Source organism: Acomys minous (genome assembly GCF_964271855.1).
Source record: "Acomys minous genome assembly, chromosome: 13".
In the NCBI taxonomy this organism is placed as follows: Eukaryota; Metazoa; Chordata; class Mammalia; order Rodentia; family Muridae; genus Acomys; species Acomys minous.
This window is the reverse complement of record NC_140495.1, coordinates 42,053,785-42,194,582: the sequence shown is the minus strand read 5'-3', so window position 1 is coordinate 42,194,582 and position 140,798 is coordinate 42,053,785. Positions and strand designations below refer to the sequence as shown.

At 44.7% G+C, this 140,798-nt stretch overlaps 6 protein-coding genes across 8 annotated transcripts; 3 read left to right on the top strand and 3 right to left on the bottom strand.

The window, feature by feature from the left end:
- Positions 1-13,162: 13,162 nt before the first annotated feature.
- OOEP (oocyte expressed protein) lies at positions 13,163-14,273 on the bottom strand. The gene is made up of 3 exons (XM_084754563.1): positions 14,039-14,273; positions 13,704-13,886; positions 13,163-13,416 (listed from the first exon to the last, which is right to left on the bottom strand). The coding sequence occupies exons 1-3, from the start codon at positions 14,229-14,231 to the stop codon at positions 13,313-13,315; spliced, it is 480 nt and encodes a 159-aa protein (XP_084610689.1). The 5' UTR covers positions 14,232-14,273; the 3' UTR covers positions 13,163-13,312.
- Positions 14,274-21,726: 7,453 nt separating this feature from the next.
- LOC311581977 (uncharacterized protein) lies at positions 21,727-41,738 on the top strand. Its single transcript, XM_084754562.1, has 13 exons — positions 21,727-21,842; positions 25,821-25,885; positions 27,142-27,166; positions 30,996-31,085; positions 32,994-33,061; positions 33,526-33,550; positions 36,336-36,373; positions 36,982-37,006; positions 37,242-37,301; positions 38,003-38,059; positions 40,031-40,103; positions 40,658-40,747; positions 41,612-41,738. Exons 1-12 carry the CDS (start codon positions 21,818-21,820, stop codon positions 40,695-40,697), a joined length of 591 nt encoding a protein of 196 aa, XP_084610688.1. The 5' UTR covers positions 21,727-21,817; the 3' UTR covers positions 40,698-40,747; positions 41,612-41,738.
- Positions 41,739-41,807: 69 nt separating this feature from the next.
- Positions 41,808-70,381, top strand: DDX43 (DEAD-box helicase 43; the record flags this gene model as incomplete). The annotated part of the gene is made up of 17 exons (XM_084754561.1): positions 41,808-42,210; positions 44,783-44,838; positions 47,881-48,007; positions 49,128-49,259; positions 52,764-52,845; positions 58,069-58,225; positions 58,453-58,571; positions 59,223-59,333; positions 60,447-60,588; positions 61,035-61,135; positions 63,728-63,815; positions 64,827-64,954; positions 65,120-65,229; positions 66,162-66,300; positions 67,603-67,690; positions 68,806-68,947; positions 70,246-70,381. 16 exons carry the CDS (start codon positions 41,808-41,810, stop codon positions 68,917-68,919), a joined length of 2,097 nt encoding a protein of 698 aa, XP_084610687.1. The 3' UTR covers positions 68,920-68,947; positions 70,246-70,381.
- An 8,810-nt stretch (positions 70,382-79,191) lies between these two features.
- CGAS (cyclic GMP-AMP synthase) lies at positions 79,192-91,589 on the bottom strand. 2 transcript variants are annotated; one of them, XM_084752266.1, is made up of 5 exons: positions 89,464-91,583; positions 85,615-85,834; positions 83,370-83,612; positions 82,670-82,772; positions 79,192-81,610 (listed from the first exon to the last, which is right to left on the bottom strand). In XM_084752266.1, exons 1-5 carry the CDS (start codon positions 90,046-90,048, stop codon positions 81,268-81,270), a joined length of 1,494 nt encoding a protein of 497 aa, XP_084608392.1. In that variant the 5' UTR covers positions 90,049-91,583; the 3' UTR covers positions 79,192-81,267. The 2 variants fall into 2 exon arrangements, with proteins under 2 accessions (XP_084608392.1, XP_084608393.1); XM_084752267.1 differs by lacking the exon at positions 83,370-83,612 and having other exon boundaries at positions 89,464-91,589.
- An 833-nt stretch (positions 91,590-92,422) lies between these two features.
- Positions 92,423-118,681, top strand: MTO1 (mitochondrial tRNA translation optimization 1). 2 transcript variants are annotated; one of them, XM_084752093.1, is made up of 12 exons: positions 92,423-92,739; positions 93,816-94,015; positions 94,100-94,217; positions 98,728-99,014; positions 102,573-102,685; positions 102,772-102,962; positions 103,271-103,401; positions 106,205-106,409; positions 106,993-107,164; positions 110,699-110,817; positions 115,299-115,459; positions 118,232-118,681. In XM_084752093.1, the coding sequence occupies exons 1-12, from the start codon at positions 92,496-92,498 to the stop codon at positions 118,355-118,357; spliced, it is 2,067 nt and encodes a 688-aa protein (XP_084608219.1). In that variant the 5' UTR covers positions 92,423-92,495; the 3' UTR covers positions 118,358-118,681. The 2 variants fall into 2 exon arrangements, with proteins under 2 accessions (XP_084608219.1, XP_084608218.1); XM_084752092.1 differs by having other exon boundaries at positions 98,725-99,014.
- Positions 118,682-124,712: 6,031 nt separating this feature from the next.
- EEF1A1 (eukaryotic translation elongation factor 1 alpha 1) lies at positions 124,713-128,134 on the bottom strand. Its single transcript, XM_084752100.1, has 8 exons — positions 127,983-128,134; positions 126,803-126,980; positions 126,521-126,700; positions 126,116-126,412; positions 125,885-126,035; positions 125,546-125,802; positions 125,227-125,461; positions 124,713-125,123 (listed from the first exon to the last, which is right to left on the bottom strand). Exons 2-8 carry the CDS (start codon positions 126,944-126,946, stop codon positions 124,999-125,001), a joined length of 1,389 nt encoding a protein of 462 aa, XP_084608226.1. The 5' UTR covers positions 126,947-126,980; positions 127,983-128,134; the 3' UTR covers positions 124,713-124,998.
- Between the last annotated feature and the right edge of the window lie 12,664 nt (positions 128,135-140,798).

The window sequence follows — 140,798 nt, the reverse complement described above, 5'->3', positions numbered from 1 at the left end:
AGACCAGGCCAACACCCTTCCCTGCCCAGCCCAGCCCAGCCCAGCCCAGCCCAGCTGTCCCAGGTTAACTGTGGTTGTCACCTATACTGCCTTGTTCTTTTGAATCCAGGGGTCTTGGGGACAGAAGCCAGCGCTGATGGCCTTTCTCTAAAATAACTGAGTGGGCCTGAACCCGGATAAGCTGGGGTCCATGCTGGGAGGTTTGGAAACGTCTAAAACACTATGGTTTTCCTCATCCGGAAGGAATGGATCCTGGGTGTCAATTTGTGTGGCGCCTTAGCAACTCCAAAGAATTCAAAAATTAGATTTCATTTAATAAAAATGAAGAAAAATATCAAAGATTCATTCTTTTCGCTAAAAGCTCCAAGTGCCTTAAAGTGTGCCCACCATCGTCCTTGAAGGACCTGGTTTGGAAGTTTTGAACTGACCCTGGATTTCAAAGCTCATGTGTTCCCTGCTTGGCCACGACCCCCAATATGGCGTAGGCTTCAGGCTAGCCTTTGAATAAACATGGTTATTCATTATTAAAATCAGTGTTTCCAACAACTTTGAAGCCACGGAGTGGGCTCCCTGGTGAGGAGGTGATTTCACTGTTTTGAGCTTTAAGATGAACAACCTGCCTTTTCCCAGGCCCAGCACAGCCTGCTATCATGTCAAGTCCTTTCAGCTGAAGATTACTAACAGCTTAAAGCAACGATTTGGTTTGGGCTTTTTGTTTGTTTGCTTGGTTAGGCTTTGGTTTTTGTTTTTTGTTAGTTTGAGACAGTGTTCTCTGTGCGTCCCTGGCTGTCCTGGAACTCTCTGTAGAGCAGGCCAGCTTGGAGAACTCAGAGATCCCCCTGCCTCAGCCTCCTGAGAACTGGGGCCAAGCTTGGTTTGGGCTTTATTGCAGCCAGGAGCCCTAACAATTTAGAAAATGATCAGCAATAGCTACATCTGTTGGATGAAGGTTAGTGAAGCCTGGATATTGGAAAGGTTTGGTGGAGGTCTTAGGACATTGCTTTACATTGCTTTACAATAGAGCAAGGGGACAAAGGGAAAGCTGGTTCCAATTGTCATGTAAACAGAGAGTCAGAGGGCCACTGTGTTCATAGATTGAAGGGACAGCTAAGTCCTGGGCAAGTGTTCTCCACTCAAAGACTATGTCAATGCAAGGAAGAAACAAATATGAATAGCATCCAGAGTTGTCTAGAAATGTCTACATAGTGGCTAGAATAAGGATTTGGGAGGTTGAGGTAGGAAAAACCTGAATTTATTTTAATTAATTACTTTATTTATTTATTTTTGGTTTTTCAAGACAGGGGCTCTCTGTGTAGCTTTGTAAACCAGTCTGGCCTGGAGCTCATAGCCACCTGCTTGCCTCTGTCTCCTAAGTGCTGGGATTAAAGGAGTGTGCCACCAGGACTGGCTTATTTATTTATATATTTTTAAAGATTTATTTATCATATATACACAGTGTTTTGCCTGCATGTACGCCAGAAGAAGGCACCAGATCTCATAGATAGTTATGAGCCACCATGTAGTTGCTGGGAATTGAACTCAGGACCTTTGGAAGAGCAGCCAGTGCTCTTAACCTCTGAGCCATCTCTCCAGCCCCACCCCCCACCCCGCTTTTTTTTTTTTTTAGTTGGTTTTTTTTTTTTTTGAGACAGGGTTTCTCTGTGTAACAGTCCTGGCTGTCCTCAACTCCCTTTTGTAGACCAGGCTGGCCTTGAATTCACAGGGATCTGCCTCCATCTGTCTTTTGAGTGCTGGGATTAAAAATGAGCACCATCAAGCCTGGCTGAGGAGCCTGAATTTAAAGCTGAAGCTGGACTGAGCTATTGCTGGGAGACCTATCTCCACAACAAAGAAGAGGGGACTTGAGCCATGGCTCAGTGGTTAAGGACACTGGGTTGCCAGGTGGTGGTGCGTATCTTCCATCCCAGCACTTGGGAGGCAGAGGCTGGTGAATCTCTGTGAGTTCGAGGCAAGGCTGGACTACAGAGTAAGTTCCAGGACAGCCAGGGCTACACAGAGAAACCCCGTCTCGGAGAAAGAAGAGAGGAACACTGTGTGAGTGTGTGCACTTGAGTTTAGGGCATTGTGGAGGTCAGAGGTCAGATTCCCTGGAGACAGAGTTATAGGATTACGTAAAAGGATCAAAATTTGGATCTCTTGCTTACATCTCCAGCTTCAAATCAAAACCAAGTGTCTATACTCTCAACTCTTCTGTTTTTTTTGTTTTTGGGGTTGGTTTTATTTTTTATTTTATTTTATTTTTGTTTTTGTGGTGTGTGTGTGTGTGTATGTGTGTGTAGGAGGTTATGAATGAGAAAAAGAAATAAAAGCTGGCTGCGGTGGTGCACGCCTGTAAACGCAGCACTCGGGAGGCAGAGGCAGGCATCTCTGTGAGTTTGAGGTTAGCCTGGTCTACAAAGCGAGGCCAGGACAGCCAGGGCTACACAGAGAAACCCTGCAGAAGAGGAGGAGGAAGAGAACAGGACTGCTCCTTAGGTCTGGTGGAGGAGACTGCTTATTGTAGGTATGTGGGAGAGCACAGGCCAGAGACAGGAACACCTGGGAGAGTCCAGAGGGGACAGGTACCCCGAGCCATGCGAGAAGATTTGGGGGGGGGAGGTGGAGGAGCACCTGTTAACCAACAGGAGCAGCAGCCTGAGCCAAGACGGTAAACAAAAATGGCCAGGTAACCAAAATTGTTGGAGTATATGGGGAAGCGTGGCTGGAGGAAGGGCACCCCTGAGCTAGAGAAGTTTAGGGTAGGGTAGGGGTACGCCACACAGGAGAGACTGAAGACTGCAAGGAGAACAGGTCCTATTTTATATGTTAAATAGGCACCTCAGCCATTTGTCCTGGGTTTGAAACTGACCGGTTACTGGTGTGTGCATATCCCCAGTATGGAGGTGGTCAGGGGACAACCCTGAAGTTGGTTCTCCGTCTACAGTGTTGGTTCCGGGACCTGAACCCAGGTGGTCAGACTGGGGACAAGTGCTTATACCCACTGAACTATCTCGACCTCCCTTGAAATTTTTGTTGTTATTGTTTTTCGTTTTTTTTGTTTTGTTTTGTTTTGTTTGGGTTTTTCGAGACAGGGTCTCTCTGTGTTAGCCATGGCTGTCCTGGACTTGCTTTGTAGACCAGGCTGGCCTCGAATTCACAGCGATCCACCTGCCTCTGCCTCCCGAGTGCTGGAATTAAAGGTGTTCACCACCACGCCCGGCTGTTACTGTTTTTCAAGACAGGGTTTCTCTGTGTAAGCCCTGGCTGTCCTGGAGCTCACTCTGTAGACCAGGCTGGCCTTCAACTAAGAGATCTACCTGCCTCTGCCTCCTGAGTACTGTGATTAACTCCTTGAAAATTTTTGTTTTGTTTTTTGTTTTTTCAAGACAGGGCTTCTCTGTGTAGCCTTGGTTGCCCTGGACTCACTTTGTAGACCAGGCTGGCCTGGAATTCACAGTGATCCACCTGCCTCTGCCTCCTGGGTGCTGGGATTAAAGGTGTGTGTCACCTCGCCTGGCTTCCCTTGAAATTTTTTAATGAGAGAAAAAAATGTAAATACTATACAACATCAGGTTGCTAATAAGGAGAAACTTTGAGTGGGAGTGTCCAACCCTTCCACCCATAAGACCTTAACTCTTTCTAAATCTTCATTCCCTCCCAGCACCCGGGAGGCAGAGGCAGAGGCAGGTGGACCACTGTGAGTTCGAGGCCAGCCTGGTGTACAAAGCGAGTCCAGGATAGCTAAGGCTACACAGAGAAACCCTGTCTCAAAACAAAAACAACAAAACAAAACAAAACAAAAACAAAAACAAAAAACCCACTAAATCTTCACCCCCAATTCCTTTGATTGGAAAGGCTGTAATGCCCAAGTCACGGAACCTCCACAGACCACCAGAGACCAGCCAGATGCAATGTACACAGGATTCTATTTTATTGATCTTGCTCTGGAGCAAGGACCGTCTGTTCCCCAGAGGCTGAGGAAGGTGGGCAGCCTTGACTCCTTAGAATACAAGGTTTTTAAAGGCAGAAACCGCCCAGCCTTGGTGCCACATAATTGGGTAAGGGGCATAGGGGAAGTTGGCCTTAATTGATAAGGTACAGGGCAGAGGAGCTTTGAGTCACGCTGCAGGGGGACTCTTATCTAAATTCATCTGCTGTAGCTGTTACACTGTGGGCCTCCCACACAACTGGGGAAGGGGAAGCTGGCCCTAATCTGAAAAGGTGAGCTTTTGTTTGCATCTCAGGGAAGTGAGCCCCTCCTCTAGCTCCCAGAGAGGCTGACTTCAAGCAGATTGAGCATAGGGCAGGGAGGGGGCTTCTGCTCAGGGAAGCTAGCCCTTGTCCAGTTCCCACAAGGCAACATAATACCTTAAAAGCACTGGGAAACTGGGTTTTTCTGTGTAGCTCTGGCTGTCCTGGAACTCTGTAGACCAGGCTGGCCTCAAACTCACAGAGATCCGCCTGCCTCTGCCTCCCGAGTGCTGGGAATAAAGCCGTGCGCCATCACTCCCAGGCTGAAAACTAAGACTTTTATGTCTTCAACTTAAAAAAAGGCAATCATAAACTGGGCGTGGTGGTGCATGCCTTTAATCCCAGCACTCGGGAGGCAGAGGCGGGCGGATCACTGTGAGTTCGAGGCCAGCCTGGTCTACAAAGTGAGTCCAGGACAGCCAAGGCTAACACAGAGAGACCCTGTCTCGAAAAAGAAAAGAAAAGAAAACAAAACAAAACAAAAGGCAAGCATGCACAAACTTTGCATGTGTGTAGGTTTTCTGGGTTTTGTTTTGTTGTTATTGTTTTTGAGACAGGGTTTCTTTGTGTGGCCTTGGCTGTCCTGGCAAACACTGGGGGCTTGAGAGATGGCTCAGTGGTTAGGAGCACTGTCCATTCTTCCAGAGGTCCTGAGTTCAATTGCAGCAACCAAACATGGTGGCTCATAACCATTTATACTACAGTTCAATGCCCTCTTCTGGCCTGCAGGTGCACATGTAGATAGAGTACTCATATACAAAATAAATAAATATTTTATTTATGTATGTATACATTATTCTGCCTGCATGTAATTCCTACAGTCCAGAACAGGGCACTAGATCTCATGGATGGTCGTGAGTGCACCCATGTGGTTGCGGGGAATTGAATTCAGGACCTTTGGAAGAGCAGCCAGTGCTCTTAACCTCTGAGCCATCCCTCCAGCCCAGTAAATAAAATCTTAAAAAAAAAAAAAAAGAATGGCAAACACTCGGGTCTGTTATGTGCAAGAAAGAAAGAAAAGGAACATCATTTTCCCCCAGCAGCCAAGTGCTCTTGAACTGTTGCTGTCTTCCCTGAGTCAGGTGGATCTCTGGCTGCCATCATCAATGCCCACCAGGGATGGGGCAGATCAAGAGTTTTCCTTATTTTGCTAGAACCCAGTGCACCTGGCATTTGGTTGGAGCAGCCACTGAGTCACTCCGTGAAAAACCTTCCCAAGCCCTGGCTGTTCTACTTGGGTGCCTTGAGCTGTCTTGGGTTCAAAACCTGGTTGCAGGGCCTGGAGAGATGGCTCAGTAGTTAAGAGCCTGCTCTTCCAAAGGACCCAGGTTCAATTCCCAGCACCCTCATGGCAGCTCAGATCTGTCTGTAATTCCAAGATCCAACACCCTTACACCAATGCACATAAATTTAAAAAAAAAAAAAACCTGGTTGCATCAGCATAGTGGCTGAGACACAACTGCATTTAAAAGGGTTTTTGCAGCTCTGTGAGTTACCTGAAGAGTGCCTGTGGCCGGGTGTGGTGGCCCACGCCTTTAATCCCAGCACTCGGGAGGCCGAGGCAGGTGGATCACTGTGAGTTTGACGCCAGCCTGGTATACAAAGTGAATCCAGGACAGCTAAGTCTACACAGAGAAACCCTGCCTGGAAAAACCAAAAATAAATAAATAAATAAATGTGAGTTTAGCCGGGCGGTGGTGGTGCACCATGCCTTTAATCCTAGCACTGGGGAGGCAGAGGCAGGTGGATCGCTGTGAGTTCGAGGCTGGCCTGGTCTACAAAGTGAGTCTAGGACTGCCTACTCAGAGAAACCCTGTCTCAAAACAAAACAAAACAGTGTGAGTTTGAATGTGGGTGTGTTAGTTTGTCAGTTTGTCAGAGCCATTTCAGCATGTGTGATGGCCCATGGCCTTTGCTCTTTGCATCTTCCTTCTTACTAATTCCTCTATAAGTTATTTCAGTGAAATAAAACCTTCGCACATGCTCAAAACCAAAAAGAACCGTCTGGCAAGATGGCTCAGCAGCCGAAGAGCTTGCCACCCAAGCCCGATGACCTGAATCTGAGCCCGAGCACATATAAGAGTAGAAGGTGTGAGGAAAAACCAACTCCAGAGTTGTCTTCAGACTTCTACGTGGGTGCTGTGGCATGTGCGAACCTCTTGTTAGGGTTCGGGCGATCTGCTGAAGAGAGACCCCAAGGCAGTATGCAAAATCCATCTTTTTTGTTCTAGCATGCCAGGATCGCCTCTCTCCTCTAGAGGGCGACCCCGAAATGAGCAGGCAGACTCAATTTATAGACAGCTGGAGAGGTCTGTGACCACAGAATTGAGTCAGAGTGTTCGAGGGGATTCAGAGTGTTTGGTTATTGGGGACTTTTGAGTCACTGAAGTTTTGGCTGTTACCCAGGAGATGGCCTTTAATTTGATTGGATGGGGCCAGCTGTGTGTGTTTTTTTTTTTTACCAAGGCCATGAAGTAATAAAAACATGACATCTGGTCATTTTGTTCTATAAGCTGATTAGCTGTCCATAACTTGTGGATTTTCCAGGAACTGTTAGACATTTGGCCTAGTTAGGCAGAGTGAAAACCTGAAGCCTGTCATGGAGTTGGTCTAGTCAAGCAACTGGTGTCCTTGGGGTCCCTGGGATCCCTTTGCTCTCACCCCACACCCGGCAATCATAAAGCAGAGGGAGCAGACAGGAAGCACTAGGCCTGCATCGTGGAGTTGTTGCGACTGTTGTATTATCTTACCATTCTCATGTATGTTGCTGGCCCAGCTCTATGAGCTGCACCAACTGCCCAAGTCCAAAGCACCCAAGTTTAGGTGCTTGGCATAAAGTTAATAGATAACTTACATTTGGTCCTTAAATCTGAAGAGAATGACAGAGCACGCTATTTAAGTAGCCTCAGAGTAGACCAGGCATGGTGGTGCACACTTTTCATCCCAGTACTGGGCAGGTGGAGGTCCGAGGTCCGAGGATTGGGAATTGAAGGTCATTCTTTGCCATATAGCAAGTATATCAAGTTCTAGGCTGGGTTTCAATCCCCCGCCTCTATCCACACCCCCTGTGGGGGAGGAGCTAACAAAATGAGGCTGGGGAGACAGCTGAAAGGCAGAGCACTTGCTAAAACGTGAGGAGCCAAGTTGGTTTCCCAGCACTCCCTTGAAAAGTAAGGCACCCATGCCAAGCCTATAATCCTGGTGTTGAGAATGCTGAGCCTGGAGGGGTCCTTGGTGAGTTCTAGGGTAAGCAAGAGACCCTGTCTCGAAATACCGTGGAGCATCGTGTAGTGGCCCCTTCTTTAGTCTCAGCATTTAGGAGGCAGAGGCAGGAGGATCTTCAAGTTTAAGGCCAGTCTGGTTTACATATGAGGCCACATAGTGAGACCTTGGGTTTTTGTTTTGTTTTGAAAAAGAGGCAGGGCATGGCACATACCTTTAATTCCAGCACTTGGAAACAGAAGCAGGCCAGATATCTATGAGTTGGAGGCAGCCTGGTCTACAATGAGAGTTCTAGGACAGCCAAGGTCACAGAGAGAGCGAGAGTCTGTTTTAAAAACAAACAAACAAACAAACAAACTAACTAAAAGAACAATAACAGCCGGGCCTGGTGGCACACGCCTGTAATCCCAGCACTCAGGGAGATAGAGGCAGGTGGATCATTGTGAGTTCGAGGCCAGCCTGTTTTACCAAGGGAGTCTAGGACAGCCAGGGCTACATAGAGAAACCCTGTCTAGGGAAACAAATTAAAAAACAACAAAAAACTCACTACTACCACCAACAAAACAAAAAGTAGAGAGATCTTGTAAGGTATCAATGACTGGGCACTCCCTCTATGAATATGTATACAGGGGCACACGCACAAGGATAGATACATATGACCTCACACACGAAGTACAGCAAGTTATAAAGCTCACAAATGGGACTGGAGAGATGGCTCAGTGGTTAAGAGAGCCGCCTGCTCTTCCAAAGGTCCTGAATTCAATTCCCAGCAACCACATGGTGGCTCGCAGCCATCTATAATGGGATCTGATGCCCTCTTCTGGCCTGCAGGTGTACATGCAGACAGAACAGTGTACATAATAAACAAATCTTAAATAAAATAAAGCTCACAAAACCTAACATTGGCAAATAAAGGAACACAGATGTATTTTACACATTAAATGTGTTCATTTCTTGGGGCTACTGAAACAAAATAACACAAAGTAGACAACTTAAACAGAAATTCATCTCTAATTCTGGACTTAGAAGTCCAAAATGGAATTGTTGGTCACTAGGTTTGTTATCTGGGTCCACTCAGGACATCACATGGTCTTTCCTCTGTTCACAATTTCTTTCTTATGAGGATGTGGTCATAGGTATGACTTATTTTTATATTCATTGCCTCCCCGTGCCAAGAATTGTGCTTGTAACTGTTGAGCCACCCCCCCAGCCATTGCTGTGAGTTCGAGGCCAGCCTGGACTACAAAGTGAATCCAGGACAACCAAGACTACACAGAGAAACCCTGTCTTGAAAAACAAAACAAAACAAAAAAACGCACATAGGCTAAGCCTCCAGCCATTTTGTTTTGTTGTTTTAAAGATTTATTATGTATATAGTGCTCTGCCTGCGTGTACATCTGTACACCTCAGAAGAGGTCAGCAGATCATATTATAGATGGTTGTGAGCCACCATGTGGTTGCTGGGAATTGAACTCAGAACCTGTGGAAAAGCAGTCAGTGCTCTTAACTTCTGAACCATCTCTCCTGCCTCCTTCATCACATTTTGAAAGGCTCAATCTGGGGGCTGGAAAGATAATTTGGTGGTTAAGGGCACAGGTTGCTCTTCCAAAGAACCCAGGTTTCATTCCCAACACCCACATGGAAGCTGACAACTGCCTATATATTTTTATTTTTATTTTTTTAATTTTTTGTTTTTCGAGACAGGGTTTCTCTGTGTGTAGCCTTGGCTGTTCTGGACCTGCTTTGTAGACCAGGCTGGCCTCGAACTCACAGCGATCCACTTGCCTCTGCCTCCCGAGTGCTGGGATTATAGACGTGCACCACCACGCCCGGCTGACAACTGCCTATATATAACTCAAGTTCCAGAGGGATCTGACCCTCTCTTCTGGCCTCTGCAGGCACCAGTCACATGCGCAGAGACATACATAGATGCAGGCAAAACACCTGTATACAGAAACTTTTTTAAAAAGAAGAAAAAAGCTTTATCTGAAAATACACAGTCTATGATCTTGGGTTTGGGGCCTTAAGTATAGGCTAATATGTACAAATTCTGGTAGAAATACAGAATTGTCCAGAAGCTACAAAAAAGTTTTAATAGTCTGTTAATTAATAATGCTTAATAATTCTGCTAAGTAGTACTGTTTTTATAAAACTTGCACCAGGAAAAGTGGGATAAATTTCTGTGAGAAAACAGGAGCTCCTATGCTTAACACATGGGGATTGGAGGAAAAGGGAGGCATAGTTGTGGCATACCAACGTCAAATAAAAATGCACATAGAGGACGGGCGTGGTGGCACACGCCTTCAATCCCAGCACTCGGGAGGCAGAGGCAGGCAGATTGCTGTGAGTTCGAGGCCAGCCTGGACTACAAAGTGAATCCAGGACAACCAAGACTACACAGAGAAACCCTGTCTCGAAAAACAAAACAAAACAAAACAAAAAAATGCACATAGGCTAAGATTTTGAGAGGTAAGAGCACGAAGACACTGCTAATGATGGATTACTGTTTGTTACATAAACCTGCACAGATTAATGAGACCCTATCTTTATGTTTAGCAAGCTCAATCCTAAGTAACATGTATGTGCGTATATGTACACATGAGCACAAACACGGTCTTTTTAGAGTTTAAAGCCAGGAATAAAGTTGAAAACAAAACAAGCCCATGTTGGGGGTTGGTCTGATATACTTTGGTGAAGATTGTACCTTGTCTAAGAGCTTATTTCTGTTTGACCAATAAAAAAAAAAATCATCATACCTGGGCAAATTGAGATGGGTGTGGCTAAGGTTCCCCAGCTTGGGGAGACAGAGAAAATCCTGGGAGAGGAGGAGAGGAAGGAAGTAGGCTGCCCCATCGCCATCGTTAGAGAGGAAGCGCATGGCTGGTGTGGATGAAGGGTTTGGCCCAGACAAAGAGCATTAGCAAGCATTTGGGATCATGGATGGGAGGTAGCTTGATAGTAATTATTAGAAGCAGATGGCATGGGATAGGGCAGGGCATGAGACACCTGCCCCCATATGGGATGTAGTTTAGGGCGTTACTCTCTGTCCTGGCCCAGGTTAATGAAGGCTATTTTAAAATACAACAGGTGTCTGTGTCTTCACTGATTGTAAGCGGGTTAGGAAATACCACCGTAGTAATAATTACACGGCTAATAATAAACATTAGGCCATACTGATAAATTAATCACAAGCCGATGTTCAATTTAAAAGATGAGAGTAAATTTTCTGTAAAGAGTTAGGGCACCTTATTGTCTGCCAAAGGATAAAACAAACATACAAACAAAAAGCCCACAGCCAACTAACCACAACTTTGTCTAATTCCACAGAGTTCATGCATTTTATTTATTTATTTTTTTTTTTTTTTGAGACCAAGCTCTGGCTAGCCTGGAACTTGCTATGGAGAGCAGGCTGGGCTTGAACTCAGAGATCTGCTTGTCTTTGTCTCCCTAGTGCTGGAAGGGTTTCAGACACAGCCACACCTCATGCACTTTTAAAAACATTCATTTATGTATGTATCCATAAGCACTCTATTGCACGTATGCCTGCATGACAGAAGAGGGCATCGGATTCCATTAAAGATGGTTGTGAGCCACCATGTGGTTGCTGGGAGTTGAACTCAGGGCCTTTGAATGAGCAGCCAGTGTTCTTAATCTTGGGGCCGTCTCTTTGCTGCTCATGCACTTTCTGAACCAAGAATTTCCCTTCTGAACGTGGTGGCATGAAGGATAGGCATGGTGCTACCCACTGACCATCACGGAGTCACGGGGAAAGGGAAACAGCGTGTGTCCCAGAACGGGAACCCACAGCAGACCAAATCCTAACGGGTGAACCAACAGTTTGATTGGTTTACTTACAGGAGCAGTGACGACTCAAAAGCAGCTGTAACACTGAATTAACGGGAAAGCTGCCACCTGGAGCTCATACTGCAACCCCCCAGGCATGGCCTGACCTGTCCAAGGATCTGCTCTTGGCAGCTCAGTGGGGCCCCCTCCTTCAGCAGCTGCTTACTGCTTCTGTTAACAAGCCCCCTCCGCCCCCCCCCCCCCCAGAGGGAACAGGGGTGGGTGAGTGTTCCAAGTTTCAGCTTCCCCAGACGAGAGAAGTTTGCTTCCTTCCTGAGTCTCTCCACCTTCAAGAGAATGCTTCAGTTCAGGAGAAACTGCTAGAAAACACAGGGATAGATGATTCTTGAGGACTATGACCTTAGCCTGCTAAAGGTACATAGTCTGCATTTTTTGTGATGTGACATCAAAGGTGGCACGCCTCATTATTGGAAAATGCCCTTGAGCCACACACACTTGAGGGCCTACCAAATCCTTTGATTTGTTGTTTCTTTTGTTAGTTTCTTTGTTTTTTTCGAGACAGGGTCTCTCTGTGTTAGCCTTGGCTATCCTGGACTCACTTTGTAGACCACGCTGGCCTCGAACTCACAGCGATCCGCCCGCCTCTGCCTCTGCCTCCCCAATGCTGGGATTAAAGGCGTGCACCACCACGCCCGGCTTGTTTTTCGATACAGGGTTTCTCTGTGTGGCCTTGACTGTCCTCGACTCGCTTTGTAGACCAGGCTGGCCTCGAACTCACAGCGATCTGCCTGCCTCTGCCTCCCGAGTGCTAGGATTATAGGTTTGCGCCACCATGCCCAGTTCTACCAAATTCTTTTAATCAGCTGCAAATCCTTGCTCTTGGCATCCTGCATCCTGAGCTTGTTAGAGATGCAAATCAATGCATCCTCTACAGGGATCACTAGAGGAGCCTAGGGCATTGTTTCGAGGCATTCTCAAACTGATTTTTTTTTCCTTGTGTTTCAGAGACAGCGTTTCTCTGCCTTGTTCTGACTGGCCTTGAACTTGAGCCACCTGCCTCTGAGTGCTAGGATTAAAGGTGTGCACCATCACCCTGCTCCAAAGTGAATTCTTGCACACCTTAACTCAGTGGCTCTCAACCTTTCTCATGCTTTGGCCCTTTAGTTCAATTCCTCATGTTGTATTGACTTCCAATCATAAATTTCCACTGCCACTTTATAACTATAATTTTGCTACTGTCTGTTTTTAAGGTTTTTGAAACAGGGTTTCTCTGTGTAGCCTTGGCTGTCTTGGAACGCACTCTGTAGACCAGGCTGGTCTCGAACTCACAGAGATCGGCTTGCCTCTGCCTCCCTTATCGAAGGGCTTGGGAGACAGAAGTAGGCAGATCTGAATTCAAGGCCAGCATTGTCTAAATAGCAAGTTCCAGGACAGCCGGGGCTACATAGAGATATCTTATCTCAATAACAAAGTACGAAGGGATGAAGAGTTGACTTTGTAAAGATGCATTCCTGCCCCACCCCACCCCACCCATGTCCCCAAACCAAGGCAAAATAATAGCTTCCCAACCTGGGAAATATATTTACCCCCATCTCAAGCACTTTAAAAAGACTTACCTTTTTTTTTTTGTTTTTGTTTTGGTTTTTCGAGACATGGTTTCTCTGTGTAGCCTTGCTATCCTGAACTCGCTTTTTAGACCAGGCTGGCCTCGAACTCAGAGATCTGCCTGCCTCTGCCTCCCGAGTGCTGGGATTAAAGGCGAGCGCCGCCACGCCCGGCAAAAAGAGCTACCTTTTTAAGCCAAGCTCTTGAAGGCCTGACTGAAGTGTTAAGAGACTTCAGGAACCCAACCCACACACCGCTCCCATCAACTGAGTGGTCAATATTTTACAAATTTTACTTTATTGTATGTGACGGGGGGAAAAAAGAAGTCATTTTTATATTGGAATGGCTCAACAAAATTGCTATTTGCAAAGGTAACCAAACAAGCAGAAGGTGCTCGGGACGGCAGGAAAGGAAACAAACGTAGAGAGATTTAAGAACCCATGTTTCTCTCTACCCCCAGATGCGAAGCACGCAGGTTCCTTGAGATTGAGGATCGAACTTTCAAGAATTCTTCAAGTTGTTTCAGCTTCATAGCTGGAAGAGGATCAACATCAGGAGTCAAGAGAGGAGCATGGTTTAAAGAGAAAGGATCCTTGACCTGGAATCAGCCTAAAGCTGATGGGGGGCGGGGGGGGGGCGGCGATGGGCCTTGGGCGTCTCTGACCCCCGACTGACTTTCTCAAGGCCCTTGGAAAGGGTGTGCCCCAGGGATAATACAGTTTCCGGATGTTTGGAAACTCCAAGAAATTGTGAGAACGTTTCTAGAAGCTGGGAATCTCCCCGTGGCTTCCTCCCCCAGGTAGATCTTCCAAGTCCCTCACCTCTTTGGATGTGGTTTTCTTTGTGCGTCGCCGCCATGCTCATGAGAATACTTTTCATTCGAGCCTGCGCACTGGGTCGTCCAAAGATAGTGATTTCAGTTAGGTTCTCAGAGTCGGCTGTGTCCACTCTCAGTAAGGCCTGGCTCATCCACTCTATTTCTGAGGTTTTGGCTTCGTTAGGACCTAAACAGAGGAAGGGAGAGACACTACGCTAAGCAGAATGGCTTCAGGTGGGAAGGGGCGGGCTTTGGAGGGCTTGACAAGGAATTGGTTATGGACTTGCTGCCCCCATCAGTACATGGAGCTAACCCAGACCCCTGGAGTGAGAGGCTCACCAAAAATCAGTTTTGCCACCCAGGATTCCAAGTAGAGAACCAAAGGATTGCAGAGTTCCTGCACTGGGAACCACCAGGGTCGTATGCGAAGTCGCGGGGACACAGGAGGGGCGCTGAGGAGCCTCTGCGAGGAAGAAGGGCACCTCATCGGCCTTTCTAGCCTGGCGAGAGCATCAGGCCCATGAGGCCCCATACTGGAACTGTCCGACTGTAAGCACAAGAGCTGCAGTGCTCTTTAATGCGCTTTTTGATGCGCAGCCCGGCCCCGCCCCGCCCTCCCCGCCCTCCCCTCCTGCCCCTCCAGTGCCGTGCTCCCAGCTGGAGCGAGTAACTCAGGTAGGTGGGCTCGGGGCACCAGCCCGCCCTGCTCTACCCGACCCTCTAGAGTGTCATAGCATACAGCTGACACTGAGGATTTGATTTAGTGACTTAACCTGAATCACCTCTAGTACCCTAGTTAACTCCTTGTTACTTTCAAAGACATGCCCCAGGGCGGGCTAGTAGTGTCCAAACATCTCTCTTCTGCAGTCTGTTGTGTTGTCTTTAGAGATCCCTTACGCCAATGATCCTGGTTTTAAACTAAATGACGCAAGTGGTTATTGAAACACACATAACAAGTTTGGCAAATTTAATTTTTTTCAAAGTTCTTAATTCACACGTGCACATATTTCTCCTTTAAGCCGAATTAATTCCTGATTAAGGTTTTTTAAAAAATTCATTTTTAACCTAATACAATATCTGTCAAGGTTTGCAAGCCTTCCTGATTCCTAGAGGAATTACCTTTGTCCTGAGCTACACTGTTTCTGTCAACTGTGCTGTCCAGTCTAACCTGCCCAAGGGTCCATACTTTTGCTTGAGCTAGTCTCTTGAAACGCCCCCAGCTGAAGCCACTTCGCAAACACACACCAAGCCCAAAGCACCCATACGCTGTCTCTGTATTTTCATATTCCCACAGGGAGCTGGAGCTAGCTACAGTGTTGTCTGTGGGCATCAGCTTTGTGAGGACACGTGCAGAAGACAAACTCGCTGGTTATTCTTAACTGGACTACAGTTAACTTGTGATTTTCTTTTATTTCGGAGGCAGAGATTTTTGGACTCCTAGCTTCCCAAGTATATATAAATATATCACAGTACCTTACTTGCTGAGCCCATGTCAGCCTCCAAAGAATTAAAACTATTTTCCTGTTTGACAGGCTCTGCTGGGACAGGTGTGCCACTGGTTTACCTCCAGGTGTCTTGGCTTGAGTTTGATTAAGAGGAAGGTGGAGGTTCTGTGCCTCGTTTTTCTCTGTAGCCTAATGTATGTTCTCTAAACACTTTGTACCCGACCCAAACCGAGCAACTCCAACCAAAACTTCTGGCACTTTTGTTTTCCCTGTTATCTCTGGAGGGATCAGTTTGAATGAGTTTCAGTTCAGCCAGCAGAAAAATGAGAGATTTATCCTTCCACTTCCTCTAAGTTTTATTCTTCATTGCCTCACCTCTAGGGCTAATCTTTCTTGTTGTTGTTTATTTGTTTTGTTTTGGTTTTTCAAGACAAGGTTTCTTTGTGTAGCCTTGGTTGTTCTAGACTCACTTTGTGGACCAGGCTGGTCTCGAACTCACAGCGATCCGGCTGTCTCTGCCTCCGGAGTGCTGGGATTAAAGGTATGCACCACCATACCTGGCTCCTAGGTCTAATCTAACTCTTTGTCTTGAGTCAGGAGGCATCAGAGAGAACAGTGTGTGCAATGGCCATGGGGGTGGGGGTGGGGGGGTGTTGAGGCCACAGCTCACATCAGCATCTTTCTCAGACCTTTTTTTTTTTTTTTTTTACTTTTCTCTGTTTCAGACATGGCTCTCACTGAACCAGGCACATACTCCAGGCTAGATGGTCAGGCCAGGAAGGCCAGGGATGCTCCGGTATTGTTCCAAACCAGATTCTTTTTAGCCTGACCCCAGACCTCATACCACCCCTAAACCCAAGTTTGGGGTTCTATCTCCCTGTAAGAGCTCATGTTAGGCTGAGGGAGTTTGTTGGAAAAGTCTCCTGCTGAGCTTCCCACTGCCCAGTTGCTGAGGCCTGGAAAACCGTGACATCCCCACCCCCACCCACTGGGGAATATTCAGCTAGGCAAGCACTCTAACGCATCCGTGTCCCGCTGTGATGCCGGAAACAACAGCTATGGCATAGCAATGCCCTCAGGGTCTGTAGGAGAGTGAGGCTGGCAATTCTCACAAGCCTCAGAAAGTGACAAGACTCACAAGGCGTCTTCCATGTCATATATGCCATAACCAACTGGCAGATGACCAGGAGACTGCTGAAACTGACTGGAAGTGTGCAGAGCTACTTAGGTGTAGACTTTGTCTCTTCTACCCCCAAGTGTTGACAAGTGAGGACTACAGCTCCTTCAGGGAAGAGGGCACCTCTACTAAGGGTTTCTTTAAAAATATATATTTATTTATTTATTATTTATACATATACTGCTTGTGTGTGTGCCTGCCCTCCAGAAGAGGGAACCAGATCTCATTGTAGATGGTTGTGAGCCACCATGTGGTTGCTGGGAATTGAACTCAGGGCCTTTGGAAGAACAGACAGTGCTCTTAACCTCTGAGCCATCTCTCCAGCACAGAGGGTTTCTTTTCTGGCTTCTCGTTTCATACCATAGTGTACCTCCCCCGCCCCTCCCCTCAAGACAAGATTTCTCTGTGTAGCCCTGGCCTTCCTAGAACTCACTCTGTAGACCAGGTTGGTCTTGAACTCACAAAGATCCACTTGTCTCTGTCTCCCAAGTGCTGGGATTAAAGGTGTGTGACACTACTACCTGGCTGAAACACCTCATTTTGTAGTAATTTGAAAAATATGAGCCAGGCGGTGGTGGCACACACCTTTAATCCCAGAACTCTGGAGGCAGAGGCAGGTGAATCTCTGTGAATTCCAGGCCAGCCTGGTCTACAAAGCAAGTCCAGGACAGCAGGAATACAAAGAGAAACCTGTCTTGAAAAACAAAACAACAACAAATATATATTTATATATAGATAACATTAATATATAATACATATATACTAATAGCCAGGGGTGGTGGTGCATACCTTTAATCCTAGCACTCCAAACACAGAGGCAGGCAGATCTTTGTGGGTTTAAAGCCAGCCTGGTCTACAGAGTGAATTCTGGGACAGCCAATGCTACACAAAGAAACCCTGTCTTGAAAAACCAAAATAAATGAATAAATAATAAAATTAACAAAATGAGGTGATTTATTTTGACCTTTTAATATCTGTACAACATATACTTTGCGAATTCATGTGGTTTATAATGGTAGGTAGATGTCTCGGTAGGGACACTGCCATGGAAAAATCAGTTTTGTTCTCTTTTTAGATGTTTGGCTGGGCTCTGTGTGGATCTGGAGCAGAGTTAGGTAGCAGAGGTGGCACGCAGCCACCTGGGGCCTTGAAAGCATAGCCAAGCACTTAGGGGATGCACGGATGGTCACATGATTTAGAACCTGATCATACCCCGTAAAAACCTATGATAGTAAAAAACTACCTTTGTTTTATGAAACTGAAGGGACTGTGTCCTTTCAGGGCCACACTGTGGCTACTTGCAGCCATGGAACTTTCTCCAAGAAAGGATGCCCACTTCAGAGCCTCATCATGGTTGCTTATGGCCATGAGCCTCCTAATATCATTCCTCAGGAAGGTAGTTTGTCTTGGCTTTATGTTTCTACGAATTCTGGAATTTTCTAACATTCTGTTCCTGCTTGTGGCCAGGCCTTGGTTAGGTAATAGCTGATAATGTCAGAGGGACACTTCAGAGGTCACCTCCCACGGACACGTCCTCCACTCATACCCCTTTTAGTCTTCCCTGGGACCCCCCCAGTGCTAGGAACACAGCGTGATGGCCTTGCACTATGTACTGAGGACTGAGAGGACCCAGACAGAAAAAGAGTTCATGTGACGGTGGAGAAATGCATGAAAGATGAGGAAAGAGATGGATAGATAGCGCCTCCAGTGGCAAGGGAGGGAGACAACAGAGCACAGGAGTGGTGGGCAGACAGTGGGCCTGGAAGAGGAAACAGCCCTGTAGAGCCTGCCCAGCTGGCCTTGTCCAGGTGGAGAAGTTTCAGGGCTCCCTCTGGAGGCAGAGGCTGGAGTCTCACTGCAGGTTACAGGCCAGGTGAGGCCTCCCAGGCTGACCGCACGGGCTGGAGAAAACAAAAACCAAGAAATTTTTTAAAAAATCCCAGTACTCAGGAAGCAGAGGCAGGCAGATCTCTAAGTTAGAGTTAGCCTGGTCTTCAGAGTGAGTGACAGGACAACCAGGGCTACACAGAAAAACTTTCTCTCAAAAAGGAGGAGGAGGAGGAGGAAGAAGAAGAAAAGAAAGAAAGAAGATAAGAAAAAAGAAACTCTAGTGGTCATCAGCAGTCCTCTGGTGGAGTACAGCAGCCATGTCCTCCCCACTGCCCATCCCCGAATGTTCCCCCAGCTGTGGCATCCATGAGCAACACCCAAAACAGCAGGAACGCGTACGGCGGGCAAAGTCTCAGGAAGATGGTCCAGGTTTCTGATGTTGCTCCCCAGCACTGTATTAGCTCCTGTGCAGTCAGACTAAGGCAGAGGGCCCAAGGAAGGAGCTGCAGCATCTTCAAGCCTACTGTACCTTTCTTGGTTCCTGTCCCTCAGCAGTGTCCATTGAGGGCCAGCTCCCCTAGAAGAGGAGTAGAGAACAGGGAAAGAGGAGGCAGGGGGGTGGGGGCGGGGGGGGGGTGGGGGGGAGAAGTCCAGAAGAGGCAGAGGCCGTTACTTTAAAAAAGGTGTAGGTGGTGCATGCCTCTAATCCCAGCACTCGGGAGGCAGAGGCAAGTGGATCGCTGTGAGTTCGAGGCCAGCCTGGTCTACAAAGTGAGTCTAGGACAGCCAAGGCTACACAGAGAAACCCTGTCTCCGGAAAAAAAAAAAGTGTGAGGCCTTTCTCCAATGGGATTCAGAGCCTCTCAGAAGACTAGGCAAGGTTCAAGGACTAAGAAGCTCTGGGGGGAGGCCCCTTCCTACTTCACCCAGAATGGAGCAGAAGCCAGTGATAGGACCTGGACAGTGTCCACAGGCTGAGCACCCAGAATGAGCTTCACTAACACCAGGGTTCAGCTCTGTGTGTTCTTGGAGGTACCAGTGATGCGTGATGCTTATGCACAGAGATGCATGTCCCCTTTGTCCCCTAGAAGTGACCATTCAGAAGTCCTTCTGGCCGGGCGTGGTGGCGCACGCCTTTAATCCCAGCACTCGGGAGGCAGAGGCGGGCGGATCACTGTGAGTTCGAGGCCAGCCTGGTCTACAAAGTGAGTCCAGGACAGCCAAGGTTATACAGAGAGACTCTGTCTCGAAAAACCAAAAAAAAAAAAAAAAAAAAAAAAAGAAGTCCTTCTGAGTGGGGTCACGGCAGGATTAGTTGGAGAGGCATTTCAATCCAGCAACATGGCTACTCTGGCTGGAATACAGGCACACCCTTACCGCACACCTTTAATTCCAAATGATGAAAGTAAAGTTAGTTGGACGGAAGCACATTGAAAAGTGATCTCTAACTGAGGGGCAGACAAAGTAACAAGTCAGAGAAGGATTTTGTATAATGAGTTATACAAATTATACAAAATAATATATTGTACAGAGAGATAGAATGTGCCCAACTCTCACCAGAAGAGATAGGATAGAGACTCAGAATCAACTCAGGAGAGAGCAGAACAGTGGGGGAGGGGAGAGAGGGAGGGGGGGCAATTTTACTGGGACAGTTTGACAGAGACAGGTTTTTGAAGAGAGAGCACACAGGTGAAGACAGAATGAGCCAGAGAATGAAATGAGAAGGAGCCAGAAGATTAGAACAGACTGCTAGAGTTAGTTCGAGGCCAAGCAGGGTGATTCCATGAGAAACTGAGAAGCCAGTTTGAATCAGTCAGCTTGGAGAGGAGTTTTGAGCCAAAACAGCTGAGATAAACCAGCCTCCTGGAGCTCAGAAAGAGCAAGAAAGGGTGAAGTTTATTCAGCAGTAAGTCTCAGAGGCTGAAAACAGTCTAGACTAGATTAGATTAGATTAGACTAGACTAGACTAGATTGTATGGAGCCTAGAGGCTTCCAGAACTAGGCCTCGGTTAGCAGACAGAGGCAATAAGCCTCCAAGACATTTAGAACAGGTGAGTAAAAGCTACTTTTACAGCCAGGCGTTGTGGTACACGGCTTTAATCCCAGCACTCAGGGAGGCAGAGGCAGAGGCAGATGGATCTCTGAGTTCAAGGCCAGCCTGGTCTACAAAGTGAGTCTAGGACAGCCAAGGCTGCATGGAGAAAACCTGTCTCAATCAAACAAACAAAAAGTTACTTTTACACTTGGCCCTCACAGGAGTTTTGTACTCATTTCACTTTTATTTCAATTATTTTTTTTTTATCTAGTGGTGCTGTGGGGAGGTCAAGCCAAGTGCTTTTGGGTGCTAGACAAAGCGCTACTGCTAAGCCACACCACCATGGGCTCCGCCCTCTGGAAGGTGAGCGCTCATGAAAGGATTCCTTTTTTTAGAAACAAGTCCCCCAGCACCTTGGACAGCACCCTCACTGCCGCACTTTGAAGCCAGAGGGCAGCTTCCTAAAGCAAAAAAAAAAATCTCCCTCAGGGCTTTTATACCCTTCGGACTGCACTGCTTGATTCTTGCTCTGGCTTCTAAAACAGTACACGTCCTTTTCTGCTTTTCAACCTGAAATTCCATAAGGAACACTTGTGACAAGCATTTCAGACCTGGGAAATAGTGGTCGCCATTACTTACTCTGTCTGCTCACTCGGAGTTCTTGCCACATGGCCACTCTGAACACGTTAATTTCCTATAGAAACTCCCAATGGGTGTTAATCCACATATACTCCAAAAGCAAAACCAAACCAATCACAAACAACAACAACAACAAACAAAGTCACCTCTCTGTGGATTAGTGTTATGGCAAACTGAGCAAACCATGGCCTAGGCTAATTAGCATTTAGAATGTGAGTGTGTTATATAACACTCAGACAAGGGAGTCAGGTCCCCTTGAACTGGCGTTACAGATGTTTCTCGAATGTGTGGGTGCTCATATCTGAACCCAGGTTCCCTGCAAGTCTCCTTAACCACTGAGTCATCACTCCAGCTCCTTTTAGGTTTTTTGTTTTTTGTTTTGTTTTGTTGTTTTGTTTTTGAGACAGGATTTCTGTATGTAGCCCTGGCTGTCCTGCAATTCACTCTGTAGATCAGGCTGGCCTCAAACACGAGAGATCTGAGCATCTTATTTTTATATTGCGCAGTACAGAATTTCAAGTAGAAGAATGTTCTTAGAAGAAAAATATTATCTTGTCCCACTTAAAGACACAGTGAGTGAAAAGTTCCTCACTGGGGACAAGACATTTAGATATGAATGCATGGGACAAAGCGTGGAGATCCCCCACAGACACTGATTGTACCCATGTACTGCAAAGACAGCATACAAAATAAAAATAAAGCAATCTTCAGAAACAGTCACACATCTTGCCAGTTTAATATTCTCAGGGAGAGAATATCATATACATTATCAGCAGAAGCTGCCTGGTTTTGCCTGTGGGGTTGAACTTGAATAAGCACAGCACAGCTGCCCACATTGCAGCATCAGACATCACAATAGGGACTGTGAGGCTGCAGCCACCGTTACATAACTGTGTGTGTTCATGGCTCACGGCTCAGTGCACTTCAGAGACTGCTCAGAGAGAGCACTGACCTTCGCTCTCGGATTATTCGTGTTGGGATAGGCCTATAAGATGGGGAGTTGTTGCTCAAATCAAGGTATGACTGTACTAGCCACTGAATCTGGTCCCTTCTACTGTTCTCATGAATAGTTTTCAAGATATCTTGTTGAAATATTTCCTTTTAATATTACATACAGTATAATATTAGTTTGTATTATAACTTATGTGTCTGCTACTTTTATAAAGCATCTTACTTTTAAAACTTAACATATTTATCAATCTTTTTTTTAGCAGGTTTTGGTTTTGTTGTTTGATTTTTGAGAAAGTGTCTTACTAGGTAGAATAGGAAAGACTGATGAAAAGGATCATATATATTATATATGTATATATGATATATTTGTGGGATTCTTGTTTTTTTTTTTTTTTTTTTTTTTTTTAGACAAGGTTTCTCTGTGTAGCCCTGGCTGCCCTGGAACTTGCTCTGTAGATCAGGCTAGCCTTGAACTCACAGAGATTCCCCCTGCCTCTGCTTCCCAAGTGTTGGGATTAAAGGTATGAGCCACAACACCCAACTTTTGATATTTACCTTCAACAATAACTATACAAAGAATGTATAAGATGGCCAATGGAAACTGTACAGAGATACACTAGTGTTTATCTGAACAGGTCTGTTAGCTCCTAATTATCTTGTCTTGTGTGGCTTTGTTCTCCTGACCATGCTTTTTGTTTTGTTTTGGTTTGGTTTGGTTTTTTTGTTTTGTTTTGTTTCTTCAAGACAAGGCTTCTCTGTGTAGCCTTGCCTGTCTTGGACTTGGTTTGTAGACCTGGCCTGAAACTCAGAGATCCGCCTGCCTCTGCCTCCCGAGTGCTGGGATTAAAGGTGTGTGCCACCACTGCCCAGCCTGACCACGCCTTAAAGCTTTGTCACAAAGTTGAGTTATGACTTTTTCAAAGGTAACATATAAAGGCCCTCATATTACTGACGTATTCATCATGTAATATGGTGGGTCCCGGGCTACTAAACGTTTTAATACGCAATGCTGATCAGCCAAAGATCCATTTATCTCATCCAAGCTTAGTGTCTACTGAGCATGGTAGTATACTTCTGCGGAACAATACTGGCCTTAATTTGGGAGTAAATTCTGAGTGTGCACTCAAGACCTCAGGACAACACAGGCATCTTGTTTAAGCTTTCATGACTCTGTCCAAAGAAGGGTCTGAGTGAAGTTAGAATGGCTGCTCACAGGCCAAGAAGACATATGTCACAGAAGAACAATGGCCTGAGAATTTGGAATCTGTGGCTTCAGTGAGTCTGTGGCTCCTGATAAGCTGTGAGGTGGATGGTAAGACATCCTGACAATAGCCTTCCTGAGCATTTGCCCTGCATCCTTCACATTCGTTACATCACTAACCAGTGGCGCAGACACATGTTGTCTTCTGAGGACTCTGTGCATCCCTGGATAGAGTGCATGAATGTACCCCAGCCCATGTGGGAACACATACATGGATCTCTCAGGGATGAGCTCTAAACTGTTAACCTGTGCTCACCACTGATCTGTGGGGTCACTGGTCACACAAGAGTTCACACATGTCCATGCCTAGATGTGTACAAGTCTGAGGTAGTGCTATGCTTACCTGCTTCGTACAGCTTCTAGCTAAAGTCCAGAGCAGTTACTGCTACATGAATTTCAGATTTCATCATAGCCATTATGGGGAAAGCAGACAGTTCACAGATGCTGGTGGGCGGGGCAGACCTCTTGGTCCAGCCACACTCCATGAGTGTTGGATCTCTCCTCACACCATGAACTAACATTGATTAGAGATGGGAATGTATGCTTGCTTTTAATTGGGAGGCAGAGACAATAGAACTCTGTGGGTTCGAGGCCAGCCTGATCTATATAGTTCCAGGACAGCCCAAGGTACATAGTGAAACCCTGTCTAAAATGTGTAATTGGGCCTGGAGAGTTGGTTGAACATCTGAGAGCAAACAGCTCTTGACTAAGACTGGAGTTTATTTCTCCACACCCATGCTGAGCAGCTCACAACTGCCTGTGACTACAAATCTGTGGGATCCAATACCTTCTTTTGGCATCTGAGCATTCCTACACATGTGCTGACACACACACATACACATACATACATACACACACACACACACACACACACACACACACACACACACACACACACAACTTGAAGAAACCTAACTGGGGTAATTTTTAGTGATGTCTGATGGCATTGTAAGTTTGAGTCGTGGAAGTGTGAAGGAACTGCTACATTCCTTGGGAAGGTCACATATGAGAATTCAGAGGACCACTCCCCATCACTCCCTAGCAGCACTCATGTGATGCTGGGATAGAGGACATCAGTGGCCAACGGGTACCAGATCCCCATCCTACCCTATCTCACTGTGAGGTGGCTGGTCAGAACCTGGACACGCATCACACACACACACACACACACACACACACACACACACACACACAACCAGAAATACATAGCACAGTAAAGAAAGAGCAGGAAAAACAAACAACAGAGAGTGACTGCTTATATTTCCCACTCTTTAGTAACCTATTATTGTGTACAGCACAGGACAAGCTGCATCAGTAAGGACTTTCTATGCTACCCCAGGTCCCAAATAACGACCCAGAGAATCATAATAGTAATAGCTTATGGCAATAAGATGGGCAGATTCTGAGTTCTTTTAACCCAGCAATACTGGCCAGCCCTGTAGCCTGTTACCTGTCCTTCCCAGTCTCATCCTGATATCTGCTCCATCATCCTGGCAACGTCTGCCCCCCACCCCCGCCACCCCACCTGGGATTGCTTTTTCTCTGGCCAGAAATCCTGCCTTAGCTCATTGGCCATCAGATTTTTATTAAAACCAATCCAGTAATGGAGAACAATGTTTATAAAACATGGAGACAAGACAAAGGCAGTGGTGGTGCACACCTTTAATCCTAGCACCAGGGAGGCAGAGGCAGGTGGATCGCTGTGAGTTAAAGGCCAGCCTGGTCTACAAATTGAGTCCAGGACAGCCAAGGCTACACAGAGAAACCTTGTCTCAAAAAACCAAACCAAACCAAACCAAAAAAAAAAAAAAAAACACCAAAAAAAATTGGGATAGAAGATGCTTCATACAAGTGACAATGTGTAGAAATCAGCATTTGAATAATACAAGAATAATCTTTACACAGTGCACAAAAACATCATTCCAACAATGAGTGGATCAATATAGGTACACCTCTTGCCTGATACGAAAGCCATTTCCTTAGTGCAACATAAAAATTGCCAAGGGTGAAATCCTTTGTCATTAACGATAAATACAGGGTCTGCATATGAGGACCAGTGGAGATGACAGAGTGGAAGCAAGAGTGGTGGAAGTGAGCATCTATTTTCCAGGACTTCAAAATAATCACAGAAGGTGGTAAAATCCTGCCATTCAACTGTAATATTTATTTTGGATTCATTTATTTATGCACTCATTTTGAGATAGGGTCTTTGTGTGTAACCTTGGCTGTCCTGGAGCTCACTATGTAGAACAGGCTGGGCTTGGACTAACATAGATCCACTAGCCTCTGCCTCTGAGGTGCTGAGATTAAAGGTGTGCCTCACCACACCCAACTTCATTTTAGATTAAAAAAAAAATTACACGTGTGTGTGCATGCACACAAGTGCAGATGTTCACAGAGGGCAGGAAAGGCCACAAAATCCCCTGAAACTGCAGTTAGAGGCAGTTGTAAGCCCCTGCCTGATATGATCTGAGATTGCTGGCAGCGTCCTTAGCCACTGAGCCATCTCTGCAGCTTTGCTTTAATGTGTGCTCAGTCACACATGGTTTCTTTAACACTGCTGTAGGCTCCTGTTACATAGTAAGCCAAAAACTATGTTCATTTCCCTTCAGGTCCTCACTTCCTCTTCTCTCCCTTTAGTGAGCAGCAACGCAATTCATGTTTGTGCCTCAACTACATACATTAACTCTAACGTTACAGACTAAGTCTACAACTTTGTCTATAGCACAGCAAAAGCCCAAGGTAACTTGTCCTTTGAGCTGATAACGATTTTGTATTCCTAGTGTCACCAGAGAAGGAGGAGGTGGAACCCTCAAAGAATCAGCACTCTGAGGCAATGATGACGAAGGTAAGATGCCCTTTTCCTTTTCTGAGATAGAACATTTCGTGACCCCAGTGTTCTGCTGGATAACACATTTGAATAGCAAAAGTTTTTCTGTGCCTCATACCGTGTTGACTCGCAAAGGAAAGGGCATAGAATGTTGCCAACTCATTCCTGGTTCAAGAAAGTATAGAAAAACGCCCAGTCTCATGGTGCTCAGTGGGCCGGGGGGTGGGGGTGGGGGTGGGGGTGCCCTTTTCTTCTTTATTGTATTGGGCAGTTTTTCACTCAAACGTTAGCATTAACTACAGAAATTTTGTCTTTTTTTTTTTTTTTTTTTTTTTTTTTTTGGTTTTTCGAGACAGGGTCTCTCTGTGTAGCCTTGGCTGTCCTGGACTCACTTTGTAGACCAGGCTGGCCTCGAACTCACAGCGATCCGCCCGCCTCTGCCTCCCGAGTGCTGGGATTAAAGGCGTGCGCCACCAAGCCCGGCTTGAAATTTTGTCTTTTTAATGTGTCACCTCAGCTCTTTTCTTCTGGAGACTTCTGTCCTCTTAGCATGTTCCCCCAAAGTCGATATAACATAAAGATATAATCAATATAATAGTATTGAGGGGCTGAGATACTTGAAAGATGAACCTCAGTGAGGATACTTGGGGATTACTCTCCTAGGAGCAGGTTGTTATGGCGGAGTTTAAGGAACCCTCATTGTAAAGCCTGATAGACAGGGTTGCCTGACCCGACCATTGAATCAGAGAACATGTAGAAAATAAACAATTTCCTCAGTAAGGATCCAGCTCCAGGTCCTTGGGATGGCAAGATATAATACACTAAAAAGGAGTCTTTGGCTTGACAACCTGTTTTCTTGTTTTGTTCCAAGACAGGGTTTCTCTGTGTAGCCTCGGCTGTCCTGAACTCACTTTGTAGACCAGGCTGGCCTCGAACTCACAGAGTTCTGCCTGCCTCTGCCTCCCCAAGTGCTAGGATTAAAGGCGTGCGCCACTGCGCCCGGCGTTTGTTTTGTCTGAGACAGGTCTCACTGTGTAGCCTTGGCTGACATGAAACTTAACATGTAGGCCAGGCTGGAATCTAACTTATGGAGCTCCCCTGGTTCTGTCCCGCAAGTGCTGGGATTTAGAGATGTGTCCCTGTCACACCCAACATCCTAGCCACTCTCGTCCATCATAGTCAAAATAAACTCAAGTGAGTGCTTTGCAAAGACCTCTGCAAGCAAACTCAGTATGACCTGGACCTCAGATTGCTTCTTTCTCTTCAAATTGCAGGTCCAGTCTAAAAAACGGAGATGCAGTGAGTACCTGGAATCGCTTTCTAAGGACACTCATTAGACAGTTGTGTGATGCTGGTTGTCTTGTTTCTTTTTGCTATGACCTGAGCCTCCTGCTGGAAATTAAGACTAGGATTTTTAAAAATATATTTTATTAATTTATTCATATAACATCTCAATTGTTATCCCATCCCTTGTATCCTCCCATTCCTCCCTCCCCTTTCCCCCCACTCCCCTCCCCTATGTGACTGAGGGGGACTTCCTCCCCCTGTATATGCTCATAGGGTATCAAGTCTCTTCTTGGTAGCCTGCTATCCTTCCTCTGAGTGCACCAGAGTTCATGTGAAAGTCAGACCCCACTCTCCACTCAACTGTGGAGAATGTCCTGTCCATTGGCTAGATCTGGGTAGGGGTTTGAAGTTTCCTACGCATGTTGTCCTTGGCTGGTGCCATAGTTTGAGCAGGACCCCTGGTAGGATATTTTTTTTAAAGTTGATTTTCCAACTAGTAAATCTCCAGAGATGGGTCAGGGTGTGTGCACTGGGATGTGTTGTGTCTGTGTTTCTTCCAGACAGACATCCCAGGGACATAACCCAATGGCCAACAACAGATTCCTAACCTAAGAAAAATTAGATGCCAGGCTCAGTCTCCATAAATGCCTTCGAAGATTATTACAAGCAGTTATAGTGTTTTTGTCTCTTTGCAAAGCTCTGCAAGGACAAACAAACTAAGGCACAGTGGTAAGTGATCAAGCTCTCTAGCTATGGAGGCCAAGATTGTGATGTGTACCCGGACATTTCTAAAAGCGATGCTCTAACATCACACCACGAAGGGACCCCTAGTCACTATGGGTGATTTCCAGAGTATCCCTGGAAGAATTCAAAGCTACAGAGATTGCAGACACTGGTGTGACCACCACGGCGGCCTAAAAGCCAAGACCCTGTGTCCAACTGCCTGTGGACACTCACAAGCTGATGGGAGAAAACCCATGCGATTCTGTTTAGAGCACAGATTCAGAAGCAAAATGACTGCACCTCTTCTAGATACAACTCATTCCAGTGAGAACAGGTGAAGTGCTCATCGGAGCACAGCACCACGAGAGCACACACTCACACACTGCAGAGTTTCCTAAGGCCTAAGGGTATTGATCTGAGTTCATTCATATATTTGGTCACTGTCTTTTTTTTTTTTTTTTTTTTTGGTTTTTCAAGACAGGGTTCCCCTGTGTAGCCTTGGTTGTCCTAGACTCACTTTGTAGATCAGGCTGGCCTCGAAGTCCCAGCAATCTACCTGCCTCTGCCTCCCAAGCGCTGGGATTAAAGGCGGCATGCGTCACCACGCCCGGCTCATTCATATATTTGGGAATATACTACAAAGGCAAGATAGTGGGTGACAAAATGTTCTCTTCCTCTCATTGAGGTGAGTCTCAGGGTTGGCTGGTGTTTGTGGAGGCAGCCAAAGCAGTGTATGGATTTAGGTAGTAAGCAAGAAGTATCGCTGGGCAGCATCATTTCAGAAGAGCCTTCTGCATCAGGTGGTGTCTACATGTTCAGGCCTTAGCTATGGAGCTTTAGTTAAGAGGACAGAGAGCAGCCAGGCAGCGGTTAAAAACTCAGCTATTAAAAACAAGGAATTCCCGAAATTTGTGGACAAATGGATTGAACTAGAAATGATCATAATGTGAGTGAGTTAACCCAGAAGCAGAAAGACTCAAATGGTATATACTCACTTATATCTGCATACTAGCCCAAGGGGCATGTTCCATGAAAGTCTTCACTTACCAGGAAACTGGGACAAAGGGGAGGACATCCTACTGGGACTCTAGATGAGACAAGCATGGGAGAATGGTAAAGTAGAAGGATCCAGAGGGTGCTAGAAACCTACAAGAAGAACATTATGATAGGCAGATTTGGGCCCAGGGATCCTGCTCAAACTATGGCACCAGCCAAGGACAATATATGCAGTAAACTTCAAACCCCTACCCAGATCTAGCCAATAGACAGGACATTCTCCACAGTTGAGTGGAGAATGGGGTCTGACTTTCACACAAACTCTGGTGCCCCATATTTGACCATGTCCCCTGGATGGGGAGGCCTGGTGGCACTCCCCAGGCTACCAAGAAGAGACTTGATACCCTATGAGCATATACAGGGGGAGGAGGTTCCCCTCAGTCACAGTCATAGGGGAGGGGAGTAAGGGGAAAATGGGAGGGAGGGAAGAATGGGAGGATTCAAGGGATGGGATAACCATTGAGATGTAATATGAATAAATTAATTTTTAAAAACCTGCCTCTGGAGGCACTTGAGTTGTAAAGTCAGCCCTTGGCAGGTTGAGGTGTGAAGATCATACGTTTAAGGTCATCCTTGTCTATATATTGTTTATGGGTAGTCTAACTTAATGATCTCTTATTAACCCTCTCCAAAAAGGGGAGGGGTTAGAATCCTGGCTACTGTTCTGATACAGGTGCTCAGTGGAAGAGGAGCTCATAGAGATGTTCTGGAGATGGACAGAGGAGTGGGATGATAGCATCACAGAGCTAGTGCAGCCACTCCCTTACCTTAGCCAGGCTAAGTGCTGACTGCCCAGCCCACTGACAGCCAGAAGCAGCATGTACAGGCATGCTTCATTAATTAATTCATTCATCAATCAACCAGAGAACCAGACCTCTGTTTCTGCCACTTCCTGCTGAAGGCTTGTCCAGGGTTGGTCATCTGATGGCAAGTTTCATCATGTGATAGCTAGTTAAAATGACTTGGGATACTATCCCATGATATGGGACATGCAGGCACCCGTCTCCTCCCAGTATGGTGATCAGAAACACTCGAGAGACAGTTGACCATGGAAAGATAATGTAGAAGAAGTCTACCCTTTTATTTGTTTGTTTTGTTTTTGTTTTTGTTTGTTTGTTTGTTTTTTAGTTACAGGGTTTCTCTGTGTAGCCTTGACTGCCCTGGACTTGCTTTGTAGACTAGGCTGGCCTTGAACTCACAGCGATCCGCCTGCCTCTGCCTCCCGGAGTGCTGGGATTAAAGGCGTGCACCACCATGCCTGGCTCTACCCTTTTGTTATAACCAGCATTCCTCAAATGTCTTAGTTCAGAGACAACCCCTACTTTTAGACAGGGATGGAAATATAGAGCACCTGTTACTCAAGTTATTTCTGCCAGGGAATTTGCTCACAGCAACAGGAAAGTAAGTTATATATGGTACCCTCAGATGAAAAGGAAGAGAGGCAGACAGCCTCTTGTCTGTCCACCAAAATGAAGGGACTGCCACATGTTCTGCATGTGGTGTATAGTACTATGCTCAGGCAAAGCATGGCAAGTAAGCAACCGTGAGCCTAGAACCGTCCAACCACCCACTCCGGACTCACTCCCTGCTATGCCTCACAGCTGAGCATTTACTACAGATCATAGAGCACTTCCGAAAGTGGCCAGCCTTCTTCTAAAGGCATTCTGGTTTTTTGATAGCCAGAATGTTTTTATAGGCAAGCCTTGTGACATTTTTGGTGTCCTAATGCAAAGAGGTCACAGCAGAGGGAGTGCAGAAACTGGATTATGCTCCTGTGGCTCTAAGGAGACCTGAGTGCTGACCATCAGGCCCCGTGTTCACCCCCCCTCCATTGCATTGCTCTTCCGCTACATCCACACATTTGAGCCTTACCCCCACCGTCCATGTAATGTGTGTCAAGTGGAAACTTAACCTTTGATCTTCACGGTGCCCCATTCTGAGTTATAAAACTGTACTCGAAGGGAGGAATGAGAGCAGGTGTTTGTGTTCAGGACAATCATGTTCTCTCTGTTGTCCTACCATGAAGCTGCCGTGACTGTGTCTATTGTGACTGTGTTTCCAGTGTCTGCAATCTTGAGACACCTTTGCAGGAGGCGTGCCAAGTCCCACGAGGACAGTATGGAGGCTTTATCAATGAACAAAACGTCTGGAGGTACTGTGCAAATCCAATGATCAGGATGAAATATGAACATTACTTAATAGGATATACCCCATGCTATATGCAACACTATGAAGAGGGTTGGAAGATGTTTCAAATATCTTTAGCTCTCGATTCATAGTTTGCCAGTAGAAATTCAATGCCAGAGTTTTCATATGAATTTAAAAGTAAAATTGGTTGCCATGGAATACTATGAATCAGAGGAAAGGTAAGGCTGGTCTTGTGTGGGGCAACATGGCCTTATCTGTAGATGACCTTCTCCCAGATATAAGTGGTTCAGTTATTTGGCTCTAAGGAGCTTTAAAGGGGACTTTAGAGAGTGTCAGCTCAAGAGTGAGGCTGAAATTGGAGTTAGATAGCAGTACCCTGGTCAAATGCAATTGGAAATGGTGCCCCGGAAATGGTGCACCTGAGCCTTTGAGCAAAAGGATAAGTGTCACTGGGAGAACAAGGGAATGTGGAGGTTCCTAGGATGCATTTTATGATATGTTGGGGCTGGAGAGATGGCTCAGCGGTTAGGAGCACTGCCTGCTTTTCCAGAGGTCCTGAGTTCAATTCCCAGCACCCACACGGTGGCTCACAAACATTTATAATGTGATCTGATGCCCTCTTCTGGCTTGCAGGTATACAGGCAGATAGAACACTCATACATGAAACAAATGCAATCTTTTAAAATATTAAAATTTATGTGTCTCTGAATGCACCTGAGTGTGTTTCTGTTCACCCTGTACATGGAAAAGCCTGTCGATGTCACAAACTGAGTAGGAGCCCTTCAAAGGGCAGTTCCAGGGAGTTGAGACCCAAAATTTGGTTCTCTGCAGGAGCAGTAAGTGCTCTTAAGTGATGACCTAAATTTAAACTCGATATTTCTTCTTCTCTTTTAAAACATTTATTTTGATTTTCAGTGCATGAATATTTTGCCCATGTGGCCGGTTTGAATGCACGAGTAATAAATTCTGAGTTACCAATAATCCGTCACTGTTACATTAAGGAAAGGAGCTAAAGCATTTCCCGCTGGTGTCATTTAACCGAGGGCATGCTCAGGTTTGTCCTCTCGGCTTCACACTCTCTCGGTCTTCTGTCCTCTGTTACACAAGTCTAAATCTGCGCCCACCCAAAGGAAGGCTGTCCCTGTGCCTGTCCCTGTCCATCAGACGCAATAGTGAAAACACTCTTGGATAGAGGCTTTGAAAGAACTGCATCTCCGTCTAGCTCCCATGCAGCTGCTGTAAAGTTTTCCTTTCTGGGATCTGCCTGATCCTTTGTAATTCAACCGTGAACCTCAGCAGTGGTAGATAGTGCCAGGTCAGCCTAAAACAACGTTAAGTCCCATTGCCGAACCTCAGCAGTAGTAGATAGTGCCAGGTCAGCCTAAAACAACGTTAAGTCCCATTGCTTTAGAATAAACGCCTTTTGTGTTAGACCTGCTTTGGTTGATTCCCAGAATCCTGAAGTGCCTCAGCTGTGCTGCACAGGGCAGAACTGGTGGCAATCTATTTTCTCAGGTTCAACTATATCCCTCCGTAAACCATGGTCGTTTGAGTACTGCTGGACCATGTTCTATGAGCGAGCATCCTTGAGAATTTGTATTAGCATGGCATGAATTGTAACTCAAATTGGCTCTTCTTTAGCTCATCACATACATGGGCTTAAAGTGATTGTTACGAGCGATGGGGCACTGCTGGCAGCTGGGTGGCTATGGTCCATCACTCAGTTTCCCTTCTTTGGTGCTCCCCACTGGATCTCTGCTTTTGCTGAGAAAATGTCATTAATTACACCATCTAGGCTTTTGAGCTCGAGCGCGAGCGCTCACACACACCAGCCTGTGGTATGAGCTAAGAGCTGCTGAGGAGAACATGAATCCCAGCATCCATGATTCTCTCTTGCTCTGTGTCTCCTTAGATGCTCAGGAAAACCCAGTAGTAAAGGAAATTTTTGTTCGAGAGGAAGAATTTTTGGCTCGTGAAGAGGTATGATCACCTTTTACCATGTGGGGTGGAAATCCTGCTCTCTCTTTTGCTATTTCTGGTGGAGTTTGACTGTGCAAATGTGGCAACATTCATTATAAATAAACTTGAGTTTGTTTTCTTGAGGGGTGGAAGAACGGACCCTTAGCAAGGGGTAACTCAAGAAAAGGAGCGTGTTTGCAAAGGCAGCACGAGGCTACGCAGTGTCTAGAAGGCTTCATCTCTGTAAACAGTGTCTCCTCCCAGGAGCCAACATTATGTAATTGATGACCTGAAAAGTGCTAGAGATACATCCTCCAGGAAAAGATAGATCATGGATGTTATAGTGAAGTAATTTATCTTTGTTTTATGAGTCTTTTCCATTGCCAGGGCTTCTCCTATCCATTTAATGTTGGGGAAGAAAAACCATATGTCCCTAAGTTTGGTGACATGGTTAGTCCTTCTAATATCTGTTTCTGTGATTGCAGGACCCCTGGGAAGAATACCAAAGCTGTGAGTATGCCAGAATTCCTTGGTGGGGAAAAATATAGACGCAAAGCTAGGTGTGGCACCCTCACTGGACCTTTGGACGTTTGTCCCTGGAGGAGAAAGGATAGTCAGTATGTGGCAAAACAAATTCACTCTCCAGGTAAAGCTGTAAAGTTTTCCAGTTCTTGGCAGGAATTGCATTTACCTTGGGTTTATGTGAGACTGTATATTTGAACAACAGCGGAGCCATGTGCCTCTCTACAATTCATGATTCTGGATGGATGTGTGATTGTGTGCTTTCTTAGGAGGTGTTCATACTTGTACACAGTCTCTCTGTGTAGCCTTGGCTGTCCTGGACTCACTTTGTAGACCAAGTTGGCCTCAAACTCACAGCGATTTGTCTGCCTCTGCCTTCTGAGTGCTGGGATTAAAGGCATGTGCCACCAAGCCCAGCTCTGCTTTTTCAAATACCCCATCAAACATACTTTTCCTGAATTGTATATATTTTAACTCATCCAGTGTGTACTTCATGTGTTCCAAGGAACTGTTACTTATTGCCCATGCTGCTGGGCCAACACATGAAGACTTTTGGTTCATAAATTTGTATGACAAAAGTGAAAAGCATGATTGCAAGCGAGAGGGCCAATGCTATGACTCAGATTCTGAAGTGAATTTACAACCCAATTATGGAACATTCACCTTTGGGCAGAGAGCATAGAATTACCGGGAAGCAGCCCAGTCTGCAGACAATTGGTGATACTCTTCCATTGAAAGTAACCTCCAAGCAGGGCATGGTGGTGCACACTTTTAAGCCCAGCACTCGGGAGGCAGAGGCAGGTGGATCTCTGTGAGTTCAAGGCTAGCCTGGTCTACAAAGCAAGTCCAAGACAGCCAAGGCTACACAGAGAAACCCTGTCTCGGAAAAAAAAAAAAAAGAATGTAACCTCCATTTCCACTGCTGGGCATGGTGTTGCAAGTCTTTAATCCCAGCAGAGGCAGAGGCAGAGGCAGACAGAGCTCTGTGAGTTCAAGGCCAGCCTGGTCAACATAGTGAGTTCCAGGACAGCCAAGGCTATGCAGAAAGACCGTGCCTCAAAAACAAAGTTTGCTTTGTATTTGAGTGATTGTGTCTCTGTGGAAATCTCATACCTGGGATTCATGGAACAATAGAGACTTGTTTGTTTATGTGTGTGTTCTGAGACACGGTCTTTGTACATAGCCTTGACTGTCCAGAATTCACTGTGTAGACCAGGCTGGCCTTAGATTTATGGAGCTCTGCCTGCCTCTGCCTTTGCTGGTACTAAAGGTGTGATGAAACCAAATCATGCTGCTCACTTGTCTCCTCATCTGCCCGTGACTTCATTAGTCAATATTCCAGTTATTCCTTTTGTTCCAATGATGGAAGGGAAACCACTTATATAATATAGACAATCTATTTTGACCTCTGAGAAGTCAGAGTGAACGTACAGCACAAGCAAATATCTGTGAAAACTAAACAATTATTTTATATAGAATTTTAAAAGAAAAACATTTCTTGTCAAGCCAAAAGAAATTTGACTTTTACCAGCAAACAATTTTTCTTCTACCCATTATCTCACTTGAATGTGTCCTCATAGCAAAGTAATGTGAGTAGCACCATTGACTATTTTCCCTGCAGACAGTGCTGGGTTGGGGCTTCTAGCTCACTAATGCATGTGCAGAAGGTTCTGTCAGCTTGACCTCTGTGAAGGAAGCCCGATCTCAAGGTCAACATCTTCAGTAAGAGTATTACAGAAACTCCTGATGCGCCTGACGGCACGGCAATGACAAGGTGTGCCGAACCATGGTACAAAAAGAGCAAGAGGCAGGAGAAACAGCTGAGCACCCCCACACTGTTGTCTTCTACTGATGACAAATCCACACCTGGTTACCCCAAGAACAAACGCTAAATGCACTAAATGTGCTGCTAAATGCATTGATCATGCATTCGCTTGGACAGTCTACTTCATTCACAGAAGCTATCAAGTCGGAAACCCTTTAAATTGTAGCATTACATTGTGAGCAGTGTATATATAGTGAGATGGTTTGGAAATATGAAAGTGCTGGCAGTTTAGATTTGTTTCAACATGTAGGGAGAATGGCAGGATGATTTCCTGCAGCAGGGTGCCGTCTGTGACATTTTGCCTTGAGTATTTGTTTCTTTTCTTCTTCTTCTTCTTCTTCTTCTTCTTCTTCTTCTTCTTCTTCTTCTTCTTCTTCTTCTTCTTTTGAGTATTTGTTTCTTTTTCTTTTCTTTTCTTTCTTTCTTTCTTTTTTTTTTTTTTTTTTAGTATTTGTTTCTTTTGAGTAGCAAGTAGGCAGGCTGACCTCAGCCAAGGCCTGAGAATGGCTATGAACCTGACTCAACTGCCTCCACCACCCAAGTGCTGGAATCCTAGGCACCAATTCAGCTCGATTGTTTTGTATTGTTTTAAAGGCCGTTAGCTACAAACCCATGGCTTTTATCTCTCACCATCTTCCTCTTGCTCTCCTTTGCCCATCGTTCTTCTTTCCAGAGGGGTGGCACAGAGCCTGGTCCACACTTCCATCCACTCACGCCCACATCAAGAAGGCTCCCTGGTAGCCCGACGTAGTGGTGCTCGTCTTTAATCCCAGCACTTGGGAGGTAGGGGTGGGCAGATCTCTGAGTTGGAGGTGAGCCTAGTCTATAGAGCAAGTTCAAGGGTAGTCAGGACTGTCTCAGAAAACAAGCAAGCGAACAAGAGGGCTTCCTTTTGGGGTCATGAGCATCAGTTTCCAACATATTGACAGTTCCTCTGCTTCCTTCTAGATTTCCCAAAAGGCATTCCCGTGAAAGACTCTTGTAGTGTAAGCATGTCTTTTTGTGTCTTCTCTAAAAATATAGCTTTATTTTCAGCGCATGTCTATTTTCTTCAGTTGAAAGTCACTTTCCTTGGTGGGTGGAACACAGTAGACAACTCCTATCAACACAGCATGGCTGTCTACTAAAATTCACACCACCACTCCCACTATAAGCAAATCAGAGAAGCATTTCCCCCAAAGTTATTTCTCTTCTGATTCTGACGATTGTGTTCTTTTTTTTTTTCCCCCTACTGAGACAGGGTTTCTCTGTGTAGCATTGGCTGTCCTGGACTCACTTTGTAGACCAGGCTGGCCTCGAACTCACAGCGATCCGCTTGCCTCTACTTCCCAAGTGCTGGGATTAAAGGAGTGCACCACAATTGCCTGGCTGATGATTGTATTCTTGTAAGGGAATACATTCTTCAAGAGAAGTGCCTCTCTTGTCCCCTGGCCTTCTCTGTGACCGTTTGTTTGAGTGTAGGTGACCAATGAATGAAGCCGCTGTTCTGTTTGGTTTTCCTAAATTATCAAGAGAAAGCCAGACACTGGTGTAGTGAACAATATGTCCTGGTCCTCACAGTGTGTTCTTTTTTTTTTTTTTTTTACCTTTGCAGAAGAATGTCAACAAATGGGGAAGCTGTAAGTATCTGAAATCCCCCCACCTGTGGAGGACATAGTTTCTCTTTCAGCTCTGAGACCCCGAGACAGGAGCATCCTCCCACAGGATATTCTGTGAGAGGAAATGACTCTTCTTTAGAAGCTTGGCAGGAACTCTAAGACTCAAGAAAAGCTGAGGTTGACCTCAAGTGAGCCTTGAGGCTTTGGCTAGCGTAGGCAGGAACAGGTAAGCCACTTTCTTTTGACTTTCTTCCAGGCATCGCCCAACTTGGTGACTGGGAAGTAGTCAGCATAAAAAGCAACGAGAGAGTCCCAGGTATGTAGAGCATCCCCGTTGTAGACACTGGCAGAGGATCCCGGGTACACTCGGGCCACACCTTCTCCTGGAGCAGAGGAAAGGATGGGAAAGCTCTGTGAGGGCAGGGAGTTGGATGTGCAGGTGTGGGTGCACTTGTCTCAACAGCAAGACGAGGGTGGGTCAGCAGTGCTGCCTGCGGTTTGAGTGGCTTCGCTTCTGTCACCTCAAGATGATCTTTGCCAGAACACCCACTTCCTTCGGCCTTTGCCATTGCCAAACCTGTGAGCCTTTGGTTCTTTGGTTATTATTAGTCATAACTCTCCTGAGAATTGTGCCCAGGGAGTGCCGGTGATCATTTGAGGGTGGTTGACATAGAGGATATCACCTATAAGGGCACAGTTCTCTCATGGCACTGACACAAACCTGGGGACAAAGTTCTTACAGCAGGTCCTCCCTTCTTCCCCCTGCCCCCTCCCCCCTCTCGCCTTCATAGTCCTCAGGTCCCAGATTCTTCCCACTTGGGAGGGTAATCCCAGGGTGGAGAACAGACTGTATTTAGTTGGGCTCCTTCAGGAGATTGAGTGTCCTCTGAAGTCTATGAACCAGAGGAAACGGGAGTTGATCTGGAGTGACTCAGTGTGACATCACACACTGTAGGGAAGTGGAGTGTGTGTGTGTGTGGGGGGGGTACTGTACTGTCTCTACTGACTTTCTTGCAGATGTGAAGCTACTGGAGGAATGGGAACTAAAAAGCTTGTCAAGCACTGAAGATCTCGGTAGGTATTTGCATTCCAAGGCTGCTCTGTCAAGGGTGTACTTCTTACTTGGGATATGCTTGGCGGGTAGGTAAGGGCAAGGGCGCGGGAGAGGTATTTGACTGTGAGCTCATTTGCCTCCTGTGTTCCTCACCCTGGACTGGCTTGCGGGGTTCATGAGGGAAGGTCCATCTGGTAGCCTGCAGGATCTAGTTTATGAGGAGATGTCTATATTCACAGATCCTGCTTTGGTCCTGTCTCAGGCACTCTTGGTTTAAAACAAGGTGCCAAAGGGTTTGGGAGTGTCTTTAAAAACCACTTTCCATGTTCTTAAGCCTAAGAGCATGGTCACATAGGCATTGCTTCTCCTCTTCTATCTCACGTGGGTCTAACGCCTGTGTCTGAACCCTACTTTCTTGACCTGCCTTGGACTCCTGTGTTACAGGATAGTTTAGACACGTCTCACCTTTTGTGGTGGGGCATGAGTTTATAATCTGAGTCTGTTTCTCCCAAATGTCTCTTCCCTGGAGCTTTTCGGAAGGACAGGGGCCTGTGCTCACCAAAGTGTGTCTCCTCTCTTGTGTTCACTTACGATGCAGCTGAGTTGAGGCCTTCTGTTTACAAACATTTGAGTCTTCCCTCTGTATACTCGGAGGCTTTTGCTTTACAGAGACCCAAGGGCCATCTCTACCCGATAGTCTCCAATAGTACTTCTGACTACCCATGCCAGAAGCTTCTCCATCCTGTTCCTTCTGCTCCTTGCCTCTCTGTTGGCTCTGTGTAGTCTATGGAGGCTTAGAGATCCCATCCCCCTGCTGCCCTGTCCCTGAGCCTGAATCCTGGGTCAGACTAATCCACAGGAGTTTACCTAATGTGAGTCCCCAGCCTCAGTCCTGAGTGTTCTAGGGCTCTGGCTATGGGCAATTTTATGTACCTCTCTGTGAGTTATCAGCTTCCCCCATGAAAATGTCCCCACTCTCTCTATCACACAGCTTACTGCACACACAACATTAAGGGTAATGAAGATAAGTATAATTCTTAGAGATAAGACCCAGAAAAATGGTCAGTTGAGTCCTCATTTGGTCATGTGATTCAGTCATTTTTACTTGGGAAACAGGAGAAATAGCAGCTGAGAGGCAAGGAGAGCTGAAGCCAGAAGAGCTTAGTGACCAGCGTCAGTTAGATGTCCTCTCTCTGGGGTGAGACACAGCATAGACAAAGAATAGGCAAAATGTGACACCCGCGCCACCGCAGTACCGAGTCGAGGGCGAGGGGCTGCGGATTTAACTCATGCACACACACTCACACACACACACACACACACACACACACACACACACAATAACACAGCGGGTCCTTCGTGCTAAGAGAGCAGTAGCTGCAGCAGCAGCCGCGGCAGCAGTTTATTATTCGTCCCTTCCAGAGTTCCAAAGAGCCTTTTTATAGGCAGCCAAATAGGAATCCTCCTCCCAGGTGAAATCCCTCAAGAGGTAATCGCACACAGGAGGAAAAGTCTCCAGGAAGGGAGGGGCGTGTTCTCAGAGCAGTAAACACGACTAGCTAACCAAGATAAACACAGATGTGGAAGATGCTAGAAACAGGGCATGAAACAGCAAGACAGGCAGGCAGCCCAGTTGAGCCTGGTTCCTACAGCAAAACAGTCCAATACCACTGGAGAAGTTTCCAAAACCTTGGTGACTGCAAAGAGGAAGTGGGAAGGAGTCATTTACCTGAATGGTCAACTTGGCCTTTTCAAGAAGTAGGCAACACAGCCAGGCACAGTGGCGCATGCCCGTAATCCCAGCCCTCAGGAGGCAGAGGCAGGTGGATCACTGTGAGTTCGGAGGCCAGCCTGGTCTACAAAGTGAGTCCAGGACGGCCAAGGCTACACAGGGAAACCCTTGTCTCGAAAAACAAGAAGCAGCCACAACATGACGTACTTGAATAAGACAGCCTGACCTCTCTAACTTGACCCTTCCTGCTTTGTCCTAGTTCTGACTTCCATCTATGCAGCCCCTGACATCAAGCCGTACAGTATATGCGAAGAGATCTGCCAGAAGAAAAGGTGAGCTGGGACAGCACTTTCTCACACAAGTTCATCTCACTGCCTCAGTTTCTTTTCCACTGCTGTGAGGAAACCCCATGACCAAGGAAAGTTAGAGAAGGGTTAGTTTATTGGGGGGGCTTTACCCAGGTAGAGGGTTGAGTTCATGGCCGTCATGGCAGAAAACGTGGCAGGAGGCAGGCAGACACTGCACTGGAACAGCAGATGAGAGAACTCATATCGTGACCTGAAAATAGGAAGCAGAGAGCGCTAGCTAGGAAGGACCTAATCCTTCGGAACCCCAAAGCCTGACCCCAGTGACACACACCTCCTCCAATAAGGCCACGCCTCCTAATCCTTTTCAAATAGTTCCACCAACTGGAGACCAAGTATTCAAATATATGAGCCTATGGGGCCCCTTCTTATTCAAACCACCATATTTACCAGTTTTGGCTTTGTCAAAAAGTCACTTTATCACTCATCTTTCCTGACTATTGAGGACCCCCCAAATCATTCTCCTTTCCCATTTGTACTTCTGAGGACTAATATAGAGGGATCCGTATTCATCCCTCTAGGGCCACTGACTACCCAGGAAGTAGTAGCTCTACCATGTAAAGCAAGAAGAGCTAAGAGTCTGTGATGGCTGCAGACCCACCCTGAGTGTGGTGAGTACTGTTTCCAGTCCCATCGTCACCTCTGTGGTAATTGGGAACCCGTGTCATCATCCGTGACCTTCCTAATGACCAGAGCTTGCTTGGGAGGCTCCAGCCCCACCATTGCCCCAGCATAGACTAGGTATGTACCAACATTCCTGCTTGGCTAATAACCCCAGTGGTTAATAACCTCTACACGCTGAGGTTGGGTCGTATCCTCACAGTCTGTTCCCCCAATAAGATCAGCATGCCCATGAAGCTTTCTTCCTGCTCAGTCAACTCATGTGACTGACTTATTTTAGTCTGACTTTGTTCGATGTCTTTGTGTAATTCCAAGGCGCTTTGGGTAGTGTTTTTATTCACATTTCCTCCAGAGATTATTGCATCAAGATACTGTTGCTACATCTGGGTATGATGAAATTTATCTGAAATCCTAGCACTCAAGCCCCCGTGGCAGGAAGATTAAGGCTAGCTTCAGGGAACCTAATGCTATATAACAGTTAATTAGATGTAATTTATTTAAGCCAGGATGGACCGGATCCTAGTTTTTTCCTCAGTTCCTACCACAAGCACAATGCCAAGATTCTAAGTGTCTTCCGTTTGATGGATGATTGACCCGCGATCTGCTCAGACCATTCCAGGATCCCTAATCCCAGCAGGAATGCTGTGCTTAGTTCAGGCCTTAAGGAGTGTGTCCCGCTCCAGAATCCTTGCAAAGCTGGATGTGCTTCGGGCCTTGCTTCTATTCCTTTACTTTGGGTATTGAGGATGGTACATAGGGTCTCCTATACTAAGCAAGAGGACCCTGATCTGTATCCCTAGCGCTTTCATCGATTTTTCATTTTAAGATAATGTCTTAAATTCATTGTCACCCAGGCCCTCCTGCCCCATCAGCCTGTACCATCCGGCGGGCATGAACGTGAATTTCCTGACACGGTTGGGATCGTTCCCGGGGCAGCGAGACTCAGTGTCCACAGGCTAAGATGTTCATGGGCGGGATGTTCACAGACTCGACCGACACCAGCAGGGCAAGTACGGGTGTAGTCGACCGCGAGGATTGGCCAGGCCGGGTATGCCCCGCCCTCCCGAGCGCAGCGGCCAATCAGGGCGCCGAGGACTGGCGGGCAAGCTCGTGGGCGGCAGCGGAGCTTTTCCGACGCCGCCGCGGCCTGTGCAGCAGAGTCCGGAACGACGACGTGCGACGCGCGGGTCTCTCCTCCTCAGAGCCATGTCTAGGCGGGAACCCGCAGCCAACGCTTCCTCCTCGGGCGTTGCTCCCCGGCGAAGCTCGACGGGGTCCCGAGGCGCCGAGCGGACGGCGACGGAGGAACCGAACCGGAGAGGCCGGGCCCGTAGCAGGGGTGCGGGCGGCGCCTGGAGAGAGCCCTCGAGTACCGCGGAGGCCACGGCCGCCGGCCGCCGCGAACCGCCGCTCTGCTTCGGGGTGAAGAACGACGTGGTGGGCGCGGTGATAGGTGAGCTCGGGCGGGCGGGGCGGTGGCGTCAGGGCTACGGCAGCGCGGGGCGCAGTTCTGGAGCGGGCAGAGGTGTGTGCGGGAGAGAACCTGCTGGAAGACTCGCGCAGCGTCCGTCCGCGGTGAAGCGGGTCTTTCCGGTTTGCGGCAGAGGGGCAGCTTCTCTGAAGTCGCCCTGGAGGTCGTTACCACAAAGTGTGAGGTCGCGTCAGGTCAGAGCCTCGGCTTTGTCTCTGTCTTAGTTTAACTTGGAGGTAAGTTTAACTGTGGAAAGCGAGGGGGAAACGGAAAGGCTGTCAAGTGTAATCTTCAACTTCTCTGACATGCATTTACGACAATGGGGATGTTTTCCTTCAGTTAGTTACTGGCGTTAATTCCTGGTTCCAATTCTAGTTTGATTTTTGGTTCCCTGGGACCTTGATGTTAATATATTTAGTTGTAAATTTCTGTTTCGTGGCGTATTTAATCATATGCTTTGAGGCTAGTTACTAGAGTAGACAGATTACGATTCCAAGATTCATGCTTCTCCCCCTCCCTCTCACAAATGTGGAGAACCCCAGTATTTGAATGGGAACCAGACCAGAGAGCCAATAAGTTTGTGGTAGAAATTAGACCCTTTGCAAGAAACAGTGAAGTGTATGTAGGCTTTGGAATACACACACTTGGGTTTGCATGCTGTTATTTTTGTTTTTCTTATCCTGGGTATTGATCCCAGGACATCAGGACACCCCAAATAACTAGGTGCAGACTCTGCTACTGAGCTACATCCCTCACCTTGTAAACTATATGGCTTATTTGTGTGTGTGTGTGTGTGTGTGTGTGTGTGTGTGTGTGTGTTTAAGTATGGCAATCCTATTTTCCCCTCAACTTTTCTTCTCCCTTCCCTCTTTTCTTTCTTCCCTCTCTCCTGTCCTTCCTGTTGGTGCTCAGGGTTGAACCCAGAGCTTCAGAAAGGTTAAGCAAATGCTTTACTCCTAATCTGCTGCCTAGACCCACCTTATTTTTATACTCAAAAATAAATATGTGGTACAGTATTAATGATAAACAGAAGATTGTGTCCCAGCTCTTCTATGATTAGAACTATACGGTTTCTCAACTCATTTCTTCCTGTTCTTGTGCCTCCAAGTCACCATTTAATGTTCTGTGATTGGCTTACTTGTGGTTAACATAATGCCCTTAGTCGTCAGGTTTCGTTGTATCTGAATCTTTCCTTAAGACTGAAGGTTAGTTCCTTAGTGCATCTCTCTCCCACTGTTGCATTTACCCATTATCCGTTGATGATGTCTGTGCTGCTTCCAACTTTTGGCTTTGGTGAACAGTGCTTCTGTGGGCACAGCAGTGCAGGTGTTCGCCATCTGTAGGCACAGCAGTGCAGGTGTTCTCCATCTGTGGGCACATCAGTGCAGGTGTTCTCCATCTGTGGGCACAGCAGTGCAGGTGTTCTCCATCTGTGGCCACAGCAGTGCAGGTATTCTCCATCTGTGGCCACAGCAGTGCAGGTGTTCTCCATCTGTGGCCACAGCAGTGCAGGTGTTCTCCATCTGTGGCCACAGCAGTGCAGGTGTTCTCCATCTGTGGCCACAGCAGTGCAGGTGTTTGCCACCATGCTTTAGTCCTTTCTCTATGTGGACCCAAACGTGGCAGTGCTCAGTTAGTTGGCAGGGCCATTTGTTTTCCAGTCACAACAGTAGTTCACAGGGTTCCAGTTTGACTAAATCTTTAGTAAAGCATATGTGTTTGTTTTAAATAACAGGTGTTCTAGGGGCAGGAGTGTGGTTCCGTGGTAGAGCATTTGCCTAGCGTGCACAATTCCCTTGATTCAATACCATGTACTGCAAAGTATCTTTTTTTTTTAAAGAGAAGGACAAATTAGATGTGATAATGTACCCTTCTGGAGGTAGAAGCAGGCCAAGTTTATACAGAACGTCCAGGGCAGGTTGGAACTATATAGTGAGGCTTTGTTTTAAAAAGAAAAATAAGAGGCAATCCTTTTGTAGTTTGTGTTACCCTGTTCAGAGATGTTGAGCACCTTATACTTAAATGTTTCTGAAGAAATTCTGAAGAAAATTTGAATGTGTTTTGATCAGTCAGGGATTATACACAGGGCCCTAGGCATGCTACTCAGGCAAGAGCTGTTCTGCTCAGCAGTGCTTCATCCTTCTTTGTCCACTTTCTTAAAAAATGAATTATTTAGCTAGATGTGGCTCGGTGCCTGAATATGTCACCCCTTAGGAAGCAGAGGCAGGAAATTTGCCTTAAGTTAAGGATACATTGTGAGTTCAAGTATGAGTCACTGTCTTACACACATATACACGCGCGTGCGCGCGCGCATGTCTTGGATTTTGTATGTGCTGGAACAGAATCTTTTTGTCTCCATCTTGGTGAAAGAAGACTACCCACACAAAGTGAAATACCATCCTCTTCCCCAATCCAAAAGAGAAAGTGTTACCTGCACGCTGAAGAGCCTTCCCTTGATTGGTTTCGGGAGGAACCCACACAAAATCCTTTGAGGAAAGTACATATACCCCTTTTTCTGATTTCAGTTTATAATCATGTTTATTTTTAAAAACAGGTCGTGGTGGATCAAAAATTAGAGAAATCCAAAATACAACAAACACTAGAATACAGGTAAGTCGCCTGTGTTCCTGAGGGCGGAGGCTGTAGCTCTTCATAAGGAGCGCGTGACTCCATCTGCTTGGTGCTCAGCATGGTTGTGTAGTGAGCGGCCAAAGCTCGTCACAGGATATGCTCCAGCACCTGCCTGACTGTTCTAGTGTAGTGTTTGTGACTCTTGGAAGGGAAAACTAAGATACAATCTCATTAAAGAATGATAACTCAACCCCTAGATGAAGAGCTGCAGGCAATTACTGGCCCCCAAGAGAGGGAAAATTAGTGTTCCCCAGTATTGGTTATCCAACACCAAGTGATCAGACCTGAAAATATACATACAAGCAACACTAAAGGATCTTAGGAGAGAGAGAGAGACAGAGAGACAATAATAATTAAAAAGAGGCCATGAATTTGAGAGGGAATAAAAGGAGTCTAAAGAACAGGTTGGAGAGAGAAGAGGGAAAAGAGATATTATATAATTATATTTTAATTTAAAAAGTGTGGGACTGGAGAGATGGCTCAGAGGTTAAGAGCACTAGTTGCTCTTCCCAAGGTCCTGAGTTCAATTCCCATCAACCACATGGTGGCTCACAACCATCTATAATGAGATCTGGTGCCCTCTTCTGGTGTGCAGGTGTACATGCAGGCAGAACACTGTATATATAATAAATATAAAATATAAATATATATAATATGTATTTTATATATATAGAGAGAGGGGGGGCCCTCTGGCCAGTAATCTCAGCTCTCAGGATGTAGAGCATCAGGATGTTGAGTCCAAGGCTAGACTAGCCAATAGATGAATTCTCCTTACCTTAAAAATAAGTAGTTAATCTTTGTGGTATATTCATCACGCCACAGCCTCCCTGCCTAAGTTCAGTACCTCAGACCTTAATCTGCTCCTGTGTTCTTAATTTTTCTGACATTGAATGGTATTGCTAAACCCTTAGGCCAAGAAAACGATCCTTATCATCCACTGAGTCTTGTCTTTATCCTGTACTTTTCTAGGAACGCCATGGTTTTCATTTTCCCTTAGTTGCTCACCTTTCTTCTTGCTTCCTCTAACCATTCTTTACCACAGTCAGAGATGTCTTCCTAAAATGCAATTGAACAGTTCCTTTTCTGTTGAAGAACCTTTAGTGGTTTCCTAGACTTTGATTTATTTAATTATTTAGTTAGGGTACTGGAGATTGAATCCACAGTCTTGTATTATTCTAGGCAAGTTTTCTACCAAAGAACTGCATACCAGCCCTTTTATGTTTTTATTGTATTTATGTGTGTACGTGTGCATACGCACACGTGTGTGTTAGTACACCCAACACCTGCTACAAGTGGAGGTCAGAGGACAACATTCCATAGTCAGTTCTCTTCTTTCAGCATGTAGTTCCTAGAGATCTAACTCAGGTTGCCAGGCTTGGCAGCAAGCACCTTGTCCCACTGAGCCATCTCACCAGCCCACCCCTTTTATTCTTGAAGCAAGGTTTCCGTGGTTAGCACAGGCTACCCTTGACATAGTGTTTAGGACAGGCTGTCTCATAACTCCAGATTCTCCTGTGCTGGAATTACATGTGTACACTACCCCAAGCAGCTAAAGTCTGAGCTTGTTAATCTAGACTTCTCAACATAGTGTACTTGACCTGGCCTGTTCTAACCCCTGCTACTGGTTGAAGACTGCCATCTGCTTTCCAGCATTGTCCCACTTTAGCTGTCTCTCCTTAGGCAACTTGTACTGAAGTTTTGGGTGAGCCAAGTTATGACATCCTTGGGGAGCTGTGAGGCCTCCTACTCTCTTTTCTGTGTAGGGATCTCCATCCTCTCAGCATCTGACAGTGGTTTCATTCTAGCACTTAACACAGAGTTGTGTATTTCTGTAAACCCTGGAGGTAACAGACAGTGAATTACCAGCCAAGACAACACTTGGCATATAGTAGTTTCAAGATAAGTATTTAATAAATGTATATTTAAAGGTGTCATTTGCCAGCCCTGGTGCTCTGGGCCTGTAATACCATCTGCCCAGGAAGACCACAGGTTCAAAGCCTGCCTGGCTACAATATGAGTTGATAGCCAACCTGAGTAAATTGGCATGACTGTCTCCAAGTACAAAGTGAAAAGAGGGCTGGTGATGTAGTTTAGTAATAGAGCACTTTCCCGGTGTGTGGGACGCTCTAGACTCACTCCTCAGTTCTCATTTTACTAGCCCTCTGGAAAACCTAAATCTGCAGGATGGTGGTGGTGGCGCAGGTCTTTAATCTCTGAGTTCAAAGTTAACTTAGTCTACAGAGTGAGTTCCAAGACAGCCAGGAACACGCAGAGAGACCCTGTCTCAAAAGACCAACCCCCCCCCCCAAAAATCTACTCCAGCTGTATCTATACGACCCTCCAAAAGTACTATTTTACAGGCTAGGGAACGACAACTCATAGTAATGTCACCCATCAGATTAATATTTTACACTTTTTATGTGTGTGTGGAGTTAGGACAACCGAGAGAGTTGGTTCTCTCCTGTCTTAAGTGACATCCAGAGATTGAACTCAAGCTGCCAGGCTTTGGGGACAAGCACTGCTAACTACTGAGCCATCTGAGTAGCCACTGTATTAATGTTTTATTTTCCCTCTACCAGAGTGTTCTGAGTTTAATGTACAGATTGTTGTTGTTACCCAGCAGGAGACAAATCCAGGTGCCAAACATATATGTTAAATATAATATATGTATTATACATACAAAAAATACATTCCCACTCAAACTGGACATGGAATAGTATAGTATAGCAAGGCCATGTTTGCATTCCTTCTTTTCTTTCTTTCTTTTCTTTTCTTTTTTTTTTTTCTTTTGATTTTCAAGACAGGGTTTCTCTGTGTATCCTTGGCTGTCCTGGACTCATTTTGTAGACCAGGCTGTCCTCGAACTCACAGTGATCTGCCTGCCTCTGCCTCCTGAGTGCTGGGATTAAAGGCGTGCGCCACCACACCTGGCTGCATTCTACCTTACAATTTGAAGTTGAGTAATTATTGGGGCATGGTAACGAGACTTGAATCTCACTTGTGTTTCCCCCTTTAATTTAGGTAATAAAAGGTAATCCTGAGGCAGAAATCAAAATTTTTGGTAATAAAGCCATGCAAACAAAAGCAAAAACAGTGATAGATAATGTTGTTAAAAAACAGCAAAATTACATTCCAGGACACAGAGTTGGTAAGTAATTTTTGCACATATACATGCTTTAGTTTATTATTGCTGTTCTTAGTTTATTGTTGTTGTTGTTGTTGAGGTTATTGATATTTATTAGTTTGTTGTTACTGAGATAGAATCTTACTGTTTAGCCTTGGCTGGTCTGGAACTCACTATGTAGACCATGCTGGCTTGAATTCATAAAGATCTGCCTTCTTACTCCCAAGTGCTGGGACTAAAGGCATGTGCTATCATGCCTAGCCTGCTTGAGAATTTTTAAAGATACTTTTTGTCAATGTTTTTATTTGTTTTGCTTTGTTACAGAGTCTTCAATGTAGGACAAGGTGGCCTCAAACTCATAATTGTCTTGCCTCAGCCTCCTGAGAGCTGGGAATATAAGTATGCTTCACCACACCTGATTTTTTTTCAGTGTTATCAATATATTTGATTTCTTACCCTAAACAAAGGTTTTGACTTTTCAGATCTACACACATTTTTTTTTTCAATAAAAGGCCATATTACTTTTTTTTTTAAATGACATAATGTCAGTAAAGATGCTTGCCACCAAGCATAACAAACTGACCTCAGTTCTGTTTCCAGAACACACATAGTGGGAAGAGAAAACTACATCCTACGTGTCCTCTGACGTATGTGCCTATCACATATTCAGGGACGTGTGAATGCACACATGGCACACCAGCTGTGTGCCATGGATGAAAAAAAAATACATACCCCCTGTGGCTTCTTAACTATTATGGTTAAATCTGGTTTCACTTTTAGCCACAGGTTAGTTAAAATGAAAAGACTCTTTAACACACAGGTTAGTATTGGGGGTAAAGATTGGCCCTGTGTGTGTTTATGCCTGTGACTGTGTGCTCTAGCTTGTATTCAGAAGCCAGCAGTAGATCTGAGTGCTCTCCACCCTGCCACTTGGAGTTGACATGGGTCCTGGGGATCCAGATCTGGTCCTCATGCCTGCTTTGTGTTTTATAATAGAACCATCTCCCTAGACCCTGAAAATTACAAACTTGTATGCTTCAAGTATTAATGTCTTATTATGAATAAATACAATAAAAGATTACATGGGGGATTTTGTGCTGTCAAGATTTGCTTCAAAGCTAATTTTGTAAAAATCTTTTAACAGATATTATTGCATTCCAATCTTCTGTTGGAATAGATACCAGTACAAATGATAGTGTAACAGAAGACCAGCCATTGATCGACTGGGATCAAATTCGAGAAGATGCTTTGAAATGGGAAAAGAAAAAGTGGGCAGGTCAGTCCTGTACCCTAACATGTGTATGTGGTGATGCTGTTTCTTTACTGTAGTTCATATCCTCTGTAACCCAGCCTTTAAATCCTGCTGTGGGCTGTGACCCACAGGGTTATGTAACTGAATTCAAGGGTCATGAAAACTGTGGCGATAGTACAGGTTTCTGAATACTCAGGGAGCAAACATTAATTCAGAATCAAAAGCATAATAGATGTGGGGTGTTTCGGGCGGAACTCACTTGTGTTCCAACACAGGTCTTCACCATAGCCTTGGTTTGACACGCTGTGCACTCTGCACTGCACATTCTATCATAACATAACATCCCCAGATGCCGCCTGACATACCTCTGTTCAAGTTTGAAACTATTCTATGCTGTGAATTGCAGTATCTTTTACTATACATGCAAAGTTTTCTGACCTTACAGAAACATCATGCTTTAACTACAGAAAAAAAGCTGGTATTTTAAAAAAATTTCTCAAAATGTTAACTATAAAATTAATATATCTTTGAATTTATTGTATTAGAATGTTTGATTCTAAAATCACTGGCCAGGCATGATAGCACACACCTTTAATCTCAGAACTCTGGAGGCAGAGGCAAGGAGATATTTGTAAATTTGAGGCCAGCCTCGTCTACACAACAAATTCCAGGTCAGCCAGGATGACATAGTGAGACCTTGTCTTTAAAAAAAAAAAAAAAGAAAGAAATTGCTATTTGAATTACAGAAGAATTTCAAAAAAAGAAAACCATTCAATGAATTTGCCTTGGGATTAGGACAGAATTTCAAACAACTATGAAATATGACCATTTTGTATTAGGTATTTATGTGAAGTGGCATTCTTAAGTAAAGATGATTAGCATATAAAAGTACAATTTTCAAATTATTGACAGTGCTCTATACTCTGTAGTGTTATTCAACTATTTAATTCTCTATATAAAAATCAGTAACCCGGGTAGTGGTGGCACACTCAGGAGGCAGTTGGATCTCTGAGTTTGAGGCTAGCCTGGTCTACAGAGCAAGTTCTAGGGCAGCAAGGGCTACACAAGAAACCCCATCTCAAAAATAAATAAATAAGCCGGGTGTGGTGGCGCCCGCCTTTAATCCCAGCATTTGAGAGGCAGAGGCAGGTGGATCGATGTGAGTTCAAGGACAGCCTGGTCTACAAAGTGACTCCAGGCCAGCCAAGACTTCACAGAGAAACCCTGTCTTGAAAAACCAAAAACAAACAAGAATATTTAGCTAATTAAAATACAGTTTACTTTAATCTTTAATAAATGTTAATATTATATATGCCAAAAATTTTAAAGTAAATATCTGACCCATTGTCAGTGAATATTTGATATGTATACCTGTTTTACATACTACTTTAGGGTCATGTCAAAATTTCAATTGTGAGAAGTGGTTTTGAGAGAAATAGTTTAAGAAGCCTTGCTCCATAAAATCTCTACTTTTAGACTAAAATTGAGAAAACTTGGCTATTAAAATAGGCAGCAGTACAGCATCATTATTTAATATTTGGTTATATAGGCTGGAGAGATGGCTCACTGCTTGAGTACTTACTGTGCAGACATGAGGACCCTGGTTTATCCCACCCACATAAAAAGCTGGATGTGGTCCTGTGCATTTCTATAACTCCACCATGGGCTCGGGAGACGGATCCAGGAGGACTGGCTGCCAGCCTAACCACAAACCTCAAACTCTAGGCCAGCAAGACGTGCTGCTTCAAACGAGTAAAGTAGAAGGGGTTACCTGATGCCCTCTGGCTTCCATAGGCTGGAGCATACCCTGACACACAGGTGTGTGTATACATCCTCACACACTTCACATATACACAAGAGATAGTATACTAATAATAAAGGAATCAAAATACTGGTAACTGTATCATTATGTGGCCAGAACCTCTCAGGTTTTTAGACAGTTGATGTGTTTGGGAACTGTGTGAGGATTTAAGCTTAGAAGTGGTATCATGAAATCTTATGCCTCAGGGGCTGCAAAGAGAGTCAGAACACTGCTTGCCTCTCAGCATGAGGACCAAGGACACATATAGAGCAAGGTGGGTGCTGGTCATCTGTAATCCCACGGCTTAGGGAATGGAGACAAGTAGGTCCTAGGAGCTCACTGGCTTGCCAGTCTAACCAGTTGGTGAGCCTCAAATTCAGTGAGAGTCCCTGTCTCCATTAATAAAATAGAGTGCAACTATGGAGGAGACTTAGTTCTCTTCATTCTCTGTCTTGTACATGCACACATATATGCATACACACATACACCACACTCACATACACAGAGCAAGATAGAGACAACCTCAGAAAGTTGAGTGAGGATCTATACTTAATGCCTAAAAGTGGAAGTATGAGGGCTAGGAATTTGTGACTCACTGGTAGAGTATTTTCCCTGAACATGAAAGTCTGGGTTTGATTACCTGTATTACAAAAATAGACACTAATGGTACAGGACTGAAGAGATGGCTTCATGGCTAAAAGACAGGAGTTTGGTTTCTAAGACCCCATCGGTGTCTCAGAACCACCTGTAACTCCAGCTCCAGGGTTCTTCAGTGCCTCTGGTCTCTGCAGGTACCTGTGCTCACATACCCACACAGAGACATACACTCCTACACGTAATAAAAATAACCTGGTGGGATAGCAGATGCCTTTAATCCCAGCACACAGGAGGCAGAGGCAGACAGGTCTTTGTAAATTAAAACAAGCCAGAGTGACAAAACGAGATTTGATCTCAAAAACTAACTAAATAAAAATCTAAAGGATTTTAAACTAATGGTATGGACCTTTGAAGAAAAACTAAAATCAATTGAGAATGTTTGAGAGCAAATTCATTTGTTATAGTAATATGGGCTCCTTTAACAGTCATTGCTTTCCTGGCAGGCATAGTGGCACACAGCTTTAACCCTAGCACTCAGGACGCAGAAGCAGAAGCAGGTGGATCTCTGTGTGTTTAAAGCAAGCCTGGTCTACAATAGTGAGTTCAAGGTCAGCCAGAGATACATAGTGAGTCCCTGCATAGAAAAAAAAAACATGCTTTCCTTTCCCTTGATGTTAAAAAGTTGTCCTTGGGGCTGCAGATATGCCAGGATGCCTCAGGAGACCTGCTGTTCTGTCAGAGAACCCAAGTTCAGTTCCTAACACCCTTGTTGAGCGGCTCACAGCTGCCCGAGGCTCCAGCTGCAGGGGATCTGACTTTCTTTTCTGGCCACAACAGACACCTGCACACACGTGTCATACACTCACACAGATGTGCACACACATAAATAGTAAGTAACAAGATACATATATTTTTAAGAAAGATTTCTTCCTGAGTAAAAAATGTAGTTGAAAGAGAAACCAAAAAGATCTTTTGACTGGCATAAGCCTAGGCGGCAACATGAAGAACTCTCTAAAACTGTGCGCATAGAGAACTTAATACTCGAGCTTGATACTTATAGTTCTGAATAAGTGTTAGTAAATGTACATTCTCATTATTTATCAAAGTTTGGATTGTCATCTTTGTCCCAGATTTACCTCCAATTAAGAAAAACTTTTACATAGAGTCAGCAAGGACAAGCTCAATGTCACAAGTGCAGATAGACAACTGGAGGTGGGTAGTCGTTTCCTTACTCAGTGTGTGTTGACTCGATAGGCGAGGGTTTGCATGATTGTATCGGAGCACTACACCCAACTGCCAGATTGAAAATTGGGCTGCATCTTCCATGATGAGTTTTAGAGCACTGTTGATACTACAGTGAAGAGTGGTGGCACATGTCTGTAATCCAGCACTCAGGAGGCAGAGCCAGGAGGATCATGAGCTCAAGGTCAGCAAGACTCACAAACAACAAATGTCCAATAATGGAAGCTGCTCTGCTTGTGTCTCAGTGACAGACATAGCAACTGAACACTTACTGTGGCTCTTATAACCAAGGAACAGTAAATGCTGGGGATGTAACAGTTAACCTCAACCTGCATGATAGTGACCCCATAAAGTTGTATAATGGACCTAAAGAATTACTATTTTGAAGCGATTATGGCTGCTATAACACAATGCAATGCATTAGTCTCATGTGTGTGGTGACAGTGGTACAACTAAGGCTGTGACAGTGTGTCTGTGTATAGCTTATAAAACTTTATAATGAGAACAAATGACTGCTACTAGCTTATATATTTGCTATACTTTTATCATTGTTTTAAAGTATAATCATTCTGACAGAAGGATACTAGGGCTGGGGGTGTATCTCAGTAGTAGAGTGCTTGTCTGGCATGTATAACACTGTGCTTTTGGTTCCCCCCCCAAAAAAATCAAAAAATTACTATAGGATTGAGGATATAGTTGAGTTGGTAAAGTGCTTGCCTAGTGTGCACAGAACCCTGAGTTTGGTATCTAGCACCATATATCCAGGCATGATAGGGCGTGATGGCGCACACCTTTAATCCCAGCACTCAGGGAGGGAGAGACAGGTGGATCTCTGAGTTTGAGGCCAGCCTGGTCTACAAAGTGAGTCCAGGACAGTCAAGGCTACACAGAGAAACCCTGCCTCAAAAAAACCCAAACCAACCAAACAAACAAATAAAAGTCTGGAGTACAAGTCCTTGTGTCAAAAAAGAAAGAATTACTGTGTGTCACATTATAACATTATACTACCAGCAAACTTGATATCTTTCTCTATAGAAAAAAAGTTATGTGTCTGTATGAGTACTTACATGAATGTATGTGCACCACATTAGTGCCTGTGGGGCTATATCCTGCCTTTTGTGGGTGCTTGGACCCACACCCAGGTCTTCTGCAAATGTAATAAGTGCTCTGAATCCCTGAGCTGTCTGTCCATTCCCAGACTCATATATCTTACCTTTATCACAGACATTGACAGCATTAGGAAGCAGGTTATTGGAGGAGGATTTTGTGGGAAAAGATGAGTAAGAACAAAGTAAAATTATATGCATGAGAATGTCATAGTGACACTCACTGTTTTGTAGGCTAACTTAAATTTTTATTTATTTTTCACTACATTTGTGTCTGTGGGTGGAAGGGGCTGGTGCTCCTGCTAGGATCATGCCAGGAGATCAGAAAACTTGCCACCTCAATTATCTCTTCCACTGTGTAGATCCAGGAATCAAATTTGGGTCATCAGGCTTACCAACAAATGTCCTTACCCAGTGAGCCATCTCTCCAAACCAAGATTAATGTTTGTTTTGTTTTGGCTTGGTTTTGAGTCAGGATTTCTCTGTGTAGCCTTGGCTGTCTTGGACTTAGTTTGTCGACCAGGCTGGTCTTGAATTCATAGCAATCGCCTGCTTCTGCCTCCCTCAGTGCTGAGATCAAATGTGTGTGCCACCATGCCCAGCTCTAAAATTAATTTTAAAAGTGGGCTTGAGACACAGTTTAGTTAATAAAGTGCTTGTCACAAGAACAGAAGAGTCTGAAGTTAATCGCAAGAACAACAGCTGGCTTAGTGAACATTAGGGGAAGTGAAGACAAGCACTTTAACTAGGGCTTGGTTATAGTGAGAATTTTGCCATTTTGGTTCCTTTAAAAAATACAAAAATGTTATGAGAATATGTTTTTGTTTTAATCCCGGGTGTGGGGACAAGAGGCTGCTTCACAGCAGATGACTATAATTTGCCTTGTGTTCTAGCTTGGGTGTGGTTGGGGAGCTGCAGATAGTTTCTGCATGTGTGTGACATTTGGAACTCTGGGAAGTTTTCAGAGAATGTAAGTGCTAGGGCCCCAAGAGGTGCGGTGGCTGTTTTTGTCTGGTTGTTGGTTAGATGCTGTCAGTTTGTTGTTACTGTTGTTGTGATTTGTCAAGTAAGTGATTGAGCTCAAAGAGATAAGACAAAGATAGTAAGTGTTCTGACAGTAAAGATGAAACTTGCCCCTAGGAACTCTGCACTCCTAATTAACAGGAAGTAGCCCAACAATAATGGTACCCCCTTCCCCTCTACCTTTTATTCTCTCCTACCTAGTATTAGGGGTTGGAATGGTGGAAGAGGATAAGGAACCCACAGAATAGCAAATGATAGCTATATTCGACAGACAGCTAGCCTGCCTACCCCCCTCATTTAGCCCCAGTACAATGAGAGACCCTGCCTCAAAAAATAAGGTGGAACTATATCTGCGGTTGACCTCCGTTCTCCATATTCACACACATGCATTGCGTGCCAGGTTAAAGGCTGGGAAGATAACTCAGTTACGAGCACTGGCTGCTCTTGCAGAGGACTCGGGCTCAGTTCCCAGCACCACATAGCAGCTTACGGCTGTCTATGTAACTCCAGTTCTAGAGGATCAGACACTCTTTTTTCCTGGCCTCCTTGGAGATGTCACACATGAGGTGCACTTACATACATGCAAGGGAAACGCTCATGAACATAAAATAAAAATAAACCTTTTTTAAAAGGCAAGATTGGGCTGGAGAGTTTAATTTTTAAGAGTTTTAAAGGACCCAAGTTGACTCCCAACACCCAAATGTCAGCTCACAGCCATCTGTAACTCACCCTCTTCTGACCTCTGTATGCATCAGAAATGCACGTGGTGCACTTAAACACATGCAGACAAAACATTTATACACATAAAATAATGAGAAAAAATTTAAAGTACAAAAAATGATAAAGGCCTGGTCGTATTTCACAGTCACATACAGGTTTGTGTAAGCATACTGTCATGTTTATGAAACAGAAATATCTAGTCAGTGATATCTCAGAACGCAACCCCCATCCTTAATTGGCATGACTGTATTTTAATTTCAAATTTAAATCGTCACATGTGAGGGTGCCTGTTGTATTCGATAATATGTAGAGAGTGATGTCTCCAACACTGGGAAATCGAGGGTCTTTTAGGGCTGGCAAGATGGCTCAGCAGTTAAAAGCACTTGCCATCAAACCTGAAAACCTGAGTTTGACACCCTGGGATCCACAAGGTGCAAGTTGTCTTCTGATCTCTGCTTGGGCACTGTGGCAAGTGTTTTCCCCACCATCAACATACGCATACATACACATATTTAATAAATATAATTTATAAATTGTTTTTTCCTGAGACTGCCCTTCCAGACTGGCCTAAAATTTACTGTGTAGCCAAAAATGACCTTGAGTTTCCTATCCTCCTGCCTCTGCCTGCCTTCTGCTGAGATTCTAGGTGTGCATCATCATGCCCCGCGTATGTCGTGCCTAGAAGTGAACTCAGGGCCTCATGCGTGCTAGACAGGTACTCTACAACTTAGCTAACCAGCCACCAGGGAAAAGTTGAAAAGGTAAAACATGTGTTTTTTAACTACAATAATTTCTTTTTTTCAATGAAACCCATTGCTTTTTATGTACACTTATTTATGTACATGCACACATACATGCATGGCATGGCACACAATGTGGAGGCTAAAGGATTACCTGCAGGAACTGCTTCTCTTCTACTCTGTGGGTGTCAGGGGTCGCACATTAGACTTAATGCCATACACCTTTACTACTTCCTCTCAAATTCATGGTCTTTTTTTCTTTATTATGGTTACATGTCACTGTGACACCTGTTTGAGTCTATTCGTTGTTCCATATGTGTATTTTTTTTAGGGCTGACTACTTGGTTTAAATAACCAATTAGGGGCTTTGTCTTTGACGAAGACTGGTTCTTCCTCATAGGTCATTAATTGCCTGTAGGTCTGCATTTGTGGTGGAACCTTGTGATATTTGCCCCTGTTGGCCTCGGCCCGTCATTTGGTATAATCAGGTCTTGCTTAGGCAGCCATATATTTGAGATTTCATGGGTGCAGCTTCCCTCTCATATCTAAAGGACACAATTCACCAAAGATCCCTGGTCCTCTGGCTCTTATAATCTTTCCGCTCTGTCTTTGGTGATGTTCCTTAGCCTGAGATGTAGGGTCACCTTGTAGGTGTACCAGTTGGAGCTGGACGTTCCAGGTAGCTGTCCTCAGCATTTAGCTGGTATGCCTTTCTGTAACTACTGCCTGCTACAAAACAAAGAATAAAAATTTAAACTCTTCAGTTCTTACCTGAAGTCTTCAGTTTTTTTATGGGTTTGTGAGTGTTTGGCTGCATGCATATGTGTTCACCACATGTATTTGGTGCCCCTAGAAGAGGGCATTGGAACTGGAATCCTCTGGCACAGGAATTACAAGCTGTTATGAGCCACCATGTGGGTACTGGAAACTGAACCCTGGTCATCTGCAGAAGCAACCAGTATGCCTAACCGCTGAACCATCTCTCCAGTCCCTCAATAACAGCCTTTAAAACTGATGAATCTTAAAAATAGTCTGTTGTAAAAAATAATGCCTAGGCATAGTAATGTATGCCTATAATCTTTACACTCTGAAGGTTGGGGTAGGATGAGCAGGAGAGTCAAGCTCAGAGTTGGAGGCTAGCCATGGCCACACGAGACTGCAAAAAGATCGATGTAGCAGGATGGCTGAGATAATGCTAAACCTTGGTCAAATAACTAGGACCATTTGTTTAGTTTTGTGTTATAATGCCCATATTTTGGTTCCACTTTCCATAATCATTGGTTCATTTACCCACATAATTAAAGTAGATTTGCCTTTCCCCCTATACCCTCATAAAGAGGGAAATAGGCTCCTTTCTCTTTTTGTTTGTTGATTTTCTTGTTTTAAAACAGAGTCTGTATACTCCAGACTGGCCTCAAATCCTCCTGTCTTCACCTCCCAAGTGCTGCATCACAAGTGTGTGCCACCATGTCCAGCCCTCCCATATCTTAGTCTATTTCACCTTAAAATTCTAAAAGTCTGATTTTAATCAGTTGCAAATGAATATCTAGCTGCTATCTGAACTGAACTGAACAAATCCACTAATCTTTGTATTCTCTATAAAGGAAAGAAAATTTTAATATAACATGTGATGACTTGAAAGATGGTGACAAACGTCCTATTCCCAACCCTATATGTAAATTTGAAGATGCCTTTCAAGGTTACCCAGAAGTTATGGAAAACATTAAAAGAGCAGGCTTTCAGAAACCTACACCAATTCAGGTATGCCTTTGTTAGCTCCAGTTTTTCATTGAACATTTCCCCCAACAGATAGTGTCTGTTAGAAGCTAAATCACCAGGGAATAGCTGTGTCTTAAAGGCATGTGCCCAGTACCCCTGCCAGCACTGCCACTGTCTAACAGGAATGCTTTTGAGAATGTAGAGCTGAGGGCAAGAACAGATAGCAGAAGAGTTGTGCTCTTGTTTCACTATCTGTCACTCTCTTTCAGTCCCAGGCGTGGCCAATAGTTCTGCAAGGAATAGATCTGATTGGAGTAGCACAGACTGGAACAGGGAAGACACTGTCCTATCTAATGCCTGGATTTATTCATCTAGACTCTCAACCACTGTAAGAATTCTTGTGGCTCCATTCTCTTACTAGGGACTGAATAGTTATAGAACCAAAACTATAATTAAGTTCCTGTCATTTCTTGCACCGGTCAAAGAGATGCCTCTTCTTGGCCAGGATGCACATGCCTATGCTGATGAAGAATACATTTAAAAAAACCATTTTAGGAAGCAATAGACCATAGTAGCCACCAAAGTCATAGTAGGAAAACACTGGAATCAAATTGTTTAAACTGTCCTAAGTCATGATGTCTAATTAAAATTGTATTAATAAATTGCTCAGTATAGGTCAATTCAATGAGAAAATGCCATTTCAAATGTTAATTAAAAAGTCCTCTTAAATGAACAAGTAAGTATTTGGGACAGTGGATTTGTGGTGTATGTGGCTTATTTTCCTGCTTTTGTCATTTTAGGTAACCATGACTTTGTAGTAAAAAAAAATTATAGAAACTTATACCAGCAGCTTATTTTTTAGGTATGTTAATTGTTATTAATAAAGCAAAGTCTACAGGAGGAACTTTTAATCATACAGTTCACCAAAAAGTACAAATATACCTTTTCTGTGTTACGCTCAACATTACAAATCTTGCACTTAATGAACTTTCCATGCATCTAAAACAAATAACTTAGTATTATTGTTTCCCTTTTAAAGAGCTAGAGAACAAAGAAATGGACCAGGCATGTTAGTCCTTACGCCCACCCGGGAATTAGCCCTTCAAGTAGAAGCTGAGTGTTCTAAATATTCATATAGTGATCTTAAAAGGTAAGTCATTTCTATATAAGTGTTATATTCACTCTCACATCTGTAGTAACTTTATTTAAATTTTGTGTGTGTTTTCTTGAGTGCAAATTCACAGCCTTGTCATATTGGCCAAGTGCTCAACCACTGAGCTCTCACTCCAACTCTACAAATTAATTTTCAATTGGTATACAACAAAATTATACATATTAATAAGGTTCCATGTGCTGCTTCAGTATGTGTATACATTATGTAAGTTTTTATTTTTTTATTTTTTGTTTTTTTTGTTTTTTGAGATAGGGTTTTTCTATGTAGCTTTGGCTGTCCTGGACTCACTTTGTAGACCAGGCTGGCCTCGAACTCACAGTGATCTACCTGCCTCTGCCTCCTGAGTGCTGGGATTAAAGGCGTGCGCCACCACACCCTGCGTTGTGTAATGTTTTAAGTTGGATTAAACCTTTCCTCAAACTTTTTTTTTTTTTTTGAAGACAGGATCTTTCTGTAGTTCAAGGCCACTGTGAGTTCCAGGACAGCCAGGAAAAGGCAGAGAAACCCTGTCTTGAAAAACAAAAAAACAAAACAAAATATATTGTATTATTAAAATCAGTGCTATAGCACAATAGTTTCTTTCTCTCAGTTTACCTTTTGTCATTGTAGCTTCTCACATTTTCATTAGTTTCATACCTTCAGAATCTGATCTGATTAAAGCAAGAACTCCACATTTGCCAGGAGTGTCTTAGGACCAAGGTTTGTACAGCTGCAAGCTCCCATGTAGTACCAAGTGCAGACTTTCCAGGGAGACATTTCTGCAAGGTTCAAACAGTCTTAAAACAATGTCTCAACCTCTACTGACTAACAGTAGCAAAGGCTTTGCTGAAATGTTTCACTCAAAGCTAGACACAAGGGCTTCACTTTACCTATCACTACAAATAATCAAGTCTAGAGGCAAACGGTACAGAAGCATGGTTCTTTAGGAAACACTGTGGGCTGCCAGTGTGGATAGTTTCCATAAAGCACAGGCACTCCTAAAAGCATCAGATTCTTTATTTCATTCTGTGTTGTAACCAAAGTGTTGTGATTTTGAGTTATGATGGGATGTTCTTTGCTTAAATGTGAACTTCTGGATTTCTTTTTTAGCGTTTGTGTGTATGGAGGTGGTGATAGAGATGGGCAAATACAAGATGTTTCAAAAGGTGTAGACATCATTATTGCAACTCCTGGAAGATTGAATGACCTACAAATGAATAACTTTGTCAACCTGAAAAGTATAACCTATTTGGTAATCATGGAATAAGGGTTTGGAATACTGGGAGGAATGTAGAAAAATTTGTGGAGTGGGATGACTTTTATTTTGTTTGTTTTTGTTTTTGTTTTTCGAGACAGGGCTTCTCTGTGTAGCCTTGGCTGTCCTGGACTCGCTCTGTAGACCAGGCTGGCCTCGAACTCACAGCGATCCGCCTGCCTCTGCCTCCCAAGTGCAGGGTGGGGTGTCTTTTATAGTGCCTTGTATTCTGGGAATATTTCCAATTCCATTTAGCATGGTAAAAAGTAGGAAAGTTAGCATTCACTTATTTTCATTCAGTAGCCATAGATGCTATTGGGAATCAAGTGAAACAAATCAGTCAGAAAATTTACTCTGGTCTCTGAGAAGTTGAAGTGGTAATGGGGTTATGGGAGAAGTAAGTGTTTAGATAAGAGATTAGCCACATTCTTCTTTGAATGCAGGTTTTAGATGAAGCAGACAAGATGCTGGACATGGGATTTGAACCCCAGATAATGAAGATTTTGTTAGATGTACGCCCAGACCGGCAGACTATTATGACGAGGTGGGTATGCCTAATTGTGTATTCAGAATAGAAGTCAGTAGATTTATTTTTAAGATTTTATTTATTATGTATACAATGTTGTGTCTGCATTTACATCTGAACACCAGAAGAGGGCACCAGATCTCATTACAGATGGTTGTGAGCCACCATGTGGTTGCTAGGAATTAAACTCAGGAACTCAGGAAGCCAGTGCTCTTAACCTCTGAGCCATTTCTCTAGCCCTAAAAAGCCCATTCTATTAAATTAATTTCTCAACAATAGTTTAAAGCATTACTTGGAAGTATTTTGAAATTCTTAAATGCAACATTAACAATGGCTGTGTTACCATTGACTGTTAGCACTGTTTTTCTACATTATAGATAGGTTTGTTATTTTACTTTTTTGTTTGTTTGTTTTTTGAGGCAGGGTTTCTCTGTGTAGACCTAGCTGTACTGGACTCACTTTGTAGACCAGGCTGGCCTCGAACTCAAAGCAATCCTCCTGCTTCTGCCTCCTGAATGCTGGGATTAAAGACATGCACCACCGTGCCTGGCTGGGATTGATTATTTTGTGGGGTTTTTTTTTTTTTTTTGAGACATTATGTAGCTCTGCCTAACCTAGAACTTGCCATATAGACCAGGCTGGCCTTAAGCTCACAGAGATATGCCTCCCAGATGCTGGAATTAAAGGCACACACTATCATGCCCAGCTATATTTATTTTTGTTTGTCTGTACATGCACTGTAGCATATGTGAGAGGTCAAAGGACAACTTGTAAGAGTGTGTTCCCTCCACCATGTGAGTTCTGGGAATGGAATCAGGTTGTCAGCCATAGTAGTAAATGCTCTGACCTGCTTGAGCCACTTGTGATGGGTTTTACATGAAATTTACATTTCATGTAAAAATCTTAGTCAATAAATAATCACTTATCTTTAAAGATAAACATTTGACTTCTGATTACCTTTTCTGATATAAAACTGAGAAAGGAATGATTGATCTATAGAGAATAATTCTTCCTAGGTCTATATTCTTTGTCTTTATTAGTGTTAAGAATAGGGTATGAAAAATAAAAGAACAGGGTATGGAGCTGGGCTAGCACTCAGGAAGGCAGAGGCAGGCAGATCTTTGTGCGTTTGAGGCCAGCCTGGTCTACAAATCGAGTCCAGGACAGCCAGGGCTATACAGTGAAAAACAAATAACAAAAACAAAAACAAAACAAACAAAGCCAAAGAATAGGACATAGAAAGTTGGCTCAGAGCTGGGCATGGTGGCACACAGCACTCCCCAGGAGGATCACTGAGTTCGAGGCCAGCCTGATCTATAAAGCAAGTCCAAGACATCCAGGGCTACACAGTGAAACTTTATCTTGAAAAAAAGATGGCTCAGTGATTAAGACTGTTTGTTACTCATGCAGAGGACCCAGATTCAGTTCCCAGCATCCACATCATGTGACTCACACCTGTCACTCATTTCCAAGGAATCTAATGCCTCTGGCCTGTAGGGGCATATACAGTATTATGTATATACCTGTACACACATATATATGTAATTAAAGTAATAAAACTATATATATTTTTTGAAGAATAGTGTGTGATTCCTCTCTACCCCTCACAGAAGAGGGGGCATAAAGAATATAAGAACCAGAGTTCAGAGAGGACGATAAAACAGTATCTTCTGGACATGACAGATAGTTGCTACACAAGACCTAAATGCGATCAGTCTAGTCATAATTCTAACTTAGACTGAATAGGCTCGGGGTGGAGGACTCAAGGCAGTTGCCAGATGCCAGTGGAAAGTAGGTTTTCTTCTGGGATGGGGCCATGGTACGTTGTTCCTGCTACAGTGGGTAGCTCCACACCCACTTACATGTCGCAACACATTTGAACTAAGTAGGTGTTATGAGAGAGAGAGAGGAGAGAGGGGAGACAGACAAACACAGACAGAGAGACGGAGTAGTTAAGAAGTTTGGAGTGGGAGAGCAAAAAAAGGTGGGTTTGATAAAATGCATTTATGTGTGAATGGAAATTTTGTAATTTACAAAAAGGATCGTTGAATGACAGGAAAAATGCTGTCGCTTTATTTTCTGTTATCTGTGATTTCAAAAAACTTATATTTCATTGTATATGAAGTTAGAAAAGGTGACAACTTTCATTTATATATTCTTTAGCCAGTATACTTAAAATGACCTGTATTGGCCCTAAGTACTTGGTTTTCCTTGGTATCCTTGCTGATACTATGTGATAAATATAGATTATTTGCTTTTGATGGTTTTTGTTTTTGTCTTTTATACATGATGAGATAAAACAAACCTTTTATTACATCTTTACATATGAAAGTTTATTTGGAGTTACATAGGTGTCCTTAACCTTTAGATAATAAGTAAAAAAATAGCAAATGAAAAATCTTTCATTAAACCTGGTTAAACGTTGCATGCAGTAGCTTGACTGTAGCTGGACAACTCTTGGTAGAATTTAATTGTCAATTAATTTTACTTATTTAAAAGGTTTGGAATATAGAGATGCCATTCATGAGTAACATGGCCCACAGCATGCTTAAAGAAATTTGGTAACATGTGATAATAAAGTTTTGATGTTGGTGTATCTTTTGTTTCCAGTGCTACTTGGCCATATGCTGTCCGCCGTCTTGCACAATCTTATTTGAAAGAGCCAATGATTGTCTATGTTGGTACTTTGGATCTAGTTGTAAGCTTGTTTTTATTGCTATTTTAACTCTTTAAAAATATACTTAAAGAACATAGTTTAAAATGATGCTTAAAGAACATAGTAAAAGGGAGTGGGTGCACTTGGGTGATAGAGTATATATTTAGCACTCATGAGGCTTTGGGTTCAGTCCCCACTACCAGGGGGGAAATAACTGATTGTGTATGTCTATTCTGTTGACTCATTAGTTTACTAAGAGTGTATGATAGAAAATAGGGGGCTAGAGAGAGGACTCAGTCGATAAAGTACTTGCCACTCAAACAGGTGGAATTCAGATAATCAGAAACCACGTGAAAAATCAGGGAGATGTGGCAATCACAAAGACAGGATTCCCAGGACAAGCTAGTTACCCAGTCATAAGCTCCAGTTTCAGTGACAGACTCTGGCTTATTAACAAAATGGGAGCAACTGAGGAAGACCCTGTCAGCTTTGGGCATCTACTCTTGTGTTGCTACAAACATATGCATAAAAAAAGAATAGTAATTAGGAAATAATACTTTGTTAAAATGATAGATAAATATTCAGGACAAACAATGTGAGAATTTCATTCTTTAAGTGCTACTACAATCTATCTAAAGAGTTTTTTTCATAATGGTTAAAAAACGGCATCAGTATTAAATTATTCAGTATTAATTTCCAGTATTAAAGTACTTGCTAACTTGAGACTCATGTTCATCACATCACCCATCACTGAAAGTCTGACACCCAAAGTTCAGGAAGACAGCTCTTACAAACATGGTATTGCTTGATGTCTGTTTTTACAGCAGTAGCTGATAGAATGCCTGTCAATCATTCACGTGTTCCCAGACTCAGTGTGGGTAAATCAATAGTAAAAATAAAAGACTGAGCTGTAAAAGCTGAAAAGACATAGATAATTTTGTTATGGCCACTACCTTTCTGTTTTCAAAGTATTAACTGATTATAAGTGCATCATTGAGTCGGTGCTGTGGCTTCTCCCTGGTGCTAATGTTCTGTGATCTCTGAATTATTTAGGCTGTAAGTACAGTGAAACAAAATATAATTATCACCACAGAAGAAGAAAAACGAACTCATATCCAGACCTTCCTAGAGAATATGTCACCTAAAGACAAAGTCATTGTCTTTGTCAGCAGAAAAGCTGTGTAGGTATTTCCCTGGGCTGCCATTTTCAGCAATCCAGTTGATTTTCTTATGACTGTTTCTGTTTGTAGCTAATTTCAAATGGGAAGAATCTGATAAACTGTTTGCTAGTTGACAATGGTCCCAGAATAAACACTTAAGATCATTAACTTTATTTTCTGCCCCAGTGCTGATCACTTATCAAGTGACCTGATTCTCCGCCACATATCAGTGGAGTCTCTGCATGGCAACCGAGAACAGAGTGACAGAGAAAAAGCGTTAGAGAACTTTAAGACGGGTGAGTTATAGTTGCTATCTGTTGCAGTTTCAGGACAGTCCAGTAGCTGGGCTTAACTTATGATGGTATCTTTTCATATTTCCCATTTCTCAGTCTGTCCTTGCCTCATAAACCTCAAAATAGACTAGTTAGAAATCTGAATATTGCCGGCGGTGGTGGCGCGTGCCTTTAATCCCCGCACTCGGAGGGCAGAGGCAGGTGGATCACTGTGAGTTCCAGGCCAGCCTGGTCTACAAAGTGAGTCCAGGACAGCCAAGGCTACACAGAGAAACCTGTCTTGAAAATAAATAGATAAATCTGAATATTAATCTGCTTCTAAGAATTAACCACCTCCACAAGGGCTAACACATGAACAAGTGTCTGAATATTAACTTGTAATGGAGGCTGTAGCGTGGTTTACCTGGAAGAGCGTATGTCTTAGATACTTCTCTATTGCTGCAATGAAACACCATGACCAAGGCAACTTAGAGAAGGAAGGCCTTGTGTTGGGCCCATTACCATCATCATGAGGAGCTTGCAGCAGTCAGGCATGGTGCTGGAGCAGCAGCTGAGAGGCCATGAAGCAGAGAGCTGCTCTGGGCATGGTGGAAGGCTTTTGAAACCTCAAGTCCTTCCCCAGTGTCACACCTTCTCCCACAAGGCCACAGCACCTAATCCTCCTCTAACAGTTCCACCAGTGGGCGGCCAAGCATTTAAACACAGGGTCTGAAAGAGCCGTTTTCATTCAGACTACCAAAACATCCTCTTTCCCACATGGTTCAGGTAGTTCAGGAGAGAACCATTTGCTGAATTGTGTTATGTTGTGTTGTGATTTGCCAGAGGTGTAAAAAAATAATCTTTTCCATTTTCACTATAAGTAATAAGAGTAATTTTCACATGTCCTAGACTGCTTGTTACCAGACAGGTTTAGTGTTCATTTGCTTTTGCTCTAGGTAAAGTGAGAATACTTATTGCTACTGACTTGGCATCTCGAGGTCTTGATGTCCATGATATCACTCATGTCTACAATTATGATTTTCCACGGAACATTGAAGAATATGTACACAGAGTAGGACGCACTGGGAGAGCAGGGTAAGCCAGCTAGGTCTGCCCTGGAGAGAAGCCGATTCTGGTTTTGGATTCCCATCATACCCTTCAGAGACTATTCTTGCCCAAAACCGTTTTTATTCTCTTGTAAATGTTTTTTCTCTTGACCCTTACTTACTGATTCTTTTATCCCTTTTCATCTGGATGAACTAGATCCTGCTGTGATTGGCTTCTTGTAGTTCGAGTTTTGTTTTGTTTTGTTTTGTTTTTTTACAGTCTATAGTCTATAAGGTTTTGTGTGTGTGTGTGTGTGTGTGTGTGTGTGTGTGTGTATGTGTTTCTTTTTAACACTTTGTTCTTTTTGTTTTAAGGTTTATTTGATTATGTATTTTATGTATAATGAGCACTTTGTCTGCATGTACGTCTGCTCACCAGAAGAGGGCATAGGATCCCATTATAAAAGATTATGGTGCTGGGAATTGAACTCAGGACCTTGGGAAGAGCAGCCAGTGCTCTTAACTGCTGAGCCATCTCTCCAACCCCTGTGCACTTGTTTTTGTTCTTGCAGTACTGGGCATTAAATTTAAGACCTCACACATACTAGGAAGTGCTCTACCACTAAGCCACATCCCTGAGCCTCCTTCTATTCCCCCACCCCTTACTCCACAGGCAAGTCTTGAACTTTGTGATCTTTCTGCCTTAGTTTCCCACGTATGTAATTGTTTATGCTAATATTTTAAGCCTTCAGTGTTCCAAAAGTGAACTGTGCTCATTGGTTACTTTTATTGTGATTGACAGGGTATTCAAATTTGCATTAGCATGGGAAGAGAACCTTTACTCCTACTGTTGAACTATTGGGCTATTTTTAAAAGAACTGAAAATTACACCATCCTTCTGAACCCAGAATTCTTGTGTCTTCCTTCTTGACCAACCATAAATCAAAAATGTTGTTAAAAACTACCTGTGCTAAACACACAGAGATATTTTTTCTTGCCTTTGTTCCCAAAATTGATGATTATGACATCTATTTTTGTAGAGTATGTATTTGTGTGTGCATGAGTGCACAAATGTGTTAAGTAATTTAAACATGATTTGCATTACATCGGATAATACATAAATGTGATGCTATTCTATATAAGAGGCTTAAGCATCCTCTGATTAGATGTCCTTATGTAGTCCTGGAGCCAACTCTGATGAATGCTAAGGGATTTTAAATTGCTGTTTATGTGATACTAACTCTGTAACACATGAATGTAGAGGTTGAGGTTTTCTGTTCTGTTTTCTGTATTAACTGAATTATAAGAACATGGTATAAAATAAATGACATGAACTTTTTCCCTCTTAAAGGCGGAGTGGCATGTCAATTACTCTTATCACAAGAAATGATTGGAGGGTTGCCACTGAATTGATTAATATTCTGGAAAGAGCAAATCAGGTGAGAATTTGCAATTTAATAGAAATTTACTTGCTAATGTTTCAGTCATATATTATGCCAGGCAATTAAGATATAGCTGAACACTAGGCAAAGATTGGGCACTGTTGGAGTACATGATTGGGAACACTGTAGGTCCAGGGAATGAGACAGAACACATGAGAAGTGTACCATTAAAAAAAGGAGTGTTGGCAGACAGGAGAGGAGGAGGGTTGACAAAATGAAGGGTGTATGAAAAAACCATACAGTGGAAACCTACTGTTTTATGATTCAGTCAAAATCAGAGGTTAAGAGCACTGGCTGCTCTTCCAGAGGTACTGAGTTCAATTCCCAGCAACCACGTGGTGCCTCACAACCATCATGAAACCTGGTGTCCTCTTCTGGCCTGCAGACTCACATGCAGGCAGAACACTGTATATGTAATGAATAAATAAACCTTTTTTAAAAATGTAAAAAATATATATAATTTTTAAAAGATATATTGGGGCTGAGGAGATGGAAATTAAAGTACACACAGTTCCAGAGGAGTCAGGATCAATTTCTAGCACCTACATAGTGGCTGTAGCTCTGGTTCTAGGGAATCAGACACCCTCTCCTGACCTCAGCAGATACCAAGTGCTCAAGTGGTATATAGACATGCATACAAGCAAAACAGTCATATACATAAAATAAAACAAACAAAAATTTGAAAATAAAATCATGTGTTATGCGAGGTGTGGTGTTGCATGCCTGTAATCCCAGCATTCAGGAGGCAGAGGCACACAGATCACTGAATTTGAGGCCAGCCTGTTCTGCAAATCGTCTAGGACAGCCAAGGCTATGCAGAGAAATCCTGTCTCCAAAAAAATAAAGCATGTGTTATTGGAACTGTTTGCCAGCTAGGAAACAACAGAGACAGAGAAGCAGAATGAGGGGGACATTCAAGGTGTTCTTGGTCTGTAGCTTAGAAATGTATTTAGGACTTAAGGGGCAAACACCTTTTTTTTCTCCTTTGTTTTGTTTTGTTTCTTTTAAGATGTCTTGTAATTTTGAGATTTTCTGAAGTAATTTCAAAGTCATTCAGCATGTCATAGGAGGGAAGGAGTGCAGAATCCTAATAACACATTTAATAATTTCAGAGTATCCCAGAGGAACTTGTCTTAATGGCGGAGAGATACAAAGCAAATAAACTAAAAAGAGAGATGGAAAAAAAATTGGGAAGACCTCAAGGAAAGCCCCAGAAGTTTTACTAATGTCTTGTGTAGCACTAGTGTGCCACAGGTAAATTTTTATGGTGTAGACATTCAAATCTCTGTCTTTCTTTTTTGTTTGTTTTGTTGTTTGTGTTTTGGGACAGTCTCTTATTACTGGATGTCCTAGAACTCACTATGTAAACTAGGTTGCTCCTGAATTCAAAGCGATCTGCCTGCTTCTGCCTCCCAGTTCCTGGGATTAAAGACATGCTCCATCACACCAAGCAAATCTCTGACTTTCAAAACAAGGCTCAAGTGGTTATGTATTCCAATCAGTGTAATCTCTAAGAACCAGTGACACGATCACTGATGACATCTTACTCTTTCACCTAGTACCAAAAGTCTGGTTAATGTATCTTTTTTAGACACATGCCACCGGGGCTAGCCTTAAACCTGTCACCATTCTGCCTTAGCCTCCTGAATGCAAGGTACACAACAGAATGTACAGTGCAGAGGTAGCTTGATTATTTGATCAAATGACTATCAAAAATGTCAGGTGTTGACAAGCATGTGGAAAAATTGGACCCCTTGTTCACTGTTGGTGGAGTTGTAGAAACTTACTTATCTCCTGTGGAAAACACCATAGTGTCACACGTCTTTTACGTATATGTTCAAAAGAATAGGAAACAGGACTCAAAAATGTATACCCTCACATTCACAGCATCATACTTAAAAAACAGCACTACTCTCTTAGGAGCAACCCAAAAGTGCAAGAATAAGTTAATACAGTGCATCACATATGTAACAATGGGACATTTAACCTTAAAAAGGTATGTCACTTGTTGCAACCAGAGTGAATCTTGAGGACATGGTGCTTTAACGAAAAAGTTACAGAAGAGTAAGTACCATATATGAGTCCAGTATGAGGCATCTAAAATATAAAGGTAGCAAGAGGTAGCAAGATCAGGAGTTCAAGGCTAGCTTGGGCTTACATGAGCCCCTACCTCAAAGAACAGTCACAGAAACAGGATAGTGCTTTCAAGGGTGGGTGGGGGTAACCAAAGAGGGCATGACTGTCTAGTAGACAGAAAGTTTGAGTTGTACAATTGAAAGCCATAGAAATTGCACACAGTGAATGTTATCAGCACCGAACTGCACACTTGAAAATGGTTGAGATAGTGTGTTTTATATTATGTAATTGCATGACCCTTTAAAAACAAGAATTTTGAGCTGAGCAATTCCTTTAAGCACTTGGGAGGCAGAGGTAGACAGATCTCCCAGTTCAAGGCTAGCCTGGCCTACAGTGTGAGTTCCAGCATACCCAAGGCCACCCCAAACCAAGAATTTTGTAAATAGTAACTTTCCCCCCACTTGTTTCTTTTTTAGGATTCAAGACTTTATTCAAAGTGGAATTGTTGAAACGTACATCAATATGAAGAGACTTGACTGATTCTTAAAATAATAGTGTTTTAAAATGTAGAATTTCATGTTTTATACTTTAATAAAAATCAATAGTTTTTAATGTTGTTGAAATTTTTTTCATGAATATTTGTTAAAGTTGTAGTGCTAGCATGTCTTATCTAGGAGCCTGCTCTTCCAGAGGTCCTAAGTTTGATTCCAAGCAACCACATGACATGGTGGCTCATAACCATCTACAGTGAGATCTGATGCCCTCTTCTGGCGTGCAGGCATACATGCAGGCAGAACACTATATATAGTAAAACTTGAAAGGTTTATCTACAATATTTTTAAAAGAGAACTTGGGGCTAAGGATGTAGCTGAGTGGTAGGGTGTTTGCCTAGCATGTGCAAGACCAAAGGTTCAATCCCTAGCACTGCAAAAGAAAAGAGACAGTTACCACCTGTAATGTTGCTGTGCCAACATCTGTGAAGAGTTTGATGTTTGATCAGATGTTGTCACAGCAATGGAAAGGTACTGTGAACAAATGGTGATTTTTGCAGTAAAAAGAAAAGTTGGCCTTTTTTTTTTTTTTTTTTTTTTTGTCTTTCTGGGCAGCATTTTAGTTTTGTATTATACAAATAGTACTTTATATGGATATATGGATACACATTGTTCAAATAAGTACAAATCACCTTTTTGAAAGTGTGAAACAAGTAAACTGTGAGAGAAAATGTGGGCCATTCGCTTATCTTTACATTTCAGCCCATAACTCTGTGCTACTGTTCTGGGAAAATCAAACAACGTTTATACCACATTTATATTGTAAGTGTTGTGTTACCTGTTCTCTGCAGGTTACAGTTTCTTGTATACTTAGGAACTCCAGGGTTTGGGTAGCTTTAATCTCTCTATGTAATTATGTTTGTGTGTTTGGTACTGTGATGGTGTTAGACCATTCACATCTACATTATTCATCCAGAGAGTGTTTTCTGAGATTACTGGCAAGATCAATAAGAAAACCTAATAGAAGAAAGAATACAGTCAGAAACCAACAGCTGAATCAGAAAAAAAAATACACAAGTATCAAGTAAACATAAGGTTTTCAAGACAGGTTATCATATATCCTGCCTTTACCTCCTGAGGGTTGAGATTACAAGCATGTACTCATGCAACATTTCTGTCATTTTAAATGTCTTTCCCTTCTTTATGTACCCTTTGAATTGTGGCAGCTGTATACATTCCCATATTTGAGGGGAGTGCATTCAAAGGCTCCGAGTGGATGCTTGAAACTGAGTAGTGCTGGACCAAATGTGTGCTGCTGTTCCCATGTGTACACACCTGTGATACGGTTACAGGCACTGTGGTGGGTAGTGTTGACACCTTGACCAAATCTGCCTCACTAGGAGGCAAGTCTCCAGTTACAACCATGACATCATTTAGATTGGTTAATCTCTGACCAGGTCTTTGAGGAATTCTTTTAATTATGGTTTCTGAGGTGGGAAATCCCAGCCTAGAGGAGGGCAGCCGTGTCCTAGGGGCTTGGGTCCTGGGCTGCATAAAGAGGAAGTTAGCTGAGCATGAACGTTGCTGTCTGTCTCAACCACAAATACAATGTGACCAGCTGCTTCATATGCCTGCAAGGAAGTCCCAGCCATGATGAACAATATCCTTGGAACTAGGAGACAAAGTAAACCCAAAACATTTCATCACAGCAACAGAAAAAGGAACAGAGATAGGCACAGCAACAAGATTTTCAATAGGTGTGCACATGTGTATTTGGGTGCATGTGCTTGTAGAAGCCAAAGGAGGGCGCTGGGAATCATCTTCTAGAACCCCCTCGTTTGTTTGGTGTGCATTGGTATGTCTGTCTGTGTAAGGATGTTGGATCCCTGGGAACTGGAATTAACAGTTGTGAGCTGCCATTGGGGAATTGAACCTGGCTCCTCTGGAAGAACAGCCAGTGCTCTTAACCACTGAGCCATCTCTCCAGCCCCCCTTAGCCTATTTTTGGAAGCAGGGTGTCTCACTAAACTTAAAGGTCATTGTTTTGACTAGACTGGCTGGTCAGCATCTCCATCCCCAACCCAGGTTCCGAGCATGTGCAGTCAAGCCCAGCTTCTATACGAATACTCTTGTTTTCACAGCCAGACGTCTTGTTCACTGAGCCATTTCCCTCACCCTTCTTTGGTTTTGGTTTTGGTTTCTGTTTGCAAGGTTCTTAAGTTTTTATTATTGCTGGACGTGGTGGTGCACGTGTTTAATCCTAGCACTCGGGAGGCAGTGGCAGGCAGATATCTTGAGTTTGAGGCCAGCCTGGTCTACAGAGCGAGGACAGTCAAAGCTATACAGAGAAACCCTGTCTCCTAAATAAATAAAAATAATAAAATTTTATTATCTGCATGGGTATGTCATGCATGCGTGCCACTCCACACATGTGGAGGAGGGTCAAAGAACAACTTCAGAATCAGTTCTCTTCTCCTTTGGGTTCCAGGGATGGAACTCAGGTCACCAGGACCAGGCTGGCACTTCAAGCACCTTTATCTGCTGAGCCATCACACCAGCCCCTCCTGGGTTTTTTGGTTGGTTGTTGTGGTGGTGGTTGTTTGGTTTTTTGAGAATAGGACCTTGCTTGTGCCCTGCTTTGTCCCCTAGGCTCATCTTGACCTCAATTACTGCAGGTACCATTTCCTATTTTAGTGGGGGGTGGCAGGGGTGCAAGGGATCAAAGCTAGTGCTTCCCATGTGATAGACAAGTGCTCAGTCACGTGCTGCAGTCCCAGCTTTCTTCTTTGTCACTTAAATTCTGCTGGAACTATGTCTGCAGCTTCTCCAGTGGGTAGACATAGGCTCTCTAGAAGTGTTTTCTGATGAACCTGTTCAGTCTGCAGCAATCCCTGCACTAAACAACTCGGACAGGCTTGATTCAGAGCCCCGTTGCTGGAATCTTCATAGGGGCTGAATACTTCCTGGGACACACTTTTCCAACAAAACATGTTTCCTACCAACAAATTAATACCTTTTCCATCTTAACTGAGCACTTATGTACAGTTAAGTCATTGCAGCAAAACTGGCCATTTTCCTTCATAATTTTACAGCTCTATTGTTACTGTGCATGTTAGAAATGTTTGGATATTAGTTTTTCTTATTCAGACCATTTCACTTAAATTATTTTATGTGTATGGACATACATGCCTGCATAGCCTGTATTTGCAGTGCCCTTGGAGGCCAAAGAGGTGTCAGATCCCTTGGGACTGGAGGTAGACATAGGGCTGGAGTTACAGATTATTGTGGGTGCTAAGAATTGAGCCAGAGTCCTCTGGAAGAGCAGCAAGTACTCTTATCCATCCAAGCCATCTCTCCAGGCCCTGTTTTACACTCTTGAAAGCATTGCTACCTTTCTCTTTGGCATATGCAAATTACTAGTGTTGGTACTATTGCATTTTAGCCATTATTAAGTAAACATAGGAGTTTAACAACACAAGGACTGCAATGATACAATTTAATGACTAATCACCCAGTAGTGGGAGCTGGAGAGTTGGCTCAGCAGTTTAGAGCATTTGTTGCTCTAGCAGACGGCTCAGGTTCGATTCCCAGCACTGACACGGCAGCTCAACCAACTGCAATTCCAGTTCCAGAGAACTTGACACCCTCTTATGGTCTCCACAGGCATGCGTATGGTATACATGTATATATACACATTAAGGCAAAAACACTCATAGCAAGGAAAGTAAAAAAAATTTAATGGTGCTATTATGTAAGTAATGGGAGGGTAGCATATACAGTATAGATACGGTGAACAAAGGAATAATGCATGCCTTTGTAAGGTTTGAGCAGGACAATGTGATGCAAGATTTTAGCATGCCACTCAGAAATAACTAACAACTTTAAATATACTTTTTTTTTTCATTTCGAGTTTCCACTTCATGTTTTTGGACCACAGTTGACAACAGAAATCATGGAGAGCAAGACTGCAGGTAAGTGGTCTTACTATATATAATCATAAAAAGGAAGCTGAATGTAGGGACAGTGACTTGCTTCTCTGAGAGTGACAACTGTTATTTACAACCCATGCACTGGGTAGTTTCTAGCACTTTGTCTTCTAGAACCTGTACCCACGTACTGAGATGATGTGAGAACAGTCAGAGCGCTACTAACCCCTAGATCAACTTTCCTTAAAAAAATAAAACAGCCCGGTCATGGTGGTACCTTTAATCGCAGCACTGGGGAGGCAGAGGCAAAAGGATCTCTGTGAGTTCAAGGCCATCCTAGTCTAGAGAGTCCAGAATAGCCAAAGTTACATAGAGAAACCCTGTTGTTTTAAAGAAAGTAAATCCCAACCATTCAATTTTATCAGTGAAGACTCAGGAACCAGATGCTGGAGTGAAAACTTGCTAGCACAGAGGCAGAAAAAGCACCCAGCTGACAGCTTCCTATTCAGCTCACATCCCAGAAGGAAAAGGCTAAAAGCCTAAGACCAAAAGTTTGCTAGCTCAGCCAACAGCCCAGGAAGAGAAAGCCAAAAGCCCCAGAGCCAAAGAGCTAATAGTTGAAGAGCTCCTCCAAGCTGTCTTAATACCCTTCAACTCAAAGCCCCTCCTTTCTACTTAATCCCTGTCAGCTGGTTTCTTGCTCTACTTCTTGACCTAGGGTTAAGTTTACTAAATCCTTGTGTACAGATAGCACTTGGATTAAAGGTGTGTGCTAAGGTTGGGCCACACCACAATCACCTGTTTACAATAAACAGGAAACTTGATTTAAGGTGTGTGTGAGGGCTGAACCACACCAAACAAAAGACAGGCTTTTACAGGTCACAATCTCAGGGTTTCACAGTGGGATCAAATATCCTGTGACATTTCCCTCTTTTGTCTTAATAAAAGACTTCTTTAACATCAGTAAACTATATACTATCTGGTTAAAAAAAAATACATTTATAATGTCCAGTCCATTAGTATTTGGCAACCTTGCAGAAAATATTCTACAGTCTCCTATCTTGGTAGGTCCAAAGTTCTGTACCTAAATAATTTTATATCAAAACTTGTGTTACCAATCAAAAACATTTTATTAGACCTAAAACATCTTCTTAACTCCTGAACAACTTTAGCTTAGTTGTAAGATTAACTATATAGTCTTCAACCCCATCAGAGACCTGAGAAATATAAATATTATTTCAATAAACAGTAAGTGCAAAGCAAGCAGCTTCCAAATGTATAGAAATGACAGAGTGCTGCAGCCAGAACAGTCACCCCAGATTTCTCTATAATGTTCGAGCATCATCTTCAGCCTTCTGGCTCAGAATATCTGACAGGCTTTTCTGTGAGGCAGGTAGTATGAAGGACTTGCCTACCTCGTCCTTACAAAGCTTGGCAGTTGACTTTCCTATGTTCAGTTTGTCCATTTTATGCAGAAGTCTGTAGAGAAACAAGGACATTTTCTTGCCCAATGGCTAGCTTAACACGTATGAAGCCATTTTCTAAAGGAGAATTTTTTGATGATGATCATCATCATTGAAGTTGAAAGAGGTTTCTGCCAAGAGCTGACATGTCTCATTAAAAAATTCTCAAATTAATAAAACATCTTTAATGTCATATTTTGTAGATCTCAGGTTTTTGAAGACTTGTTTCTAGCTATAGAATGACTGAATAACTTAGAAAAACCCATGATTAACTAAACTAGTACCTAACAAAACCAGTGGCTAATAAAGCACTATTTTTTTCATATTACAATATAAAGCATATTACAGGTGTACCAAAAATATCCTAAAGGACAAGCAGCTATAGAAAGATATAATCACAATTTAAAAGATAAGCTTAATAAACAGAAGTAGGGACTGGAGACATGGCTCAGTGGTTAAGAGCACTTCCTGCTCTTCCAGAGGTCCTAAGTTCAATTCCTGCCACCCACATAGCAGCTCACAACTGTTTGTAACTCCAGTTCCAGAGAATCTGACACCCTCTCACAGACATACATGCAGGCAAAACACCAAGGCAAATACATTATTTTAAAAAGAATAAACAGAAAGGGATAATAAAGACCCCCAGAGATAGATTACACAGGGCTTTACTACAATTTAAAATACATTAATGAAAAAGGAACAACAGGTGGAGAGATACAGTGGATCATAGGGGAGAAACTGCTGAATTAAATCAGTCTGTATATTTTAAAGATGTTCTGACCTCAGAATGGAAACCAGGATGTGTGTTATATTGGGGAAGAGGCTTTGCCTTTGTTTCCATAGGAGAAGAAAAGCTGTGGATACCATCAAAACTGAGAAAGATTAGATTCTGAAGGAGAGACCTGAATAAAGTGAGGCAATACTTCATCAGATAGCTTGAATATTCAGTCCAAACTAACTAAAGACTAAACAGTTTCTTCTAAAATAAAAGGATATTTTTGTTTGGGATTAAAAAAAAATTAAGAGATTTAAAATATTTCAAGCAAATTTAAAGGGCTACTACAGTTAAAACTTGTTTTCTAAATTTCTAATGGTTGGGGTAATTTCCTGTTTACTCAGGTAATTAATTTTACTCCTTCTCAAGTCTCTGATGGGGTTGAAGACCAGATAGTTGAGTTTCACAATTAAGCCTAGTTGTTTAGGGAATAAGATGTCTTTAGGTCTAGATAGATGTTTTAAGTTGATAGAGATGAGATATTATAGATATTGAGTTACATTCAGAATTTTAGACTCGTTGAGATAGGAAAATGTTTTCTTCAAGGTTGCCAAATACAAACAGCCTAAACACTATGAATGTAACATGAATGTAATTCCAGAATGTTCTGTGGTTCTTTTGCTGTATGTGGTTTATTTTATATAGGTGTAATAATATAAATGTATATGTAAAAAAACTAAAAAAATAAAGTTTTTAAGCAGGACAGTACTAGCCCATGGCTTTAATCCAAGCAGAGAAAGGTGACCTTTATAAAATAGTTGTTTTCTAAATTCTAGAATTACATTACAACTCAAGAGACAGAAACATGCAGACCAGGTATGGTGGCACACACCTTTAATACCAGCACTTGGGAGGCAGAAGCAGGTGCATCACTGAGTTCAAGGTCAGCCTGGCCTGCAGAGTGAGTCCAGGACAGCCAAGGCTACACAGAGAGACCCTGTCTCAGGAAAGAAGAAGGAGGAGAAGGAGAAGAAGAAGAAAGAAGAAGAAGAAGAAAAGAAGGAAGAAGGAGGAGGAAGAGGAGGAGGAAGAGGAGGAGGAGGAGGAGGAGGAGGAGGAGGAAGAAGAAGAAGAAGAGGAGGAGGAGGAGGAGGAGGAGGAGGAGGAGGAGGAGGAGGAGGAGGAGGTGGTGGTGGTGGTGGTGGTGGTGGTGGTGGTGGTGGACTATACAATAAGCTAGGTTTCTTCTAAAGCTGTAATCCTAGCACTCAGGAGGCAGAAGCAGGTGGATCTCTGTATGTTCAAAGCCAGCCTGGTCTACAAAGTGAGTCCAGGACAGCCAAGGGTGCACAGAGAAACCCTGTCTTGAAAAACCAAAAACAAACAAACAAACAAAAGGTTTAAGTGTACTTGACAGCATATGTGGGGTCGTAGGTTCTATCCCGATTTGTGGGAGGAAAAAACAAAAAACAAAACTGTCAAATGGTATATACTCACTTATATCTGCACATTAGCCCAAGGGGCATGTCCCACGAAAGCCTTCACTTACCAGGAAACTGGGACAGAGGGGAGGACATTCTAGTGGGACTCTAGATGAGAGAAGCATGGGAGAATGGCAAAGTAGAAGGATCCAGAGGGTCCTAGAAGCCTACAAGTAGAACATTATGATAGGCAGATTTGGGCACAGGGGTCCCACTCAAACTAAGGCACCAGCCAAGGACAATACAGGTGGTAAACCTTAAACCCCTACCCAGATCTAGACAATGAACAGAACACTCTCCACAGCAGAGTGGAAAGTGGGATATTACTTTCTCACATACTCTGGTGCCTCACCTTTGACCATGTCCCCTGGACGGGGAGACCTGGTGGCACTCAGAGGAAGGACAGCAGGTTACCAAGAAGAGACTTGATACCCTATGATCATATAGAGGGGGAGGTAATCCCCCTCAGGAACAGTCATAGGGAAGGGGAATAAGGGGAAAATGGGAGGGAGGGAAGAATGGGAGGATACAAGGGATGGGATAACCATTGAGATGTAACAAGAATAAATTAATAAAGTAAAAAAAAAACTGTCTTTGACTGGCTTTGTAGTCAGAAGTACTTGCTGGGAATGGAAAGATGGCTCAGGGATTAAGAGCACTGGCCAGGGCTGGAGAGATGGCTCAGAGGTTAAGAGCACTGGTTGCTCATCCAGAGGTCGGGAGTTCAATTCACAGCAAGCACATGTATGAGACCTGATGCCCTCTCCTGGCCTGAGGTGTACATGCAGGAAGAACACTGTATCCATAATAAATTTCAAAAATCTTGAAACAAAACAAAACAAAACTGGCTGTTCTTACAGAGGACCCAGATTCACCATTGAACTGTACACTTCAAACTGTGATGAGTGCATTATATCTCAATAAAGTTCCTTAAAGTCTGTTTTTTAAAGCCATCAGAATAGTAACAAAACAGATGTCCAAAATCTACGCAGGAGCTGAGCTCAGAAGAGCAATGGGAGCCCAGTCTGGCAGTGTATGGCTATAATCCCAGATACGGGTGAGGCTCAGGCAAAAGGATCTGAAATTCAGGGCCTGTAATTTCCTTTTTACTTTATTTACATGCTAGGAACTGATTCCAGGGTTTGTGTACCATTCAGGGGAAAGGACACATCTGAAGATTTTAAATAAAGCTTGGAATTTGGGGGTGCGGGGGTGTCTGGCATTCTACTTGTGACTTGTCCTCAACTTTCTCCTCATGTCACTTTTTCTCTGATGTTCAAACCCAGTAGATGTGAAGTTCAGGGCACAGAGTGAGAGACAGATAAATTCAACTACATTAAAACTCTTAAATCTTTTTTATTCAAAGATACCCAGAAAAGTGGAGACAACCCCATGGTAGACATTGTTACACAGGGAACGAACCATACAGAGCAGTGGGAAAGCTGCTCCTGCAACAACACTTGCACAAAGAGCTAATGAGCATCAGCTGCCACTGGGGATGCTGCCTGGATGCAGAGGAGAGCCATCCTCTGTCCCACACCCATTTCTCTGTTAGGTACCACAGTGTTTGTAAAATCACATACAAAGTAAAAATAAATAAAAAATAAATTACATGCTTATCCACACATGAACAAGTACCTGAAGTAGAGATGATGCAGAATTTAATTTTCCTTCCCTTTCTTACCTGGGGACACAGGAGCAGGCACTAGGTCCATCCATATGTCTTATGTTTAAACAAAGTCTAAGTCATCACTCTTTTTTTTTTTTTGGCTTTTGGTTTTGGTTTTGGTTGTTCAAGACAAGGTTTCTCTGTCTATTAGACCAGGCTGGCCTCGAACTCAGAGATCTGCCTGCCTCTGCCTCCCGCGAGCTGAGATTAAAGGTGTGTGCCACCACACCCGGCTTAAGTCAGCCATTTCTAATAAGGTCTCTCAACCGTCTGCACACTTACACTAAGTGAGAAATGACACTAAGTACTTACACATTTAATTGGGGAAAAGCATATATTTGTTTTCCCTTTCCAATAAGGTAAGGTTTTCATTTTTATTTTTAGCATTTACTTTTATTATAATCCTCATATTTAAGTGAATTATGAGAAACAGTACTAAATTCTATTTTAGTCACTGCTGTGAACATTTGAATTATTATAATCACATTTTGTGGGGTTTTGTTTTGTATTCAAAGAGGCTATCAGCCACATGATAGACAAACAGCCATATAGTATACATGGTGTGGGGCTGAGGGGAACTTCAAGAGAAAGAGCAAGACAAAACAACATGCCAGAAACAGCCTCCTTAGGTTCTCACCAGCACCCTAAAGAAGAAAGGAAAGAAAATACACCTGTCTGAGTCAGGACAGGTGAGCAGACCCAGGCCGAACCTCATGGTGACCCATAGGGACTGCTGTTGACTTTTGATGTTGTTTTATTTAAGACAAAATCTTATTCTGTAGCCCAGGCTGGCCTTGCATTCATGGCAACTCTCACACCCCAACTTCTCAAGTGCCAGGAAAATGCCAACACACTTAACATACCATGGGATTATATCATAGTATCATTTTCTTTTTGAGCGCTTAAAAAATTGTGTGTGTGTGTGTGCGTGTGTGCATGTGCACATGCATGCCATGTGCAGGCAGGATCCTACAGTGGTCAAACTAGATTCCCTGGAACTGGAGTTACACTTGTGGCCTGTCTTTGGATGCTCTCCAACCCTGGTCCTCTGAAACAGCAGTAAGTATCCTTAACCCTGAGACATCTCTCTAGCCCCTTTGTACTTCATCTTAAGCAGGTTTCGTGTATCCCAGGCTATCCTTGGACTAGAAATACAGCCAAGGACCACAGTGAACTCTTCTCCTGCCTCCCCTTCCCAAATGCTAGCACTACAGGCATACAGCATCACAGTGACCTTAAGTCACCTTAACCTAATACCCAATTTCATTTCAAAAGACCATTCCAGGCTGGATAGACACATGGCTTAGTCACGAAAGTATTTGCTTTGCAAGCATGAGGACCTGCGTTCAAATCTCCAGCAACACTGTAAAAGTAAAGAGCTGATGTTCCCAGGGCTGGGGAAACAGAGACAGGTGGTACCCAGGAGCTCACTGGCTACTCAGCCTGGACACGTCCAGGAGCTCTGGGTTCAGAGGCAGGCCCTGTCTCAAAACGTCAAGTGTGAAGTCAGGGGTGGTGGTGCTCACCTGTAGTCTCAGCACTCGGGAAGGCAGAGGCAGGCGGATCTCTTAGTTCAAGACCAGCCTGGTCTATAGAGGGAGTTCTAGGACAGCTAAGAGAGCCCCTGTCTTAAAACAACAGTGACAACAACAACAGCAAAGTGTAATGGAGGGACACCAACCTCTAGCCTAAATGCACACCCACAGGAACACATTATAACACATACACAAATTTTATACACAAATCTATGGTTTTAAAACTTGTCAAAAATTGGAAATCTATTGTTTCTTTCATATTCAATTTTCATTAACAGAAAGTCTTTACTTTTTTGGTCAATTAGTTCTTGGGAGAACAGATTGTACTTTGGAATAAAATAATGGACCAGATTCTTTGTCCTGAGGCACTCAACAAAGAACATCAAAAAATTATCAAAGCAGGAATTTATGTTCTTGGAGTCCCACTGACTGTCCTGTGGCTCCTTGGTCCACATGTGAAACATGGCGGTTTTCACATGATAGGAGCAGAAGGGTTCTAGTTCTTCATGTTCCCTTTTCAACTGCTCCAAAAGGTATTTTGTCAATTTTAAACAGTCTTTCCTGTCAAAGAAAAAAGATATTCATTATTACTTATTTGCACCCTGTTTCTTTGAGACAAGGTCTCTCTCTATGTTACCCTTGATTTCTGGAACTGAGGTGCACCTGACTCTGCCTCCTGCATACAAGTGCTGAAATTAAAGTGCACTACTTTGTCTGTCTTTTTTCTTTTTAAAACATACTTTCTTTTTTGTTTCCACCCTTTTTTTTTTTTTTTTTGAGACAGGGTCTCATATAGCTCAGGCTGGCCTTAAACTTATCATGTGGCCGAGGCTAGCCTTCAGCTCCTTATTCTCCTTCCCCTCTCAAGTGCTGGGATTACTGAGTATACTACATTGCTGGGTCAGCTTTACTTCCTTTTTTTGGTTTTTTAGACAGGGTTTCTCTATGTAGCCTTGACTCGCTTTGTAGACCAGGCTGGCCTCGAACTCATAGAGATGCGCCTGCCTCTGCCTCCCAAGTACTGGGATTAAAGGTGTGTGCCACCATGCCCAGCTCAGCCTCACTTCTTGACAGTGTATAGTCTAACAAGAAAACGGACCCACTTAGTGTGATTTCAAGTTTGGCCTGCCAGTCCCTAACACAACACAGCTACTCCATTCCAAAGCAACCTCCCCTAGCCAATAACAGTCATTCCTCAGCCTCTTCCTGTCTTTCATGACAATAGCACACTCAATCAGCCAGGTATAGAGTGTGTGCTTATAACCCCAGCTCTTGGGAGGCTGAGGCAGGAAGACCACAGTGAGTTCAAGATCAACACTGGCTACAGAGTGAGTTCAAGAGTGTGTATATATATACACACACATATATAAGTATATATTATACTCTCTGTGGGGTATATATGTATGTGTGTGTGTGTATATATATATATTAATATCCCTCCTCTGGCTTGTGCCGTTCCTCCCTCTCTCCTCTTCTTGCTGGCTACACAAGGTCATCTCAGCACCACCTTTCCCTCAACCCAACCTTGTGATAATCATCCTCACATCTGAGCTATGGCTCCAAGAAAGCACTTAATGTTAAAACATAGGTAATTTGGCATCTAAAAAACGAGGACATTACCTGCAACATTTCACTCCCGCAGATTCACAGCATGTTTTCTCACTCCCATGATTCTTCAAAATGAATTTTTCAGTGTGAGAGAAAGAGAGCCGCCATGTCTGTCCTTAATTTCAGAAAGAAAAACAGAAAGCTATTTTACAAAAAGAAGCCACATGTGAACAACACACCAGCTACATTTAGATGCTATACTAAAATAGCATCCTGAAGCAATGTAAGAAAAAGTCAGACAAGCTGCTGCTACACAAGTTTAAAGAGGCGTCAACACTAGCACAAGGTCACACTGCTGGGCAAAGGAAGCCCCGAGGTACACAACCACAACAGTCTGAATCGAAGGCAGTACTTAAAAAGGAACACAATTTAAATACACAGACCTTTAGACATTTGAAAGTGAAGCAATTACTGTTGCTGTGGTTTGAGAATTATTTTGAGACAGGGTCTCATATAGCCCAGGCTGGCCTGCAACTCACCATGTAGCTGAGATGACCCGAAACTCCTGTTCCCCCTTCCTCTGCCTGCTCCCTCTCAAGTACAACAGCCACACGTTTCTCAATTCGAGCTGGCCACACTCATTCTGTGGCCTGTTTAACCCGATGGCTCTCAGAATGCCAGCACATTAGTGGACTCTTGGTCTTTACTATCCTGGCGGATAACACTAATGAGCCTTTTACATCCTTCCCATTAATCTTTACATGTAACAAACCTTGAAAACCATCGCCATGTTTTGCATTCTTCGGTACAAGATAAAACGGCTGTAGTCTTAGCTGGGTCCTAACTTTTGTGCCAAGCCAGCTTTGGATGGGTAGTCCTTCTTTGGTACAAATAGGCCAGCTGCCTTTTGATTCCAAAGCCAGAATTATATCCACAGATATTTCTTCGGGATTCCTGATAAGAAGGGTTACCGCAGGGCTTCCTGGTTTTTCTTCCTCCACACTGACATCTGTATCTGTTTACACATATTGAAGCAGAGAAAGGGTTGATCCATTTTCCTCTGGAAATATGACAAAGTAACAGAACCATGATCTTAAATCTATAATACCCTGAGCCCTAACTCACAGCCCCAATATAGAACGACACCCCATGGGGCAGAGTTTTCCCAGGTAACCAAGTTGCTATGTGGCAACACCGTGATGATTCTGTGTGTGACCTGTGAGGAAGCATTCCTAAAGGTCTTTGGGTTTGGGAGTGCGTAGCTGGTCTTTGCATCTTTGTGGGTTCTTCTTTTTCCCACCCTTTGTCTTTCTGGTCTCACCCCCTTATCACTAGAAAGAAGAATAAAGGGGAGAGAGGAGGGAAGGAGGGAGGGAAAGAAAGAGGGGTGAGAGAGACAGAGAGATACCTGAATCTCAATTCCCTTTGAGCACTCTGGTTGCAGTCCTTGTTCTGAGAATCTTCTTTGTCAGTGTGTAAACTCTGCTCCCCAATTGGCCGCTGATACGCCAATAAAGCAGCTTAGAGCCAATCACTGAGCAAGGGAGAGACTAAGGATGGATTCCCTTGTAGTCAGGGGAGGAGGAGTTAGAGGAGGAAATAGGGGATTCAGCCACAAGCAGAGGTCCAGGAGAGTTCAGCGGAGAGGAGCTGGAGCAGAAAAGCTATACAATGCAAGCATTACTGGGATTGACACTTTAGGAAAATAGACTAGCTTAGAGGGTTCAGAGTAGAGTAATAACTGCTTGGTTATTGTGTTATGAAGCTTATTTAAAAAAATATAACAGCCTCAATTATTTGGTTGATAGTTGGGATAAGAAGCTGAAAAACAAACACGGTTTTTATAAAAATAACTATATTAGAGTATAACTGCTACCAAACCAAAACCAAGCGACCCCCCCCAACAACCAAACACCCCTTTGGGGCTCTAATATTTATATACCTTCTGAAAAGTTCCCAGAATTCCAAACATCACAGAAACTGTCTGCAACTGGCAAAAAACCTGCCTCAGCTAGAGCACGAGGCAAATCACAGTCAGCTACTTTGGACAGTCTGAAGCAGCCCCATATATCCCTACACATGGGATTAAAATGAAACGCAGTCTTATAATATTTCTGTATTTTCAAAGAAACCGACATTCCAAAATTGTCACTGCGGAAGTGCTGTAATTAAATTTTCATCTAGAATCTTAAGTGGTACTTTTGAGAGAAGCCAGCACCAGGGATGGAAGGGAAATAGACCACAGCTACAGCCCATCATAGAGGCAGCAAGTATCGAGAAACAGCAGCAGCAGTGACAGTAAGAGCAATTACAGAGGTTCAAATCAGGTCTCGGGGGAAGGCTTATCCAATATACACAGGATTTTGAGTTCAACCCCTAGTGTCACCCAAGAAAATGTATTCAAACCCAGACTGGGTAATATATTGATACCCTATCTCTAAGGAAACCATTACACAAATAGTTTCAAATCAACAGAACTGGGACAGGCACGAAGTCTGTGAGCTAAGGAGGGAAGGCCAGATGCCTTAGATCTGATTCCACGAGTCTGTCCTACAAAATGGCTGATGTTGCAGACTGTGCCAAAACGGAAACTCAGCATGATCTTGCTGGGTGAGGTGGTATAAAGTTTTGACGTCAGCATTCAGGAGGCAGAGGCAGGCAGATTTCTGTAAGTTCAAGGTCACCTTGGTCTACATAGTGGCCTGGCAATACGTAGGTCAGCCAGGGTTCCATAGTGAGATCACGTTTCAAAAGACGGACGGACGGACAGAGAGCTAACAGGAGCTGTAGATGCGCATGTGGAGACAGACCTAGTGTGTCAGGTAGAGTGGTCAGTTCAGGGAGCTCTGGGAGGTGGCAGACTCCAAGAAAAGACTTCTGGGAGTGCCTAAAAAGAGGGGGAGAGTGAAGCTGGGGGTGCACACATGGGGTGGTGCTGGGGAGAAGGACAGAAGGTCAGAGTTCAGGAGAGGAATGTATATGAGCAGGAAGATCAGATCGAAACCCAGTTATCTCACCTGAGATTTCTTCGACGACTTCTTTAATGATTTCCCTGAACTTTGACAGCATCTTGGTAGCTGATAATATTTCCCCTTCTAAAAAATGACTCAGAGGATTTCCTCGTGGAACTCTTTTGAACTTCACAAAATAAAAAGCCCCAGTGTCATCATATTCTTGTAGCTGAATTCTGGGAACTTCCAGTTTAAACATAACATCAAATTCATTAGGAGCAGAAATCTAAGGAATAGTAAAAAATGACATGGAAATATTTCCTTGTAAAATCCTTCCAAACAATTACTTTTCCCCCAACCCCCTTGAAATTTTTGCTTGACGTAACACATTGAAAAGCAATTCCCCCAAGGCTGGAGAGATGGATAGCTCAGCGGTTAAGAGGACTGTTTGCTCTTTCAGAGATCCTAAGTTCAATTCCCAGCAACCACATGGTGGTCACAATCTATAATGGGGTCTGATGCCCTTTTCTGGCATGGACCATATATGCACACAGAACACTCCTACATAAATAAAATTTTTAAAAAGAAAGAAAGAAAAGTAATTCCCCAATATGTATTTCCTCTCAGAGCAGGACCACCACACCTGAGAATGGCAAGTGCCTGTTACCATATACCACATTATTTGTTTTTGCTTGGAGATTCTCTCAATTTTCTTTTTCTTTCTTTCTTTCTTTCTTTCTTTCTTTCTTTCTTTCTTTCTTTCTTTCTTTCTTTCTAGCCCAAGGAATCATGTGTGATTTGTTTGCTTTAAAAACAGGATCTTACTCTGTAGCCCAGGCTGTCCTGGAATGCAAAGCATAGCCCACTACCCACACCTGTAACATGCCAGGTGACATGACACCCTCTTCTGGCCTACATGGGTTCCTGTACACAGGGTGCCTATAAACTCATACATGTACATAAATGACATATATAAGTAAATATTTTTAAATAAAATAAAAATCTTTCCACAAAAATAACTCTAGTAGCCAGGCAGTGGTGGCACACACCTTTAATCCCAGCACTTAGGAAACAGAGGCAGGTGGATCACTGTGAGTTCGAGGCCACCCTGATCTACAAAGTGAGTCCAGGACACCCAAGGATACACAGAGAAACCCTGTCTCGGAAAAAAAAATAATAACCAAAACTAGTTTTGTACTGCTGTTCTGGAAAAGTGTTCCAACATGGGGGGAGGGGCGGTTCACATAAAAATTACATATCAAAAATCCTAGAACTAGTCGAGTAGTGGTGGCGCATGCCTTTAATCCCAGCACTTAGGAAGCAGAGGCAGGTGGGTCTCTGTGAGTTCGAGGCCAGCCTGGTCTACAAAGCAAGTCCAGGACAGCTGAGGCTACCCTGAGAAACCCTGTCTCAAAAAACCAAAAACAAATAAAACAAAACAAAACAAAAATCCCAGAACTAGGGGTTAACTCTAGCACTCAGGAGACAGAAACAAATAGAGGTCTATGAGCTGAGGCCAGCCTGGTCTACCTAGTAAATTCAGCCAGAGCTACATAGACAGTCACCAAAAATGGGGTATTTATTTTGGGGAGGTTAGGGTTTTTGTTTTGTTCTGTAAATAAAATTAGAGACCTTGAGTTGAGAATGGTGGTGCACGCCCTTAATCCCAGCACCCAGGAGGCAGAGGTAAGTGGGCTGCTGTGGGTTCAAGGCCAGCCTGGTCTACAAAGCAAGTCCAGGACAGTCAAGGCTACACAAAGAAACCCTGTGTCAAAAAACAAAACAAAACAAAAAAATTAGAGACTTTGCAATGTTACATCTTATAACACAAAATACACATTCCTGACACAGAGGTGACAGAAATGTGTTGAGGTAACACTCACTTGTAACCCTAGCCCTTACACAACTAAGATAAGAGAAACACAAGTTTGACAGGCCAGCCTGGGCTACACAGTATAATCCTATCTATAAACAAAACAATAACATCACCTTTTGATGTTCCCCACAACAGTCATAGCAGTCACGATAAACACCTTTCCTATATTTAACACCAGGGAGCTAGGAAGAGGGTTCGGTTGGTAACTACTTTGCTTGGTATGACTGAAGCCTCGGTCCAGTGTCCAGCGCTGTATAAACTAGGTCTGACGACGGCAAAACTCCAGCCTAGGGAGGAAAAGTCAGGCTCCACAGAGAGTTAAGAGGCCAGCCTGGGGTACATGAGACCCTGTCATAAAACAAAATGATATAAAGAGATAAAATAAAAATACCACACAGCATTCATGAGTGTGAGCTGGGCTTTTTAAAAATTATTTATTTATTTATATCAGTGATTTGCCTACATGTATGTCCTTGTACCATGTATGTGTGTGGTGCCTGTGCAAATCAGAAGCAAGTGTCAGATCCCCTGGAACTGGAGTTACAGATGGTTTTGAACTATCATGTGGGTGCTGGGAACTAAATCCTAGTCCTCTGGAAGAGCAGCGAATGTTCTTAACCTCCGAGTTATCTCTCTTGCCCCCTACTTGGTTTTTATTTTATTTTTATTTCATTTGCACTGGTCTTGCTAGCACATTGAAATAGCTGGTTTTAGTTTATTGGGTTTTGTATCTACTAATCTTGCTAGTTCACTGATTATTTTAATACTTGTACATAATTGTGTCATCTGTACATAATAGTTTTGTGCCTCTTTGCCAATCTTACTCATTTGGTTTCTTTTTCTTGCCTTATTGTAGTGGCTATATGCATTAGTTTGCTTTTACAATCCATCATGTCGCAAGTTGCTGTGGTTCTTTCCTTATATTTTTTATTTTGTTTTGCTTTTGTTTAGAGACAGGGTCTCTTTAGCACCCTGGCTGTCCTGGGAGACTCCATGTAGACCAAGCTGGCCTGGAACTCACAGAGATTCTGCCTCTGCCTCCCTCGCATTATTTGGATAGAACCACTGCATTTTTATTTGCTTCTTGCAATCTTCACTTGTGTTGTCTAAGCCACACTGCCACCATCTTCAGGAATTCAGCTGAGCATGCTCTCCAAAGGTCACTAGAGCTAGGCTTGCTGTTGATGTTCACTCAGAGAAGGAGGTGGGAGAAGGTCGCAGGACCCTCACCTGAGTACACAGCCACCTCTCCGACTAGTTGTATCCAATTCTGCCCTAATTGCAAGTGGTCCCAGGGTCTCTGGAATGGGCTAGGCTCCATCTAGAGGATAGAGTTGGGGAAGGATTAGGAAAGGTGACTCCCACTCTAGGAGGCAGAGGCAGGTGGGTCTTTGTGAGTTTGAGGCCAGCCTGGTCTACAAATCCAGCGTAGAACAGCCAGGATTATACAGGGAAACGTTGTCTTGGAAAACAAAACAAAAGAGAGAGGAGAGAGAGAGAGGAGAGAGAGAGAGAGAGAGAGAGAGAGAGAGAGAGAGAGAGAGAGAGAGAGGAGAATAAAAAGAAATAAAAAAAAGAAAGACAATAAAAGAAAAGAAAGGTGACTCATTCACACTGGGTGCAGACCTTCTACTGTGACCTTCGGTCTACCCTCTCTACCATAACTCCTCAGGAGGAAGTGCAGAATTCCTCCAAAGCAGTGTCAGGAGAAGCTAGCTATCAATATTGGTTGCTGCATGCTCACTGGATGAAATAAAGAAGCTGTCACTGAAGGGAAGGGGCGAGGGAGGGAGGGAGAAAAGAGAAGGGAAGAGAGAAGAGGAAAAGAGAAGAGAGGAGAAGAGAGAACAGGAGAGGGAGGATGGAAGGAAGGAGGGAGGGAGGGAGGGAAGGAGGGAGGGAAGGAAGGGAGGAAGGAAAGGTTGTTCCAGAAGGGAAGTAGGTGACCCCAAGGATGTGGGGAACCACAAACAGCTGAGAAGGAAGGTGAGGAGTGGGCCCGGAGCCCCTCCTCCAGCAAGCAGGTCTTTGCAGCTCACCTTTACACGCTCATAGTAGCTGCCAGTGTTGAGCTGCTCCACGCCTTTGAACTCAGACTCCCGCTTCTGCATTCTGCGTAGCAGGTGGTCCACGACCCTATTCACAGTCTTAGCAGCCCCAGAGATCTCATCGCGTTTCAACCGCAATTTGTCCAGCACCTCCTTTAGCTTCTTGTCCCGTTCTTTCCCCGACACCCGTGGTGCTCTGGGCTGCCCAGCGGTGGAACGCCCGCCCCTCCTGCGGCTTGGTCCCTTTGCCACGGCAGGCACCTCGGGGTCCGCGGGCTCCCGCACAGCGGGCTGCTCCACCGGAGGCTCGACGTCTTCTGCTGCGCCCGGAGAGGAGGGCTGCGAGTCCTTGGTGCGCACAGACGCCCTTCCCGGACGCGCTCGGGTTGCTCCGGCCCTTGGCTTTTCCGTGAGGTCCCCATCAAGTTCCGCAGGCCGCGATCGCGCTCCCCTTCGCGGGCCGCAGCTTCCCGCGTGGGGCAGGGCGTCCGGGTTCCCGCCAGGCGCGGTCGTGGCGCGCTTTGCAGCCGGCTTTTTAGCGCGGGGCGCCGACGTCCTTCTTCGTAGCTCTTCCATATCTATATGGTCCTCTGCACGGGAAACAAGAATTGGCTTCGGGGAAGGGACCTGGGAAGGGGAACTCTCAGAAACCGCTGGAAACGAAACTTAAATATCGGCGGGAACTCTGCCTGTCTTTGCCGCCGCGAGCAGGCGCAGGAGCCCACGTGATCGCGCCAGAAAGAGGCGGTCCAGGAGATGCCAACTTTCCCACCCACGGGGACCAGCTGAGACACTGGCTGGGAGACCGCCCATGCCTCCTTAAGGGCAAAAACAGAGAAAACATTGATAGTAGCGTAGACGGCCAGATTTGCTGACCTATTACCAAGATATATTTGAGGATACTACGATCTCTCGTACATTTGAAGTTGATTTAAATACACACACACAAACATTTTCAATGTGAACGTTAAGAGTTTGCTGCTCTTGTTAATGAAAAATTGAAATACACTGAACCTTTACAAGGTAGATTGACTGTTTGGAATTAGTATTTCAACTTATCTGGCTTTCTAAAAAGCTCACAAAATCTTGAGGAAATTGTTTTAAGTACCTATGTGATTTTCATAAACTGAGATTCTAAAGCACTTCAATGCAGACTTCCAGGAAACAATTTCTTTTTCTTTCTTTCTTTCAGATGTATTTTTTTTAAAGGTGTATTTATTATGTATACAATATTCTGCCTGCATGTATGCCTGCAGACCAGAAGAGTGCACCAGTTCTCGTTACAGATGGTTGAGAGCTACCATGTGGTTGCTGGGATCACGTTTAACGAAATGCCATTGTTTTATTTCTGCTAGCAGGCATGGGCTGCTTGCTGTGGTGGGTGTGGTGGGCTCAGTGCGGTGTGGACGGTAGAGGGAGTTAGACACGCTTCTGGGAAGCCTGGAGAAAGGACTCATGGCACACTATAGCTAAGACACCAATAAGGTTGAGAAACTCTTGGAAATCTAGCTGCCATCACAGTTGAGGTTCAGCTTCTCCACCATGCCGCCAAGGACGCCGGGATTCTTCCTGAAGGCAGGATGAAGGCAAGGAACTTAATTTTGGAGAGTTGACAGCTGTTCCCATCCTTTAACCAGGGACTCAGTACATAATCACTCTGTTTCTGTAGGCTTGGACATTTTTCCCCAAGTTGAGGAGCAAGGTCGGGCTTTGACTAAGGCTGACAGCCGATGGGACAGGAGTGTCCCAGAAAGCAATCTTTCTTTCTTTCTTTCTTTCTTTCTTTCTTTCTTCCTTCCTTCCTTCCTTCCTTCCTTCCTTTCTTTTCTTCCTGCCCCCTCTTGGTTTTTTGAGACAGGGTTTCTCTGGACTCACTTTGTAGACGAAGCCTGCCTCGGCCGCCTGAGCGCTGGAATTACAGGCGCGCACCGCCGTCCTGGCTCAGAAAGTGATTTCTAAAGCCGATCTTATCTAGGGTGGCTGCTTCTTTGAAAGTTTATTTTTGCCTCCCCGTGACAAAAAAACAAAAAACCTGCTTTCTGTAGATTTACACAGGCCAGAACACCACTCAGTCTTCAGCTAACATCAGAATGTGTAATTCCATGAATTACTGTGGTTTAACTTGTGGGGGAGGGATGGAAGGAGTAAGGGGGGAAGGAAGGAGAGAGAGAGAGAGAGAGAGAGAGAGAGAGAGAGAGAGAGAAGAGAGAGGTGTGCCATAGACTATGGTATACACATAGCCAGGATAAAAAGATACTCATTAGTGTGATGCCATCCCATCGACCCTGGAACTTTCTTCCCTCCTTCCCATGAATGCCCGTACAATCATATACATAAAACAAATGTCTCTTAAAAAACATTCTAAGTTGGCCGGGCGGCGTGGCAGACGCCTTTAATCCCAGCACTTGGGAGGCAGAGGCAGGCGGATCTCTGTGAGTTCGAAGCCATGCTGGTCTACAGAGCGAGTTCCAGGACAGCTAGAGCTGTTACACAGAGAAACCTTGTCTCGAAAAAAGAAAAAAGAAAAACAAAACAAAACCAAAAAGCATTTGGTTTCCGGGAACAAGGTATTGGTGTGCAGACCCAGATGGACTTGAACATGAGGACCAGAACACGGGTTTGCCTTAGTCAATCAACCTCTCAGAAGAAGGTTCTAAGGCGAACTGATCAAAGTTATTGGGTGTTTTTTTTTTTCTTTTTTTCTTTTTTAAATTTTTCCCGCATTTGAAGAAATCGCAGGGGTCAGCACATCCGGAGTGCAATGAATATTGTTTATAGGCGGCATTCTGGCGATAAAGACTGGCCCAATGAAAAGCCTATCCTCAACCTACAAGACAACACCGGCCAGCGCGGGGTATACCCAACTTCGAAGGGACGCACACCGGGCCTGCGCGACCCTCCTGGCGGCCATGGGCAGCTGTTCCGGTGACGCAATCAGTGGCGACGCAGGACACAGGACGCAGGCGCGTTGCGTTCTGACGCAGTGCAAGATGGCGGCGCCCGACCGGCTTCCCTACGCCTAGATGCTTAGGGCGGCTTCGACTCTCCTCAACATGTTCCTCCTCCGAGACTGCGGCCGCTGGGCCGCGGCGTCCCTCGGCAAACGCTCGCCTTTGCCTCGCCTCCGCAGCGACAGCGTGGCGCCCTGCGGCCCGCACTTCGACGTGGTAGTGATCGGAGGAGGGCACGCAGGGACCGAGGCGGCCGCCGCCGCCGCTCGCTGTGGCTCGCGGACCCTGCTGCTCACACACCGCGTGGACACGATCGGTGAGGTGGCGCGCGGCGGGAGACTCTGCGTCCGACCGGGCGCGACCAGGGTCGAGGTGGACGAGAGTGGTGGGTGCCTGGGGTGGAGGAGCGGGGGAGCGGAGAAGCACGCAGCTGCTAGGTGGGTGTGGGGTAGACCCTCTCCGGTAGTCTCACTTAAGAGAAAAGGGTGAATTCACATTTTCACAGCCGTTTGTTTAAGCGACACCGAGGTCTCGTCAAGTCCTTGAGAAGAAAGGACGCGCTGCTCGTTGCGTTCGGTGCTTTTCTGTTTTGTGCCTTAAGATGTGCGGCTGCGCGCGGGGTGCACCAGGTTTGCTTTATCCATTCATCACTTACTGATTGCCCAAGTTTCTTGTCTCTAGCGCATAGTGATTCATTAAACATAGAAGTACTTGTCACTTCAGCACGAAGTGCTGTTTTGGATATATACACTGTGATGCAAAACCTCTATTCTGTCAACGCAGTAGGGGTATGTTTTAAAACATTTCAGGGGGCTGGAGAGATGGGTCAGTGGTTAAGAGCACTGCCTGCTCTTCCAAAGGACCTGGGTTCAATTCCCAGCACCCACATGGCGGCTCACAACTGTCTGTAACTCCAAGATCTGATACCTCCACACCAACACACATAAATTAAAAACAAAACCAAAGCATTTCAAATGGAGCCGGGCATGTAATCCCAGCACTCAAGGAGGCAGAGGCAGGCAGATCTCTGTGAGGTCGAGGCCAGCCTGGTCTACAAAGTGAGTCCAGAACAGCCAAGGCTACAAAGAGAAACCTTATCTTGAAAAACAAAACAAAACAAAAAGGTGTGCCCCATCGCGCCTGGCCAAAATGATTGTTTTAAGGGAATTTGGTACAATATCAAGTATTCCTTGCCTTCAAGGAAGACATACGGTGTTGGCTTAGAAGGTTGAGTCCATAGGAGTGCAGAGAGCAGGAGTGAGTCGCGCGTCCTAGTTCCTCCTCTGCTGTTAGAGGAGAAAGGGGTTTTTGTAAATGAGGCTCATTACCTGTTAAATAGTAATGTACAATGGATACTCATTTGTTTACCGTGATCCTGTCCTTTCTCTTTAGGTCAGATGTCCTGTAATCCTTCCTTTGGTGGCATTGGAAAGGGGCACTTGATGAGGGAAGTAGATGCTTTGGATGGCCTGTGTTCTCGAATCTGTGACCAGTCTGGTGTACATTACAAAGTACTAAACCGGCGCAAGGGCCCTGCTGTGTGGGGACTGAGAGCGCAGATTGACCGGAAACTCTATAAACAGAACATGCAGGTGAGCAAAGGTGAGGCCGGGAAGGGCTGTGGGCTTCTTCGGGCTTCTTCAGCGGCTCTTTCAACTGCCATTCTCTCTTAACAGAGGGAAATCCTGACTACACCCCTCCTCAGCGTTCAGGAGGGTGCTGTAGAAGATCTAGTTCTTACAGAACCAGAGCCTGGATATGCTGGCAAGGCCAGGGTCAGAGGTGTTGTTCTGGGTAAGTTACTAGCTTATAATGCGCATACCAGCATGTGAAACTCTGGGAGATGGTGTTTCCTGTGCCGGGAAACTCTGCTTTTCTCTGCCTAGATGGGCAAAATTCTGTAAACAACCCGTCCTCTCTTCATTTTGATCATGGTGAATTTCAGTCAGATTTTCAGTTCGTCGGTACCATTTTAATGTTAAGACTCCAGAGCCTGCGTATTTGTGTCTTTTATCCAGGTTCTTCTGTCAGAGGCTTGTTTCTGGATTGTCCGCTTTGTGTGGGAGGTACACACATGTGGAGCTGAGAGGACAGCCTTCAAGGCTTGGCTCCCTACTCTCAGCGTATTAGACACTGGGGATGAGATTCGCTCATTCAGGTTTGGCAGCCAGCACCTTTACCCGCTGAGCCGTCTCAACCATACCACCACCATCACCACTACCATTGTTTTTTTAATATTTTATTTAATTTTAATTTATGTCCGTTGGTGTGGGAGTGTCAGATCTTGGAGTTACAGACAGTTGTGACCTGCCATGTTGGTGCTGGGAATTGAACCCGGGTCCTTTGGAAGAACAGGGAGTGCTCTTAACCACTGAGCCATCTCTCCAGCCCTACCCTTTTTTTTTTTTAAGACAGGATTTCTCTGTGTAGCCCTGGCTGTCCTGGACTTACTTTGTAAACCAGGCTGACATTGAACTCACAGAGATCCACCTGCCCCTGCCCCTTTTAATATTCCCCCACTCCACCTCCGCCCCCACCACACACACACTCATATACCCTGGGCTGGCCTCACACTCACAGTATAACTAAGAATGACCTTCAGTTTTAGATTCACATGCCCCTACTTCCTAAGTGCTGGGCTAATAGGCGTGTGCTATCATGTCTAATTTAGGTGCTGCTAGGGGTTGAACCCAGCCCGGGGCTTAAAAGTTAACTAAACCCTCTATCAACTGAACTACCCCTCCTTACAGTCCTGTCTTAGTTAGTTACTATTACTGTGATGAAACACCACAACTAAAGGCAAGTTGGGGAGGAGAGGATTTATTTGGCTTTGTTTCTTTCCTGAATCATACTTCCTTGAAGGAAACCAAGACGAACTCAAGCAGGACAGGAAGCTGGAGGCAGGAGCTGATGCAGAGGCCACAGTAAGGCTTGCTCCCCCATAGCTTGCTTGGCCTGCCCAGCATGGCCTTACCCACAGTGGGGTGGACCCTCCCACATTAATCACTAGTGAAGAAACTGTGCTCTGTAGGGTTGCCTGCAGCCCAGTCTCACTGAGGCGTTTCCCAGATGGGTTTCCATCCTCTCAGATGACTATCCAGGGTCAAGTCCACATGAAATTAGCCAGCACAGTTCCTTAGCCTCCGTCTTTTCTGGTTCTCTAATTTCTAAGCCTTTGCAAAGAGAAAACAGTTTAATCTTCCTGTCTTCTCCTCTTCCTCTATCAGTTACCATTCTTCAGCTACTGTCTAGCACTCAGAAATACATAAAGCTGTTGTTTTGGCTGGGGTTGTTTATATGGAGACAGAACCTGTCTCAGAAGAAAAAAGTCCTCCACACTGTATCCACTTTTGATTTGTTGTTGTTGTGGGTGTTTGAGATAGATAGATAGATAGATAGATAGATAGATAGATAGATAGATAGATGATAGATAGAAACACAAGTGAGCATGTGTGTGTTCAGTTATAGCTTAAGGATAGATTTACTGAGTTTCTATTGTAAAAGCCTGCAAACCCCAGTTACCCTGTATCAGGGCCCGGGGATAGAAATGAGGTTTATGTCCTTTGTCTGAGACAAGATCTCACTCTCTTACCCAGGCTTGTACTTCAGGGCTCAAGATGCCAAGCCTTAGCCTCCAGAGTAGCTGGACCTATGGCCATGTGCCCCCACAGTGCTGCTAGGAGTTGACAAGGTGCAAAGATTCACATGAGAAGAAAAAGAAGTACAGTCTGGTTGTTGAAGTGAAAGTGCCCCCTTTCAAAATCATTGTTCAAATGTCGTTCTCTCAGGATGCATATGTCTTACTCTTTCCCTCTTGCATTGTTTCCTTCCTTCCTTCCTTCCTTTCTTTTTTTCTTCTTGTTTTCCTCCTCTTCTTCTTTTCTCAAGACAGGGTTACTCTGTGTAGCCTTGGCTGTCCTAGAACTAGCTATGTAGACCAAGCTAGCCTCGAAGTCACTGGCTCTGCCATCCGAATTCTGGGACTAAAGGCAGGTGCCATCACACTGACAAGGCTTTCTAAACACAGGGGTTTCATGTCTAAACTATATTTCTGCACAGGAGGAAGTGTTTTTGTCCCCATGTATGTCAGCTTGTTATTCAAAAGCCAGTATTCAGATGTCAAGTTTCCATTTTGGCAACTCATGTACAGACATTCATTAGAAGGAGGGGAAAGACTTGCAGGATCGATGGGATGGCATCACACTGGTCAGTGTCTTTTTATCCTGGCTACATGTATACCATAGTCTATACACACACACACACACACACACACACACACACACACACACTCATACACACTTTCCCACAAATTAAGCAGCACAGTAATTTATGTATGTGTATATGTATATATGTATATATACACACACACATATTTTTTTTTTAAAGTCAGATCTCCCTGTGTAGTCAAGGCTGGCCTCAAACTCACACAAATCCACCTGTGTCTACTTCTCAAGTGCTGTTATTAAAGGCATACACATGGCCTCTTTTATACATTTTTTTATTCCTTTAAGTTTCTGACACTTTGAGAAGGGAGAAAAAAATCCTGTCATGTTTAGCCAAGAGTCTAAACTGTGTTAATTTTTACATGAACCTTCACTAACTGCACTGTGCCCGTGTGATTTTAGGAACATATGAAATATCATCCTACATCATGTTTTCCCTACCACACTTCTTAGATTCTTGAGCTTCATAACATATAGCCTTCTAGTGTGTGTGTGCACATGTGTGCAGTGGCCTTCTAGTGTATGTGTGCACATGTGTGTAGTGGCTAGAGGTCAGTGTTAGGTGTCTGCCACACGTGTTTATTTTTACATGTTATTGGGGACGCATGTCTGGCACACTCGTGGGAGTCAGAGTCAGCTCACGGGAGACATTTCCCTCCTTCCACCTGTGGGTGCAGGGATGAAGCGCAGGCCATCAGGCCTCACAGCACCTGCCTCCCTGTGTGATGAGTGAAGCCATCTCGCCAGGCTCCCAAGTTGCTTACTTTTGGAAACAGTGTCTCTCACTGATTCAGCTGGCCTGGCTGCACTGTCTCCATCTTCCCAGTGCTGGGGTCATAAACACCGACCACTGTGTCTACACATAGGGCTCTTACTTAAAGTTCTTTGTCTTCTGCGGGAAATGGGGAGATGCTGACGTAAAGGCCCAAGCTTTCAGTTACACGTTGGATGCTTTTAGATGTGTGTTGTATAAGACGGTAACTATAAGGGCGCAGTGGTGACTCATTCCATTAGTCCCAGCACTTGGAGGCAGAGTTAGTTTGAGGCCAGTCTAGTCCACAGAGGGAGTGCCAAGACAGCCAAGGCTGCACAAAAAAACCTTATCTGGAAAAAAAAATTAAAAGATGCTAACTATAATATTGTACCTTTAGATTTTTTTAAGGGACTAGAACATACCTTGAATGTTTGAGGTATATGTACACACACACAGTCACACAATATCCATGAGGTAGTATGTTAACTAGGAGTATAGGAGTTGTTTCACAATTGAACCTCTAACACTATGATATATATCATAAATATATACTGTTATTATAAAGAAAATCCCAGTTAGGTGGTGATAGGGCAGGCCTTTTTTTTTTTTTTAAGATTTATTACTATGTGTGCAGAATTCTGACTACAGGTATACGTGTACACCAGAAGAAGGCACCACATCTCATTATAGATGGTTATGAGCCACCGTGTGGTTGCTGGGAATTTAACTCACAACCTCTGGAAGAGCAGCCAATGCTCTTAACCTCTGAGCCATCTTTCTAGCCCCAGTGGTACACGCCTTTAATCCCAGCACTCAGAAGGCAGAAGCAGGCAGATCTCTGCAAGTTTGAGGCCAGCATGGTCTCTATAGGGACTTTTAGAACAGCCAGAACTACATAGAGATCTTGCCTCAAATAAATATATATAAATAAATAAAATTTTTATTTATGAAAAATAAATTCATAGTTTTAAAAGTTTAAAAGTTTATTGGTTTTTTGAGGTGATTGTTGTTGTTGTTGTTGTTGTTGTTGTTGTTGTTGTTATTATTATTATTGTTATTGTTGTTGGTTTTTTGAGGCAAGGCTTCTCTGTGTAACAGAGCCCTGTGCTGTACTCACATTGTAATACCAGGCTGACCTCAAACTCACAGAGATCCACCTGCATCTGCCTCCCCAGTGCTGAGACTAAAGGTGTGCGTCACCCTGCCTGGCTCCAGCTCTGTAATTCTGATGTAAAATGCTCACACTCTATTTTGTTAGGTAATAATAATGAGAAAATTATTTTACCGTTTTAGTTATTGTTTTGTTTTGTTTTATATCATTTAGCAGATGGAAGAACAATTTCTGCAGAGAGTGTAGTCCTGACTACTGGGACATTTCTGAGAGGTGTAGTCATAATTGGATTGGAGAAGCATCCTGCAGGACGTTTGGGGGATCAGCCCTCCATAGGGTTGGCTCAGACCCTGGAGAAGTTGGGGTTTATGGTAGGAAGACTGAAGACTGGGACTCCACCCCGACTTGCTAAAGAGTCCATTAATTTCAGCATTCTAAACAAACACACCCCGGATAACCCATCCATGCCCTTCAGCTTTCTCAGTGACGAGGTGTGGATCAAGGTAAGACAGTTTATGGAAACCTCGTTTGATGGCTGATGCTAGCTGTTCACAGCAGGAGTATATCCCCCCACCCCCACCCCCAGACAGGGTTTCTCTGTGTAATAGCTGTGGCTGTCCTGGACTCGCCTTTGTAGACCAGGCTGGCCTCGCCTGCCTCTGCCTCCCAAGTGCTGGGATTACATGCGTGTGCCACCCCACCTGGCTTTTTTGGATTTTTTTGAGACAGGGTTTCTCTGTAGCCCTGGCTGTCTTGGACTCATTCTATAGACCAGGCTGGCCTCGAACTCACAGCGATCTGCCTGCCTCTGCTTCCCGAGTGCTGAAATTAAAGTTGTGCGCTACCATACCCAGCTCCACCTGGCTTTCTTTTCTTTTGCTTTCTCTCTTTTTAATGCTGTACATATATACAGCGTTCTGCCTGCATACACACCTGCAGGCCAGAAGGGGGCATCATATCACACTATAGATGATTGTGAGCCATCATGTGGGTGCTAGGAATTAAACTCAGGTCCTCTGGAAGAACAGTCAGTGCTCTTAACTGCTGAGCCATCTCTCCAGCCCTGCTTTCTCTCTTTTTTTAAATTTGGTTTCGTTCCTATTTGTGTGTGTAGTGACTGGTGACCAGAACATGGTGTTGGAACCCCGTGGAGCTGGAGTTATAGTTGCTTCTGAGCTGCCCATTCTCAGTGCTGGGAACAGAACTCTGGTCCTCTGGAAGAGCAGCAGGCATTAATTACTGAGCCATCTCTCCACAGCCTCTTTTTTTTTTGGTATTTTATGTATATGGGCGTTTTGCCTGCATGAGTGTGTGTGCACCGTGTAAGTATGTGGTGTACGGCCACCGAGCAGGGCAGCACAGGGCCACTGGTATTCTTTTTTTTTTTTTTTTTTTTTTTTTTAGTTTATTATTGTGTGTGCATGTGATGTGTAGATGTCCCTGTGTGTGTCATGATGCTTGTGTGAAGGTCAGAGACCAACTTTTTTAGAGATGGTTCTCTCCTTTTTTTTTTTTTTAAGATTTATTTTATTTATTGTATATGAGTGTTTTGCTTTATCTGCAGAAGAGGGCATCAGATCACATTATAGATGGTTGTGAGCCACCATGTGGTTGCTGGGAATTGAACTCAGGACCTCTGGAAGAGCAGGCTGTGCTCTTAACCACTGAGCCATCTCTCCAGTCCACCACCAGTATTCTTAACTGCCAAGTCATCTCTCTCTTTGTTTGTTTCTTTGTTTCTTTTTTTTTCCCAGACAGGGTTACTCACACTGTCTATAGCCTAGGACTCACTATGTAGCCTGCGCTGGCCTTAGAATTTGTGGCTTTCCTAGCCACCACACTCAGCTTCTTTTGTAGACAATTTATATCACTGTTGCTTAGGGTAAAAGAGAAAGTCTTTAACATTGTTAGGTCAGGCAAGTGCAGTGGCCCAGCCGGTGAAAGTCCTTGCCTTGCAAGGCTGGCGACCTGAGTTTAGTCCTGCAGAACCTTGTAAAGATAGAAGGAGACAACTGACTCCAACAGGTTGTTCCCTGATGTCACATGAGTGCAGTGGAATGTGTGCCCACACACGGATATCATGCACAATAACAACAAATAAGAGTGTAAAAGCAAGCCGGGTGTGGTGGTGCACGCTTTTAATCCCAGCACTCGGGAGGCAGAGGCGGGCGGATCGCTGTGAGTTCGAGGCCAGCCTGGTCTACAAAGTGAGTCCAGTACAGCCAAGGCTACACAGAGAAATTCTGTGTCGAAAAACAACAACAACAACAACAACAAAAAAAGAGTGTAAAAGCATTTAAAGTGTTAGCTAACTTAGCACTTGGGTCCTTCCCTGTTTGTTGTTAAATGTCATCACTTCTATATATCTTACTCTGTACACCATCTTAGTGGCTTTTCTATTGCTGAGATAAGACACCATGACCAAAGCAACTTACAGAAGAAAGAGTTTGTTGTGGGCATACATGTTCAGAGCCCCAGTGGCAGTGGGGCATGGCACTAGAGCAGTAGGTTAGAACTTGCATCCTATCCAACAAGCCTGCAGCAGAGAGAGAAAGCTAACCAGGAATGGCCCTAGTCTTTTGAAACCTCAGAGCCTGTGTGCAGTGACAGGAGTCCAACAGGGCTGTGTTTCCTAACCCTTTTCAACAAGCAGTTCTACCATGGGGCCCAAGCATTCAAATCTATGAACCTACAGGGTCTGTCATTCATAAATCTCATAAACTTCCTGATGTAAGTGGCTTTAAATATTCAGTTCTCTCTCTCTCTCTCTCTCTCTCTCTCTCTCTCTCTCTCTCTCTCTCTGTTGTGTATGTATACATGTGTGCACATGCGCACAGCAGCACTTTAGCATGCAGTAGAGATCGGAGCACAACTTGTGGGAGTTCCTTCTCCTACTCTGTGAGTCCCTGGGGTTGAAATCGGGCATCAGTGTCATTTCCTGCTCACCCACTTTAATTTTTTTTTTTTTACTTTAATATTTTTGCTCAGTAAGATGCAACTTACAATGACATTTTCTTAGCATGTGTCCTTTTTTTTTTTGGTGCGCGGGCTCAGGACAGAGTTTCTATGTGTAGCCCTGACTGTCCTGGTCTTGCTTTGTAGACTAGGCTGACCTCCAGCTCACAGCAATCATCCTGACTGCCTCCCAAGTGTGCTGGGATTAAAGTTGTGCACCACTAAGTTCAGTAGTATGTGTACTTTTCACATTATAGTGACGGGGTCTTGCTGTACATCCCAGGCTGTCCTGCCATCCACAGTCTTCCTGCCTGTTTCCCAAGTGCTTTAAACTTTTTAGTTTGGGTGGTTGGGGATGTAATGTAGTTGGGAGAGTGCTTGCCTAGCATGCTTTAAAGGCATGGAACACCACCACCCAGCTGGGTCTATGAGCTCACATGGGTGTGAGCCACCATGTGGTTGCTGGGAATTGAACTCAGGCCCTCTGGAAGAGCAAACTGTGCTCTTAACCTCTGAGCCATTTCCCCAGCCCCAGGTCTGTGATTCTTTAATCAATGGTTCAAGCTACTAGCTTAAAATATCAAGAAGTGAGCCTGGCGTGGTGTCACATGCCTTTAATCCCAGCACTCCAGAGGCAGGGCCAGGTGGATCGCTGTGAGTTCAAGGCCAGCCTGGTTTACAAAGTGAGTCCAGAACAGCCAAGGCTATACAGAGAAACCCTGTCTCGAAAAACCAAAACCAAAACAAAACAAAAAACAAGAAGTGGCTGGCCATGGAGCTAAGGTTGCACAGAGAAACCCTGTCTCAAAAAACAAACAAAAAAGTAGTATCTTCCAACTAAGGTCGGCCACCACCGTGACCTGGCTAAAACATCATTTCTTATGTCATCTGATGCTTAATTTCCCCCTAATTTCTTTAAATATACTATCTCTATTTGTATGCTTATGTGTTTTCTCCTCTTACCCCCTCGATTTCTCTCTCTCCTACTCCCAGAGTTTAAGGATAGCTTCTCTCCAGAGCGTTCAGGCCAGTCTAGGTTACTAGAGACCCTGTCCCAAACAAACAGGCAGGTGAAATCTGCGTTGTATCTGGTTACTGTTTTCTAGCCAGAAGATCAGCTGCCGTGTTACTTGACTCACACCAATCCCCGAGTGGATGAGATTGTCCTTGAGAACCTCCACCTGAATAGCCATGTTAAGGAGACCACAAGAGGACCCCGGTAAGGACAGAAGTGAGGTGAACTTTAAGGTATGAGGTAAACTTTCTGTTGTCGAATCTACTTTAAACTTCAATGTCTTGTTCTAGATACTGCCCCTCCATTGAGTCAAAGGTTTTACGGTTCCCAAACCGTCTCCATCAAGTTTGGTTGGAACCCGAAGGAATGGATTCTGACCTCATCTACCCCCAAGGGTTATCTGTCACACTGCCCGCTGAGTTACAAGAGAAAATGATAGCATGCATCAGGGGCTTGGAGAAAGCCAGAATGGTTCATCCAGGTAAGGAGGGTCACAGGTACCCTCAGTGTGGCAGTGAGGTGGCCTTAGTTACTTCCAGTGTTGCTTAACTCTCCATAAAATAGGCCAGGCTGGATGTGGGGACACATATGTCATCCTAGCACTTGGGAAGCTAAAACAGGAAGCGATCTGCAAGTTTAAAGCAGCGTGTAGCTGCATAGCAAGACCCTGTATCCAAACAGATGAAGGGCAGCATCTGTACATCTAATGTAGTCTGCTGCACTTTGTGCCTAGTCCTTGAGGCGGGCGCGGCTGTTTTGACTTGACTTGTGCTCTTGTTCTTTCATCAGGCTATGGTGTTCAGTATGATTATTTAGATCCCCGTCAGATCAGCCCTTCCCTCGAGACACATTTGGTCCAGCGGCTGTTCTTTGCTGGACAGATAAATGGAACCACTGGCTACGAAGAAGCAGCGGCTCAGGTAAGATTTGTTGTTTTGCTGGAGACGAGGTCTCTCTATGTAGTCTTGCTGTGGGGCTCCCCATGTAGACCAGGCTGGCTTGAAACTCAGATCACCCGCCTCTGCCTCCCAAGTGCTGGGATTAAAGGCGTGGCCACCAAGCCCAGCTACAGGTAAGAATGTATTCAGATGCTTCTATAATCAAAAGAGACCATTTCATTAGCATTCATGTTTTAGTGTCTGTTGTATTGATTGTACAGATCTTGGACACAACAGTATTTCAGGCTAAATGGAATATAATACACGTTTTGTTTTGAAATAAGGTCTTGCCATGTAGACCAGGCTGATTTTTTTTTTTTTTTGGTTTAGTTTTTTTGTTTTCTTTCAGATAGTGATTCATGTAGCACAGATCGGCCTCAAGCTTACTGTATAGCCGTGGCTGACCTTGAAAATCCAATCCCACTTTCACCTTCCAAGTGCTGAGATCACAAATGCACCACCACTCCCAGCTCTAACTGCTGATCTCTGCTTCACCTCACTAGTGCAAGGACTACAACAGGCATGTGCCGTGTTGCCCAGCTAGTGGAGATGATTTTGAAAGTGCTTACAGCTAGTTTCTGAGTCCCTAGATCTGCTAACATGTTGTGGAAAAAATTACGGAATTACTCCTAAAGTGTAAAAAAAAAAGTACATTTAATTCTTTTAAGATTTCTGGCCATGTGGTGGCACACACCTTTAATCCCAGCACTTGGGAGGCAGAGGCAGGTGGATTGCTGTGAGTTTGAGGCCAGCCTAATCTACAGAGAAAGTCCAGGACAGCCAAGGCTACTCAGAGAAACCCTGTCTCAGAAGAAACATTTTAAAAAGATTTCTGAAAATTATGTTTGTTATTACTATTTTGGCCTTCTGTGTATTTTATTTTTAATTTTATTTTAGGTGTATGGATCATGTGTCTGCATACATGTCTGGGGACCACATGAGTGCCTGGTGCCTGTGGAGGGCAAAACAGGGCATTAGATTCCCTTGAGCTAGAAGTACAGAAGATGGAGGGCCACTGTGTGGGTGCTGGGGATCAAATCCAGAGCCTCTCAAAGAGCAGCCAGTGCTCTTTACTGCTGAGCCATCTCTTGCTGCCTTATGTATTTTACTTCTGAAGCAGGGAGGGTACACACGTGACTGTAGGTACCAGAAGAGGGATTCCCTGGAGCTGGAGTTACAGGCACTCGTGCTCTGTAAACGGGTTCAGAAAACCACACTTGGTCCTCCGCAAGAGCAGTACATACTCTTAATTTCTTTTTTTTTTTTTTTTTAAGATTTATTTATTATGTATACAGATCTCATTATTGATGGTTGTGAGCCAACATGTGGTTGCTGGGATTTGAACTCATGACCTTTGGAAGAGCAGTCAGTGCTCCTAACCTCTGAGCCATCTCTCCAGCCCAATACTCTTAATTTCTTGAAGCACCTCCCCAACCCCTGCACCTTAATTTTTATTTTATTTATTTATTTACTTATTTATTTGGTGTTTCGAGACAGGGTTTCTATGTGTAACAGCCCTGGCTGTCCTGGACTTGCTTTGTAGACCAGGCTGGCCTTGAACTCAGAGATCTGCCTGCCTCTGCCTCCCAAGTGCTGGGATTAAAGGCATGTGCCACCACGCCTGGCAAATCTCTCACGGGAGCGCACCAGTTAGGCTGAACTGACTGAGCAGTGCATTTCAGTGACCTTACTGTCTCCACTTCCTTGGTGCTGAGATTACAGACCTGTACCACTCTGTGCTCAGCTTTTTCATGAGAGTGTCAAGGATCAAATTTGGGTCCTTAATGCTTTTGAGGCAGGCATTTTATGAAATCTTTTCACCCTCCCATAATATTCTTTACTTCTGTCTTGGTCGCTGTTCTAGTGCTGTAAAGAGACACCATGACCACAACTCTTATAAAAGCAGGCATTTAATTGAGGCTGGCTTACAATTCCAAAGATTTAGTCCATTATCATGGTGGGGAGCATGGCGGCAAGCAGTCAGACGCAGTGCTGGAGAAGGAGCTGAGAGTTCTGCCTCTGCATCCATAGGCGGCAGTAGGGGGAGGAAGGGAGGGAGAGAGAGAGGGAGGCAGGCAGACATACAGACAGACAGAGAGGGAGACAGACAGACACTGGGCCTGGCTTGGGCTTGTGAAACTTGAAAGCCTACCCCAGTCACACAACTACCCCAATGAGGCCACCCTCCTAATCCTTCCCATGTAGTGCCACTCCCTGATGACTAAGCATTCAAATGTATGAGTCTCTGAGAACCCTACCACACAGCGGTAAATTATGTCACTTGTTTGTACATATACAGTGCGAGTCTAGGACAGCCAAGGCTACACAGAGAAACCCTGTCTTGAAAAACCAAAAAAAAAAAAAAAAAAAAGCTAGAGAAGTCGCACAAGTGGATTTACAAAGATTAGCACCCCCCACCCCATCAACTGCCAAATGCACCACTATAGCATGTCAATGTGTTCTGTTTCTGAGTGCGGATCACGTTTACCCCTCTTACCACCCTTAGGAGCCTGCTTTCTTCCTGCCTGTGTGTTTTTCTTCTGTAGCACTGGCTGTCCTAGAATTCACTTTGTAGACCAGGCTGGCTTGGAACTCATAGATCCACCTACCTGCCTCTGCCTCCTGAGAGCTGGGATTAAACATGTGCCGCCGCCGCTGCCGCCGCCACCCCACCCCTGGCTCTTCCTACCCTGTGTGGTTTTTTTTTTCCCCAGATAGCATGCTGAGTAGACTAGCTGTTTGTTCAGTTCATAATGGCCTCTTAAACATTTCAGTCCTCTTATAGGGTGTGATAGCTGGGATCAATGCCAGTCTTCGAGTCCGTGGGAAAGCGCCCTTTGTTGTAAGCCGCACAGAAGGCTACATAGGAGTCTTGATCGATGACCTCACCACCCTGGGCACCAGCGAACCATACCGAATGTTCACCAGCAGGGTAGAGTTCCGTTTGTCTCTGCGCCCCGACAACGCTGACATTCGGCTCACATTCCGAGGTAACTTTTACTCAAGTCTTGAATGCAGTTCACTGGATTTGGGGTTTTTCTTAGTTGTGTCGTTGTTTTGAGGCAGGATGTCCTGCAGTATAGCTAAGCTGACCGAATCCCTATTCTTGACCCCGCTTCTCAAGGAGAGTAGCTTGGGAAGGAGAGTTAGGGGAGCTGTCGAGATGAGGTCTCCACGTACAGTCCGGCCGGCCGTGAGCCCACTGCGGTCTTCCGTCCTCTAAGTGCTCGCGTTAGAGGTGTGTGCTCCCGCGCCCCGGGCTCCACTGCGGTCTTCCGTCCTCTAAGTGCTCGTGTTAGAGGTGTGTGCTCCCGCGCCCCGGCCGGCCGTGAGTCCACTGTGGTCTTCCGTCCTCTAAGTGCTCGTGTTAGAGGTGTGTGCTCCCGCGCCCCGGGCTCCACTGCGGTCTTCCGTCCTCTAAGTGCTCGTGTTAGAGGTGTGTGCTCCCGCGCCCCGGCCGGCCGTGAGTCCACTGTGGTCTTCCGTCCTCTAAGTGCTCGTGTTAGAGGTGTGTGCTCCCGCGCCCCGGGCTCCACTCTAACCACTTCTCTTACTCTCCCCCCCATTGTGTAGCCCATAAAGACGCTGGCTGTGTGTCCCCACGGCGATATGAAAGAGCTGCGTGGATGAAGTCTGCTTTAGAGGAAGGCGCGTCTGTGTTGAAATCCATTGAGTTTTCAAGTTCCAAGTGGAAAAAGTTAATCCCGCAAGCTCCTATAAGTGTTAATAGAAGCCTTCCTGTCAGGTATGATTTTCCATATAGACTTCTCTTAGTTTTTACAGAAAAATGAGATTTCAGAGAGACATCGTCTATAGGCTCCCTACCTACACATTTGAACTGACGCCGGCTTGCTCTTAGCTCTTCAGCAGCCTTTAGCGTAACTCATCTTCTATTCAGTATATATATAAGTATGTGAGTCTTGTCTGACATCAACCTCTGCGGTTAGGGGGTAGATAGAGATCAGAAGTTTCAGGTCAGTCTCTGCTGTGTAACCAATTGGGACTCCCAAGTCAGGTATAGCCCTGACTTGAAAAATACATTTTAAAAAGAAAAGTAAAGTGTATATGGCTGGGCATGTGGCTTGATGCTAGAATGCGTGCTTGAGTGTGAGAGAGGCCAGGGTCTCTGCCTCCCAAGTGCTGGCTAGTAGCATGAAAAAAGAAGAAAATACACCTTGAGAAATATAGTTGGGCGGGAGAGATGGCTCAGCGGTTAAGAGCACTGTCTGCTCTTCCAGAGGACCTGAGTTCAATACCCAACAACCACATCGTGGCTCACAATCATTTATAATGTGATCTAATGCTCTCTTTTGGCGGGCAGGTCTACATGCTAACAGAGCACTGTGTATATAATAAATCTTTAAAATATATATTTGTATGATTATAAATTATTTTTTATGTGTGTCAGTGTTGAGTAGAATAGCTGTTCAGTTCATAATGGCTTTTTTTTTTTTTTTGAGACAGTGTCTCCCTGTGTAGCCTTGGCTGTCCTGGACTCACTTTGTAGAACTCATATCGATCCACCTGTCTCTGCCTCTGCCTCCCAAGTGCTGGGATTAAAGGCGTGCGCCACCACACCTGGCTCATAATGGCCTCTTAAACATTTCAGTCCTCTTATAGAATAGTGTGTGCGCGCACACCACATGCATGCCTGGTGCCCAGGAAACCAGAAGAGGGTGTCAGATCCCATGGAACTAGAGTTACACATGGTTCTGAGCTGCTGTGTGGGTGCTGGGAATCGAACCCAGGTCCTCTGGTGTAGCAGCCAGTGTTCTTAACCCCTGAGCCATCTCTCCAGCCCAGTTCTTAATTTCCTGTTTACTGTCTTTATGCTTCCCCTTGAGTTCTTTTGGTTTTCTTCAAACTTAAAGGCTCCAAACCAGAAAACTATAAGGACCCATTTTTTGCTAGGCTCAAAAATTAGAGCTACAGCAAGGAAAATCCTTCAGCTAAAGAAGCGTGCTATTATAAATTTTTTGTTGTTGTTGTTTATAATATTATATATCCTAAATTCTTATTTATGTTTATTATAAATTTCTTGAAGACTCATTTCACGTTTGGGACATTGTTTCCCTCAGTTAGTTGTGCCTAAGGGCATTCATTTGCACTTCAACTCTAGCTACAAGATGTCTGTCTGTCTGTGTCTCTGGTGTGTGTCTGTCTTTATAGTTCAAGCTAGCCTAAAACTTGCTCAATAGCTGAGGTAGCTCGGGAAAAGCCTGCACCGCTTAGGATCATCCTGCCCCACCTCCCAAGTGCTGAGGCAAACCTGAGTTCTGAGGACCTTAAAATAAAATATGTGTGTTTCACCGTTGGTTCCTCCCATTTGAAAAAAAATTGTGGTTTAAGACGGGCAGGGAGCCTGCAGGGAGTGAGTTGGTAGCCCTCTGTACGTTAGTGGTACATTGTGCGTGTCAGGATGGCAGTGACAGGCTCCTCTTGTGAGACTTTTGTCTGTGGTGGCTCTTAAGGATATTATGGTGTTCCTGCCTTTCTATTGCGTTGGGTTTTGTTTTGGGGGTCAGTGGCCCAAACTTGCTTGATGGCTGACAGTTACTTTATGTTCCTGGTCCTTTGCCTATATCCTTTCATGGGAGAAGGGGCAAACAGGCTTCTAGAAGCCTCTTTTATAGGGATGCTAGTATTTATGGCTGTCCTTGCCCCCAAGCAATAGTACTTTGGTTATTAGGATGCAGTACACAAATTTGGGGACACCAACATTCTCACCATTGCAGTCAACATATTTGTTTACTAGCTCTATTAATCAGTTTTATGTTACAATAAAATACCTGAGGCTGCCTATTTGATTTTTTTAAAAGGAGGCTTATCTGTTAATCCCAGCACTCAGGAGGCAGAGGCAGGCAGATTGCTGTGAGTTCGAGGCCAGCCTGGTCTACAAAGTGAGTCCAGGACGACACAGAGAAACCCTGTCTCAAAAAACCAAAAAAATAAAAATAAAAAAATAAAGGAGGCTTATCTGGCTACCCGTTTGGAGGCTGACACTTCCAAGGTTAGGCAGCCCCTCCCTGATCTCTGCTGAGGGTACTATGACCAGCTGTTTCACAAGAGCAGGCACACATTTAAAGTAACCTATATGGGACTAGGGAGTTGTCTGTCCTGTTAAGAGCATGTGCTGCCCAGCACTCAGGAGGCAGAGGCAGGTAGATCGCTGTGAGTTTGAGGCCAGCCTGGTCCATCCGCAAAGCTAATCCAGGACAGCCAAGGCTACACAGAGAAACTGTACGAGAAAAAAAAAAAAGCAAAACAAAAACAAGAGCGTGTGCTACTCTTCAGAGACCACAAAGAGCAACAGGAAGCCAGAAATGTAGGCATCAGGCCTGTAACTCACTAGCCTGAGCACCAACTTCATGACAGTAGCCTTTCTTTCTTCTGAAGAACAGAGGCCTCGCTGCTCCTTGTCACAGCCCTTCACCTCCACAATATGACATAGAGGACATTAACTAGGACTCATTAGATGTGAAGCACATTTCCTGTCCTCTGCAAATGACGGAGCCCTTGTTAGCAGCTAATATTCTTTGTTAAAAAAAGAGGACAGTGGATGACAACAGCCTCATAAAACCTTAACAATAGAAGAGCCTGGATAGCTCAGTATGTAAGGCATCAGACTTTTAAAGATTTATTTATTTGCTATGTATGGTGCTCTGCCTACCTGTACACATGCAGGCCAGAAGAGGACACCAGGTCTCATTATAGATGGTTGTGAGCCACCATGTGGTTGCTGGGCATTGAACTAAGGACCTTTGGAAAAACACACTTAACCTCTGAACCATCTCTCTAGCCCAGCATCAGACTTCCAATCTGAAGGTCCAAGGTTCAAATCCGCACCCCCTTTAAACCAGACACCATGTGCTCCACCATGCGCAGCTCTCAAGTGCTAGGATCTTCAGCTTGTACCATCGGGCCCAGAAAGAATCAGTTATCCTGTTTTTAATGACCTACTTTGCAGATGCTACACTTTTTATTCACTGTTTTATTTTACTTTGAGACAGGGTCTCTCTGTAGCTCTGGCTGGTTATGTAGACCAGGCTGGCCTTGAACTCACAGAGAGCCTTCTGCTTCTACCTCCTAAGTGTTGGGATTAAAGATCTGCACCCCCTTGCCTGGCCAGATGCTCCTGCTTTGCTCACTCACTATACATGAGGGAAATTAAGAGTCCCTTTTAATTATTCAACATTTAGTAGTGTTCCAAGGACTTTTGTTCTTAGTTTGCTGTACAGAACATGGCCCTTATGTTGATAAAAACTTTTTACATTGGCAGTGCTCTGGATGTTCTCAAGTATGAAGAAGTCGACATGGAGTTAGTAGCCAGTGCTGTCCCTGAGCCCCTAAGGAAGTATACTACATGTCAAGAGCTGGCTAGAAGACTGAAAATAGAAGGTAAAGGAGAGGTGTTTCCTTAGGTGCCTATATTCGCTTTTCAACGTGTGCAGGTCATGAACAAGCAGTAGACCCCGCAAGAGCATATGTTTGCTAAGCATAGCGATGCATGCCTGAGGATATTGGCTTTGCATATTGTTTTTGTTGTTGTTGTTGTTTGTTTGTTCTTTTATTTAAGTAATTTATTCAGATTGCATCTCAGTTGCTATCCCCTCACTTGTATCTTCCCGTTCCTCACTCCCTCCCGCTTTCACCCTAGTCCCCTCCCCTAGGTCTGTGACAGAAGGGGACCTCCTCCCCAACCATATGATCACAGCCTATCAGGTCTCATCCTGGTAGCCTGCTTATGCTTCCTCTGAGTGCCACCAGGCCTCCCCTCCAAGGGGAAGTGGTCAAATAGGGGGCAGCAGAGTTCATGTTAGAGTCAGTCCCCACTCTCCACACAACTGTGGAGAATGTGCTGTCCATTGGCTAGATCTGAATAAGGAGCTTTGCATATTGTTAAATAATTACTCATTTTATTGTATGTGCATTGGTGTTGTGACTGTGTGTATGTCTCTGTGAGGGACCCCCTGGAACAGGAGTTACAGACAGTTGTGAGGTATCATGTAGGTGCTGGGAATTGAACCCGGGTCCTCTGGAAGAACACTCAATGCTCTTACCTGATGAGCTATCTCTCCAGCCCAACTCTGCATTACATATTTTAAACTTGGTGTACAGTTTTACTATGTTCAGTAAATACTAGGTTCCAGTTAGCACAGTCCAGAAGCAGCCATCATTAACCTGCTTACAGGAAATAATTCAACCATGGAGTTGCTGCTGTTCACTCTTTAAAAGCTAGTGCTCCTGGCTGGACAGATGACTCAGAGGTTAAGAGCACTTGCTGGCCGGAAGTGGTGGCAAACACATTTAATCCCAGAGGCAGGCAGATTGCTGTGAGTTTGAGGCCAGCCTGGTCTACAAAGTGAGTCCAGGACAGCCAAGGCTACACAGAGAAGCCCTGTCTCAACCCCCACCTCCACCCCAAAAAAGAGCACTTGCTGTTCTTCCAGAGGCCCTGAGTTCAATCCCAGCACCCACACGGTGCCTCACAACCATCTATAATGACATCTGCTGCCCTCTACTGGCATGTAGTTGTGTATGCAGGCACAGCATTGTATATATAATAAATCCATTTTTTAAGATATGTTTATTTATTATTATTATGTATACAGTGCTCTACCTGCATGCCAGACAAGGGTATCAGATCACATTATAGATGTTTATGAGCCAGCATGTGGTTGCTGGGAATTGAACTTAGGACCTCTGGAAGAAGTCAGTGCTCTTACCCTCTGAGCCATCTCTCCAGCCCAAATAAATAAATCTTATTAAAAAAAAATAAAAAATAAATAAATCATAAAATAAAATAAAGGCTAGTGCTCATAAAAATTCTAGCGACCACTTGAGGTTTAAAAGAAACCACATTGGATTAAAGTACAACATATTTGGGTGATTTTCTCAAGTTGTTACTTTCATCTCTCCTACCTGACAAGTTTCTTTTAAATTTTTTCTTTTTTAATCTACACTTACGTGTTTGTGTCTGCATGTGTATGCACATGTATACAGATGCTCATGGAGGGCAGGAGAGGGTATCAGATCCCCTAGAACTAATTAGAGACTTGAGTTGTAATCTGCCTGATACGTAGTTACGGGAGAGTGTGAGCTGCCTGCAGTGGGTGCTGGGAATTGAACTCCTGTCCTCTGCAAGAGCAGCCTGCAAATTTGTTGTTTTGTTTTGTTTTGAGGCAGGGTTTCTCAGTGTAGCCCTGGCTGTCCTCAACTTACTTTTATAGACCAGGCTGGCCTCGAACTCACAGAGATTTGCCTGCCTCTGCCTCCCGAGTGCTGGAATATGAAACTAAACCTGAGTCCTCTACAAGAGCAGCAAGTGCTCTTCAGTGGGTTTGGTTTAGTTGAGTTTTTGGGGTGGTGGTGGTTGTTGTTGTTGTTGGAGACATGGTCTCACGTAGCCCAGGCTGGCCCCAAACTCCCACGCACCTGAGGATGACCTAGAACTTTTAGGTCCTCTTGCCTTTATCCTAAGTGCTGGGGTTGCAGGTGTATGTCACTGTCCCTGATTCTGTGCAGTGCTGGCATGTGATGGCTAATGTCAGTTGTCAGTTTGACAGGACTGGAGTCACCCAGGCAGCAATCATGCCAGATAAGCCCTCTGGCAGCTGAGCTACATGCCAGCCCCTAGACATGATTCTTGAGGGCGGAAATCAGTGTCATGTTTTATTGTCTTTCTTGTTTTGCAACTTATATTTGAGGGAGTAAATAAATATGCCCTTGGCCATATGCAAGGTCTTAGTGATGCCATATACCAACATCGTCACTCATTGTTGTGACAAAGTACATGACAAGAAGCCACTCAGAGAAGGCCAGGGGCCAGCTGGGGTGTCGCTCACTGGGATGAGTGTATTTTTGGCTCATTTCCTGAGGAGACAGAGTCCTTCCTAGTGGAAAAGCCATGGTGATGAGGTCTGCTGGCAATGAGGCGGTTAGTCACAGCTCATCCACACTCAGGAGGCAGGGATGCCAGCACTCAGGTCCTTAGCTCCTTTTTGTTAAGTCTGGGCCTCAGGCTATGGGATGGTGTCACATGCGTTCAGGTGGGCCTTCTTCAGTTAAGCCTTTTTGGAAACATCCTGACAGACATACTCAAGTCTCCACGCACCTTTAAATCTTGTCAAATTGGTAATCAGTATTAGCCATCACATTCCATTATGCCCTGAGGACCATTTATGAGTCATGAAACTGTCAGGTGAGAGTCTGGGTGGATGTAGCTCACCTTTAATCCCAGCACTCAGGAGGCAGAGGCAGGCGGATCTCTATGAGTTCAAGGCCAGCCTGGTCTACAGAGCAAGTCTAGGACAGCCAAGGGTACACAGAGAAACCCTGTGTCAAAAAACCTTAAAACAAACCAAACCAAAACGTTATTTAGCTGGGCATGATGGTGCATGCCTTTAATACCAGCACTCGACTTTCTTTTCTCTTCTTTTCTTTACTTTTTTTTTTTTTTTCAGTTTTTTTCTTGTTTTCTTTCTTTCTTGTTTTGTTTTTCGAGACAAGGTTTCTCTGTGTAGCCTTGGCTGTCCTGGACTCACTTTGTAGACCAGGCTGGCCTCGAACTCAGAGATCCACCTCCCTCTACCTCTGCCTCTGCCTCCGCCTCCCTGAGTGCTAGAAGTGCTAGGATTACAGGTGTACACACCGTGCCCAGCTTGACTTTATTTTTCTTTTCTTCTCTTTCTTTCTTTCTTTCTTTCTTTCTTTCTTTCTTCCTTTCCTTCCTTCCTTCTGGTTTTTTGTTTGGTTTTTTTTGTTTTGTTTTGTTTTTTTCTTTTTCTTTTTTGAGACCGGGTTTCTCTGTTTATCCTTGGCTGTCCTGGACTCTTAGTGTAGTTCAGGCTGGCCTCTAACTCATAGCAATCCACCTGCCTCTACCTCCCAAGCACTGGGATTAAAAGCATGAACCACCATGCCCGGCTTGACTTTATTTTCCTAAAAATAGAATGCTTAACAAAATTAATTGCCAAGCTCTCTTCATAGCATTACTTCTTAATAAAAACCTTAAAAAACAAAACAAAAAAACCTTAACTAAATTGCATGAGCTATGATTGCCAACTGAGAAACTCCACTTCTGAAAATGATGGCTTTGGGGTGGGGCCTGGCTGAGTAGCATTGCTGCTTGTCTGGCATGTATCAGCTGTGGAATTAATCCCTAGGACCACCTTAAAGCACACATGCGCATACAGCTTCACATGAAAGTAACTTTAGAGAACTTTTTTTTTTTTGGAGAAACAGCCCATCCTTAGGACTTAACATTTAAAGTTGTTTTTTTTTTTTAATTTTAATTTAAAAATTAAATAAATAAATAAAAATAAAGTTGTTATTAAGGTTTGCACTGACAGCTGGGCAGTGGTGGCGCATACCTCAATCCCAGCACTTGGGAGGCAGGGGCAGGTGGATCTCTGTGAGTTCGAGGCCAGCCTGCTCAACAAAGTGAGTCCAGGACAGCCAAGGCTACACAGAGAAACCCTGTCTCAAAAAACCAAAAAAAAAAAAAAAAAGAAAGAAAGAAAGAAAGTCACCAGGGCATGGTGGCAGAAGCTTGTAGTGCTAGGCCATTGGCTGAGGATGCTGAGTGACAGTCAGCAGTTTAAGGTCATCCTTGGCTGTATTATAGTTAATCTGCATGACAGTCTTCAGTTTCCTCTCCTCAAAAAGTAGCTCCACCTAGGAGGTCAAGGCACATTTGAGGCTAGCCTGGGCTACCTGAGATTCTGTCTCAAAAAACAAAGACTATCTACCTCACCTGTCTCAAGTGTCAAGTTGAATGAGATGATGCATGCAGAAGCTATTTGTAAATAATAAAGGGTCATACAAATACAAGTTAGTGTACTACATTATCATAATATAATTCTAATTTTATTCACCAGCCACTTATGAGTCAGTATTGTCCTATCAATTACAAGAAATAAAGGAGGTTCAGCAAGATGAAGCTTTCCAGCTGCCACAAGACCTAGATTATCTAACAGTCAAGGATGTGTCATTGTCCCAAGAAGTTCGAGAGAAGTTACATTTGAGTCGCCCACAGACGGTAAGCAAACAGTGAGAAGACGCAAGTTATGTGTAAAGCTCAAAAGGCCTGGTGCTTTAGTCTTTAATCCTGGTTTAATTATAAATACGAGCTGACTGCAGTAAAGAGCACTTGCTGCTCTAGCAAAGGACCGGGGTTTGGTTCCCAGCCACCCACACGGTGGTCCACAACCATCCATGATTTCAGTTCCAGGGAGTTTGATGTTCCCTCTGACCTCTGAGGGCACTGCTTGTACATTTACATACACGTGGGCAAAGCACTCATATGCATAAATCTTAAAATTAAAAATATATATATCTTTTGGTTGTTCCAGACAGGGTTTCTCTGCCTTGAGTGTCCTAGACTCACTTTGTAGACCTGGTTGACCTCGAACTCACAGAGATCTTCCTGCCTCCCTGTGTGCTTGGGATTAAAGGCGTGCACCACCACACCTGGCTGAAATTTTTCTTTAAAAAGAAATGTAGCCCTTTTTTTCTTTCCATAGGTCAGATGTTGATTTGTCTCTATGAGAGATAAGAAAGCTGAACTTAATTGAAATAACTGGAAATTAAGAATTGATTTGGGGAAAAAAAAAACTAAGCCGTGGGTGGGGCAGGAGATTGATTTGCTGGAGCTGGACATGGCTCAGTGGTTAAGAGCACTGGCTGCTCTTCCAGAGAAGCTGGGCTCAATTCCTACCACATGGTGGCTCACACCCATCTGTAAGTCTACTTCCAGGGGGTCCAAATGCCTCTTTCGCCCTTGGTGGGCATGAGGCACACACACGGTGCATAAACTTACATGAAGGCAAAACACCTCTACATGCAAATAATAAAATAATAATAATAATGATACTAATAATGAGTTAGTTGTCCTTGGGCTTCTATATACACACTGGCATGCATCTACACACACAGTCAATACATAAATGTTTCATTTTAAAAGATTTGGTTTGAGCCAGGCGTGGTGGCGCACACTTTTAATGCCAGCACTCGGAGGCAGAGGCTCTCTGAGTTCAAGGCCAGCCTGGTCTACAAAGTCAGTCCAGGACAGCCAAAGCTACACAGAGAAACCCTGTCTCAAAAAGCCTTAAAAAAAAAAACCACACACACAAAAAGAACATGATTCTCTCTTCTAGTAATTACCAAAAGCCAGTAACTTTCAGCTAGTGTGGGACTTTGTGCTCTCCTGCCCTCCTATTCCCCACTCCATGATGGGATTTTTGTCTGGCTTGAACTTGGGCAGGTCTTGTCTGTTGAGTTCTGAAAGCACTGTGTTCTTTCATTCATCCACTCTTAGCACTGTTACATCCCCTCTTTCTCCAAAATGCCTGAACCCTGAGGGGAAGAGTGCTGATACAGATGTCTCGTGTCTCTTTAAAAAGAAGAAGAAGAAGAAAGGGAAGGGGGAAGAGGGCAGAGGGGGGCACACGACTTTAATCCTAGCACATGGGAAGCAGAGGCAGGCGAATCTCTGTGGTTTCCAGGACAGCAGAGCTATACAGAAAAACCCTGTCCTGGGGGGGGAAAGAAAAGGAGGGGGGCTGTTTTATGTGTATGAATCTTTTGCCTGCATATATATGCACTGTGATTCCTGTGAAGGTCAGGAAAAGGTATGAGATTGAGATCCCCGGGCACTGGAGATGGATGTGAGCTAGCTACCCGTGGATGCTGGGAGCCCAGCGCTGGTCCTCTGAAAGAGCAACAAGTGCTCTTAATCACTGAGCCATCTCTTCAACCCTCCACAGATCTTTTTTTTTTTTTAATGGAAAGAAAAAGATATTGTAACATGTTACAGGAATAGGAGCTCTTTCTGCCTGGGTCTTCCCAGCACTACAATTACAGGTGTGTGCCAAGACCTGTATGGAAGTGGTTTGGTTTGTTGAGACATGGGTTCCTTTTGTGACCAAGCTAGCTTCAAACTTGTCGTCCTCTGACATAATGCCTCCTGGATGATATAGTTACATGCATGTCCAGTTTATGTATATCATGTAGCCAGGCAATGGTGATGCACACTTTATCCCAGCACACAGAGAAAAAACCCTGTCTCAAAAAAACAAAACAAAAAACCAACAATAGTATTATCTTGCACATATCGTTTTAACTTCTGATCTGAAGACATAATGTCACATTTCCTTTTTCTGCTTTACAAACTTATTTTTAATGAGATTCAGATTTTTTATGTATATGAATGTTTTACTTGCATTTAAGTACGGTGCACCGTGTGCACGCCCAGTGCTTATGGAAGACAGAAGAAAAAGACATTGGCTCCCTTGGAACTGGAGTTAGAGATACTTGTGGGCTGCCATGTGGGTGCTGGGAACTGAACTAGGTCCTCTGCAGGAGAAGCAGGCACTCTTAAGTACCTAGCCATCCAGCTCTCCAGCCATCAGATAATTTTTAGTAGCTGGGTGTGACAGCACCTCCTGTAGACCCAGCTGCCTGCTTAGGAGACTGCAGTGAAGGAGGCTCTCTTTAGCCCAAGAGTTCAAAACTAACGTGGCCAACATAGGCTGACCTCAACTCAGACTCTGAGTAGATTATAATCTGTCCTGTAAGTGGTGTTGAGGAAGCTGGGTGGGCACGGCGCGCGCCTTTAGTCCCAGCACTCGGCAGGCAGAGGCGGGTGGACTCTGTAAATTCAAGGCCAGCCTAGTCTACAAAGCAAGCCCAGGACAGCCTACCTTACACAGAGAAACCCTGTACAGGAAAAAAGGGGGGGGGGGGCAGGTTGAGGAGAGTAAGTTTGATTTGACATATCTTATTTTCGTTCTTTTGTCGTTTTAATTCCTAGATTGGGGCTGCTAGTCGCATACCTGGAGTGACACCAGCTGCCATCATCAATCTGCTCAGATTTGTGAAGAGCACTCGGCAAAGGCAGGCAGCAGTGATGGAACACCAAACCAATCCATACTTGTGATACAAAGAAACTCTGAGACAGAATTATGACTTTTGTTTCAGAGAGGACTTCTAGAAAGTGGCTTAGGCTAGGAGTGGTGGCGCAGGCCTTTAAACCCAGCACTCAGGAGATGGAGGCACGTGGATCTCTGAGAGTTCAAGACCAGCCTGCTCTACAAAGCAAACAAACAAAGAGGGCTTAGAGCAGTGGGTCTCAACTCTCCTGATGCTGTGACCCTTTAATACAGTTCCTCATGCTGTGGTGACCCCCAAACATAAAATTATTTTGTTGCTGCTTCATAACTGTAATTTTGCTACTGTTTTGAATTATAATGTAAACACCTGATATGTGACCCCTGTGGGGGTTGCAACCCACAAGTTTGTTTGGTTTTGGTTTTTCGAGACAGGGGTTTCTCTGTGTAGCCTTGGCTGTCCTAGAATCACTTTGTAGACCAGGCTGGCCTTGAACTCACAGCAATCCGCCTGCCTCTGCCTCCTGAGTGCTGGAATTAAAGGCATGCACCTTCACGCCCCTGGCCTGACAACACAGTTTTTTAAAACGTGTAAAGGCCGGGCGTGGTGCCGTACACTTTTAATCCCAGCACTCAGGAGGCAGAGGCAAATAGATCTCTGTGAGTTTGAGGACAGCCTGGTCTACAAAGCACAGCAGGACTACAAGAGAAACCCTGTCTGGGGGTGGGGGTAGAGGGAACCCATGTGTAAAGGCTGGGTATGGTGGCCCACACTTTAATCCCAGCACTCAGGAGATAGAGGCAGGCGATTACTATGAGCTTAAGGCTAGCTTGGTCTACGAAGTGAGTCCAGAACAGCCAGGGTGACATAGAGAAATCCTGTCTCCAAAACAAAACTAAACACACAATGTGTAGTTCTCTCTGGAGCTCTCTAGAGTGAGCCCATTTCTATAGGTCATCAGAGGTAGTAGTTAAGCCAAACCTGAAACTGAGTGTGGTTTTACAGCCTTACAGTGCCATCACGTGAGCTGACGCAGGAGGATCAGGAGTTGAAGGTTAACCTGGCTACACAGTGAGACCTGCTCTCAAGGAAACAAGGGTTCCACAGCCTGCCCACTTCTGTCAGCTGCTCAGAAGAGCTTTCCTTCTCCTTCCTCCTGATGCATGGGCCATGCTTTCCCAGACAACCTGTTCCCTGAAGCTCCTCAATCCTTGCCTGCGTTTTCTTTAAATGCTCTCTCTTCTCCAGCGCCCTCTTCCTGGCAGCTGCAGATTTTTGCAGTGCACCTGCCCTGTTGCTTTTCTCAAAAGTGTCCTTGAGCTTCAGAAACAAAAGAGCACAGGTTGGAAAGCTGGCCCAGAGGCTTGCTACATTTGCAGAGGACCTGAGTTCAACTCCCAGCACCCACATCAGCCTGATGACTCTATAGCTACAATTCGAGGAGTCAGATGCCCTCTTCTGGCCTCCGCTTCTACCAAGACCACCTTTGTGCCCCTCCCCAAGTAAAATCTTTGAAAAGGAGCTTGCTTTTCCAGTTCCGGGCTCTTGTGTGGAGATGTTGCCAAGTCTAAGAACCACACCATGTAAAACCAGTCTAGATGGTGGCTCGTAACTATCTATAATGAGATCTGGTGCCCTCGTCTGGCCTACTGGTTCACATGCAGTCCAGAATACTGTATGTCTAAATTTTTAAAAGTAGATAGATAGAAACTGAGTAATAGGCAGGCAGGCGTGGTGACACAGACCTTTAATTCCAGCACTCAGGGAGACGACAAAGTGAATCCAGGACAGCCAAGGCTACACAGAGAAGCCTAAAGGAGGTTGACTCCAAATGCCCGATGAGCGTGTTATTTTATCAAAAAGCACAAAGGTGCTGTGGCCATCAAAGTCTTTAAACACCAAGACTAAGAAAACGATGCACAATGAAGCAGGCAGTGCAGTCAGGGATGGACATACTAAGTGTAGGTATCAAGGCCTCAGTGAAGGCCTAGCTGCAAGCACGAAGACAGGCAGACTCATGACAACCCCATTCCCCACACTGCAGGTCACTAGTGTCCTCTAGTGCTTGTACAGGTCAATTTTTTTGTTTGGTTTTTTGTTTGGTTTTTTTTTCCAAGACAGTTTCTCCGTGTAGCCGTGGCTGTTCTGGACTGGCTTTGTAGACCAGGATGGCCTGGCCTGGAACTCAAGCCTCTGCCTCCCAAGTGCTGAGATTACAGGTGTCCGTCACCACACCCAGCTATGAGTAAACTTAAAATGAGAAAAAACTTGAAAAAAGTTGCAGGTTTGTTGCTGATAGAGTACACCAAATCACAGGCTTAACCTCTTAGCACATTTGTCTGGTCACTGTAGGTTAGGAAGCAGTGAGAGTCTGAAGTTTGCACGACAGTGATGATTGCCAAAACCACCCAGAGTTACTCAGCTCATTTGTTGTCTCTTGAGAACGGTCTTCAGCTGGTGTGCTGTTATACTAATACACACGTGTAATCCTAACACTGGGGAAGGCAGGGGGAGGAGCCAAAGAAAAGGCTCAGCAGTTAAGACCAGTGGCTGCTTTTTCAGAGGATAAAGTGGAGATTTAGCACCCACCCTATGGCTCAAATAACAGTCTAAACACCAGTTTCCGGAGGACCGACACCCTCTTCTGGCCTTCATAGGCAGGCAGTGCATGGATGTACATGTAGGCAAAAGTCATACTATTTTTTTTAGAAAAATTCTAACATGGTGGGATGTGGTGGAACAGGCCTTTAATCCCAGCACTGGGGAGGCAGAGGTCAGGTGGATCACTGAGATCAAGACCAGCCTTGTCTACAAAGTGAGACCAGGTGACACAAAGAAACTGTCTCAAAAAGCAAGGGGGAAAAAAGATCTTACAGGGCACAGTGGCACACACCTGTAATCCAGCACTCAGGAAGGCAGAGGCAGACAGATCTCTGTAAATTTGAGTCCAGCCTGGTCTATAGAGTGAGTTTCAGGACAGCGAAGGCTACACAGAAACTCTCCTTGACAACAAAGAAAAATTCTAACACTTGAAAGTAGACGCAAGAGGCTGGAGAGATTGCTCAGTGGTTAAGAGGACTGACTGTTCTTCCTGAGAACCTTGGTTCAATTCCCAGCACCCACATGGCAGCTCACAACTGCCTTTTAACTTCAAAATCTGATACCCTCACACAGACAAAACACCAATGCACATACTTTTTAAAGGAGAGGCAAGAAAAAAGGCAACATCAGAAGTTTAGTCTAAAGTTTGAGGCTAGCCTGGGCTACATGAGACCCTGCCTCTGCCTCGGTTGGGGGGTGGGGCACCCTATGCAGTGTCTAATTTGGGGATTAATTTGTAGGTTAAAAGCTGACATTTGAACCTTAGATTTCAGTACTTAAGAAATTTTCAAGTTATTCACTTTTCAACATTCATGAATATGCTATAAAACAAACTTACTTTGTAAGCTGGTTAAAGGACACTAAAAGTGGTCATATTATTTCATAAAATAAAAATGTTTGTGGATACAACTGACCTGGGCAGTTTAATATTAAACCCATAGTAAATTATGAGTTGTTTAGAAATGTTACATCCTTTTCTGGGACATGGATAGTATGTGGTCCAAGGGCTGCACTAGGGCAACCAGTGAGGCTAGCCTTTATGGCTAGCAGGAATGAATATAGCCAGATGATCCTGTCTGATGCCAGCCAGTTAACCTGCCTAGGGAGAGGCCCCTAGTGCTTACTCAGGCTTCAGCTAGTCACTTTGGCCTTTAAGGTCTGATGATAGAACACCTGTTTCCTGTGTGGCCTTGGCTGTCCTGGACTGGCTTTGTAGACGAGCCTGGCCTCAAACTCACAGCAATCTGCCTGCCTCTGTGCTGGGATTAAAGGCATGCACCACCACACCTGCTGGATAGACCACCTGGTTTTTTTCTCAAGACAGGGTTTCTGTGTGTAGTCTTATCTGGACCCACCTGGCCAGCCAAATATTGTTATAATTTCACATGGCTATCTGGGTGCTGTTCATCTAATTTTAGTCTTTCCAGTTCAAGTCAGTCTTTTGATAAGATTTATGTGCATTGTGTTTTACCTGTATGAAGGTAGCAGATCCTCTCAGTTAGTTGTGAGCTGCCATGTGGATGGGGAAAACTGAACTCTGGAAGAGCAGCCTGCTCTTCAGCCACCAATTTCAAAAGGTAGCTTTTGTTTTAATCAACATCGTGTGTGTATAAATACAACATAGACATAGGAAACTCTAAGTAGGCATGTTAGGTGACAGCAAGGCACACTTGAGAAACACAGTGCACGACTTGGGAGGCAGAGGCCAGGATTGGAGGCAAGCATTGAGTACATAGAAAAACAAAGCCAAGCTAACCTGTAATCCCAGCACTGGCGAGGCAGACTGGAGGAAAGCCAGTACTCAAAAAGTACGGCAGGGTGGTGGCTAGGCCAGCCTAGGATACAGAGAAGGCCTGGAGAGGGGAGAGGGGAGGGAGGGAGAGAAGGGGGGGGCGGAGGGATTCCCAGAATCTATATGGTTGCTAACACCCATCTATAACTCAAATCCAAAGCATCTGATACCCTCTCCTGGCCTCCACAGGCCAGGCATGATACAGATGTGCATGCAGGTAAAACCAACATACATAATAGAAAAACTTATAAAAAAAAAGCATGAACATTATGCTAACTGGTGTTGAGAAGGGGGAGGAGACAGAATGGGAAGCCTATCACGGTTCAACTCATCTCAGAAAGTGAAAAGCAGCAAGGTGTGGCACTTAATCCCAGCACTTGGAAGGCAGAGGCAGACATGGCTAGCCTTGTCTACAAGCCAAGTCCAGGACAGGCAAGGCTACAGAGGAAGACAGTCTCAAAATCAGCTTCCTTTTAATACAGCATGTACCTGTGGACAAAGGACAATTTGTGCAACTTTGTGTATGTGGGATGGAACTCGGATCAGGTGCCTACCCACTTATCCCCACCAACTGTTGTGAATCACCTGGAATATAGTCAACAATTCTACACAAGCTATAACCAAACATGTCAGCTAGCCTACTTAAAGCAAATGTTTGAATCATCTTTCACTTGAGTCTATGCTTTTCAGTGCAAACAAGATTACTTTTGTAGAGCCTGTCTACTAAGCCTGAGGCCCTGAATTTATCTCCCAGAACCCGCTTCTTCGTGCTTTTAAAGTCTTTCAAGTTTCTCTTCAAAGTGCCAGTAGGTGGTGCTATCCCACCTAATTGTACTCTTATGCATGCAAAAACTAGGTCTCCCCCCATAAGCCGGCTACAGGAAACCTCCTGGGATTCCAACTTGCCCTTCCTGACCAAGTAGATCTTGATTCTTTTGTGGTACAACTTACAAAGGTCAGGTATTTTGTTTCTGCTTTGCAGTCTTCCAGTCCTACTTAGGAAGGAAATCTTTACTTCTACAAACACTTAATGGCTATCTTACCTAGTTTAGGTGAAGAAAATGTCACTTCATTGGATGCTTATGTTCTAAGTGCTTAAAAGCTATGTTTAGTCAAGATTTAAATTTGGCCACCTGTTATGATCACATCTGGGATCCATATTTAAGATAATACCAACTCAATAAATCCTGTGAAATCCTGTATCCCATCCACACCCACACTAGAGCCTGTGTTCAGCCACTATACCACCAAGCACTTTTCAGGGCTACCGTACTTCAAAAAACTAGGTGTCCTGGCAACTTTTTAAGTGTTAAACCTGAGTTTAACACTTCCCAATTTAAGTTCCCCAATCTCAAAACAGCCTCTTTGCTTACCTTGATCTCTTCAGTTGAGTTGTCTCAAAGGACCTTATACACTTAACGAGCAAGCTACCAACAGCTTGTGAAATCCAAGCAAAGGCTTAAGAAAACATGTATATAGATACGCAAAATTTTAAAAGCCCTTGTTTAGCCACAACTGTTAATCTCTTAGCCTGTTAATGTTCAAATCAACATTACTCCTTGAAGTCCTAGTGTTAATTGTGAGAGGCTATGCCAAGGCCTGCATCAATGTTTAATATTCAGCAACAATGTACTGAGATTTACTATTGTATAGCAATATATACCAATAAGCCCCCAGGAACAAGGCCTAAGGTACATCTACTGGATGCTAACTAGCCTGGGCTACTCCCTAGCTTCAGGAATATTCACATATAATCCCAGCCTCTGCTATAGCCTCTAAATTGACATAAATTATATCAGCTTGTCTCACCAGGGTCTTAAGATTCTCTCAACTATAAATATCAAGACAATTTAGTTTTTTAAAAATTTACCTCTTGGGACCTCAAATGCCTTATCCCTGGGAAGACATCTGTCCAGCCAGATGTTCTGAGTTCAATCCCTAGAGACACACACAAGGAAATTCCCGCCCCCCCATGAACTTTGTTGGCTACACATTGACCCAAAGACACAAATTTCTCATTAAACTTGTTTTAATGGGTCTCAAAATTCTGTGACAGATTTTTGGTCAAGTTGTTTCCATTAAAAAGTACTGATTTTGAAAACTAATAACTTAAAACTGCCACACACAAAAAAATGGTCCACAAAACATTCTCCTTTCCTTCTGAAGGTTTTACGATGCATTGTTATCATTAACCAGTCTTTTACTATTAAACTTAAATGGCCAATTGAGACAAACAGTTCTGAGACCGTTCTTCCACCACTGATTAAGACTGGGGTGGCAGGTGTTAGGGATAATATTCATTTAGCCTTCTGAGCTTTCTGGGCAGACTTGGTGACTTTGCCAGCTCCAGCAGCCTTCTTGTCCACAGCTTTGATGACACCCACAGCAACTGTCTGCCTCATGTCACGAACAGCAAAACGGCCTATACAGAAAAAAAACAACTTGTCAGTAACTTCTTTGTGCATGCAACATTTCTTATTACAAACTTGATATTCCAGTTCAACAAAAGCTTAAGTCATACTTACCCAGTGGGGGATAGTCAGAGAAGCTCTCAACACACATGGGCTTTCCAGGGACCATATCAACAATGGCCGCATCACCAGACTTCAAGAATTTAGGGCCATCTTCCAGCTTCTTGCCAGAACGACGATCAATCTTTTCTTTAAGCTCAGCAAACTTGCATGCTATGTGAGCGGTGTGGCAATCCAGTACAGGGGCATAGCCAGCACTAATTTGGCCTGGATGGTTCAGGATAATCACCTTAAAAATAAACAGATTAATTAGTTCTTGCCTTCAAGCTCTACAATCTTAAACACTTGCCTAAGACTTTAAAAAAGTAGTTACCTGAGCAGTGAAGCCAGCTGCTTCCATTGGTGGGTCATTTTTGCTGTCACCAGCAACATTGCCACGTCTAACATCTTTGACAGACACGTTCTTTACATTGAAGCCCACATTGTCCCCAGGAAGAGCTTCACTCAGTGCTTCATGGTGCATCTCAACAGACTTGACTTCTGTTGTGACATTGACTGGGGCAAAGGTAACCACCATGCCAGGCTTAAGAACACCAGTCTCCACTCGGCCCACAGGGACAGTGCCAATACCTAAGACATTTACAATATATTAGTGAAGAAAATTGGACACACCTCAAAGCAGCTCAGTCCAGTACCCTAGTGTTCTACTTACCGCCAATTTTATAGACATCCTGGAGGGGCAGTCGCAGGGGCTTGTCGGTTGGACGAGTTGGTGGCAGGATACAATCCAAAGCTTCCAGCAGTGTGGTGCCACTGGCGCTGCCATCTTTGCGGGTGACTTTCCATCCCTTGAACCAAGGCATCTGAAAACAGGTAGTCAGAATGTTAGAAACTCCCCACTCCAAGCCTTCCCCATTCAACCACCACCTTGAAAGTCACTTACATTGGCACTTGGCTCCAGCATGTTGTCACCATTCCAACCAGAAATTGGCACAAATGCTACTGTGTCAGGGTTGTAGCCAATTTTCTTAATGTAGGTGCTGACTTCCTTAACGATTTCCTCGTATCTCTTCTGGCTGTAGGGTGGCTCAGTGGAATCCATTTTGTTGACACCAACAATCAGCTGTTTCACACCCAGGGTGTAAGCCAGAAGGGCATGCTCACGGGTCTGCCCATTCTTGGAGATACCAGCTTCAAATTCACCAACACCAGCAGCAACGATCAGGACAGCACAGTCGGCCTATGAGAAATGGGGGAACCATGCTATGTTAATCAATGGAAAAGTACTCCCACTAGAATATCCCAAGAGGTAACCCAAGAGTCAGAAGTTGTCACATCTTATACACACCTGAGATGTGCCTGTAATCATGTTTTTGATGAAGTCTCTGTGTCCTGGGGCATCAATGATAGTCACGTAGTATTTGCTGGTCTCAAATTTCCACAGGGAGATGTCAATAGTGATACCACGCTCGCGCTCAGCCTTCAGTTTGTCCAAGACCCAGGCATACTTAAAGGAGCCTTTTCCCATCTGCAAAGAACTTATTATTAGTACACTCAAGTCTTTAGTTTTTAAGGAATTCTGCCTACCAGGATTTTTATCCTTCCATGTTTCCCTTTGTGTTATACTTGCCTCGGCTGCCTCCTTTTCAAACTTTTCGATGGTTCGCTTGTCGATTCCACCACATTTGTAGATCAGGTGGCCGGTTGTGGTGGACTTGCCGGAATCTACGTGTCCAATGACGACGATGTTGATGTGAGTCTTTTCCTTTCCCATTTTGGCTTTGAATTAGCGGTGGCTTTCACAACACCTAAAAAAAGGGGGGGTTGGGGAAAAAATACCTTTGAGCCGCTAAGCAGCTTGAGAATTAGCTTCCCTCCAAACTCAAAAGGGGGCAAATTCCAAGAATGACTTCCAGTCCCAGGCTGGCCTGACTAGTCTCCACCCACCAAATGTGAGCAAACTCCAACGCCACTGGATTCCCCTCCCCCCACCAGCCGCCACAAGCGGTGCTCCAAGAAGAGCGCCCGAGGTGACTTAACTGCGGCCGGGTACACCACGGGGTCAGAGGAAGCAGCGGCCGGAGAGGGGCAAGGCCCTCTCTTCCTTTGTGTGGGTGACTCACCCGCCCCGCCGGCCTGCCGCGTCCTCCATTTTGAGCTCCTTGCAACAGGGCCCGGGAGCGGCCATCTTTCCGCGCACGCAACTGGTGCCGGGCGGGACCGGCCTCACCCTTCGTCGGGAGCAAGGGATGCGGGCACGGCCATGCCAAACCAAGCCAGGCACTGAGGCCACATGGCTCCGGCGCCCCAACACCCACGCCTGGTCCCCTCGGCCAAGTCACAGGCCTCGCCCCATCCATGGGGCGTCGGACATGTGCTCCGAGACGGGCGGGGCGGGCCCCCCCCATTCCTGCCGCCTTATTCCAACCTAACATGACTCTTGTGGGCTGCCTACGAGGAAGTTCCACACACACACACCCCTCCTTTTGTTCCCCAGGCCGCTGGTAAGGAAGTAATGGAGGGCAGGAGCGGGGCACAAGCCCAAGCGCGGCCGGAGCGGGGCACGCGGCGGCGCGGCCGGACAGCACGCTAGGCCTCAAGCCCGACACGAGGGCGAAGGGATGGGGGTGCCGCTAGGCCTCCCCACTCTCCCTCCCGCGCAGCCCGCCACTCGGGGCGGGGATGCTCGCAGGGGAGCCCGGTGGCTGGCGGGGAGGGGGGGGGAGACGGACAGCAGCACGCTGGCCCTGCCCGCTCAAAAGCAGAGATCGCGGGATCGCGGGCCCACGGAAGCCACACCCGCCACTCACCTGCGTTCTGACGGCAAACCCGTTGCGAAAAAGAACGTCCGAGGCGACTACCGCACTTATATACCGTTCTTCCCCCACCCTCGGGAAGAGGGCGGAGCCAGCACACGACATCACTTTCCCAGTTTGCCCCGCGCCAGCTCCCTGGGCCGACCCCCCCCCCCTCAGCGCGCCCCTCCCCATTCCCATCCCCCCTCCCATCCCCCACCCCACCCCACCCCTCCATCGCCGGGGACTGTGAGCTTGTGCGCTTCCGTCGACCCACGCTCAACCCTGGGCGCATGCTCCTCTCGCCGCGGCGGGGCGGGCACCGCCAATCCGGGCTGTGAGGGAGGTGCGAGAATTTAGCGACGGTCCCTGGGATTTCCCCGAGGCTAAGGCGAGCCCTCCTTTTGTATGAATTACTCTCTGCTCCGGCCCGGGGGTGGGGCGGCGAGGAGCTGGCCAAGAGGGCGTCCGAAATCTATCCTTTTCCTTCCTGACTCCGCTGCCAAGACTGTATCGAGATCCGGGTGTCCCTTCCCACGGAGGCTACCTCCCGACGTCAGTCCCGCTATCCCCCTGCTCGCCTCCCGCCTCCCTTGCTCCTCTAGCCGGGAGGAGCACAATGCTGGGGACCCTTCACGGCCTCAGAACCCAAGGGCTCTGCCTGGTGGTGGAGAGCTCGACGGATCTGCCCCTGTGCTGGCCTCTTGGTTCAATCCATCCAGTCCCAGCTGCTTCTCTGGATGCCTGAAGCGCGCTTCACCCCCTAGGGATTCCGTTCAGACTGTACTTCAACCCTTCAGTTAGCTTTACTAGGCTTGTTGGGCTGAAAAGGGTGTGTGTGTGTGTGTGTGTGTGTGTGTGTGTGTGTTTTGTAGTCATTTGATTGAGCATGAAAGATCCTGAAAAAATCTAATCCACTCCACATGGTCTCATTTAGAGACCTGCATCAGCAATCTGCTCTCCCAGTGCCCATCCCTAACTCTTTGTGAAATCACAGCCTCTCCAAAATAGCTTGCCTAATTATTTAAATGTGTTCCTTTCCTGCAGTTCTAGTAATCATAACTGTATTTTCTTTTGTTTTACTTTTGAAACAAGGTCTCTCTTTTTAGGTCTGGTTGCCCTGGAACCCACTATGTAGACCAAGCTGACCTCAAACTCAAAGAGATCGGCCCTGCCTCTGCCTCCCGAGTACTGGGATTTGGGATTAAAGGCGTGCGCCACCACACCCAACTAGAACTTTTTTTTTTTTAAATAACCAGACTATTAGCACTCGGGAGACAGAGGCAGGTGGATCGCTGTGAGTTCGAGGCCAGCCTGGTCTACAAAGAGATTCCAGGTGAGTCAAGACTACACAGAGAGACCCTGTCTCAATCAATCAATCAATCAATAACCAGACTGTTGCTCATTAGATCTCCTTTTCCAGATGTACAACATTGCTGCCTAGTAAGGAACACTTGATGTTTTTGAGCCAACCTCACAAGGAGGTTGAGGACCTCTGTCCAGTGTCCACAGAAACACATAGGCTCTGCAAATGAACTATTTGCTTCTGGAGAAGAGAAGGAAAAACTGAAATAGAAAACAATTTGGAAACAGTTCAAAGCAAATTTACACGATATTTACTTGCTTATCTCTTGCCTCGTTCTAGTTTTCAATTATTTTTCAAAACCCAAAATGCTGTTGTTTTATAACTTTTTACAAAATGGCATTTATTTAGTGTGTGGCCAGAGGACACCTTTCGGGGGTCAGTTTTCTTCATAAACCATGCGGAGCTAGCAGATTCAAACTCAAGCAGTTAAGCTTTGCCACAAATTCCTGTATCCACTGAACTGTTTCACCGCCTCCTTTTGTTTTTATTTGAGACAGAACTTAATGTAGCTCAGGCTGGCCTCAAGCTCATGATGTTGCTGAGGCTAGCCTTCACCTTTTTTTTTTTTTCCCCAAGACAGGGCTGTCCTGGACTTGCTTTGTAGACCATAGCCTTCACCTTTTAATCTTCCTACCTCCTCTTCTTCTTTTTTATTATTATTATTTATTTATGTATGTATACGAGTGCTCTACCTGTATATGCACCTGCATGCCAGAATAGACCATCAAATCAATTATAGATGGTTGTGAGGGACCGTGTGGTTGCCACGAATTGAACTCAGGTCCTCTGGAAGAGCAGACAGTGCTCTTAACCGCTGAGCCATCTCTCCAGCCCCCGTACCTCCACTTCTTAAATGCTGAGAATACTGGTGTGCCCCCACCACACAGGCTTCTTCCACAAGAGGAAAAAAAAAAAAGGAAGCCTCTGCAACAGCCTTTCTAACTCTCATTTTGCATACCTTATAGCTTTCTTTTTTTTTTTTTTTTTTTTTTTTTTTTTTTTTTTGGTTTGGTTTTTATAGACAGGGTCTGCTCTGTGTAGCCTTGGCCATCCTGGACTCACTTTGTAGACCAGGCTGGCCTCGAACTCACAGCGATCCGCCTACCTCTGCCTCCCGAGTGCTGGGATTAAAGGCGTGCGCCACCACGCCCGGCTTCCTTATAGCTTTCTAAACGCAGGTTTTCTCATTCATCAGGAGGTTTCTAGCTTCATTTTCATTTAGCTCTGGTAATTGTAATCAAAGAATCTAGGACAACATTTCCCTCAAAGTATACATAATAATTTTCTACCCGCAGACATTTTTCTTTTTCTTTTTTTTTTCTTTTTTTAAATATTTTTATTTAATTTTTTAAATTTATGTGCATTGGTGTGAGGGTGTCAGATCTTGGGAGTTAAAGACAGTTGTGAGCTGCCATGTGGGTGCTGGGAATTGAACTCGGGACCTTTGGAAGAGCAGACGGTTCTCTTAACCACTGAGCCAACTCTCCAGCCCCCTCCTTTCTTTTTCTGATCAAGGAGGGCGTTAAAGGATCAAACACAGGGTCTGTGCATGCTCTAATGGCCACATTGGTCTCTCCCATCTCACAAACCCTTTTTTTCCACACAGACTTTTTTCTAGGATTCTTAGCCAATCGTATCCACGGTGGGGTAAAATTATCTTGATACCCTACTGCCTCATTTGTAACAGGAGAAATTGTAAGAAATCCATGAAAGCCATCAGTAGCAATGGAACCAATCTCTCTGCTCTCATTTATTTCCTTGGAAACACTGGTTAGTGATTCCTCTTTGCAGCTAGGTTCCCACCGTCCCACAGTATTAGTACATTACAATAGTACCCCACTAAATATTATTTTTTCCATGCATGCTTTAGTGGTGTTTTTCCCAGTGCTTTAGGCTCTTATATTATCGGGTTAGTACAACAGTACATATCTTTTTTTGTTGTTTTGTTTTTCCCAGACACAGTTTGTGTGATAGCGCTAACTGTTCTTTGAACTCACTTTGTAGACCAGGCTGGCCTGGAATTCACAGAGATCCGCCTGTGTCTGCTGCCCCATTGCTGAGATTAAAGGTGTGCCACTAAACCTGCCAACAGTACATATCCTTTTCTTTGTAGACCAGGCTGGCCTCGAACTCACAGCGATCCTCCTGCCTCTGCCTCCCTAGTGCTAGGATTAAAGGTGTGGGCCACCGCCGCCTGGCAGATGATGCTTTCTGAGATCTCAACTGAAAGAAAGAAAAATCACACAAGACTCCTCAATTTGCCGGGCGTGGTGGCATGTGGGAAAGATTAAGCTTTGTCACAGGTGGAAGCAGTCTTGGCGGGCTTTACCCTTGGGGCACACCATAAATACCTTGTGAGAGACTGTTTAGAGCCTTCCTGGGCTTGGAATTCAGGAAGCCTACCTGGGAACCCCACCGTGGCTATTGTTTTCCTAATTGACCCTCGAAGGGAGTAGGAGACCGCCCTTTGCATGTGACTGGGAAGGTGGTGGAAAGAAAAACAAGAGGTTGAGGGAAGGCGAGCAGAGAGCGCGGAGAGAGTGGAACGGAACGGACCAGCTCGTGGGTCAGAGAGACACCTAAAGACCTATCCCGTGGAACGGAGACTGGAAGGTTCATTCTTCTGTCCCTTTAACCTTTTTTCCTTCTTGTGTATGCTAGTTGGGTTGTATAATAAAGTTTAATTGTTAATAAACAGAGCCAACAGTGGCACACACCTTTAATCCCAGCGCTCAGGAGGCAGAGGCAGGCGGATGGCTGTGAGTTCGAAGTCAGCCTGGTCTACAAAGCGAGTCTAGGACAGCCAAGGCTACACAGAGAAATCTTGCCTTGAAAAACCAAAAGAACCCAATCTCTGGTGTCCCATATTTAGCCATGTCCCCTTGTTGGGAAGGCTCAATGGCACTCAGAGGAAGGATAGCAGACTACCAAGAAGAGACTTGATACCCTAGCACCATATTCAGGGGGAGGAAGTCCCCCTCAGTCACTGTCATAGGGAAGGGGAATGGGGTGAAAGCAGGAGGGAGGGAGGAATGGGAGGATGCATGGGATGGGGTAGCAAATGAAATGTAATAAGAATTATTTTATTTTTAAATAAAAATGTGTTTTAAAAAAACGCAAAAAAAAAAAAAAAAGAGGGCTGGAGAGTTGCTTCAGTGGTTAAGAGCACTGTCCGCTCTTCCAAAGGTCCTGGGTTCAATTCCTAACACCCACATGGCAGCTCACAACTGTCTGTAGCTTCAAGATCTGACACCCCCACACCAATGCACATAAATTAAAATTAAATAAAGATATATCTTTTAAAAAAAAAGACTCCTCAGTTTGTAAGTAGCCTACAGGGCGCTCTTGCAGTTGCGACCCTCCACAGAGGAAGGGAAATCTCGAAGTTTTGTGTTAGATACCTTTTAGCCTGGGAGTCAAATTTGTATGTAATATTTCTGGTAGACAGCAGCCGTGGCTTGTGCTCCCGGCAGGACGCCACTTCCGCTTCGGGGGTGGGGGGAGGTGGGGAGGCAGCGCAGTCCACCCCCCCCACCCCCACCCTCACCCCACCCCCGCCGGTGGCTCCATGGCGCCTGTGCACCTGCTTGCCGCCTGCCCCACCGAGGTCCACGTCTGTTCTCCCAAGAGAGAGGTGGCCCGGGCCACTGTTCCCCGCCCTCTCACTGAGCTCACTTTCATGCGCTCTCAGTCTGCAAACGGGACCTGGAGAGAGGGAAGGCTCAAGTGCTTCCCTCCTGAAAGACTGAAGTTAATGCCAGGATTTATTAAAAGTACCTTTTGCGCAAACTCCCTTTTTTGTCCAACTCCAACTCACTTTGGTTCCTCCTCCCCTATCTCATGGTACAGCAGCAAATACGGTATGCTTTTTACTAAAATCAGTGCTAAAACTAGTGGCCTTGTTGAGACTAAAGATATTTTGACTAATAGAATTCATATTTTGCCTTTTATTTTCCTTAATTTGCTCATATGTCCATAAGTGTGCACTTTTTTTTTTTTTTTTTGGTTTGGTTTGGTTTTTCCAGACAGGGTTTCTCTGTGTAGCTTTGGCTGTCCTGGACTCACTTTGTAGGCCAGGCTGGCCTGGAACTCACAGCAATCCACCTGCCTCTGCTTCCCGAGTGCTGGGATTAAAGGCGTGCGCCACCACGCCTAGTTTGAAAAAAGACTTTAGAGCTGGGAAGGTAGCTCAGTACTAAAGCGCTTTTCCAGCTGCGCAAGGCCTTGAGTTCCAGATTCACCCATATTCATATTTTCCCGACTCTCTCCTCCCTCTGTCAGTCTGACCCTGCATCCTTGATCTGACCTTGAGATCCCTAAATAACCAAAGTTGGCCTTAAACCTATGAAACCCAGCTGGGCATGGCAGCACACACCCTTAATCCCAGCACTCAGGAGGCAGAGACAGGAGGATTGCTGTGAGTTTGAACCCAGCCTGGGCTACAAGGTGAGTCCAGGACAGCCAACGCTACACAGAGAAACCCTGTCTGGAAAAAAACAAAAAACAAACAAACAAACAAAAAAGCCATTGTAGCTTCCTCCCCACCCTGATATTTACAACCTGGAGACTACTCCTCTTCAGAAGCCATTCCTAATTAAGTAAGCCTGTTCCCGTGGTCCAGCGGAACGCACCTCCCTGTTCACCTCTATACAGAGCTTGCAGGGCTGCGGCAGCTTCTCCAGCAGAGAGCCCAGAGCACCCGGGCCCCCAGCTTTTTGCCTGTGTTTATCTTTTCTTCAAGCCTTTCCCTGGAGCAACACAATAGTTTCTACACAAAGCAAATACGTTCTTTTCTAAAGATTTACTCCCCACCCCCAAATAATAAAACACAACATACCACCTTGCTTTATTTTTAATTTTTATTTTAATTTTATTAATTAATTAACTTATTTATTTATTTTGGTTTTTCTAGACGGGATTTCCCTGAGTAGCCTTGGCTGTCCTGGAGTCACTTTGTAGACCAGGCTGGCCTCGAACTCACAGAGATCCGCCCGCCTCTGCCTCCAAGTGCTGGGATTAAAGGCCTGCACCACCACGCCCGGCTTAAAGATAAATATTAAATCTTTGTTATTGTTGTTGTTGCTTAAGGCAAGGTCTTTCTACATAGCCCTAGACTGTGCTGGAACTAAGTAGACCAGGCTGGCCTCAATTCAGAGATCCACCTGCCTCTGCCTCCCAAGTGCTGGAATCAAAGGTGTACACTGCCACCACGCCCTGCAGTTACAAGTTGTTTTTTTTTTTTTAAGCAACAAACAGTTGCCCTTAATTCTTTTTTTAAAAATTCTTTTCTTTAATTTTAATTAATTAATTCATGCATTATTTATTTATTTCTTATGTATACAGTGGTCTGCTTACATGTACACCTGCAGGCCAGAAGAGGACATCAGATCACATTATAGATGGTTGTAGGCCACCATGTGGTTGCTGGGAATTGAACTCAGGACCTTTGGAAGAGCAGTCAGTGCTCTTAAATCTCTGAGCTATCTCTCCAGCTCCCCCAGTTGCCCTTAATTCTAAAATCTTATCTTGTACTAGTGCTCTCTCTGATTAAATGCCCTTATCTTTTTCTTTTTAGGAATGATATCTTTTTAATTGTTGCTGTTTTTCTAGTGCCATCTGCTTCCTTATATCAATTAGCAAGCTATTTCTGCTGCCAAGAGAACTTTCCAGACTTGATTTTTAAAAAAATACCCAAACCTTGCATATGCCACACAATCATCCCTGTACAGGGAAAGCCAGGCCTCAGCTGGGTGTCTATAAGGTTAAGTTCTTAGAACATCTTTTTAAAAATAACAGGCCCTTGGTGGGTGGTGGCGCATGCAAAGCGAGTCCAGGACAACCAAAGGTACACAGAGAAACCCTGTCTTGAAAAAAACAAAACAAAAAAAACCAGACTCTCAGAATCAGGAAGCCACCGGGTGGGGGTAGCACACACCTTTAATCCCAGCACTTGGGAAGCAGAGGTAGGCAGATCGCTGTGAGTTCCAGGACAGCCTGGTCTGCAAAGCGAGTCCAGGACAGCCAGGGCTACACACAGAGAAACCCTGTCTCAAAACAACAACAACAAAAACAAACAACCAAACAAAAGCAAACTGAGTAAGCCATGGGAAACTAGCCAGTAAGTGCACTCCTCCACTGCCTGTGCCTCAGTGACAGACGACGAACAAGTAAGCCGAACAAACTGTTTCCTCCCCAAGTTGCTTTTGGTCATGGTTTTATCACAGCAATTGAAAGCAAACTTGGACAGTGTGTATGTGAAAAATGTCCCTCTAAAATTACTGTGGCATGCCGGTTCTAGTGGTGTGGTCATTTATTGGCAAGTTTGAGTCGCAGGAGAACAGTGAAAGCTGTAGCCGGCCTGCTTTTAAATTCTTTGATCTACAATAGTCATGGAGAAATAATTGCTTTGCACTCACGTCATTCCTGTCAGTGAAAGTCACACAAGTTACGGAGACTTTCCTAGCCACCTCGTGTTACCAGACTACCTAAAAAACAAAACAAAACAAAACAAAGCTGGGCGTTGGTGACACAGGTCTTTAACCCCAGCACTCGGAAGGCAGAGGCAGACAGATCACTGTGAGTTCGAGGCCAACCCTGGTCTACAGAGTGAGTTCCAGGACAGCCAAGGCTACACAGAGAAACCCTCTCTCCAAAAAACACAAAATAACAACAGCAAAAACAAACAAAAAACAAAAGAGCAAGGGAAATGCTGGAATTGCCAGAAGAAAGTAGCTCCCCACGTGCAGAACTGTCTTAGACTGCTGACAAAACAAAACAAAACAAAAAACAAAAAAAAACAAAAAACAAAAAACCCATCCAGATTTCTCTATCGAGTGTAAAAAGTTCACAAGTTGAGGTGATGAAACCGCCGGAGTCCCTTACCTGCCTTTTGAAAAGGTGCTAAGCCGGGTGGTGGCGGCCCCAACTTTGGAAATAAAGCAAAGGGATCACTTGGCTCAAAGCCAAGGACTCCTAGGCAACAGGTGAAACAGACTCCATTTGAAAACGTGTAAGTGGGGCCAGGCGCAGTAGCACACGCGTTTAATCTCAGCGTAAGGAGAGCAGAGGCAGGTGGATCTCTGTGAGTTTGAGGCCAGCCTAGTCTACAAAGGGAGTTCCAGGATAGCCCGGGATTTTACACAGAGAAACCCTGTCTGGAAAAACCAACCCCCTCCACCACCCCCCAAAACCAAACCAAACCAAACAAAAACATATATTACAACTGAGTGGCCATGGCACACACCTTTGATCCCAGCACTTGCAAGGCAGAGGCCGGGGGATCTCTAGCCTGGTCTACAGAGTGAGTTCCAGGACAGCAAGAGCTATACAGAGAAACCCTGTTGCAAAAAAAAAACCAAAAGAAATAAAACAAAATGTATAATATAACCATTATCCCACCACTGTCTTTGAGGATTGTACTACTGTATGTTCACCCACCACAGGACAGTGGGTAGGGATGGGAGCAGCAGTGGGGCTACATCTATCTTCAAAATCCCCCCATAATGAGCTAATCCGAAGTGCTCTGGGGGGAAAAAAAAAGGAGCCTCTGTGGGAGGGGAGCATGGATTGTGAGGTCCTAGACCAAAAGAGAACCTGCTTCTTTGGGCATTTAGTCTTTGTAAACACAGGTCAGGAGGGCAGGTAGCAAACGCCACACGTAAGCCACACATAAGCCACACGTTTGGGAGCAGTACAGAGCAGGGGCAAGCTCAAGCGCATCCGTCTCTGTTTCTGTTTGTTTTTTGAAACAGGATCCAACTAAGTAACCCAAGTTGCCCTGAACCATTTTCCTCCTGAGTCTGCCTCTTGGGTATGAAGATTCCAGGTGTATACATGGCCTAATCGACGCCTGTCCCCATCAGATCTCCATTTCTAGGAAGAAAGCTGAAGCCAGGCGTGGTGGCGCACGCCTTTAATCCCAGCACTCGGGAGGCAGAGGCAGGCGGATCGCTGTGAGTTCGAGGCCAACCTGGTCTACAAAGTGAGTCCAGGACAGTCAAGGCTACACAGAGAAACCCTGTCTCGAAAAACCAAAAAAAAAAAAAAAGAAAGAAAGAAAGAAAGAAAGCTGATGAACTAGGAGAAGCAGGCTTTATTTTTTATTTTTTGAGACAGGGTTTCTCTGTGCAGCCCTGGCTGTCCTGGACTCGCTTTGTAGGCCAGGCTGGCCTCGAACTCACAGTGACCCGCTTGCCTCTGCCTCCCGAGTGCTGGGATTAAAGGCGTGTACCACCACACCTGGCAAGGAGCAGGTTTGAAATAACATAAAGTGAGCCATTTGTTCCTGTCAATCTGTTTGTACTCCAACTTGTATATAGCCTTCTCCTCCCTCATTTCTATCTCTCTCTCTCTTTTTTTTCCTTTTATTACTTTTAATTTTTTGAGATGGGGGTCTCATGCAGCCCAAGTTGCCCTCAAACTTACTATGCAGCTAAGATGACCTTCGACCTTGGCTGCGGTTGTGTCTAACTGCCCTGTCTGGCAGGAATGAGGCCACGTGTTGTTGTTACCTCAGCCTTTCCAGCCATACACCATGCCTGGCTTTATTTTTTAATATTATTATTATTATTATTATTATTATTATTATTATTAACGTGTTACGCATGTGTATGAACACATGTATGCGTGGGTATGTACACCCCCAGGCACCAGTGAAGGCCAGATAATGACGTTGGGTACCCTGTTCTGTTATTCTGCCCTACTGATACAGGGTCTCTTATTGAGCCTAAAAGTAGACTGGCAACCAGCAAGCCTCGGAAGTCCTCCATCCTCCCACATACTGCGATTACCTTGGGATTTGAACTCCAGTCCTTATGCTATACAGCAAGCGGTCTTACAGGATGGGCCATCTCTCCAACCCAAACACCTGGCTGGATGTTATTTGTATTTTGGTTTTGTTTTGACAGGGTTTCTCTGTGTAACAGCCCTAGCAGTCCTGGAACTCATTTTGTAGACCAGGCTGGCCTAGAACTTGGAGATCCATCTGCCTCTGCCTCCTGAGTGCTGGGATTAAAGGTGTGCATCACCACTGCCTGTTCAGCTTGTTGTTAGTCTTTATAGTTATAATAAGAACCATGATGAAACCTAGGACAATCAGGACCTTAGAAATTGGAGAATAAGGGCCGGGCGTGGTGGCACACACCTTTAATCCCAGCACTCGGGAGGCAGAGGCAGGGGGATCACTGTCAGTTCGAGGCCAGCCTGGTCTACAAAGTGAGTCCAGGACAGCCAAGGCTAACACAGAGAGACCCTGTCTCAAAAAACCAAAAAAAAAAAAAAAAAAAAAAAAAGAAAGAAAGAAAGAAATTGGAGAATAAATTATAATATCAGGTTGGAGAGATAACTCAGTGGTTAAGAGCACTGACTCTTAACCTCCAGAGGTCCTGAGTTCAATTCCCAGCAACCACATGGTGGCTCACAACCATCTATAATGTCATCTGATCTGATGCCCTTTTCTGGCCTGCAGTTGTATGTGTAAGCAGAGTACTGTATACATAATAATAAATAAATATTTATTTATTATTTATTACATATAGTGTTCTGCCTGCTTGTACACCTGCATGCCGGAAGAGGGCACCAGATCTCATTATAGATGGTTGTGAGCTACCCTGTGGTTGCTGGGAATTGAACTCAGGACCTCTAGAAGAGCAGTCAGTGCTCTTAACCTCTGAGCCATCTCTCCAGCCACCATAAATAAATCTTAAAGAAAAAAAACCTATAATATCTAGGAACAGAAACCTGAGTGTCCTCACAGAAAGCAAATTGTAATGAAAATGGAATTCTCAGCCAGGTGTGATATTCTATGTCTGTAGTGCAGTCACTTGGGAATAGGAAAGAGGATGAGGAGTCCAAGGCCATCCTTGCCTACCTGGCAAGTTCAATGCCAGGCTAAGCTACCTGACACTATCCATGGGAAAGGAAAGGAAAGGAAAGGAAAGGAAAGGAAAGGAAAGGAAAGGAAAGAGGGGAGGGGAGGGGAGAGAAAAGGAGGGAAGGGGAGAAAGAGGAAGAAAGCCAAGTCCTTCATGTCTGGGCTCTGTGCTTGCTCACTTCCTAAGTGCATCAGCATTAGCAGGGGTGCAGGGGTGAAGTCCATGAGGAACCCAGGCAGGAATGCCTGATGATTCAAGGTATTGATGCACTGTTGGCTGAACTGAAAATTTCCATGGCAAGGAGGCATTGCGATTTCCCAGGAAGCAACTGTAGTTTTCCTGTAACAAACTAGGGCCTGTTTCAGGTCTAGGGGCTCACATCTGTAGGTCAAGGGGCTCACATCTGTAGGTCAAGGGGCTCACATCTGTAGGTCTAGGGGCTCACATCTGTAGGCCTAAGGGCTCACATCTGTAGGCCTAGGGGCTCACATCCGTAGGTCTAGGGGCTCACATCTGTAGGTCTAGGGCCTCACACCTGTAGTTCTAGGCTCTTGGGAGGCTGAGTTAGAAAGATCACAAGTTTGAGGCCAGCCTAGGTTACAGAGTAAGACCCTGTCTCAGAAACCTCCAAATAAATAAATTAAGTTAAAAGACACAAATAAAAAATAAATTAAAAGTAAAAAATGACAAGTTGCAGGGTGGGCTCACATGCCTTTAATCCCAGCACTTGGGAGGCAGCGGCAGGTAGACCTCGTTGTTGAAGACCAGCCTGGTCTATAGAGTGAGTTCCAGGACAGCCAGAGCTACACAAAGATATAGTTTAGTGATGTAGTATTTGCCTAGCATGTGAATGGCTGTGGGCCCAATCTCCAGCACTGCAAAGGCAAATAAAAAGGGGCTAGCGAGATGGCTCAGTGGATAAGAACACGCACTTAAAGAGACAGCCTGAGTTCAGTTCCCAGCACCCATTCAGCAGCTCACACCCACCAGGACTCCAGTGTCAGGGAGGCCAGCCTGGGCTACACAGGGAAACTGTGTCTCGAAAAACAAAACAAAACAAAAACAAAACAAAACAAAAAACAAAAAAGAAAGAAAGAAAGATAAAGCACCTTAAGCTCTAGGGAGGGAGAAGGATGTGGCTTTCTATGAGTTCGAAGCCACCCTGTTCTACAACTGAGAACTCTAGATTAGCCAAGGCTACATAGTGAGACCCCATCTTGAAAAAAAAAAAACCCAAAATGCAATAATAATGTTAAAGTTTATAAAAAGGAAAATTTCAAATGCTTGGGGTCAATGAACAAAATGTCTCCTATAACCTAGAAAACTAAATTTTAGAGATAAAACTTCTGCTAAGCTGGGCTTGGTGGTATACATCTTTAATTCTAGAATTTAGAAAGCAGAGGCAAGCCGGGTGTGGCGCACCCCTTTAATCCCAGCACTTGGCAGGCAGATCTCTGTGAGCTCGAGGCCAGCCTGGTCTACAAAGCAAGTCCAGGACAGCCAAGGCTACACAGAGAAACCCTGTCTCGAAAAACAAAAACCAAACAAAAAGAAACAGGCTCTCATGGAATTCTTAAAGCTACAGGGCTTCTG

What these genes read in the sequence shown, in the direction of transcription:
- OOEP (XM_084754563.1), bottom strand. Translation starts at nt 14,231, where the DNA reads ATGGGGCCTCATGGGCCTGATGCTCTCGCCAGGCTAGAAAGGCCGATG. An exon ending in GGTGGCAAAACTGATTTTTG is followed by an intron (nt 13,887 to 14,038) that starts GTGAGCCTCTCA and finishes TCCTCTGTTTAG; the next exon opens with GTCCTAACGAAGCCAAAACC. An exon ending in AGAAAACCACATCCAAAGAG is followed by an intron (nt 13,417 to 13,703) that starts GTGAGGGACTTG and finishes ATCCTCTTCCAG; the next exon opens with CTATGAAGCTGAAACAACTT.
- LOC311581977 (XM_084754562.1), top strand. Translation starts at nt 21,818, where the DNA reads ATGGGGAGTTGTTGCTCAAATCAAG. An exon ending in CTGAGGCAATGATGACGAAG is followed by an intron (nt 25,886 to 27,141) that starts GTAAGATGCCCT and finishes TTCAAATTGCAG; the next exon opens with GTCCAGTCTAAAAAACGGAG. An exon ending in GAGATCTGCCAGAAGAAAAG is followed by an intron (nt 40,104 to 40,657) that starts GTGAGCTGGGAC and finishes TCATCCCTCTAG; the next exon opens with GGCCACTGACTACCCAGGAA.
- CGAS (XM_084752266.1), bottom strand. Translation starts at nt 90,048, where the DNA reads ATGGAAGAGCTACGAAGAAGGACGTCGGCGCCCCGCGCTAAAAAGCCG. An exon ending in AGTCGTCGAAGAAATCTCAG is followed by an intron (nt 83,613 to 85,614) that starts GTGAGATAACTG and finishes ATGTGTAAACAG; the next exon opens with ATACAGATGTCAGTGTGGAG. An exon ending in ACATGGCGATGGTTTTCAAG is followed by an intron (nt 82,773 to 83,369) that starts GTTTGTTACATG and finishes TCTGAAATTAAG; the next exon opens with GACAGACATGGCGGCTCTCT.
- MTO1 (XM_084752092.1), top strand. Translation starts at nt 92,496, where the DNA reads ATGCTTAGGGCGGCTTCGACTCTCCTCAACATGTTCCTCCTCCGAGAC. An exon ending in AGCCAGAATGGTTCATCCAG is followed by an intron (nt 102,963 to 103,270) that starts GTAAGGAGGGTC and finishes TTCTTTCATCAG; the next exon opens with GCTATGGTGTTCAGTATGAT. An exon ending in AATAGAAGCCTTCCTGTCAG is followed by an intron (nt 107,165 to 110,698) that starts GTATGATTTTCC and finishes TTACATTGGCAG; the next exon opens with TGCTCTGGATGTTCTCAAGT.
- EEF1A1 (XM_084752100.1), bottom strand. Translation starts at nt 126,946, where the DNA reads ATGGGAAAGGAAAAGACTCACATCAACATCGTCGTCATTGGACACGTA. An exon ending in TTGAAAAGGAGGCAGCCGAG is followed by an intron (nt 126,701 to 126,802) that starts GCAAGTATAACA and finishes AGTTCTTTGCAG; the next exon opens with ATGGGAAAAGGCTCCTTTAA. An exon ending in TGATTACAGGCACATCTCAG is followed by an intron (nt 126,413 to 126,520) that starts GTGTGTATAAGA and finishes CATTTCTCATAG; the next exon opens with GCCGACTGTGCTGTCCTGAT.